The 144179-nt window shown below is 40.2% G+C and overlaps 1 protein-coding gene across 1 annotated transcript; it reads left to right on the top strand.

Moving 5' to 3' along the window:
- The first annotated feature begins 39291 nt into the window (after positions 1–39291).
- On the top strand, positions 39292–136203 carry LOC134223057 (uncharacterized). Its single transcript, XM_062702194.1, has 2 exons — positions 39292–42561; positions 136024–136203. The coding sequence occupies exons 1-2, from the start codon at positions 39292–39294 to the stop codon at positions 136201–136203; spliced, it is 3450 nt and encodes a 1149-aa protein (XP_062558178.1).
- The last annotated feature ends 7976 nt before the right edge of the window (positions 136204–144179 follow it).

Below are 144179 nucleotides of genomic sequence, written 5' to 3'. Positions count from 1 at the left end.
AAGGTATATTCAACCGCTACATTATCGATACGTTGCTTATTCCAACTATTATTTAAGTGTTTACGGGTTGAAATGTTTTAAATTTGCGATGTTTGTCCCTAAATTATTCGAAATACATGGGAAAGTGCAATGGTTGATACGTCAACTATGAAATCATGGGCAGTATAGTTATTGATCGACCAATGCCTGTGTTAAATTCCCATGAGCGACGGTCGGGTCAATTTTCTATCGGTCTTTGATTTTTTTTTCCAACCGAGCCGCCAACTGTCAAATGGTTGTTCGAACAACTTCACACACGGTCAAACAAAGCAGCAACAGAAACGTTTCCTTGGGCAGACCGCATCGTGCTTTCGTGCTGTGCGGTTCTTTCTCTCTTTGCGGAAGGAAGTTTTTAATACTACCCGAAGCTATTTTAATTTCAACAGTGCTTCTCAGGGCTATTTGTACCCACTGATCCCGTTACGATCTTTGCAAGGACCCCTGCCTTCGTTTTACGTTGGACCCGTTTGCGGAAGTAAAATTCCGACAAGCGGTGGTAATCCTGCAGGGACATCGTTCTGAGTAAAAACCTCTTAGAAAATCACGTCTCCACGCTCAGCAATGAGCATTAATAAAAACAAGAGGAAGGGGGAGTCTCTGAATTCTCCACTTCCTTCAAAGAAACAAGGTTTCAAGACCGTCCTGCCCAAGCGCGGAAAAAATAGAAGGAAGCGTTGACATTATTTCTGCTCCTATCGAACTGAGCAATCAGTTCGATTTGATTAATGACGAATTTGAGGAAATCGAATCTACCGTGCAAACTCAAAATTCGGACGCTTAAGCACTTTCTGATATACAATCATCCTGTTTACTCACATATCAAATCACAACGTTCAAATCACCATTGCAATCACTAAGTATAGTATTCATCTTTGAACTATGTATTTAATATGAGCAATATATTGCGAATAACGTTTGCAATTTATGAAAATGTCCGGCTTGTGTTCAATTCAAACCTCGGACACCGGCGGGGTTGGATTCATATTTCGGACACGAAGATTCAAACTTTGGACACGTGATTACTCAGTACCGGGAAGAATAATTGAAAACAATTCTCACTGACAGCTCAGACTGTCTTTTGATCATTTCATCGCAGTCTTATTATAATGTTACTATACTAAAATAAGCTAAAACTATTAGTCCTTCCGATCCAGCTTGACGAAACATTTCGATGAAATATTTCAGAAAATTTCTCATACGAATTGAAGCGTCCGAAGTTTGAGTGTGTCCGAAATTTGATTATCCACGGTACCTCTAGCCCAGGTGATTCGATTCATGCGAAAAAGCAAAAGATTCCGCCAATTGTGGTATCTGTTGCCGAGTTTTCTGGCTTTCGGAATGAAATCTTGAGTAACCTTCAGGGGATCAAGGTTTCATTTCAGATTGCTAGGAAGGGTGACTGCTGCGTTTTGCCGGGTTCCTTTGACGATCGCAAACGTCTTCTTCAGTATTTAACTGAGAAGCGCCATAAATTCTTCACATACGACGACAAAACTGAGCGATTGTTCAAAGTCGTCTTAGAGGTCTCCCCAGTGATGACAAATCACTGGATGAGATTAAAATTGAAATTTCTCAATTACTTGGATTTTCACCAGTCCAAGTAATTAAGATGAAAAAGAAATCCCACTCTGGTACTTCCCAGAGGGGCATTTCCCAAGAATTTTATTTAGTTCATTTTAACAAAAGTGAACTAAATAATATAAAAAGTTTGGAAAAGGCCTGTATTATGTCCCATGTCCGTGTTACATGGGAACATTTCCGCAGGCCTGGGGGAAATTTCCAAAACCCCACCCAGTGCCGTAAGTGCCAAAAGTGGGGTCATGGAACCAAAAATTGTCACATGGATGCTAAATGCATGATAATTTATATAAAACGCATATCGATAGGAATTTTGATGTTGATATTCCTCTCGATACCAAAAGTGATATTGATAAGGCTCTCGTATCTTTGACAAATTTAATTGTCGAAGCCAGAGGCATTGCAATTCCTAAATGTGAAATTAAATTCAACTCCATTATTAATCCTCCGTTTTAATGGATCTAAATAATTGTGTGAAAGTTCTAAATTGGAATGCCCGCTCTCTAAAGGGTAAGGAAGATGAATTATTCAACTTCCTAACAGTTCATAATGTGCATATTGCCATTATAACAAAAACTTATTTAAAACAAGGACTCTCGATTAACCCTTATGCGGCCGACGGGGTACCCGTGTTCCTTTTTCAAATTCAAGTGGTGATATTTCAATGAATTTTTATAGCTGAAAGCTGAAACTCGGTGACATCTAAGAACTCCATAAAATGTAGCATCTGTGAGAAAATCACGTTGATACAGTGAGGAGGGACGTGGGGAGGGCATCTGATTTTTTTTACCACGTGGATGGCCGACAGGGTACCCGTGTTCCACTAAATTGATATTTTCATAACTTTAACAATTTTCAACCGATTTAGATAATTTTGACAGTTTTGGAAACAGAAACTCATATACTTTTTTCCCATAGTCAAGGTTTACAGCTTTTGTCCATGGTTATACAAGAAATCTTTGAAGTAAGACTTAAGAGTCTACACACGTAACCGAAGGACTATCAACCAGTTTCGAATATATTACATGCTCATTGCGCTTCTTAGAATAGTCGGTGTTCACAGTATACATTCTGGGTCTCCAAAAACCCCTGGAGTAAGGCCTAAGTCACCCAAAAAATCCCTAAAATAAGATCTTATGGTCTGGTAATGTAACCAAAGGTCTATCGTGTAAATTTTAAAACGGTACATGCTCTTTATGGTGCTTAGCATATAATGCTTTCACAGTATATGTTCCGGGTCATCCAATGACCTTTTCTTAAAACATGTTTGCATTCCAAGTAGTTCTTGTTGCTGTCATTGATTCCAGGTAGTCTACGAACTCCATACAGTCAAGGTCTTCGGATCAATCTCCGTAATGGAGGCAGTTAACGAAGAATAAACAAGTTGTGTAACCCTTTCTTGGTATATGTTTGTATTCCAAGTAGTTCTTGTTGTTGTCGTGGACTCCAGGTAGTCTACGAACTCCATAGAGTCAAGATCTGTGAATCAACCTCAGTAACGGAGGCAGTTATTGAAGAATAAACAAATTGTGTGACCCCTTCTTGGTATTTGTTTGTATTCCAAGTAATTCTTGTTGTTGTCATTGGTTACAGGTAGTCTACAAACTACAAAAATTCAAGGTCTGTGGTTCAACCTCCGTAATGGAGGCAGTTAATGAAGAATAAACAAGCTGTGTGACCCCTTCTTGGTATATGTGTATATTCCAAGTAGTTCTTGTTGTTGTCGAGGACTCCAGGTAGTCTACGAACTCCATAGAGTCAAGGTCTGGGGATCGACCTCGGTAACGAAGGCAGCGTTTGAAGAATAAAAAAGTTTTGTGACCCCTTCTTGATATATGTTTGTATTCCAAGTAGTTCTTGTTGTTGTCGTTGGCTCCAGGTAGTCTACGAACTCCATAGATTCAAGGTCGGTGGATCAACCTCCGTAATGGAGGCAGTTATTGAAGAAAAACAAGTTGTGTGACTCCTTCTTGGTCTTTGTTTGCATTTCAAGTAGTTCTTGTTGTTGTCGTGAGTGCCAGGTAGTCTACGAACTCCATACAGTCAATATCTTCGGATCTATCTCCATAATGGAGGCAGTTATCGAAGAATGAACAAGTTGCGTGACCCCTTCTTGGTATATGTGTGTATTCCAAGTAGTTCTTGTTGTTGTCGAGGACTCCAGGTAGTCTACGAACTCCATAGAGTCAAGGTATGGGGTTCGACATTGGTAACGGAGGCAGTTATTGAAGAATAAACAAGTTGTGTCACGCCTTCATGGTATTTGTTTGTATTCTAAGTAGTTCTTGTTGTCATTGGTTCTAGGTAGTCTAAGAACTCCATAGAGTCAAGGTCTGTGGATCAATCTTCGTAATGGAGGCAGTTATTGAAGAATAAACATGTTTTGTGACCTCTTCTTGGTATATGTTTGTATTCCAAGTAGTTCTTGTTGTCGTGGGCTCCAGGTAGTCTACGAACTCCATAGATTCAAGGTCTGTGGATCAACCTCCGTAATGGAGGCAGTTATTGAAGAATAAACAAGTTGCGTGACCCCTTCTTGGTATATGTTTGTATTTCATGTATTTCTTGTTGTTGTTGTGAGTTCCAGGTAGTCTACGAACTCCATACAGTCAAGATCTTCGGATCAATCTCCGTAATGGAGGCAGTTATCGAAGAATAAACAAGTAGCGTGACCCTTTCTTGGTATATGTTTGTATTCCATGTAGCTCTTGTTGTTGTCATGGGCTTCAGGTAGTCTACGAACTCCATAGAGTCAAGGTCGGTGGATCAACCTCCGTAACGGATGCAGTTATTGAAGAACAACTGGGAGGGATGGAAGGTAGCGGTTTTCCTCCAATACCTTTCCCGAACTTAATCTATTACATGTTGTTCATATGCATAATCGAGTTTCAGACATAGTAATTAATTTCCACTCTGAGTGGCTCAATACCCGGAACATAGGCAATTAACTTTGAATGTACTGAACTCGAAAGGCGATCTCTCTTCGCTTATGTGGTCGAGTTGGGATCTGACGACCAACTGGCCCAATCTCATACAACCCTACTTCATCGAGCGCCGTTGGTGATGAAGCAAGTGTGTAGGAGCCAGATAACACTAAATACTCATCCTACTTGGTTGGCATTGTACAAAACATATATGAGAGAGTTAGTTCTGAGAATGTATTGCGAGAGTTCGGCTACATGCCCGGTGCTGTGAATTTGGTTTCATCAGTACCCGCTAAGCTGCGGAGGACGACGGAGGTCCTTCGTAGCTTAGTAGGGAAAACACCTGTCTAGCGTACTGGTTTCGTTGGATCAAACCCCACCGAAGTTCTCTAGATCAATCTCCGTAATGGAGGCAGTTGTCAAAGAATAAACAAGTTTTGTGACCCCATCTTGGTATATGTTTGTATTCCAAGTAGTTCTTGTTGTTGTCTTGAGCTTCAGGTAGTCTATGAAATAGAGTCAAGGTCGATGGATCAACCTTCTTAATAGAGGCAGTTATTTGAAAATAAGCAAGTTGTGAGACTCCTTCTTGGTATATGTGTGTATTTTAAGTAGTTATTTTCATTGTCGTGGGCTCCGTAATGAAGGCAAGGCAAGGCAAGGCAGAATACGTGAATGGAATCCGTATTTTTTTGTCGAAGAGATGGTCAAACTTATCAACAGGTACTCATAAATGATTCATAATAAGCTACAGGCAGTGAAAGTTATTTCATGAAAATCTTTATTGTTTGCGGCAAATTGGGTCGAAAACGTGATAAAATCGGGTTAGGCAAAATCAGGGGTAGACAAAATCTGGGAGTGACAAAATCGGGTCAACCTCATCTGAGTGAATATACGCATTCCTAGTACAGTAGCCGTTCGATAACTGCAAAATGTTTACTTTTCAGTTATCGAATGCCGTTCGATAACTGCAACGCCTTCTAGACGTCAAACGGTTGTCAATCGAACGTCAAATACAAGAAAAGTGCATCTAAATGTGCAGCGCAATGCAGCTGTCATTGAGTCTGACATCGGTTTGAAGTTTAGCGGTCTGATAACTGTAAAACTGTTGCAACTATCGAATTGCAGTTAAATGACTTGCAGTTATCGAACGTCTGCTGTAGTTTTTGTTTTTGCCATGGTACTAGGTAGTCTATGAACTCCATATAGGAATGATCTGTAGATCAACCCACGAACGGAAGGCTATTGATATATGTTTGCATTTCAAGTAGTTCAAGTTGTTGTCATTAGCTCTGCGCAGTTATTGAAGAATAAACAAGATGTGAAACCTCATCTTGATATATTAGCATTCCAAGTAGTTATTGTTGTCTTGTTGTTGTTGGTTCCAGGTAGTATACAAACTTCATTGATATCACTAATATGAAGTCTATGCTTTGGAAATGCAAAATGTAAATAAATTGGAACGATACAACTTCACGCCGAGAACGTGAGGGAAAAAACGGGCTAATATCGCAAAGATCATGTACCATATTAAAATTAGATTAAGGCCACTCCTCACGGAATCCAAATTTCGCGTTTTCGGGGGCACACCAATCGATACGGAGGCGGCGCACAACTGTATTTTTTGTTGATTTAGCTTTGCTGCATCGCAGCATGCGTGAAATAATATAAATGACAGTTGTGCGTTGCTTCCGTTTCGAGTGGAGTGCCCTTGAAAACGCGAGCACTTTGAAACTTGGATTCCGTAAGGAGTGACCTTAAAGACCCTCTAGATATTCGTGTAAGCCTTAGAAGTCTTACTCCATAAATTTCTAGGATGACCATTAGCATATGCCATGAACGCATTTTATTCATGGGCCCCAAAGGCATGTACCAAATTTAAAACAGGCTGATATATCTCTGGTGTAGATCCTAATGCCTTACTTCAGGGTTTTCTTGGATGATCATGAACATTTAAAATGGGTGCATTCTATTCTACGTACTATAAATGGCATGTATAACTATTCAACTAGGCCGAAGGAACTCTGGTTACGCGTGAAGTTCTTGATGTTCTCTTGGAGACCAATGCACATATGCAATGAAAGAGGTATATTCTATGTACCCAAAAGGGCATATGCCAATTTTGAAAACAATCCGAAAGATTACGTGTGAAGATCCTGAGGCCTATTTTAGCATTTTCTTGGAAGACCATAAACATATGCAATGGACGTATTCTATTCTATGTACCACAAAGGGCATGTACCACTTTTGAAACAAGCCAAAAGATCTCTGGGTACCCATGCAGATTTAAAGTCCTATTCCAGGGTTTTCTTGGATGACCATGAACCTATGCAATGGACGCAATCTATTCTATGTACCACAAAGGGCATGTAACACTTTTGAAAAAATCTGAAACATCTTTAGTTACGCGTGTAGATCTTAAGGCCTTTTCCAGGGTTTTCTTGGATGACCATGAACATATGCAATAAAGGCGTTCTATTCTATGTACCACAAAGGGCATGTACCAGTTTTGAAACAATCTAAAAGATCTCTGGATACGCGTGTAGACCTGAAGGCCTTTTCCAGGGTTTTCTTGGATGACCATGAACATATGCAATGAAGGCGCCAGAGGACTTATCCGAGAGATTTCTTCGATTGCGCAGAACATATGTAGTGATCACATTTGATTTCAAGATGCGCAAAGAGCATGTACCACTTTTGAGACAAGTCCATAGACCCATGGTTACGAGTGTAGACCTTAAGGCCTTACTCCAGAGATTTCTTGGATGACTCGGAACATATACTGTGAACGCATTCTATGCTAAGTACCACAAAGAGCATGTACCGTATTTGAATTTGCATTTGCAAAGGGAAATAAAATTTTATTAACAAATGGCGAAAATGCCCAAAAACTTGCTCAGCAGTTCGAGAGTGCCCATAATTTTAGTCTAGGTCTCACTAGTCCAATTGAGGATCAGGTTACACGGAGCTTCGAAGACATTCTCAATCAAGAGAATGTTTTGACTCTTCGTTGGGAACTAATTTGGATGAAGTGAGATCTATTACTAGAAAATTTAAAAATTTGAAAGCCCCGGGTGATGATGGTATTTTCTACATACTTATCAAAAACTTCCTGAGAGCTCTTTATCCTTTTTGGTTAATTTAGTTAACAAATGTTTTCAACTGGCATTCTTCCCAGATAAATGGAAAACGCCAAAGTTGTTCCAATTTTGAAGCCGGACAAAAATCCAGCTGAGGCTTCTAGTTATCGCCCTATCAGTTTGCTTTCTTCAATAAGCAAACTGTTTGAAAAGATTATTTTAACCTTAGTAAGATGTTGGGGTCAATATGACCCAAAACGAAACTTCAAAGTAGAATAACTTTTTACCTGATAACCCGATCGTTCTGAAATTTCTTGACTTTTAATATTTTGTGGAAATGAAGCATCTGACATGAAAAAAGTATTTTAAGGTGCAACAGGAACGGCCCCACAAAAAAAGTTACGAATAAGATGTTAGGGTCATATTGACCCAGAAATGTAAATGCTTAGAAAACAGTCAAATTATAACCGAATTACAAAGTTTATATACCGTTCGAAAGATAAACTTATCAATTTTGTGGCTATGTGGTGATATGCTGGTTCTGGAGACAATGGCCACCGGGAAACGACTTCCACGGGGACCTTGTCGGTCATATAAGGGGAGCATAAAAGTCGCTCCATATATGCCATTCGATCGCTAATTCTTCATATATTCTCTTAAAACGGTAATGTTTGGTCCATGAGAGGGCTTCCGACGAAAGTGGCCACTCTTGGTTCCTTCCAGGTGCCCCCGGGGAACCCGCAGGAGGGGACATTTCCGTTTTAGCACCAAAATATGCCGTGCGGCGGCTCTTTTGTCATGATTTTCCACCAAACAGATGGTTATGCGCTTGAAATCGATAAGTGACCACATTGGCCACTCCTGGTACATACAAGGTGCCCCCGGGGAACCCGCAGGAGGGGACATTTCCGTTTGAGCACCAAAATATGCCGTGCGGCGGCTCTTTTGTCATGATTTTCCACCAAACAGATGGTTAGGCGCTTGAAATCGATAAGTGACCACATTGGCCACTCCTGGTACATACAAGGTGCCCCCGGGGAACCCGCAGGAGGGGACATTTCCGTTTTAGCACCAAAATATGCCGTGCGGCGGCTCTTTTGTCATGATTTTCCACCAAACAGATGGTTAGGCGCTTGAAATCGATAAGTGACCACATTGGCCACTCCTGGTACATGCAAGGTGCCCCCGGAGAATCCGCAGGAGGGGACATTTCCGTTTTAGCACCAAAATATGCCGTGCGGCGGCTCTGTCGTCATGATTTTCCACAAAATAGATGATAATGCGCTTGAAATCGATAAAAGACCACATTGGCCACTCCTGGTACATACAAGGTGCCCCCGGGGAACCCGCAGGAGGGGACATTTCCGTTTTAGCACCAAAATATGCCGTGCGGTGGCTCTTTTGTCATGATTTTTCACCAAACAGATGGTTATGCGCTTGAAATCGCTAAATGACCACATTGGCCACTCCTGGTACATGCAAGGTGCCCCCGGAGAACCCGTAAGAGAGGACATTTCCGTTTTACCACGAAAATATGCTGTGCAGCGTCTCTTTCGTCATGATTTTCCACAAAATAGATGATTATGCGCTTGAAATCGATAAGTGACCACATTGGAAACGCCTGGAACCTATGAGGGGCCCCCAGGGAACCCGTAGAAGGGGACATTTCCATTTTTACACCAATATAAGCCGTGCGGCGGCTCTTTTGGTGTTTTCCCATCAAACAGATGGACGTGCGCTCGAAATCGATAAGTGACCACATTGGCTACATTTGAAACCTATGAGGCTTCCTCGGAGAACACGTAGAAGATGACATTTCCATTTTTACACCAACATATGTCATGCGGCGGCTCTTTCGTCGTGATTTTCGTCCAAATATTTATTTATTTATTATCAGACTAAGGCCGGAGTGGCCTGTGCTGCACATAAAAGTCTTCTCCATTCAGCTCGGTCCATGGCTGCACTTCGCCAACCACACAGTTTGCGGAGGGTCCGCAAATCGTCCTCCACCTGATCGATCCACCTTGCCCGCTGTGTACCTCGCCTTCTTGTTCCCGTCGGATGGTTGTCGAGAACCATTTTCACCGGATTACTGTCCGACATTCTGGCTACGTGCCCGGCCCACCGCAGTCTTCCGATTTTCGCGGTGTGAACGATGGATGGTTCTCCCAACAGCTGATGCAACTCGTGGTTCATTCGCCTCCTCCACGTACCGTCCGCCATCTGCACCCCACCATAGATGGTACGCAACACTTTCCTTTCAAAAACTCCCAGTGTGCATTGGTCCTCCACGAGCATCGTTCAGGTCTCGTGCCCGTAGAGAACTACCGGTCTTATAAGCGTTTTGTAGATAGTCAGTTTGGTACGGCGGCGAACTCTATTCGATCGGAGCGTCTTACGGAGTCCAAAGTACGTACGATTTCCAGCCACTATGCGTCTCCGAATTTCTCTGCTGGTATCGTTATCGGCGGTCACCAGTGAGCCCAACACGAATTCTTCAACCACCTCGATTTCGTCACCACCGATAGAAACTCGTGGTGGGTGGCTTACATTGACCTCTCTTGAGCCTCTTCCTATCATGTACTTCGTCTTCGACGTATTGATGACTAGTCCAATCCGTTTAGCTTCGCTTTTCAGTCTGATGTAGGCTTCCTCCATCCTCTCAAAGTTACGTGCCAGGATATCAATGTCGTCGGCGAAACCAAATAACTGGACGGACTTCGTGAAAATCGTACCACTCGTGTCAATCCCTGCCCTTCGTATTACTCCTCCAAAGCGATGTTGAATAGCAGACACGAAAGACCATCACCTTGCCGTAACCCTCTACGCGTTTCGAAGGGACTCGAGAATGCCCCTGAAACTCGAACTACGCACATCACCCGATCCATCGTCGCCTTGATCAACCGTATCAGTTTATCCGGAAATCCGTTTTCGTGCATTAGCTGCCATAGCTGGTCCCGAACGATTGTATCATATGCGGCTTTGAAGTCGATAAATAGATGATGTGCGGGCACGTTGTATTCGCGGCATTTCTGCAATACCTGACGTATGGCGAACACCTGGTCTGTGGTAGAGCGTTCACCCATAAATCCCGCCTGGTTCGTCCAAATAGGTGCCCTCGAAATCGATTATTGATATATTGTCCACCCTTAGAATCTATGAGGTGCCCCGGGAGCCCGTAGAAGAGTACATTTCCATTTTAACACCAAAATATGCCGTGCGGTGGCTCTTTGTCATTTTTTACCAATGGTCATGTGCTTTGAGTTGATTAGTGATATTATCTACTCTTGGAATCTTTGAGATGCCCTGCGAACCCGTAGGAGAGGACATTTTCATGGTTATATCAAATGTGCTGTGCCGCTTGCGGCAGCTGAATCTTCCACAAGTCTTCAAAAAGTTGGTTATGCGCTTGAAATTGTTCTTCATTTGAAATTGAGTACTGAGTCAAATTAAAAAAATAGTTTCTGGGCTACTGTGATGATTCCTTCGAACAGCTCTATAAGGATTTTCTATTCCGCATCTCGATATTACCATTAGTCGATGGTCCCTTCAATATCGACTCATAGAAGTTTGAGGTTTTCACCGATCGCCGTGGACAATGATATGAAAACGCAACATTTTGATATAAAAAAAATCTCTCCTTCTGCGAGACTCCTGCGGGTACCTTGTAGGTTGTAGATATTAAGTTCAGAATGAATGACATATTTGATAGAAAAAAACAAGATTAAACTACCTAGTGGTGATGGTGCCTTTATCGTTCGTTCAAAAGGGTTGAGAAATATATAAGAAAAGTCTAATATAGCAGTAATAGGTAGATAGCTCTTATTTTTCATATTTGTTTATTTGCATTCTAAAATTTTGAGCATAAGTGCCAGAAAAGTGATTTTCCCATGCAGCTGCTGAAATTAGTATTTTGGCCATAACTTCGGAGCCCATAGTCCGATCTGGCCAATTTTCAATAGGAAACAATAGGGTAAGATTTTCGTCGAATGCTATTTACTGCGAGTAATTCGGTTGAGGAAAGGTTCCTAAAAGGTGAGTGAGATTTTGTGTGCACAGACACTTTCAATGGATTCTTCACGGCACTCCACAATTACCGAAACTGGGTCTGGGGTTCCCCCGGGTTGATATTAGATAGATTTCAAGAGCATAACCAACTATTTGATGGAAAATTATAGTGAAAGAGCCGCTGCATGCCATGTCTTTAAGGGCCGATGTCCACGTAAAGTTTTTTCACGCTGCTTGCACGTAAACGTGTGCACGACTACATCTGATGCCGGGTACCTTGCGTGGACGCGGCGTGCATGCAGCTAGAAAACACGCTACGTGGGAATCGGCCCTAAGTAAGAGTATGCACGGAAATGTCCTCTCCTATGAGCTCCACGACGGTACTTCATAGGTTCCAAAATGGAAAATGCGGTCACTTATTCATTTCGGTATAAAAACGGAAATGTCACCATCTACGGGTTCCCCGTGGGCATCTCACTGGTTCCAAGAGTGGCTAATGTGGTCACTTATCGATTTCAAGCGCATAATAATCTATTCTGTGGAAAATTATGACGAAAGAGTCGCCGCACGGCATATTTTGGTGCTAATACGGAAATGTCCCTTTCCACGGGTTCCCCGGGGGCACCTCATAGGTTCCAAGAGTGGCTAACGTGGTCACTTATCGATTTAAAGCGCATAATAATCTATTCTGTGGAAAATTATGACGAAAGAGTCGCCGCACGGCATATTTTGGTGCTCATACGGAAATGTCCCTTTCCACGGGTTCCCCGGGGGCACCTCATAGGTTCCAAGAGTGGCCAATGTGGTCAATTATCGATTCCGAGCTGAATATCCATCTCATTGGTGGGAAAACACACTAAAAGAGTCGCCGCACGGCATATTTTGGTGCTAAAACGGAAATGTTCCCTACGGCAGGTTCCCTGGGGGCCCCTGTAAGGTTCCAAGAGTGGCCAATTTGGTCACTTATCGATTTCACTGGCATTATCATCTATTTTGTGGAAAATCATGACGAAAGAGCTGCCGCACGACATATGTTGGTGTTAAAACGGAAATGTCCTCTTTTACGGATGCCCCGAGGGCACCTCATAGGCTCCAAGAGTAGGCAATGTGGTCACTTATCGTTTTTGAGCTGAATAACCATCTCTTTGATGAGAAAACACACCGCAAGAGTCGCCGCACGGCATATTTCGGTATTAAAACGGAAATGTCCCATTCTACGGGTTCCCTGGGGGCCCCTCATAGGTTCCAGGCGTTGCTAATGTGGTCACTTATCGATTTCAAGCGCATAATCATCTATTTTGTGGAAAATCATGACGAAAGAGCCGCCGCACGACATATTTCGGTGTCAAACGGAAATGTCCCTTTCTACGGGTTCCCCAAGGGCACCTCATAGGTTCAAGAGTGGCCATTGTGGTCACTTATTTATTTCGAGCAAATAACAATCTCTTTGGTGGGAAAATACACCGAAAGAGTTGCCGCTCGGCATATTTCGGTGTTAAAACGGAAATATCCCATACTACGGGTTCCCTGGGGGCCCCTGGTAGACTCCAAGAGCGGCCAATGTGGTCATTTATCTATTTCAAGCGCATAATTATCTATTTTGTGGAAAATCATGACGAAAGAGCTGCCGCACGGCATATTTTGGTGTTAAAACGAAAATGTCCCCTTTCACGGGTTCCCCGAGGGCACCTCATAGGCTCCAAGAGTGGCCAATGTGGTCACTTAGCGATTTCGAGCACATTATCATCTATTTTGTGGAAAATCATGACGAATGAGCCACCGCACGGCATATTTTAGAGTTTAAACGGAAATATTCCTTTCTACGGGTTACTCAAGGGCACCTCATAGGTTCCAAGAGTGGCCAATGTGGTCAATTATCGATTTCGAGCACATAATCATCTATTATGTGGAAAATCATGACGAAAGAGCTGTCGCACGACATATTTTGGTGTTAAAACGGAAATGTCCCCTTTTACGGGTTCCCCGGGGGCACCTCATAGGATCCAAGAGTGGCCAATGTGGTCACTTATCGATTTCGAGCGCATTATCATCTATTTTGTGGAAACTCATGACGACAGAGCCGCCGCACGGCATATTTTGGTGCTCAAACGGAAATGTCCCTTCCTGCGGGTTCCCCGGGGGCACCTTGCATGTACCAGGAGTGGCCAATGTGATCATTTATCGATTTCAAGCGCATAACCAGCTGTTTGGTGGATGATCATGACGATAGAGCTGCCTCCTGCGGGTTCCCCGGGGGCACCTTGCATGTACCAGGAGTGGCCACTTTCATCGGAAGCCCTATCATGGACCACACATTACCGTTTTAAGAGAATCTATTAAGAATTAGCGATCGAAAGGCATATATGGAGCGATTTTTATGCTCCCCTTATATGACCGTGGAAGTCGTTTCCCGGTGGCCATTGTCTCCAGAACCAGCATATCACCACATAGCCACAAAATTGATGAGTTTATCTTCCGAACGGTATATAAACTTTGTAATTCGGTTATAATTTGACTGTTTTATAAGCATTTACATTTCTGGGTCAATATGACCCCAACATCTTATTCGTAAGTTTTTTCTAATATCCGAAGAAGGTTAATGACAATTCTATTTTTGCTGATGAGCAATTTGGTTTTCGCCATGGGCATTCAACCACTCATCAGTTAGGGTAAATCACTACTTGGGCCTATGGACCCGGTTCCCGGCTCACTGCACAGAAAACTAATGATTTATACTGTTTGGAAGTCGTAGGCTTATGGTTGATAATTTTTAAAAAGTCTCCCATTTATTTTTCACAATACTCAATATTTTTCAATCACTGGTTTTACACCTAATTGATCCAATTGTACAAAATAAAATGTAGATTTCAAAATTTCGCTCTCCGATGCCACACCACTGAGCCGAAGTGATTATTTCCACTTTTACAAAACGGTATCATCGAATAAACATCTACCTGAAAATCGTCACATTGCCCGATACAAGCATCGCTTGAAGCTGTTAATCACCACACCATAATTCTAAACACACGCACTTCAATTATTCCTATTTGTTCGTTTCACTAGAACTTATTTAAACATATTAAAATACATTTTAAAATGTATTCTCAAACCGAACGAAAATTCACCTCGGCCCAAGAACTTCTAGCCGTACCGTGCTGCCAAAAGGCCAGGATTATGAAAATGATCCTTCATCGTTAATAGGAAAATTGTCTAATACGTTGATGCTATCATGTTATTTATAATTCCCTCCATTTCAAAAAGTGAAAAAAATATTGTTTTTAAGTATTTGGAAGAAATTTGGATGAGTAAATATATCTTCTCAACCGACTAAAAATGATTATGAATAATACCATCTGGCATCTTGTTGTCGTGGAACGTGCATATTTTTGCTTACGTCGCATTTTCTATCGTTCCGAAAGAGAATAAGAGATTAAAATGTTAAGAAATTGAGTTGAAATTTTGCTTAGTCCGGGAACTGTTTTTTTTTTGTATGCCGGAAAGGGAATCGCTATGACTGAAATGAGTGCTGCACCTCGTTAATTTAAATCAAATAAAAGCTTTTTGAACGATATTTAGCACGAATAGCTATTTTTTAAGCAGAAGTGAACCCCAATGCAGTATTATACAGCCCACAAAATTCAGGAAAAGTTGCTTCCTGTCATAAATATCAATTAAATAATGCAGTCGTACGCATGTTAGGCCGGGAATGGGGTAAGAAACCCTATTAAGAGTAACGAATTTAATTCGGCTCAACAAATCTGAAGGATATTCGACTGGAGTTGCTCTTCGTGATATAGAGAAAGCATTTGACAGTGTTTGGCATGAAGGTTTGATTGTAAAATTGATTAATTTTAATTTTCCTCTGTACATTATTAAACTGATCCAAAATTATCTTTCAGATCGCTCACTGCAGGTAAACTATCAGAATTCTAAATCTGATAGATGACCTGTAAGAGCTGGTGTTCCCCAAGGCAGCATAGTGGGGCCCATATTGCATAACATTTTTACTTCTGACTTACCTGATTTACCACCAGGGTGTCAAAAATCTTTGTTTGCAGATAACACGGGAATTTCAGCCAAAGAGCGAAGCCTTCGTGTCATTTGTAGTAGATTGCAAAAAAGTTTGGATATTTTCTCCACTTACTTGCAAAAATGGAAAATTTCCCCGAATGCTTCTAAAACTCAGCTTATAATTTTCCCACATTAGCCGAGAGCTTCTTATTTGAAACCTTCTAGCAGACATATTGTCACTATGAATGCGATTCCAATTAATTGGTCTAGCAAAGCGAAATATTTAGGACTTCTGCTAGATCAAAAAAAAATTTTTTTAAATCACATTGAAGGGATTCAAGCCAAATGTAACAAATATATTAAGTGTCTATATCCACTTATAAACAAAAAATCAAAACTTTGTCTTGAGAACAAATTGTTGATTTACAAACAAATTTTTAGACCAGCCATGTTGTATGCTGTGCCAATTTGGACTAGTTGCTGCAATACCATTAAGAAGGCACTTCAGAGGATTCAAAATAAAATTCTGAAAATGATTCTGAAGTTGCCTCCGTGGTATAGTACCAATGAACTTCATAGAATTTCTAATATTGAGACATTGCAACAAATAACCAACAAAATAATTTCCAATTTTAGACAAAAATCGTTGCAATCTTCTATTGCAACGATTAACTCCTTGTACCCTTAGTATAAAATAGGTTAAGATTAGTTTAAGTAGAAAACATTGTAATTCCTACATGGTTCAATTCAACCAAAATCTAACTGACAGAGGCAATTGAAATGTTTTAATAATAACTAAAAATATGACATAGCAAATAAGGATGATAGTGTTAAGAAAACACGGAACACCTAGTCTAAGAGATGAATGCATGTATTAGATAAAAATAAAATTAGGACCCCTCCCCTTCTTCAATCTGACCCTGACTGTACCTATGTATTTAAAACATTTTTTAGTAGAAGCCAACTGATAGGTATGTAATTACAGTAAATTTGAAATTTCAGGAATTCAATGTAGAAAGTAAGTACGCTCTTATATAAGAATGCTAAGTACCATATAAATGCAATGATGAAAGTATTTTTAAAACAGTATTCGTATCGGTCTTGTATTATTTATAACAGCAACGATTTAAAATTCTTAAAGACTAAAAGAGGTTTTGAAATAAATATAAATTTACCTTATAAACAACTAACGAGCAACGAAATCTAACCAATGAAATGGGATGCACCTAAAACCTTCCAATGTGAGCCAATGTCATCTTTGTATTCTTCCTTCCTGTGTGCCACGCAACAAATCAAAGAAGGATTTCCATTTCGAACCACAAAATGCTTATACCTAACTGAAATCGGGCACCAGCTGTGAATTTAAATCGTTCTCTAATCAGCCGGGTGCCATGGCTACGTATGCCATTCCAAGCCGAACAAGGTATATACGAGGAAACTGTGTCATTCCGCGTTGCTCGATGTTAGAAATCCGCCACCACGTTAACAGACGTCAGCGAAGACGACGCACAACGGGTCGAATTCAGAACGTGAAGGATCTCTGTTACATTTCAATTGAACAAAAAGGAAATATGTAATAATCGGATAGAGTATCCAGGTTGATTTGGATATTCGAAACCCCTAAAGCAGCTTCTTCGGTTGATTGTCGATCTATAATAAAGGCCGTTGCGAAATCCATCACTTGCTTTTAGAAAAGAAGATTGTTCTGTTTTTTTTTTCAAATGTATTTTGCATAATTTGGTCCACTACAATTATTAGACAACCTTTTAGTTTAGTGATATCTGAGATTTGATCGTATTTTCAACGATTCGTCCCATTGTGAGGCACGAAGATTCTTAGGCAGATAGAGGCATCTTGAAAATGTCAGCTTTTGGCGTACATAAACCTCAAATACAGTTCGGTTACAAAATACGTTGATATCGGAAGTATTACTAACAATTCACAACTAAATACCTATTAGTCGATTCATGTTTTAAGCTTTAAAAATCTTACAATTCTGTATTAGTCGAATACAGTATCTGCTTGAAAAACTTATATTTTTTTATTAGAAACATGCAGAATATGTATCTGCCAAGATTGTATACAAAATTGTAAGATTTGTTTTTTTGGTTTTACTACTGTTGAAAATGTATTATAAAGGATGTCCGAAGTCACCCAGATTCTTTCGAACGGCAGTGTACATTTCATATAAATCTACAATCCGGATGGAAGCGCCACGGCTGCGAATGTCGACTCGTTGAGCGGAATTAGAATTCTAAATCCGATAAGCTAATTTACAGTGAATACGGTAAAGGCAAATCGCACACGTTTGCCATCTATTTGTAGTTGTTGTTGTTGTTGTTTGTGGGTGGGTGGTTTCTCGCCAGTCAGTTGATATCAAACCTGCACTTGCTACGGTGCAGCATATGGGATCGAACTTGAGCTATCTCATCTCTGGGAAAGTCTACTCGCAGGAAGGAAAGCACGTGCTTTCAATATCAATCTAGACGGTCTACATAGCCTTCCGTATGCTTAATAATGGAAGCGTTTTCATCACTGCTTCTACTGCCAGATCCTATGAAATATGAAACTTTGTTAGAGTTCGAAAATCAACATACGTTCCAACACCGATTACTTAATGCTAATATTAAGGGGAATGCGGTATTTGGAACTTACAAAGGTATCAACATTGCGTAGACGACGAATCATTTTAATTTTGTTTTTGTTTGTCAGATTTGGAATAAAATTTTCATAATGGAATGCAACCAATTAGAGGAGAACAGCCCAATATGCACCTTTAAGCATTTCCGATTTTTTACCAATAGAAACCTTCGTGGCGGTTCGCAGCGTTTGGGTTTGATTTCTGCCCCAGTAAGGAGGAATTTTTTCGTAGTTGAAAAATTCTTCACTGGTCAACCTGTGTTCTTGTCTTTTTATGTTCCTAATACCGAACCATTTCAACGGAATCTATGACAAAAGATCGACAAGACAAACGTCGAAAGGGACCGAAGGACAAAAGGTCGAATAGGAAAAAGGTGAAAGAAGATTTAAGTAGGAAGAAGGGAGAAGGAAAAAGGCAAAGGAAGAAAGAATAACACAGAAGGGAGGAGGAAGACGGAAGAAGGGAGAAGAAAAAAGAAAGAAGGAAAACGGAAGAAGGCATGTGCAATGAATAATAAGGATTGGAAGAAGGTAGAAGGAATAAGGAATTTCCAGTGGCCTTGCGAGAAAAGGCGTATGATTGCCAAACCAGATATGGCGAGTTCGATTCTCGGTCCAGTTTAGGATGTTTTCGTGTTGGAAACATTCTCGACTCGCTGGGCATATTGTATCTCCATTGTAATTGCCACACAAGATACATACTCATACTCATGCAATGGCGGGCATATATAAGTTTTCAATTAATAATTGAGGAAATGCTTCTAGCATATAGCATAGCACAGTTACGGTGTACTTCGTAGATTGGACAGTAGTGAAACTAATGTTTTTCTTTTGAAATCCTTATTCAGATTGCTATCAGAAAGCAAGGTGGGTGTGCTCCTTGATTTCAATCTAGGATAAAAATCACAAAAGCATGAGGATTACTACTCCTGGCCACGCTCATCTTCACCGTAACTTGGGAGGGTTGATGTAGTACTTACTTAATGAGAGGCCCCCGACTCAGCGATTCCCTCATGAGTATCACGGAGTTGGATATTGGGGATAGTATTCGTTGGGTCAGGATTTGCTTATAGCTGACAATGTGGCCGTGGTAGATCTTAACACCGTAACACACCACGCAATGGTGTCTACCCAGCGTTACGGGGTATTAAGTGAGGAAATGCTTATAGAACATTAAGTTGCAAAGCAGGCCAAGTTTCAGTTGTAGTGTAGAGTCATTGAAGAAGAAAAAGGAGAATGGAAAAGGAAACAGTAAGAAGACGAGCACGGTGGTCTAGTGGCTACCGCTTCTGCCTTATAAGCAGGAGGTCGTGGGATCAATTCCAGGCTCGTCCCTTTCCTACTTTGTATTTCTATCGTAGTTCTTTCAGTGTTTCACGTTCTATCAGAACGAATCCTACTGTTATAAATCCCAAAAACCATATTTTACACCTATGAAAGATCGTAGAGTTCTCTGCATCTTTCTTAAGAAGATGTCCAACTAATCGTCCTTCCCCTTCCTCAGCATTCGCAAGGACGTAGAAAGGACAGATCTGCTGTAGTGTGCATTGCTTCCGTCTAAGAGATATAGATTAGAAACTAGGACAAACACCCAGAGAAAATTCGGATGAATTTCAAGTTGAGAATCATAGAATTTCGGGTTGAAATAAAAAATTTGAATGGAAAAGAGCCGTCTGCAGAAAGCCATTTGGCCGAAGGCCACAAGGCTGAATGTTGTTTGGCAGAATATGTTATTTGACTATACTAACCGTTTGGCCAAAAATGTTATTTAGTAGAAAGGGACTTACGGCCGAAAATGTCGTTCAGCCAAAAGTTCCTTTGGCTGATAATTTTGCCGAAAAGTCATGTATCTGAAAAGCCATTTAGCCATTTGCAGGAATGTATGTTTGGTAGAAAGGCCATTTTCAAGCCAAATGGCTCTTCCTGTCAAAAACCCATTTCTACCAAACTGCATTTTCAACCAAATGATCTATTCGGCCAAACGGCATTCTCAGCCAAGTGACCTCTTAGAGGAAACAATTCTTTCGTCCAAGCTACCTGTTTGGCTGAATGTCATCTACTGTTGTACGTCGCTTCCCGCCATGTGACATTTTCGGCGAAATCATTTTCGACATAAGAACCGTTTAGGACAAACGATCAACTCAGCCAAATGAAATTTGGCTAAATGACCTTAAACTTAACGTGTTATTCACCCAAGTAGCATTCGAATAAATGGCTTTTCGCCGAATGACTTTTGGCGTAACGACTGGTAGGGCCCATATGGCTTAAAATGTCGTTTAGCCGAAATGGACATACAGCTGAAAATGTCGTTTGTTCGAACTCAACATTTGGTCAAGAAAGTCATTTGGCCAAATGGGTCACTTGACCTTAAATGCCGTTTACCGAAATGATACTTTGGCCGAGAAGGCCGAAATCATAGATATAATTGCCGATATGGTCGTTTGCAAAAAACCCAGTTTACCGAAAATGTCATTTGGCCAAACGGGTCGACATTTTCTATCATATTATCCGTTCAGCAAATTAAATTTTTGACCGTAGGACCCGTTCGGACAAATGACATTTTTAGCCAAATGGCCCTTTCTGTTAACTGACCATTTAAGCCGAATGACATTTTTGTCCAAACGACCTGTTAGGGCAAACGCTTTGGTCAGATGAATTTTGAGCCAAACCGTTTTCGATATAATAATCGCTTTGTTCTTATCGGTCAAATGAAATTCGGATTTTCGACTTAACATGTTATCTGGCCAACATGGCTTTCCGACGAATGATTTTAAGCCAAACGACCCTTCCCCTTTCAATAATTTCCCATGGAATTGCCGAACAGTTTATTATGCACAATACAAAGAAATTCCCTTTAAAATCTGAAGATTAAAATCCAACGAAATTATCGTTTCGATTTCGATAGAGCGGAGACAATGGACCACCATCGAAACCGCCGTCCTAGAAATGTGTAATACTATCAACACTGACATAACCGACTTAACGGTAAGCAAACGAAGCGACTGTGACAGTTTAAGTACAATATATGCAGGAATTTTACACACACTGTAAACAAGAAATAGAAAAGATAAAGATAACCATATGACACAAAACCAGACAAGCACCAACAATAATGATAATAACACTCAATAGATAGAGAACACTTAAAATGCACACATTATCTAGACACTAACGACATTTTTGCCTTTCTCGTACAACTAAGTTGTACCGAAAGGCTATCATTTCACTCCAAATTCGAACTTTTGATAGAAGTCCCGGAGACCCATAGTGTTATATACCATTCGACTCAGCTCGATGAGCTGAACAAATGTCTGTCTGTCCGTGTGTGCGTGTGTGTGTGTGTATGTGTGTGCACAAAATGCCATAAAAAACATTAGCCAAATTTTCACATAGAAACTCTTAACCGATTTTCTTGCAACAAGTTGCATCCGACAGAGACTAAAACGCTGTTGATCACTATTGAATTTCATAATAATGGCGAATTGCAAAAAACAGAAAATATTAAAATAGTGATGAGACATAGCCACATAGAACCATAATGTGTTATGAAAAATGCCTTGCATCTATGAATATTTTGAAAGTTTATCCGTGGCTTCCTCCCATTAAGAGTTTCATCGTACTATAAAGATGCTCGTGTTGCACGAGTTAACTTTTACCGGGGAGGTTCTTTTAAAAGAATGATCCGAGTCGGTCGATGGTAAAAACAGAACAGACTTTATTCAAGGTTCAAAACTCAAAATGTAATTTCAGCGATGACGGTCCCGCGGCGGTTGAGCCCACTCAGCATAGATCGATCGGTGCCCTCGACAATGTTGTGATTGTTTTTATCGGCGTTCGTTGTCCCGGCGTTCGTGACCCACTTGAGAAGTGCTGATGCTGCTTGTAGAGTTTAATGTCGTTCGTCGCTATGTGTTAACTTGTCCCCCTTCAGTGTGAGGCTCCGTACGAACAATTTCACTCAGCGGCAAAATTTGAAATGTCCTTGTTTCCTCCGGCGTCGTCTTCTGTTGGTTCATTTGAATTTCCACCTCTGGTTTTCTGTTACGAAAGATATACAAAAGAGAACAGCACATATGATGACGGAGAGAATGATAATCCCCAAAGATTGTCCAATGTGGCCATTGAATACTTGTAGTGTTCAAACGGATTTGCTCCATCTCCTTCCTAGCTTCTAGATGCAGGTTGTGCAGGTGATGTAGGCTCAAATTAACAACAATACGTTGTTTTCGATGGGAATGCCATACATCGGTACATGGATCAGTTTACCTGTTATATTCTGGTTGTAGTTCGAAAATGTTTGATTGTTGATCGTTACCTCACAGTTGTTGAACGAAATCAGATAAGTTCCAGACAGGTTCCTTTCAGACAAACCACAGTTGGTGTGTAGGGTAAAATTTCCTAACACATTGGTGATAAGATGTTGGTTGTCGATTGCTACGATTTCTTCCGTCGGGTTGGCTAGATAATCGCATTTGGCTGGTTTCCCATCTAACAAGTTGGACACACAGGCTGTAGAATCTAGTGTAGCGTCCTTAGCGTCAAAGATCTTTGGCTGTAGGCTGTTTACGACGTAGTATTGAGTTCCATGGTGTAGATAATTGTGGTTGGAAATATGGATTTGTTGACGATTAAACCAAGTTGGTAGAACGAAGATTTTTCTAAAAACTCTCGGGTCTAGTTTGGGCAATTTAAGTAAAAGGGCGATGTCGAGTTCGTTGGTGACTATTGATGTGGTGACGTAGGTAAGTGCTTCGGCGGTGTTCCAAACAGTCAAGTTTTCTTTGCTTAAATCTTTAACAAGTAATTCGACTTCTGTCTGACTCAATACCTTTTCATTAAGTATCCCTACTTTGGCTAAAGCAATTGTTTGAATAATGTGATAAATTACATTCAGGAATTTAAGATTCAAAAATATGTTTACAGAATATAGTTCAGATGATTTTGAGTTAAGCAAGTCAATGGATTCTTTTGTTTTATACACTATTTCCTTCATTTGCAATGAAATTTCCCTATTTATTCTAATCTGTTCATTATTGTTGCTAACAAGGCCATTAATCGAACTATTGATAATTTTAAGATCTATAGCATCAGGGCTTCCTGCGATATACTTCCATACTGTTCCTAACTGATTCCATCTTTTTCTTCTTCTGATTGGTAACAAATTTTTTAAGTTGGTATCTAACTCGTTAAATTCATCTAATATGAGACTAGTAAACTGATTTTCTTCTATTTGTTTGAATTTTAATTTTAAATCTTGTATGTGAATTTTGAATGACTCCAAATTAAAGTGGTGGATGTAGTAATGAGAACTTATTTGAATACGTCCAGGGCCTTTATCATATAGGAAAAGAGGTAATTTGTCCGTTTTATGTATGGCGATCGTCTGTTGAGTACCGCCTCCAAAGAGTTGTAACAGTAAAAATATTAATGCCAGTACCATGATGAAATTCCTGGACTTTTTGGGTTGTAACTTAGGGCGGCCTCGCTCGGTGGGGAAAACCAGGCAGCTACTTCAGGGTGATTCCTTTTTGCCGCTGCAGTGCTGCTACTCAGGGTCCTAGTAGCGATCGAGCTTCTCAGCTTCGGTGTCCTGGCTCTCGCTTTCGTTGTCGTGATGGGGCTCGTTGAACCGGATTGTAACAGGTGAACTGGCTCCTTGAACCACTTTCGGATTTTGTGATATCCACTTAGGATTTTTTCCACTTGTTAACAATTAACGATTTTCACCACTTGTAACTTATACAATTCCCACTTTTGGCAAGGTCCCTATTCGGACGCCAGTTAACTTTTACCGGGGAGGTTCTTTTAAAGAATGATCCGAGTCGGTCGATGGTAAAAACAGAACAGACTTTATTCAAGGTTCAAAACTCAAAATGTAATTTCAGCGATGACGGTCCCGCGGCGGTTGAGCCCACTCAGCATAGATCGATCGGTGCCCTCGACAATGTTGTGATTGTTTTTATCGGCGTTCGTTGTCCCGGCGTTCGTGACCCACTTGAGAAGTGCTGATGCTGCTTGTAGAGTTTAATGTCGTTCGTCGCTATGTGTTAACTCACGCATTTAGGCGTAAGTATGCTCTTCGTTCAGTTTCATAGTACTATGAATTTGTCCGAAAGTCAAAATTCGAACATAGGAAATTCGAGAAACTTTTGGCAGCGCCATCTGTCGTCTACTAGTGTAAATTTTCTATCATAACATTAGACGGTTTAACTGTTTTGCCTTTCTTGTACATCATCGAGGTGTAAGCGTAAAGCTACATTTATTACCTTTATGCGCGAGAAAGGCGCCATCACCGCTAGGTGGATTAATCTGGGTTTTAAATAGATGATAACAAAATATCCGTTGAAAACGAATATCACTGACTATCAGGAAAAAATGAATGAGTACCCAGGTTTTCATGAATTTAATTCCCAATATTTTGTTCAATGTTAGTAATTGTCATTAATATGTTGCATTGTATAGTGTGAATGTTTAACTGTTAATTGTTTTAGGAAATTGACAATATTTGTTGATGTTTTTATGACAATCCGAGAGCACAACAAGACACTGGACAAAAACCGAAATTTTCTGTAGGTGTTTGGGCAATTTGTATGTCTTCTCTAGAATCGTTGAAAAAGATGGAATAAAACCGTAGAGTGGGTAGAAGAAACATGTCGTTTTAATTCCCAATAAACACAAGATGGTACATGATGTTACATAATATGTTCAAGTGGAGGCGATATAGGTACTTTCCCATACAAATTGTACGTATATCAGCTACACTTCAGCATCTTATGTTGCATTATATACAATTTTGTGTTGACTGGGTTGCCAATAGAGACTGAAAACGAAAAATATTAGTGAAATCCAAAGAAATGCCTTTCAAACAAAAAAAAAACAAATCAAATACCGAAAAAATTTGTGAGAAAATTTAAAAATTTTATGTAGAAATTCTGAAGAATTTTAGTGGTGCTTCATAATAAAAATTATAATAAAAAAATCGCGTGGAAAATCCGAATAATTTCCTAAGGGAATTCCGACCCATTTTTCGTGTAATTTGAAAGATTTATTTAAATTCACATTTTTAACTATCTCTTGTAGAAACTCTGTGAAAAGGAGAATTTCTCGCGATAATTCCAGTAATGATTTGCCGTAAAAACTCCTCAGAGTTTTCTTTGGAAATTTTAAATAATTTTCTGAGTAAATTTTGAACAACATTCAACAGAATTTCCGAAGGTTTATTCATGGATATTCCGAAAAAAGTGGCGAAAAATCTCTCATCACACCGATCAAAATTATGACATACGCCGCCGCCGACGATTTTCGGAAAGGCGCACACCTCAAGAAACAGCAAGGAAGCAGGGTGAAGGAAGAATGAAGAAAAAAGAAGAAGAATGAAGAAAAATGTAAGAAAGAAGAAGGAAAGGATGCAAGAAGACGGTATAAGGGAGAAATAAAAGAAAAGGAAGAAGATACGAAACAAAGAAGGAAGAAGAAAGAAAGAAAGAAATAGGAAGAAAGAAGGGGCCCTCCTTAGCCGTGCGGTAAGACGCGCGACTACAAAGCAAGACCATGCTGAGGGTGGCTGGGTTCGATTCCCGGTGCCGGTCTAGGCAATTTTCGGATTGGAAATTGTCTCGACTTCCCTGGGCATAAAAGTATCATCGTGCTAGCCTCATGATATACGAATGCAAAAATGGTAACCTGGCTTAGAAACCTCGCAGTTAATAACTGTGGAAGTGCTTAATGAACACTAAGCTGCGAGGCGGCTCTGTCCCAGTGTGGGGATGTAATGCCAATAAGAAGAAGAAGAAGAAGGAAGAAAGAAGACGGAAGAAGGAAGAAGGTCCTTTCGTTTCTTTCGACCTTCTGTCTGTTTCGACGTTTTATCCTTTTCGACCTTTCGTCATATTCGTCATTTTGTCTTTTCGACCATTGGTCAATCGACCATTTATGCCTTCGGCCTTCTGTGCGTAATCCATTTCAACGCGTAGGTGCATAATTTATAAAACTTTGTAGGCACTCTTCACAATGATCTCGTATGCGAAACAAGTTTTCATGACTTTCTAGCGCATTTGTTTTAAAAATGGGTCTGGGGCAAAACGCTTGAATGTTGCTGTTACATGTTTCATGGGAAATAAATGGTTAACGTATGGATGCTTGTTTATCTTAGCAGATTGAAAGAAAATCTTACGGGCGAGGCAATCGTGAAAGTAAAAGGATTGCGTTTTTCGTTGCAGCTCGATAATGAACAGTGGCGTCGGGAGTGGGTAGGACAAGTAGGACATGTCCTACGCACGAAATTTCCTGGGTGGGACAATCAAGGTATTGTCCTACCCATGATTTTGGTGACATATCATTCTCGACATCATCGATAGTTATTTTAGTTACAATACTATCTGGTACGTCTGATATGTAGATCTAGAAAAATATCATCTAATATTAGACAGTTTAACGTATTATTGGTACAAATGGATTAGAAATCCACGGGAAAATGTTTTGTAGAAACCCTAATATTAAAATCTAAGTAATCAAAGACGTTCGCCCGCATGAAATCTGGTCCGCAAGGAATTCTGAACTCCCCAAAAGATTCTTTAATGTTCATACGATATTCTGGTAGTGGACCGCTACGACAAAAGTTCGCAAAATTTAAACATCTGTAGACAGAAACAATATTTACTAACAATAATTTTAGATATATACTTCTCTAGTCTCACGCAGTGAAGTTGAATAATTAGTGCTTGATGGATCATGTACTTAAGAACGCGTCGTTTCTGTCAAAATAAGCGGCGTTTTCAACAAGCCACTGGAGTGTTTCGAGTACCCTAAGTCGGTTTTATGCGGTGGGTACGTTATGTGCAGACCAAAACGTTTAAATACCAAAAACCGCATAAAAATCCGAGTAAATCCCAAGTGCCGCGTAAAAAGACTTCACGAAAATAGATTTTTCGCAATTTCCGTTTGTTCTTTTTGATCTTTAAAAAAAAGCGTCAAAATAGTCGCGGTTTTTGTCTCTATGTTTGTCTCTATGAAATATTTAGTCGCTTTGCATTACCATCAAGAAAGGATTTTTCTTGTAGCAAAGATTGTTGAATTAATTTACTTCCTTTTTCTACATTGACTATCGTTTTGATTGAGAAAATTTAAATTAACCTAGTAACATTTTGGTTTTATGCAAATTTACCAATTATGTGAGGATTCAGTCCGGAAGATCCAGAACTCCATTGTTTAATATTCCTAATTAATTATATGTAAAATATGCATCGATTTCTCAATACCAGAAATGTTTCCCAAATCGGCATTTTCTCTATTTGTCCTACCCATGACTTGGAACGTGGATGCGCCTCTGATAATGAATTACTAATAGAAAACGTGACAAAACGGGACGTGTTAAAATCAGGTCGAAAACGTGGTGAAATGAAGGTAGACAAAATCAGGGAGCTATAAAATCAGGTCAACTCTCAACGCATTGTATTGGTAATTTTCGTTCAGAAATATAGAACAGGAAGAGGCCCCATGCAAAACTCCTTTTGGGTATCCTCTCATATTTACCGTCTTTGAGATGGCTGTAACAAAATATGTCTAACTACTAAAATTATGTCGGTTAGGCGAAAAATGTCTTAAAAAATTGATAGGAAAGTAGGAAATTTGATGAAACACCTAACATTTTGACGAAGCAAAATGCTTAGTGGGGAAACGCCGCTTGAAGTTTTGTGCAAGTGCCCATCTGATAACATTACAACCGCGATTTACATCCAGAGTTTCTGACAATGTCTTTTTCTCGATACTGACCAGCCTTTTATTTGATAATTCATTATACAGCTACTAACCACTAATTATAATTTAACAATTACCGCTTAAAAGGTGTGTGCCTAAGCGCAAACTTTGATGGGAATGCTTTTAATTTCTCTGGGGATATAAAGAACGGAAAAGTTTGGAATTTTTTGAACATTTATTTATAAACTGCTTCAAAACAATTATCTTGAATAAAAATTATTTTGAATATTATTTTATCAATAAAGATTAAATATTTCACTCCTATACTGCCAGTGGACGTATAATTATCCCATGTACATAGGGAATCGCAGCAAACATGGGACAATTATGCATCCACTGGCAGTATAGGAATAATTCTAGCACATTCGCTTGAAATTCTATAATTTTGGTAAAATAAAAAAACACCAAAACTAACAAAATTTAAAAAGAAATTATTCATTCTGCAAAACATCTCCTAACATTACATTTCTCCTATTAAAGATCTAGAGGTCAAAGTCTGAAATTTTCTTTTTTTATTTTCCAATACAATTCTTATATTATTCTACTAGAAATCTAATTCCCATTTTTTCGCATATACTTCAAAAAGCAAGCCGTATCGGATACCCTGACGGATACATATATACTTGTTCGTCTAAGTTTGGTGTTCGATCGATTCTTAGCTTAGGATTGGTTGGTATTAGGTTATAATTAATTAAGTTTGCCGAAGTCAATTTGCGATTATCGCAATTGTTCGTGCATAGTCAACGATATTTGTGAAAATAATTTGTAAGCTTTTTTATGGTGGGAAACTTTATTGTGAGATTCTGTAGGCTAAGAATATGTTTTACAATTGATTACTGTCACTGGGTTCAATGGGTCATATGGGGTTAAGAATGGGTCATTGTTTCAATAATTAAATTTATCTGAGGGCAAAAAACTAAGCCGAATGATTTTGTTATCCGACCTCCAGACTGTATGGGAGGTCCATCTAAAAGATACAGGTGTATATCGTGTTACTTTGAGAACACCTCCTATTATATATTCTATGATTGGAAACAAACATTTTTAAAATGTCCAGCAACAACTGTGGAGAAGCGTGGTCGTTTATAAACTTTTTGCATTCAAATTCAAGTTTGTTAATCACATCGCTTCCAACAAGAGATTTATTTGCTACACCTGATTCATATTAATTAGCATTTTCGCAAAAAAGATATGACCCCAGCACCAGGTAAAAGTTCGTCCCTCCTCTGGAAAGCAATGATGCTGCTTGAATGCGTGATTCCAGCTGTAAAAGCTGGGGAACACCGAAAGGATTACTTTATTAGTTTGTTGTGGTCTACGATTCCCATTGCATGCTGCTCACCAGTTACTAGTTGTTATGGGTGACAACATCTCTGCTCTGATTCTGATAGGTATGTGAATGTATGTCTAAACGTCTGTGTGTGTGTGTATGCGTGTAGAACGATCAGAAACGTGCTTCAACTTTCTAATTGCAGCACCGCACCGGGCCGAGGTTCCCGAGATACCGAGGAATGACCATTCTCCGCCCTGGGAGCAGCATGCCAGGAAAGGCAACGGCCAAGTGACACGCAGTTTTATCTGGTAAAAGCACAGCGATGTGATTATAGAATTCTAATTTACCTGGTCGATGCCCTGTGTGTGTGCGGTTGCGGGGAATGTTGTAAAGCATAGTTCTTTACAGATACGGACTGAAGTTCTGCCACTCAGATTGGAACTTGTGCTGTGCCAGGGGATATTGGAAGCTTTGTGAGGCTTGGGTTTAGATTAAAAAAGTTTTTTTTGCCAATGAAAGAACATTGTTTCATCGTTGCTTGCGGTGGATAAAAAGTTGGACAATCTATTCGTTACTAAAAGCTGCATGAACTCTTTTTTGTGTGAGTGAATAATCAGACACTGGTTGATGGTCAGCAGCTTTGCTGGTAATGCATCTCAAAGAGTCGAAGCAAATTATAAAAAGAGTGCGGTAACGAGACTGATTAGCAACTGACGAAGTTTTTTCCTTTCATGTCAAAATTCTTTCAAAGCTTGTCCACCGTAAATTCAGGTGAAACATTTTGCTTGTGCAGTGGAGTTAGCTTGGTTAGATCGTCGGAATTTAGATTTAGGATGATCGAATCCAAGCTGTATATCTAGTAGGCGACTTCGAAAATCATCCTAAAATGAGATAGAAAAATTGATATTAGGTATGAATCGCCTTAAAATCAGGTAGCAGGATATTTAATGATGCAACGATACTTACTTGATACTTGATGGGCTACAGCTCTTCGATGAACCTACGCCGAATGGAGTATCCTTCTCAACTGGACTAGATCCTGGGCCAATCGCTTCCAGTCGCCCTGAACATTGAGCGCCCTCAGGTCCTCTTCAACTTAGTATACAGTGATAGTGAAAGTGAAAAGAAGGCATAATTTTGATTGAGAACTTATTCAATCATTTGTTTTCAAGTGATTCAAAAATAACTACAATTCAGCAAAGTTTTAAAATTTCTTGCGGATCGAAAAATGTAGAAATTTGGTTTATTGTCATTTATTATTTATGTTTTCGTCCTGCATGGATTTTTTCGCTTTTCTTAGTTCCGAAGTGCTGGTTAATAACACTGACTGGCAAGGGCTGGGATTCTACCCTTTCAAGCATTCCTACAAAATGTCGTGACCATCACGAGATGATCCGGATGGAAAACAAAAAACACCTCGTTTTTAAACGATGTTCAAGCGCATCAAGACATGTTGAAGCTATACGCGTGAGCACCCAAGTATAGGTCGTTTGATTTGGATGACGTCGTTTTTTAAATTGATAAATCATTAGTTATCATTACACGTAGACTAAAAGTGCACTGTTTCAAACAAAAGACAGTTACGGATAAGATCTACATCGGCTAGAGGTGGGTGCGTCGGTCTCAAAATCGTCCCAAAATTCTGCTATGCGATGGCCGCGTTATCGGCGTCGCGTCGATAGCAATTTTAGCCAGCAGCGGTGGAGGCGTCAAATAGCAGGGCGACTTTTTAGATTTTTATTCAAAACTAGCAGACCCGACGAACTTCGTTTCGACTAAACTTTATTTATTCTCTGATTAGTTCTCGAGCTATGCAGAAATTTAGATTTCATTAGTATGGGAGCCGTCCTCTTTCCAAAGGAGGGAGGGGTCTCAAATTATCTTAAGAAACTTCCTCGGCCCCAAATACAAATTTTCACGCCGATCGGTTCAGTAGTTTCCGAGTCTATAAGGGTCAGACGGACATAAACTAATTTTTATGTATGTAAGATGTATGCATCAGTGATTTAAAAATACACAAACTTAACATAAAGTTCTCGCCTATGCCGACCCTTTTACAGAACCTCTTGATATATTGGAAATTAAAAATCTACAAAAGTTAACATAGGCTCTCAGAACCATTGGATGTGAAGCGATAAATATTAGACACCTAGCATGAGGTTGACTCAAATCCACAGCCGACTGGCTATTGCGTTATGGAGTTATTGACAAAACAAGTTTTTATGAGAAGAAAATGATTTTTTTTCTGGATATTGCTGCAATGTGTAAAATGGTTGCAAAAGGCAATTTGTATTGACGAAAATAATGGAATATACTTTCCAGAAAGAGCTATTTTGGCTTCATGCATTTTCATTACATTTTATAATATAGCAAAAGGACATTAATCAGGACAGGACAGTTGCCTAAATGTCACTTTCATGGCAATCGTCACACCAAGCATGTGAGTTCCACATTTGAGCATCACAATTGAGTACTTAACGCATGACATGGATTTTGTGATTGTTAGGCTTTGCATGACTTCAACGGTTACACTTTGCAGCATTGTAAAGTTCCAAAACAGTAGAGAAAAGTTATATCGCGATTTTCACTATTTGGATAGTGTATGGGAACGGTGGTATGGTTTTAGAACCCTATTACGCGGGCATGTGCTACCAACAAATGGGGACGACAAACTCCCCAACAGATGGCGCTTGTTGGTAGCTCTGTGACAGTACAAGGAACGGAAACCGGCATGAAGAATGCCTGCCGAGAATGGGGAGCAAAGAGCTGGATGAGTGTGTAGGAGGGCCCCCCTGACACCGAGCAACCGCTGACAACAAACGAACGTTTGTAACAACGAACGTAACCCGCTACCATGCTACCATCTCGGTAACAATAACCATTATGCCATGGCGGTTTTGTAAACTGCGGTCCAGCGGATATATAAACTACCTGAAACCAGGTTCAGGAGATTATTCGGTAACAGAAAGTTTCAAACCACAGTTCGCGTTTTTAAAAGTAAATTAATTACCACTTTGCAGTGACAGAAAATCAGCATCTTGCCGAGGCGATAAGCCGGTGTTCGCTAAACTACCAGTCGGAGTGCTAGTTGTGGAAGATTCCGTGCGCGATTCTACCATCCTGGTATCTGCAGTGAACCTAGTGTTATATCTTCTTCCCATTACCATTCCTAGAATTGTTAAAATTAGAATAAAATTGCTTTATTATTAGTTCATTCCATTATTTATTATTTATTATTTTCTTAGACCATATTATCCCTATTCCACCATCTTTGAATTGAATTGGATTAGTGTTTGATCGGTGCATAAACGTGGGAAGTTCGTTCCTTCTTTCAATAACTTCCGGATTGACCCTGAGCTTAGATAATACTAACTTTCAACGTCACGCCAACTGTGTAACCGCTTTTCCGTCAATTTCTCGGCCATTGCGATTGCCATTGATCTTGCCCGTCGCCCAGCAAACCTGCGGGATATTTTTGCCGCTCCAGCTGCCTGTCAAGCTATCACCACCATCGCGATTGGCGCTGATCCAGCTCTTCGCCTAGCGAGCCTCGCTATACTCGTCGTTCGATCCACCTGCCAAACTATCGTCGCCATCGTGATTTTCGCTAATCGTACCTATCGCTCGCAAGCCTGCTGCCCCAGTTACCTGCCCTGCCGTCAAGCCTGCCAAGCTATCACCACCATCGCGATTGTCGCTGATCCAGTGCGTCGCACAGTCAGCCTGCTAGCCTCTAGTTGCCATTCATGCCGTGATATCAGTGGTTCAAGCTTTGCCTTCGCCGCCATCGCGATCGCCAGCGTTCTATACCCAGTCTATCAAGCTTCTGCTACCATCACGATACTAGCCGATCCGTCATTCATCGCCAAACTTGCCAGTCTAGTCAGCGACTACTCTGTGGCTCCCAGCCTTTAGTGCTTCCAGATATCGCGGTGTAATATCCGAGTGAGTAATAAAAGTTCGCAAACTGACCCCCCAATTCCGTTGCCAACCAGATTCAAACGTCTCTCCGCTTCCTCAAAACGACCCTGGGACTCGAGGACCAAAAATAGGCCTTCCGCACTCATTCCGTTGGATGCTGTTGGTTAGATCAGTGGCCTGGGGTTTAAATCGAATTCCCCCCTCTGTATTCCGGACTGAAATCCTCGAGGGCTAAAAGATTCAATAACTACTGGTACGGCAGTAGAGAATAACAGTGTGTACCAAAAAGCTGAAGAAATTATTAAGAAGAATCATGTTGTTAATGTCTACCAATTTAATTGGGCTTAGGTACTTCGGGCAAACTGTTGGGAACATCTTTGACCGAGAGTCTAAAACGGGGAAGATGTCAAAATGCATCCAAAATGACTTAAAAAGTTTCTTGTTAATCGTTCGTGATTTCTCTAAAATACTTCAACTTGATCAAAAGGAAATAGTTACGCGATTTCGTTGAAAAAAAAATCACCGCCGTGCGCTTAAAAAGCTTACAACATTTACTATATCCAAGCGTTTTTGGAGCATAAAACCCGAATACTGTCTCAATTGCTAGCTGTGAATCGGGCTGCGCCATTGCAGTTGCCGGTGATGAAACTTTCTCCACCACTTGTGTGGGAGGGAGATATGGGAAAAAACACGGATTTTTTCTAAGAAAGCTGGAAAAATTATGTGAAGGCCTTAAAAGGGACTCATGGCTCACCATTGACAATAAATATGGCAGTGATTGGGGATCCAGCAGAAAGAAATTCTTCAATTCCGAGCTTACTAGTGCTCAACTTGCTGATCGAGATCTTAGACTACAAATTTGTTAGGCCATAACCTACATAAATCATGGCAAAGCGATCGGCATGAATCTGCATTCAAGCAACAGAATCTGCATTCAAGAAAGTCCCGGAAGCAATTTTTTGCCGAAGTCAAATTAGCTATTTTACAAGTTGTATGGTGATTTAATTAAACCAGTTTGTGAGAGTGAGCAGGAGTGCGAGATCGGAAAAATTGGACCCGTTGGATTCTGCAATTGTTCAGTATTGCATTGGCTTACGAAATATTTCAGATGAACCTTCAGGAGACTATCGGAGACCTGGAGAGTGCTGAATGCATCTCGGATGTTATTCTGATTTCGGCAACGGAGATTCGTTGGAAGCAGCGTTGACAAAACACAATATTGTGCCTCGAAACGTTGTTCAGCCGATTGGAGGAGATAAGCTCAATCAAGGGAATATCAACCTATGTTAGACTTCCGTTGTCAAATTCTACAGACACATCTTGACCGATATAGGTCTCCAACTGGACGCCAGCAAGATTTGGACCATTCGTTACTACCCTATACCATCGGCAAGAATTTTCATTGTTTTATCAGGATGGTATAGGCGCCATAGGCATCATTTGCTTTGGATTAGAAACTGTGGTGGCGGATTCATAGCATATGCGAGTATTTTAACAGTCACCGAACATGCATCTGTTCTGATCAACAAATTGTTGGTAATCCAAAAGCGATTGTCTATCGGATCACAATCCACTGCTTAAGGACAATCCTCACGGAATCCAAAACTAAATGTATGGAAGAAATGGCCTCACTCATAAAGTCACTCGTATAATCTGTTGTAGGACATTTATAAACGAATATTACCACTACAATTCATAATTATAATTATGATAATAATAACTATAGTTATCCCGTCTAAGACGAATTAAGTACTGTCCATTTAATTCCACTAGTTAATTTTCGTTATCTTTGCAGATACGTATTTCGACCACAACTGTGTGGTCGAAATACGTATCTGCAAAGATAACGAAAATTAACTAGTGGAATTAAATGGACAGTACTTAATTCGTCTTAGACGGTTTAATACATTCCACTAAAAGAGCTTAATATATTTTTCTAAAGTTATCCATTATTGAGCTCCATTGGAAAAAGTGAGGAAAATCCCTTCGTATTCACTCAAATTTAACGATTTGTGATTGTAACACCTCACCCGTAAGATTGCAGTTCAATACATTAAAAAAATCAAACAACCATGCGTTCACCATTATTTTATATGCAATTGAGTCATTTTACCACCACTCGGGAGTTTTGCCCCAGGTCTAATCAAACATTTTTAAAATGCGTTAGAAAGTCATGAAAAACTTTTTGTTTCGGATAGGAGATCATTGTGAAATGTAGCTGGTTTTGTGAATTTTGGGTCTATTGTTAATATTGGTGAAAACATCGAAAAAGCTTAAGGGGTGCATTTTGGACCGTTCTCCCCTACTCGCGTTTTCAAAGGCACCTGATTCAAATCGGAAGCCACCTGTAACGACCCCTCGGTCGACGCAGCTCACTACATGGAGAAATGAGTAGTGGTCAGCTGTGGCCGAGGCTGTGGCCACACATAGAAGGAGACAATAGGCAATAACAAAATGTAATGGATCATGCGAGATAATAGGAAGAGAAATTTGATGTGGTTTCATGCTAGTGCTCTTCAACAAGCTAAACTATAGTGTAAAATTATATAGGCTAATCATATTATTTGAACTAGTGCTTAAATCCAACCTGTTTTCAGTGGTGGTATGAATTAGACCTAAAACTATTGAATTCTTCCTGCATTATATCTATTTTGTTTTCTTAGATACTTAACCATAAAGGTTTCACTCATTCATGCGCGGTAGTCAAGACTGTAAAATTCTTTTGACCTTGAATGGTAAGATCGATACGAATCTAGAATTTTACCACCAACTGAAATAAATGTAATTAAGCAGGTGAAAGAACAAACAATTCTAAGCAGTTAAACATAGGCGTTCGAAGGCTTAAGTTTGAATTCGCACAATATCGAAAACGGTAAATTAATTAATGAATTTATTTGAACATATCCTAAAGAAACATCTACTTGATCGCAGAAGTCTTAAACTTGCTCTACTCTACTTAAAGCGGTACAGAAAAGATCTGGAATTAACTAGAACACTAAACGTAAGTCATAAGTTCTTTCAAAAGATGTATTCCCATTCAATTTACTGGATTATACTATGTTACAGGATTTTTTAATACATCGCTGTAGTTAAAAACGGAATTATTCTTTTCTATCGTACCGTTGACAACAAATTAAAAAAATCGTTTAATTACGATTCTCCGCCGACGAACTACAGTGAGAATGTCGACGCACTCCAATGCATCCGGAGCCGAACCATCTGGCCAAGGAATTTCCTGCTCCACGCCAACGGGACAATGCAAAGTCTGTAATTACACGACTCAAGCGCGACTGTGGCAGTGTAGTACGTGCCATAACTGCTACCATCCGGTTTGTATTGGTATACAATCAGATCAAGAAAACCCTGCGTTCATCTGTCTGCAATGCAAACCACCAGCGGGCACTCATAAGCACACCTATACTGTTGCTCCATCTACAGTTCCTGTAAGTACGGTTCCCCTCGAATATGTGAATATGTCATGGTCACAAATATCGCCAGTTACAAGTATAGCTTCATCAGGCCCATTGTGTATGCCACCCAAAACTACCATCTATCCCCGAATAATGCCCCGATTACCAATCGCTCCATCATTTTCATACGTCACCAACCAGGCACCTCTGAACTCGTTCCCATTAATGTCTAATCTGGCTCATGCGTTGCCGCCCTGTCAAAGTCCGTCGTTTCCTTCGCTAGCAAGTCATCCGGCTCTAATACAGCAAGATGCAGTGCCGGTTATTGCTCCGTTAGCTACCGAGTACAGATCAGCCCCGCTTACACTGCCTGTAAGCAGTCACCATGACCCATCCGGAAGCCAACATCCGACTTCTACTGAACAACCTATTCAAGTACCTCTGACGATGCCTGTAGGCGATCCACGGAACAAGGAGTATCCAGGTCAAGTAGATGCCAGAAGTCAGAGTTCGAAGGCTACAAGCTCCAGGTTATCTACAAGGATGAAACAGAAGCAGTTGGAACTAGAAATGCTAGACGAGGAAAGGAAGCTGCAAGAGATCGAAGAAGCTAGGAAACGGGCCTACATCCGCAAGCGTTACGAATTACTGCAAGAAATCGCGAGCGAAACGTCGTCGACATCTGACATTCTTGAGGATGAAGAAAGGACTAACGAGAAGGTCAACTCATGGTTACAGTGTGAAGTGCCAAGTAGCAATGTAACTCGAACTTTGCCTTCGGCTTCACGATTTAAACATCATCATCCTGTAAGACCTGCTCCTGCTGCTCCATTCCAAACAGAAGACGTCACGATGCAGAACTCATATACCATCAGGCCATCATCTCGCAGACAACAAGAAGACAGCTCAGCTCCACCTAGAAGCATACGATTCGCAAACATCAGCGAGCCGCACTTTATTCCCATGCAAGGATCCACTCCAAGACACCCAACAACACGAATCGTACATGAGCACAACGGAAAACACAATCAAGTAGCTGCACGGCAAGCAGTATCGCGCGAATTACCCCTCTTTGGAGGCTCACCAGAGGAATGGCCCTTGTTCTACTCCTCGTTCATCCAAACAACGGACATGTGTGGCTATACACAGGAAGAAAATCTTATTCGCCTCCAAAAGTGCCTTAAAGGAAAAGCTTATGAAGCCGTGAAGTGTAGGTTGATGCATCCTGCTAACGTTCCTGGAATTATCGCCACACTTAAAATGCTCTACGGCAATCCAGAAGTGATCATCCATAACATCATAGCAAAGATTAATGCTGCTCCTGCTCCCAAATCTGAAAACTCGATAGTGTGATTGAGTTTGCGCTAACAGTTCAGAACTTATGCGCAACGATCGAGGCTTGTGACCTTCTGGAGTACTCTTATAACGTTGTACTACTAAGAGAGCTCGTTGACAAACTTCCATCCAGCCTGAAATTAGATTGGGCGAAGCATCGACGTACTCTTCCGTCAGTTCATCTGTCTACATTTGCAAATTGGCTATACGATCTCGCTGAGACCATCTGCCCAATAGCGTCTTTAAATGTTTCTCGTACCGGCAAGAATGGACCAGCCTTTCTTAATGCGCACTGTGAGAAAGCTGACACCTGCTCTACCACCGAGCCCACATCATCTGCAAAATTATGTTCTGCGTGCCAAGGAATTTGCACTAGTCTCGATAAGTGTCAAAGGTTCCTGAATGCTGAGTATAATACAAGGTGGATGACGATAAAGGAAGCAGGAATTTGTAGAAAGTGCTTAAGAAAGCATAAAACGACTTGCAAATTACAACAGTTATGTGGAATAAACGGATGTACCTTCAAGCACCACCCATTACTTCACAACAGACAACGTGACAGCAGTGCCGATATTGACTCCGGAAATCCGTATCGCAAACCAGAAAATGAAGAAACACACTCAAAATACCCCTGCGAACGCGAATGCAATGCTCATCATAGCTCCATTAAGAAGACGCTCTTCCGCGTCGTCCCAGTGACGCTATACAGTCGCGATAAAGTTGTCAAGACGCACGCTTTCTTGGACGATGGCTCATCATGGACTTTGATGGACGCTGGGCTCGCAGTAGAATTAAACCTACATGGGAAGCCCTCACCAATATGCCTACGATGGACCGGAAACAAACAGCGATATGAGAAAAACTCGAGAATGATTGACGTCGATATTTCAGGAACCTTTGTAAATGCTAAGAGATACCCTCTACGAGAAGTGCATACGATTCCAAACCTCGGCCTTTTTCATCAATCGCTTCGTATGGACGATCTTGTCAATCAGTATAGTCATCTAAAAGGGATACCAGTAGAGTCATATGAAGATATCCAACCCCGTCTTCTAATCGGAGTAAATAACGCAAATCTTGGACATCCGCTTAAAGGTATAGAAGGAGGTATGCACGAACCACTCGCCACAAAGACACGCCTCGGTTGGATCATTCATGGCGGCTCAGATAGCGGTGAGTTCACCGGGTATCATAGCTGGAGTGTGTGTGAATGCAGCGATAGCGAAGATAATAATGAGAAACTCCACCGGGCAATGCAAGAATATTTCTCCTTAGATAGTTTAGGAATTTCAAAGCCTAACAATCTTATAGTATCAATGGAGGATCAGCGAGCACAGGCGATCTTGCAAACTATGTGTAGAACTGAGAACGGCCGATTTGTCACTCGTCTCTTGTGGAAATTCGACGAGTTCCGCCTTCCAAACAGCAAGCCCGTAGCACTTCTGCGTATGCGATGTCTGGAATCCAAGCTTAAGAAGGAACCTGCGCTAGCCGAGGCAATGCAACAGAAGATTGATGATTATTTGCAAAAAGGCTATATTCGGAAGTTGAGTCCAGCAGAACTGAGACAACCAAAACAGCGAATTTGGTACCTGCCAATATTCCCAGTTTTCAATCCGAATAAGCCCGGTAAGTTAAGAATTGTTTGGGACGCAGCCGCTACAAGCCACGGAATTTCGCTCAACACAATGCTCCTCAAAGGGCCAGATCAATCAACCTCTCTGAACTCTGTACTCTACAAGTTTAGGGAAAACAAAGTGGCCATCTGTGGAGACATTAAAGAGATGTTCCACCAAACACTCATTGACGAAAAGGACCAACACTGTCAGCGGTTCTTATGGAAGGAACAATCGGCGGATCAGGAGCCTACTACCTTCGTTATGCAGGTTATGACCTTTGGGGCATCATGTTCGCCTAGTTGTGCTCAGTATGCAAAAAACCTGAATGCAAAGGAGTACGAAGGTCGGTTTCCCGAAGCTGCTGAGGCGATAACAAATAAGCATTATGTGGACGATATGTTGGCTAGCGTGGACACCGAAGAAGAAGCAATTAAACTGGCGCAGGATGTCCGACACGTTCATGCTCAAGCAGGTTACGAAATGCGAAATTGGATCTCAAATTCGTCAACTGTTATCGATGCGCTGAATGCAGGGGGAGAGTTCGAAAAGAATCTTAATCTATCATCGGAATTAGCAACAGAAAAGGTTTTAGGTATGTGGTGGTGCACGACCTCCGACACATTCACCTACAAACTATCTCCAAAGCACGATACTGACTTGCTCGCCGGAAAACGAAAGCCAACTAAACGTGAAATGTTACGTACTTTGATGGCGATCTTTGATCCGCTCGGACTCATTTCCAACGCACTTATTTTTCTAAAAATACTTCTTCAAGAAGTCTGGCGATACAACGTAAACTGGGATGACGAAATTCCGGATGAACTAAACACTAGATGGGAATTGTGGTTACGAATTCTGCCAATGGTGCAGAATGTCAGAATACCACGATGTTACCGCATTTCGATCAACATGGGAGTTGATACCAAAGTTCAACTCCATACTTTCGTCGATGCTAGCGAGTTTGGATATGCTGCTGTCGTCTACCTACGTTTCGTTAAACTTAATCAAGTAGAATGTACGATTGTGTCAGCTAAGGCAAGAGTTGCGCCAATACGATTCATTTCGATACCTCGCTTAGAGCTCCAGGCGGCAGTTATTGGATCCAGATTAGCGGAAACTATTGTGAAATCCCTATCATTTGAGATTGATGAGCGCGTATATTGGACGGATTCGCGAGATGTTTTATGCTGGATCCGATCAGATCATAGACGTTACTCGCAATTCGTAGCGTTTCGTGTAAGCGAGGTCCTCGAAACTACCACGATTTCCTCCTGGCGCTGGGTGAGCTCTAAAGAAAACGTTGCTGACGAAGCTACAAAATGGCAACGTCAACCAGATCTTACAAACAGTAGCAGATGGTTAAATGGACCAGAATTTCTATACCAAGATCCCACAACCTGGCCAAATGAACCTGCACATAGTTCGCACACCAAAGAAGAACTACGCGCACATCTCAATTATCATGGAAAAGTACAAACATCAGTTATTGATTTCAGTTACTATGACTCGTGGACAAGACTACTTCGCGTAACGGCCAGATTGCTTAGGTATACTAGTAATCTTCGTCGAACCGTGGCCAAACTGCATCGGGAAAGTGGTCCACTAACACAGCAAGAACTTCAGTGTGCCTCATTTTATCTCTATAAGCAAGCACAGCAGAATACATATTCCGAAGAAATGCAAATACTTTTGAACTCTGATGTGATTCCAAGATCCAGCCCCATATACTGTTGTTCACCATTTCTGGACGATTGCGGAGTCATGCGAATGCGAGGTAGAATAGGAAACTGTGAATTCGCTTCAACTGATGCAAAGAATCCTATCATTCTTCCCAAGGATCATTCTATTACTAGGCTGATCGTGTTTAACTATCACGTACGATACTACCATGGCAATCACGAAACAGTCATTAATGAGTTGCGACAGGTGTACCGAATTCCAAAGCTAAGAGTTCTGTATAAGAGTGTTAAAACCAGGTGTCAAGTTTGCAAAAATCAAAGGGCCGCACCTAATCCACCGATGATGGCAGAACTACCGAAAGCAAGACTGGCAGCATTCGCAAGGCCATTTTCTTTCGTAGGAGTGGACTATTTCGGGCCATTGTACGTAGTAGTTGGGAGACGACTGGAGAAAAGGTGGGGAGTGTTGATTACATGTCTAACTGTGCGAGCTATTCATATTGAAATTGCGCATTCTCTGAACGCTGATTCGTGCATTATGGCTTTACGTAACTTTATGGCTAGGCGAGGTGTACCATTACGGATTTATAGCGATCGAGGCACTAACTTCGTGGCAAGTAGTAAGGAACTTGATGAAGCATTAAAAGAAATGAATCAGGACTACGTGATGCGAGAAATTATAAGTTGTCATACCGAATGGGAGTTTCTTCCTCCAGCGTCTCCACACATGGGCGGCTGTTGGGAGCGGCTTGTTCGCTCAGTCAAGGTCAACCTGCAAAAGATAAATCCGCAGCGCAATTTTACGGATGAATCTTTACGGAATACACTGATAGAGATAGAAAACACAGTCAACTCGCGGCCACTGACTTTCGTATCCGTAGATGATCCAGATGCCCCAGTCCTGACACCAAATCATCTTCTACTGGGGTCTTCCAGTGGGTTGAAACCAACAGCGCCCCTAGACGATAGCGGACGCAGTCTAAGACGGACATGGCGAGCTTCCCAAGCAGAGGCGAACCTCTTCTGGCGACGATGGGTGCGTTACTACATGCCAGAGCTAACAAAACGTTCAAAGTGGTTCGATAAGGTCAAACCGATTACCGTGGATGATGTGGTAGTGGTAGTTGATCCCGGATTACCCAGAAACTGTTGGCCACTAGGACGCATTATTTCCGTTAAAAAGGGTAGGGACAAGCAAGTCAGGACAGCAACGGTTCAAACCAAGAACGGCATCTACGAGCGCCCCGCCACAAGGCTAGCTGTTTTGGACGTTCGACGCGATGAATCAGTAAGCCAGGCAGAACCTGACGTACCTGGGGGGGCTGTAACGACCCCTCGGTCGACGCGGCTCACTACATGGAGAAATGAGTAGTGGTCAGCTGTGGCCGAGGCTGTGGCCGCACATAGAAGGAGACAATAGGCAATAACAAAATGTAATGGATCATGCGAGATAATAGGGAAGACAAATTTGATGTGGTTTCATGCTAGTGCTCTTCAACAAGCTAAACTATAGTGTAAAATTATATAGGCTAATCATATTATTTGAACTAGTGCTTAAATCCAACCTGTTTTCAGTGGTGGTATGAATTAGACCTAAAACTATTGAATTCTTCCTGCATTATATCTATTTTGTTTTCTTAGATACTTAACCATAAAGGTTTCACTCATTCATGCGCTGTAGTCAAGACTGTAAAATTCTTTTGACCTTGAATGGTAAGATCGATACGAATCTAGAATTTTACCACCAACTGAAATAAATGTAATTAAGCAGGTGAAAGAACAAACAATTCTAAGCAGTTAAACATAGGCGTTCGAAGGCTTAAGTTTGAATTCGCACAATATCGAAAACGGTAAATTAATTAATGAATTTATTTGAACATATCCTAAAGAAACATCTACTTGATCGCAGAAGTCTTAAACTTGCTCTACTCTACTTAAAGCGGTACAGAAAAGATCTGGAATTAACTAGAACACTAAACGTAAGTCATAAGTTCTTTCAAAAGATGTATTCCCATTCAATTTACTGGATTATACTATGTTACAGGATTTTTTTAATACATCGCTGTAGTTAAAAAAACGGAATTATTCTTTTCTATCGTACCGTTGACAACACCACCCACAACTGTCATTTTTATTATTCTACGCATGCTACGACGCAGCAAAGTTGAAGAAATAAAAATGACAGTTGTGTGTTGCTTCCGTTTTGAATCAGGTGCCTTTGAAAATGCGAGTACATTTATTTTGGATTCCGTGACCAGTGAGAATTGTCCTTAACATCTATTTTGTTTAAGAAAATTATTTTGAGCTTTTTAGTGGAATGTCTTCACTTGGTATAAGACGAGTTTGTACAATCCCATTGAATTCCACCACTTAATTGTTTCTTGACAGATACGTATTTCGACCTCAACAGTAAGGCCGTCTTCAATGTCTTGTAAGTCGAGTCAAGTACGAGACACTTGTTGTTCGTAATTTCCGAAATTCTCCGAAACTTCATGGGAAAACTCTTCGAAACCCCTTCGAGAAACTCTTCGAAATTTCTTAGAGTAAATCTTCAGAAGTTCTTTAGTACAATCAGTGGGAATTTCTCGACAAATTCTTTGTTAATTCTTCGTCAAATGCTCCGGAAATTCCCTTGATATACTCGGAAATTTCCACAGGATTTCGTCTGCAAATTCTATGGGATCTCCTCGGGATATTGTTCAAAATATCCTGGACGATCTCTTTGAAATTTCGTCGGCAGATACTTTAGATTTTCCTTGGACTTTGTTCTGCAATTATATGGTAGGGTATCTCCTCGACAAATTTTCCTAAATCATCTTGGCAAATATTTCCCTCTGAAAATTCTTCGTAAGTTCCTCGGCAAACTATTCAGAATTTTCTCAGCAAGTTCTTCGGAATATTCTCGACAAACTCGTTAAAATTTGTTCGGCAAATTCTTTTTAATTTCTTTCGCTAATTTCAAATTCTTTGGAATTTCTTCGAAATATCTTCAGCAAATTCTTCGAGCTTTCCTTGACAAATTCATCAAAATTTTCTCAGCAATTTCTTTGGACTTTGTTCGGAACATTCTTTCGTCAAATTCTTTGTAATTTCCTCTGTATATTTTTCGGCAAATTCTTTGGAAGTTCTTCGACAAACGCTTCGGAACTTCCTTGGCAAATTCATCTGGAAAGTTTCTGGAAGTTTGGGAAGTTTGGAAAGTCATCTGGAAAGAAATTCATCTCAGCGAATTCATCAAAATATCCTCAGTAAGTTTTCTTTGGAAAATTCTTCAGGATTATCTCGGCATTTTTTTTTCGAAATTTTCTCTCAAGTTTTCTTAGGAAAATTCTTCAGGATTATCTCGGCATTTTTTTTTTCGAAATTTTCTCTCGATTCTTCGCAGATTTCGTTGGAAAATTCTTTGGAAATTCCTCGGCAAATTCAACAAAATATCGTCGGACATTTATTCGGACTTTATTAGAAAATGTATTTAAGGATACTTTCGGGAAATTCTTCAAAAACTCCTCAGGGTATTCTTCAAAAGTTTTCTTGAGAAATTCTTAACAATTCCTTTGGGAAATTTTTCGGTAGCTACTAAAGACGATAAACAAGATAAAGATAAAGACGATAATCAAGAATCAAAATTGGCCTTTAGAAATGTCCCAAACTATGAAACTTCAAACTTCAGCATTTTCCAAGACAAGTACGATTATGACATCCGGATATAATTCTGGGGACATTGACCACATTGGTCAGACATTGTGGTCATTGTGGACATTGTGGTCAGTTTCAAGGCCCTTGAGGAAGCCTTCGGAAGCATCAAAATCGGCCATTTTCAAAATGTCACAAACTTTGGAAATATGGGTATCAAACTTCTGCATTTTGCAAGACAAGTGGAACTATGACATCTGGATATGTTTCTGGGGATACTGGCCATCCTGTGATCAGTTCCGAGTTCAGGAAACATCACAATTGATTATTTTCAAAATTGGTATCACACTGAGGTCAGATTGATACCCATTTCGGACTCTCTTAGTGTGGCCAATATCCCCAGAAACATATTTGGATGTCACAATCCCACTTGTCTTGCAAAACGCTATAGTTTCAAGAAGTTAGTGACATTTCGAAAATGGCCGATTATGATGCGTCCTCAAGGGCCTCGGAACTGACCTAGTGACCCACCGGAATAACTCCGGATAGGATAACCACATCACAAGTCCCAATATGTATTCTGGATTTTGGGATCCATATCAGCAGAGCAGTGATAAAACCAGGCGAATATGACATAAAATGACGAAATGGCAGCAATTTGAATTGTTTTCCTTTACTCGGGCCGATACATATCTTCACTTTTCATAAGACCCAACAAGTACACCAAGTTCAACGATTAAAACTATATAATAATTAAATGAGTTACGTGGTTTACCAATCGGTCCCATTTTCTATACAATTGATTGAACTGTTGAATGTTGGAGTTTTCCCATTTAATTGCGCCCCACTCTAGTAGACACATCAGATCTCAGCATCAATGTTAGATGGGTGCTTTGTCATCAACAACGCCATATTTAATCGATTTTTGAAGCCTACGATCATCGATCTTTTAAACAATCGTTCTCTGCTACGGTAGCTGACTGAATAGTAAAGTAGGCAATTAACTTTTATTTTTTAAAGTAGTTTTATTGATTTTCTAGCATTTGATAGCGGAAGAACCCACCAACGCAATATTGTAGAACACACAATTCATCCACAATAGCGTCATGCAACATAACGCACAAATTTCCCTGGTGGCTGCTGATGCCGGCTAATTAATAGAATAATTGCACGGCTGAAAGTGATTTTAATTTATCACAACCTGTGGGTCCATTTGTCGTTTTGGTTGTTCCGAGTCGTCTGAATAACGGTACGGCATCCCGCAAGTGCGTGCCTGTTACACCGATTATCATCACAATCGGTGAGCTCGATCCCGATACCAGATTCGGTGACTAAACCATCATCTACAACCGGATTCACGTTGCTGGACATCATCACGCTGCTGTTCTGGTTTACGGACACATAATTTGGTGGTGTAGAACCACCATTTACCGTTCACCAGCAGCAACATCAGCAGCATTAAAACTGGTTCACGGCTGATTTGAAATTCTCTGGGGGCCGCATATGGCATATGCACTGTAATTACTGTCAGTGTCATCAGTTTAAATTTCTCACCACATAACATCACATCCATAGTAGGGTGACCTAAAACAAAGTTTAGGATGTTAGGAAGATGACCATCGTTGGTTATCTTCGAAACACAAGCAAATAAAATCTTTCAATATTAAGCTAAATCACACGAAATTGAGTTTTTAAGAATAAGTAACGAAGCTGGTCATCAACCCATTGTAGCAGAGTTGCATTACAGATTATTTCACGTCGTTAGCCAGTCCAGTCAGCTTATTACTACTAGTTCAGAATCACCAACTGTTCAATGATTGTGATCCAACGAAAAAGGATGATTGGCACACCCTGCTGGAGAGTCACAATAGCTTGGTAGCCCGTGAGCGCGACCATCGCGTGCCAATTTACAATTATGTTTCGATTAAACGCGCGCGATTTTAAATTTGATATCTAGTCACACTCAATCGAATCACTCGCGGACTAATGATTCATTTCCCTCTCCTCTCGTCGAACCGATTCCCGAAGGGGTGGGTAATTTATTTTATTTATAGTGAATTTAAATTAGATTCATTAGCTTTGGTTACGCACATGGGTTTCCCCAAGGCTGCAGCGAGCAGCGTTTTTTTGGGTTCGACGCGGCTAACTATGGCTGGCTGCCGTGGAGTGGTCTGGCATTGATTTTGTTCTTGTAGGTTTTGTTGTCCCGTTTGTAATGGCTTAATAAGCGGTTGGTTGAACATGGTGGGAATTTTGCGAAAATCACCCGGTGGTTAACCATGAAGTTTATTCTATGCTAATAAATTTAGGACCGGTCATAGTCGATTAGGAAGTGATTTCACTGTTGGTAATGAGTTATGTGGTAGATATGTTTTAATTCAGAAAATCGAGGTTAAGTATACAGGAAAGTTTTCTAAATTGAGTTTAAAGGCCGGTAGTTATTGATGGAAATTCATGAGTGTTTTTCGTCCTGCTTCATTTCTCTTCTTTTTTAACAAGCAATAGCTATCTTTTTGAGAATGGGTAATTGCTTCGTATTTTTTTTTGCTGGGAATGATTTTCCTATGATATTTTTTTTTATCAATATTTTATGGTATGTACAACATTTTTTGAAACACTACAAAGACTTTTAGGAAAGATTCAGATATCTTTATTTATTTCTTTTCGTTTATACCATTCTCTGAATGATTTTGGTTAAGATTGTCTTATGGTGAAATGATTTTCGTTATTTCAATATGTATATACACCATACATACATATACCTACAAATCGAAGGGCAAATCAATACACAAATATGGAAAATAAATTCAACAGATTCCGAGCGTCAGTTGGTGATTTCTGCTGCATTGTGGAAAACACACATAAAAAAAGAAACGCACGTCCACACGCGGCTGTTCGAATCATATTTTTATTTCTCGTTGACATTTCATTCATTCATTTTTGTGGAGGAATCTCAGCTTACCATTGGAGTAAAAAAAACGGAAACGGGAAAAATTGGTGTGTGCTTCCGTTCCGTTTTCCGAGAATGCGCCAATTTTAGTAATTAAAAAAGTGATATTCGACTGGGAATGCGGCATGTTCCATGCGCTATTTTCGTGAGAAAACGATAGTTTTTTTCCAATACTTTGATGCAGTATGGTTGTTGACGTAATATGTCGAAACGGGAAGGATAGAATATGGCAAATTACAAATGGAATTTGCATAAAAAAATGTTTCGAGAGTTTGGTTCATTTTAAATTAGTTTTATGAAATATGATTATCACACTGTAATATTCCTATGGATATCCGAAATGATATTGACAGTGCTCTCGAATCTTTGACAAGTTTAATTGTCGAAGCCAGAGACATTGCAACTAATAAATGTGAAATTAAATTCAACTTTATTATTATTGACGACGATCTTCAGCTACTGATCCGTCTTAAAAATGTGAGGCAAAGGCAATACCAAAGAACTCGCTATCCCGCTTTGAAAGTTGTTTGGCGTGATTTGCAAAATAAATTAGAAAACGTTTCGCTATTCTGAAAAATAGCAAATTTGAGAATAATGTCTCAAAGTTGAATCCCAGTTCGAAACCTTATTGGAAAGTGATTTCAATTCTTTAGAAACCTCAAAAGCTAATTCTAGCGCTTAGGGAGGGAAATAAGATTTTATTACCAAATGGCGAAAAGGCTCGAAAACTAGCTCAACAGTTTGCAACAGTTGCGGATCAGGTCACGCGGAGGTTTGACATTCTCTATTAAGGGAATGTTTTGTCCCTTCTGTGGTAGTAGCGGATTGTGTTAATGGGCGCCTACTATTCGAACGCCGATTGCTTCGATTTAGAAAATCAAACCTCATTCAAATAATTCATGCTTCCACACCTTCGTTAGGAGCTAATCTGTATGAAGGGTGATCTATTATTAAAAAAAATAAAAATATGAAAGGTGTTGGACCAAACACAGGGCGATAAGTTGCTAGGCTATAGGGCACTGCACGGACTACTTTGTCTCTTTCTCGCTGCAAAGAAATTAGAAAACAACAAGGCCTGTAAACGTCAAAATTTATGAAGAATGAAAGAGAAAGAGATCTTTCCGTGCAGTGCCCTATTGAACGACCCAGCAGTCATAGGAACTAAGTAGGTTGCCAGGTAAAGGAGTAATGGTAATTATATTTTAGCTCAGAGGACTAGCGTCATTTGAAAAGTAAGCGTGATGAAGAGAACACAGAACAGTTCAGTGAGGTGAAATAAGACGTTTTGACCAAATTGCTAGTGTGGTCACGCTAGTAAGACTAGCTCACCGGCAGGTGAGCCTTACCCGAGCAGGAGCGACGACCTCGATCACAGGAATTGGCAAGTTCATAAGAGGTAAAATACCAAAAAAATAATACCAAAAATTAATATGCAAAATACTTTAGGCATAACATGTTTAGGTATTTCAATACCAAACGCATCACAAATTATTATTCGTTGGAGGGAGGAGGATCCGTATGCTTTGGAAAAATAAATGGATAGAAGTCGTTTTCTGATACATTCTTTTCTGTAATTTTCACCATTGGTTGTGAAATATGGAGAACTCTTTATACCACAAGAGCAAACGGCTTGCCATACTGAAACCTTTTCCCCCAACTTTTCCGGTTCGGACATATCGCACATCATCAGACACATTTGTCCTCTGTTCAGCGTTGAAAAATTGTGGTCCTGGAATTGTATTGGTATCCAATTTGACGTATGTCTCGTGGACCATCAAAATGCATTGTAAAAAATCTGCGAGTTGATAAACTGATCTGACCAATCGTTCGTAATTTCTAAGGTTTTTCCAAATTTTCCAGGTGTGTTGCAAAGGTAAACAATGCCTTTACACACAGAGCGAAAATTCCCAATTTTTCGTTAGGTTTTAATCTTAAGGGACAAGCCAGAGTAAACGTGACGTGCGATGCGACGCGACAGTGCAATTTTAAAGCCTGTCGATAATGATTGTTATTCTTTTACGTGAGTCGCGTCGCATCGCTCGTCGCGTTTTCTCTAGCTTCCTCCTAAACCATTCATAAAAAGGTGTCCAAAATTCCTGCAGGAGCTATTCCAGAAATTTTATTGGAATAATTGTACGATAATTTGTTAAAGTATGAAATAGGAAATACTAAAGGAATTTTTGGAAGAGTTTCCAAAGGATATTTCAAAGAAATGTCCAGATTTCCGGATGGTCATAAAAGAATTTCTGATTGAATTTCAGAACTGATTTCAAAACAAATCTTAAAGGAATATCCGAAGGTCTCAAGAAATTTCTAATTAAATTTCCGGAGGAATGTCCAAAGGAATTAAAAAAAAATCGAGAGAATTCCTGGATGAAGTTCTGAAGAAATTTCGTAAGAACTCCAATAAAAATAATAGGAATACTGAAAGAATTTATTTAAGAAATTCCTGAAATAATTGCTAAAAAAACAATCCCTGAAGGAAATTCCTTCAGATAATTTCAAGAATTTCGGAAATTCATTCAGGAGTTCCTTCGGAAATTCTTTTAGGAATTCGTTCATTCGCCGATGGTATGAAATTCCCGATAGAATACCTCGAAGAATTTTTGAAAGTATTACTTAAGGAATTCCTGAAGTTTCGAAAGAATTCCTTAAAGAATTTTGGAAGATATTTCTAGATTTATTTGGGAAGGATTTTTGAAGAAAGGAGAGAGAAGAAATTCACGATGAAATTCCTAAAGGAATTTTCGAAGCTATATCTGAAACAATGTCTGGGTGACTATTAGAATTAATTCTTGGGGTAGGATTTTCCGAATTAACTTGAAATATCACTTGATTCCAGAAGAAATTTTCGAAGCAACTCCTAAAGTAAATTTCAAAGAAATTCTCGAAAATATCCGAAGAAGTATGATGATGGATCGGCTGTAAATTACAGCCTGTAATCCCGATATTTTTTTGTTTTTTTTGGCAAGTCTCAATTCCAGATTCAGAACCGGGTATTTTTTTACTGCTGTTCGAATTTTTGAAGGTCTTCTCGAGACATTCATGGCAGAATTCCCAAAAGAATTTCTTCAGATGTTCCAGAAGGAATTCCGGTAGAAATTTTAAAATTTATATGAAAATTCTATTAGGAATTTGTTAAGAAATACTTCCGAGTATTCTTTAAATAATTCCTTAGGAAACTCCTTTATTAATTCCTTCAGAAATTCTAAAAAAAAAAAATTTTTTTTTTCTAAAAGTTCTCCAGTATGTCCTTCAAAAATTCTTTCGGGAACTTCTCCGGGAATTATTTCTAAAATTGCCCCTGTAGTTCATTTGGATATTCCTCCAGGGATCCTTTCGTAAAACCTCTCAAAAGGCCTTTTTAAATTTCTCCAAAAATTCCAATGTAAGATTCCTTCCAAAGTTCGTATATCCGGAAAATTATGGAAGAATGAAATAAGAAATCCTAAAAGATTTTTTGAAGGAGTTTCTAACGGAAATTTCAAAAGATATCCTGTATAAACTTCGTAGAAAATTTCTACAGGGTGTTCAATAAGTTCGAATACACTTTCAAAAAATGTTTGAAAATTGCAATTAAATTATTTCTTTTCCCGGTTACATTTCATTGAAAGTATTGTTTATAAGGAACGTTTGTAAAATTTCTTCTGGAATGACCTTTATTTTGTACTTATTCACGAGCTTCAAACGTTTCTGAAATCCATCGCAAGCGGCACGCACGGTCTGCATGGGCATTTCGTTCCAGATTTTGAGAATTACGTCTTGAACTGGTCCAAGTTACTGACCTTGTATTCGTACAGCTTTAACATAATAAAGGACCAAACAAGAAAGTTAAGAGGGTTGAAATTCGGGAAGCTGGGAGGTCGCAAAGATTTGTCTAAAAAGTCGATGAAATTGTCCCCATATTAGGCTTAAATCGCATTTTATGTGTATAAAAGGTTGTCGTCCTATTGGAACACGTAAGGCTCATCTCCGTCTTAGCACCGGAGCACTGGGGGTATCAATCTTCCCCAAAATCTCAGTTTTGTAGTACACCGCAATGATTTTGACCTTTAAAAATGCTGTTTACAATGCCCCAATCCATTTTCACCGCGCGTAATAAACAAACAACAAGTGACAGAATGTCAACACCACACACATCCGTTAGCGTATATATACCGCTAACGCTGACACCAATACTTATACAGAATATGTACATTGGGCTTACAAACACAATGATCAAACATTTGTATTCGAACTTGTTCAACACCCTGTAAACAATTCACGAAGAAATTCCCAAAACAATTTTCGAATGAAATTTACGAAGGATTGTTAAAAGAAATTCAAAATGATTTTCTGAAGAGAAGGTCCAAAGGAATTTCTGTAAGAATTGACAAATAAATTCAAAGGAATAACTGGAGGAATACCTAAAAGAATTCTCTAAGAAAGAAGAAGAAGAAAAAGAAGAAGAAATCTTGGAGGAAGTTCTGACGAAATTCCGGAGGGAAATTTCGAAGGAATTTCAAGAATTTCTTCCTAGAGTTTCCAAAGGGATTTCTTGAGAAAGTACTGGCAGAGTTCTTAAAGTTTTTCCGAAAAAAATCCTAAAGGAATTTCTAAAGGTAATCCCAAAACAATCTTCTAAGCTGTTGTAGGCAATGAAAAACATCCTAAAGAAGATTTTCAGAAGAAATCCCAAGACATTCCGAAAGAATTCTTGGAAGAAAGTCACGTAGAAATTAATAAATGTCGGAAATACCTACATAATTTAATTTGGGAACTCTATCAGGAAGGGTTAGTGACAAAAGGTCGAAAGGACAAAAGGTCGAAAGACATAAAGTCGAAAGACAAAAGGTCGAAAGGACAAATGGTCGAAAAGGACAAAAGGTCGGAAGGGACAAAAGGTCGAAAGGACAAAACGTCGAACGTGTCAAAAGGTCGAATGAGTCAAAAGGTCGAAAAGAATAAAAGGCCGAAAGAGACAAAAGGTCGAAAAGAAAAGGTCGAAAGGGGCAAAAGGTTGAAATAGACAAGAAACTGAGACAGAGAGAATCAATCTTGTACAATACAAGTTTAATTTATTTCTTAAATCAATATATTTTTTATCTCTAACAGAACTATCTAGATATTCTTAATATTGTTTCATATGCATAGTAATTATTCCTTCTTTGAAAATTTCTCATTCTTCAACTTTTATTGATGAGATAAGTGTATTACTTCCGCTTGAAGTTGAAATGCGTCACAAATTCCTTTGGAATACACTCACCTTGTTATCAACTTGTTCTTGATCGATCTTTGGTCCCTTTCGACCTTTTGTACTTTTCGACCTTTTGTACTTTTCGACCTTTTGTCCTTTTCGACCTTTTGTCTCTTTCGACCTTTTGTCTCTTTCAACTTTTTGTCCCTTTCGACCTTTTGTCCTTTCGACCCTCTGTCCCTTTCGACGTTTTGTCTTTTCGACTGTTTGTCCTTTCGACCTTTTGTCATTTCGACCTTTTGTCATAGGAATATTGGAATATAATAGGAATATAATTTTGTCATCAGGAATACCTACGGAAAGTGTTTTAGGAATATTTTCAGAAATTAGTTTAGGATAAATCCTTCGAATTGGTGATTCACGTGCCCCATCGTCCCTCAGCTTAATTCCGCCAGTGTCTGTAACATTGGTCCTTCGAAGCTTAATTGCCGGTTTATATGGACAAAAACCTGCGTAGAAGCGAAAGAGTTAACGCCGGTTAATCTGATTCTGTAAATAGAAAAATGTATCGTACACCACCCATCAATAACAACCAACCACAACTTCGACCAGAAACTCAACATGCTGATCCTGTCCTTGGAAATGAAGGTAAGCAAGTAGAGGGAAGCGTAATTTCTGAAAGAAGTGGGCGAACATGTAGGAAAAGTAAACACTCATCCTTTGAAAGTATGTCAATCAAACAAATCAGAGTCTTAGAATTAAGTCCGAAAGTAGAAAATGAGGAGCTTAGGGCATCCTTAGTAACAGATGGAATTCAGGCAGAAACACAATTACAAGACTTAAAGATCAGTAAAAAAAATAGAATTAAAGAACCATCAGAAGCAAATTAAATATTTCAAGAAGAAGCGAAAACGAGTGATGCTTATGGAGGAGTTACGATCCCATTCAAGTGTTTCAGTTCAGGGATCTAGTAAGAAGAGCTCATTAAATCGATTAAACGAGTGGGTGAAAAGTGTTGTGAACTACAACACTGTCCCCCTGGTTTAAATTTTGGTATGCGAATGCGTACGTCTTTAATCCCTAATTGGAACAAACAACCTACAGTAAATCCCAACACAAGAAACGATCTTCCATGAAATGCGGTTGTCTCACCAGACATAACGGATGTAATCTCCCATGCATTAATGATCCCGCCGGACGACTCGTTAACGCGCTCCAGTTAAGCATGGAGTGCTAGTAATGGACCCCGTAAGGATGGAAATTTACTTCAATCGCTTCGCTAGAGTCAGACTCATGACATATTGCCATTCTGTAGTACCAGATGATAAGTAACAGTTGTCAGCAATACGTTTCGTAAATAAAACAGTTATCAGCAATACGTTTCGTATAATTCTAAAACGTTCATTTTTACTACTAAAATAAGTATTTAAAAATAATGTAGCCAGATTGCCTATTATGGCCACCCCCGGGACCATAGTACGCAACATAGTTGTTTACTTACGTATTATGGTCCATTTGATTTACATGTTCCATTTCCACATGTTATTGTTGCCTATTATGAAACCCCCCCCCCCCCCTTGTGTGCTAGTAATGGACCCTCTAACGTATTTGCTTTTACAAATTAGTTAATATAACTTAATTTTAGTAGGCCCAAACCAAAACAATTGCATGGAACAACTACCTTGATATGTGAAGCAACTTTATCCAATGGAAATATGCAGGAAATCGTTGATTCCAGCGTTACCTTTTGGTTTTTAGCCAGGGGGTCCATTATACGCACGGGGTCCATTACTAGCACTCACTCCCTATATTCATCCGTCACACATGTCACATATGACCGTATGCAGCATTAAGCTTAACATCTCCTGCCCCGGCTGCACACATTTTCGCGTCTTCTATTAACTGGGCAGTGTAACGAGGTACTAGATTGTAGGGACAAGGAGTCTAGCTTAGAGTGTCCACAACTGTATATGTAGTTCGTATTCGAGTTCGAATCTCTCTACTGGAGCAGTTAATGGCCGAATTACCGACGTTACGCACATTGATGGTCGTCTTTTACTGTAACGAAAAATAAATACGGTGGGCCCATCCTTCTCCAAAACCAATTTATCGTTATGCTGGACCAAGTAGGTAAAAAGTACACGTCGCCATTTTCGTGTGTTCTGTACCAAGGCGGTATACTTGGAGTTAGTTCCCGATCTAGGAACACCCACGTTTATCCAATCTCTACCCCGTTCTGTAACCCGTAGAGGGTTATGCACTGACCCACACAGTGACAATAGAAGAACTTCGTTGAAGCTGCCAACGAGCTGAAGCAACTAATACGATGCACCGAAAAATGCGATGCCCGACGAATTCGTTGAAACTGTAATCCGTCAACGGAATCAAATTTCGGCGGTTTCCTAAAACATTTCGTCCTTGGGAGAATCATCCTTTCTTACCCCGATATGGAGACCCTTATGTGTCTTGTTCTTGCTGAAAGTCTCGATAATAAAGACATAAAAAACCCTTATGTGTCAAATAAAATCTTGCTTGAATTCACAACCGCTTGTTGTTTTGAGCTATGACCCATCGGATCATTGACCCTGGGTTTTTTCTCACAGGATCATCCTTGAAATTCGTTCCTGATGTGGACTATAACGAAATCGTCTTCAACCGGCTCATCAAACAACATCACGTGCAACAATTTGATCAGCATCTGGAAAATCTTTCTACTCTGTAACCACGATCCAAATGGCTCTCTCCTCCGATCAGCTGCAATGTAGATCAAAAGTGTTTACATTTTATTTATTTCAATCATTGAAATTTTATTTTTTTTCAAAAATTTCTTTAGTGTACTCTTTAGCTAACAGAAGCCATCCATGAATATCACACAGGACGGCAATGGAAATGCCATTAGCTAGGATTGCAAGCCTAAACATAGTAAGTTGACTCCGAACTGATTCTGAATAACAAACTAAATCCACCAACATTAATAACATTGACGTGTCTGGTTTAACTCTTCATAAAAAAATCTTTATTTTCACAATTTCATCAGTCCCTCTAAATGCACTCTTACTGTTATTAATTGAGAGCTTTCGATGGCAACCAAATGCATAAATTTGTGGACAACCACAAGGACGCTCTATGCCCAAAGAAGTCGGAAAAATCTTAAAACAAAAGATCCTTCCGAGCGGACAGGGAATCGAACCTGCCACATCTGTCTTCACCTCATACGTTAGATGGTCTCTTATGTCTCATATTTCTTAAATATGTACACCAAAACAGTATATGTTCCTCGAATGTTTTTTACTGGAAAGCTTTTTTCGGGGGAATACCTACAACGATCCTGTCCTTCTCACAGGAGACTATTTCATATTTGTTGTTTTGATATACAATACTGCCGAGCTACCGGTTGCCAATAATAAAATAAATTGAATCATCTTCAATCCACACATCACCACCGGACACCCACGGGTAGCAGTAAGCATAAAATGAAATTGACAGCAAACAAAACAACTCTGAGAATACTCCTCCTACGGACTTGTGCCATCAATGCAGGTCAGTTGTACTAAATGCACCATTCACAACTTCAAATACAATGCCTTTTCTATCTTTTTATTGAAATTTTTCAGATTCTTAAATAACACATGTTACTAATTATTAGTTGCATGATTTACATTAAAAAACATTACTTCTTTGATAAAATCAGTATGTTGTGGTTGATTTCAATGCAGTATTATTTTTATTTTTCAGCTACAACAATGATATCGAGCTTCCAAGACGCTTATCCAACATGTCTTATTGGGTGCACTCTGCACCGTTTACCCCAGAGGCTCTGATGTTGTAAGTCGTAACATTGCACAAGCATACATAGAACAATAGAAGCCATACCTCCCGGAGAGATGTTGGGCTACCTACTGGCGCGTTATCGTTCAGCTCGATTGTGAAAGCAAGATGCATTTACACATGGTATGACCTCTTGACATGATCCGGTAGCCGGTTCCATGTCCCCAGGCCGCTGCTGAGGCATTTGCACACGCAGCATGCGTCTTTTGATCTTGCATCCTTGCATGTCTCAATCATAGATTGAGTCCTAAGCGTATGAGTATGGAACGCTTCTGTTTCCTAAATGACAGATTTCCTGATTCTCTCGGACCCGGTTTCCCAATCGAGATACCAATCAGGAAAAGCAGAAATACAAATCGAATGGCTTGGCCCTGCAAAATAAATACAAATTGTGGAAGGCAATGGTCGAAGCTTCCATCGGTTTATTGAATCAACGTTTTAGACCTGGACGAATGGATCTGTCAACCAATTGGAAGAGTTCTTCCTTTGTTATGGGAAGATCAGTATTTTTCTTAGGAAAAGTGTAATGGTTATGCATTCGCTTTGGACATCCACTATCTGCAGTGATAGTTTAATGGGGTTTTCTTTATTTTTCCAATAATTGACTTTTACGTCATGAACTATGATTGAATCGTCTATCGGATCCGAATAAATCATTGCTCCGATTCACGATACAAAGAACCCTAGAGAAAATCGGTTTTCTGAATTCTACTCTGTATTTAGAATCTTAATCTTAAAGGATTCTGAGCTTTTCATCTGAAAATGTCGCAAATTTGCAGCGTATTGTTCAGTCAGCACTTTCCCAGATACTAACTGTTAGACAAATTATCATTTTTGCATTCAATAGAATCGCATCCAGACACCTTCAGAATGGTCTTGCTTTGTAGCCGCGTATTTTTCACAAGGCAGTCAGTATTCAAAGCATCAATTAGGGAGAAGCACCGTTTAGGTAGTGCCCCCTATTCCCATAAGTAACGTTTATTACTTTGGCGCTTTACAACTTGTTTTTTTTGGTACGTGATTAGTATCTGTTATGAACTTGAGGACGGGAATATGAGTGGCAGTCCAAATAGTCCTTTTCCCGAGTTGTTAATTCTCCCCAACAGTATTTAATCTGAGCCCTATCATGAATGCTACGCAAAACTTTTTTCAAACACAGTTAATGCACGTTTTATACTAGGCCGAATTACTAATAAAATATAATCTGGAAAAAATTAGAGAGCTCTCTATAATATTTGCTTTGTTTGAATCCGATGATCTTTGCATTTCTAGTTGTAGAAATCTCCAGCCTCCCTTCCATCATCAATGTCCCGATGCTACAATCAGCGTAGAACTAACAAGCACCGTAGCCGAAGCACACATATGATGAAAAATTAAAACGGTTCATATATCGTCTGTAAACAGCTCATAAAAGTGAGTAATTTTCCAGTCCTCATGAGATGAGCAAAGCATAACCTCACACACATCCACTGACACGCAAATCAGCTTTGTACACCGTAGTGCCAGAAGCATCATACCGTAGCGATAGAGTCATTAATGCCGCCATTATTAAAATAATTATAAAATTGATTTATTGTGTCATTACTTTTAATGCGATATTAATGCGATAAAATCTCGCTCTTCCGGCACCATTCGGGAAGGCCGCAGATGGAAATGCGAGTGTAAAAGCATCCATACTCCAACCACCAGGTATGCTTTGCCATGCAGTTGCTCCTGCTTTGGAATAGTAAATCTAAATACAGATGAATTTCTGGAAAGGCGTCATTCGTAAATGAAGCCGATCATTTTTTTTTAGAAAATACTTTTCACTCAATACAATGTTGAAATCGTTAATTGTTTCATGTGTAGTTATAAGAAATGAAATACCCAACGTGTTACGTAATGCATGATTAGAACCTAATCGCATATTGCTAAGTCAATACTACTGAAAACAGTTAAATTGACCTCCTGATCTAAACCTGATGGTGATACTCCTGAGGCAATGGGTGTAGCTTATCTGGGTGGTTGAAACTATAGTCAGCATAGGACGATGGATGAGTTATGGGTGCCTCAAACGCTTGTCGGTTTGTAATTTGAGCTTTGAATAATGCATTAGTGCCGATGTTAGTGTTGACTCTGTCCGTTTATAAGTGAACCGTTTTGCATACATTTATGTGCAAGGCACTGAGCCTCGTTTTTATTAATTAGGGACACTCGCTCAGACGGATGGTAATGAAATATTCAGTCAATTCGGCTGTCATAAGCGGCGAAATGTTTGCACATTCAAAAATGGATTTGCATTTACAGTATGCTGTATATTGAAATACCCAACCTATGCTTTCCATTTAAAATAAATGGTGGAATTAAATGGAGAATACTTAACTCGTCTTAGACGATTGAATACATTCCACTAAAAAGAGCTTAAAATATGTTTTCCATTTAAAATAATTATTTTTGAAGTCCTCTATGTAATCTTTAAATAAGTACGAATTGAATTTCGGAAGAGTAAATGTTTTGCAGACGAAAAACAGTTAAATATCATAGATACTCAAACGCCACGGTCTTATTCTCAGAGTTTTATTAATTAAATTATTTGCCACCGCCAACAAGAGAAGTCAGACGCTTATCCAAACGTCATTTACCCACCCTATTCGAGAAACTTTATCTTTCGCTTCGAACACTTGCGGTCACACTTGCTGACAGCCTCAAATTGTATCATTGCAGGGAAGTTGGTTGTCTTACCACTTCTATTGCGGAGGTAGATCACACGCTAATTGACAATATTAATTATTTATTCAACTGACGTTTGTCGGATTTGCACTAGTCACCGTAAACTATCGTCTTTTGGTAGAAGGTAGGATTCGTTTTGTTTCTCTTTTACAGTGGTTCACAATCTGAAGAATAACGAGCTGAAACCGGTATTTAATTTTGCGTAGATACTTTATCGCCCTTCTTTCATTGTGACCATTTCGCAGATAGTTCATACACGGCATACATTCCCACAATTGGGGGTCTCGTACACGTATTCATTTATTCATAGGGTCCTGTGCATCCAGAGTCGGGAGCAGGGTGATCATATGGTCTCCCCACGTAACCAGTCTGTTTCAAAAGTGGTGCAATCAATCCTCCGTGAGTCGATGCTCTATGCGTTGATATGGTCTCATGTAAGCAAATTATGTATGCCATTTCAAAAATATGTTCTTCCCTACTGTGAAGGTCCGTTCAAACAGCTTCCCAGGGTTTTTCTATTCTACTTCTCGATAGTTTCATGAGGCGACGGTCTCTTCGATGTCAACTCATGGAGGTTCGACTCTATATGTCCTTTGTGGCACATAGGATAGAAAGCGACCTTTCTATATATGTAATATTGGCCCCGATTTTGTCTATCCCTCGATTTTTAACACGTTCTCAGTTCGATTTCATCACGTCCCAATTTTATCACATTTTTATTACCAAGCCATGAACATAAACCTAAATGGATGGAGTTTGTATACCACCTAGAACCCAGGACAACAAGAACTACTTGGGATGCAAACATGCCTTCGGCTATGGAAGTTGATCTGCACGCACCCATTGACTCTATGGAGTTCGTAGACTGCCTGGAACCCATGATGACTACAAAAACTACTAGGTATGCAATCATATGCCATGGTCTGGTCACGCAACTAGTCACGCAGCTTTTTCTTCAATAAACTGCCTGTATTACGGAGGTTAAGCTGCAGTTTTTGACTCTATGGAACGCAAATATTTACCAAGATTTTTATTTATTATCAGACTAAGGCCGGAGTGGCCTGTGCTGCACATAAAAGTCTTCTCCATTCAGCTCGGTCCATGGCTGCACTTCGCCAACCACGCAGTCTGCGGAGGGTCCGCAAATCGTCCTCCACCTGATCGATCCACCTTGCCCGCTGTGCACCTCGCCTTCTTGTTCCCGTCGGATCATTGTCGAGAACTATTTTCACCGGATTACTGTCCGACATTCTGGCTGCGTGCCCGGCCCACCGCAGTCTTCCAATTTTTGCGGTGTGAACGATGGATGGTTCTCCCAACAACTGATGCAATTCGTGGTTCATTCTCCTCCTCCACGTACCGTCCGCCATCTGCATCCCACCATAGATAGCACGCAGCACTTTCCATTTGAAAACTCCCAGTGCACGTTGGTCTTTCACGAGCATCGTTCAGGTTTCGTGAAGTCTCTTGAAGTTGCGGGGATGTAATTCATCGTAGATTATCCTGTCGCAACCTGCGAAGCCTAGCGACTTGCAGTTCCATGTTCCAAGCATCCAATCGTGATCCTTTATTCGTCGCCTAGGTCGTTGCCGATTGTATCGAGTCGTATTATCTTCTATGTCGTTCGTAATAGTTGTTTTTAAAGGCGGCTTATTGGGCCTGCGCAAACCTCCTGTCTCGTCGGAGGGCCGTCGTGTCAGGGCTGTTTAGCGTCCCACCTAACACCAGGACTTGGGCTTGTGCGCTTTGAGCGGCACACGGTTGCTTTGGCGGATTTAACAGGGCCCACTGTCAAACCCCACCACATCCTAGGCAGACACAACGCGCAGATGACCTGGGGAGGGGTCGTCAAGCCCTTGGAAATAGTCCCTCCTGCCCGCAGGGACTATGTCCTAGGTTTACCAAGATGTTTACCAAGATAGGTTTCACAAGTTCTTCAATAGCTTCGTAGACTACCTGGGACCCATGACAACCACAAGAAATATTTGGAATGCAAACATATAACAATATGAAGTCACAAAACTTGTTTATTCTACAATTACTGCCTGCGTCCTGCGTTACGGTCTGCAGATCTTACCTCTGTGAATTTGGTGGACTACCTGAAACCCATGACAGTAATAAGATTTACTTGTAATGTACCAAGATGGGGTCAAACAACTTGTTTTTTCTTTAATAATTGCTTGTGTTAGAGAAATTGATCCACATCTCCGGTGCATGTCGACCGATCTAAGATTAAGAACTAAGACAACAAACTAGAAGAATTTTTACGTCCTATGGTTCCGTTTTATCAAAATTGAATTATTTTACACAAAATTTGAATTTCGACAAAATTATGTCTATCTTAACGTTTTTGACAAGGCAATCAACGGAAGGGGCCCTCCTTAGCCGTGCGGTAAGACGCGCGGTTACAAAGCAAGATCATGCTGAGGATGGCTTGATTCGATTCCCGGTGCCGGTCTAGGAAGTTTTCGGATTGGAAATTGTCTCGACTTCCCTGGGCATAAAAGTATCATCGTGTTAGCTTCATGATATACGAATGCAAAAATTGTAACTTGGCATAGAAATTTTGTGTTAGTGGGAGCTCTATTCGACAATATATAGCGTTTGTCAATAACAGTATATGCTGAAAAAATAATAAAATATTTTCATCAATTTACTTACGAACCGTCCAAAGGAGGACCTGGATTTTACAAATGTTTCGCTGGATTTTACAAAATTTCGGCAAATCACGCGATCGTTCTACCGTCCGAAACAAGAGCCAACTCGCACTGAACTGATTAACTTTATTACCGGCCGCGCAATGCAAAACACAAAATTTCGGCCTTGTTCGGCCAAATGTCCTATTCGGTCAAATGTCCTATTCGGCCGAATGACCTATTCGGCCAAACACCTTTTAGCCTAGTGACTTTCTGCTGAATGACATTCAGTCGAGCGGTATTCGGTCAAACGGCCCTCCTATGTTGAATGGCCAACCGGACAGAAAAGGCAAATAATCAGAATTGAGGATGATGGACAAGCAGTGGAGCCGCCAACGCTAGACGAAGTGAGAAAAGCTGTTCGAGAGCTGAAGAACGGCAAGGCCGCTGGGAAGGACGGAATTCCGGCTGAGCTTCTAAAAGTTGGGAGTGATCTGAGCTGAGCGAAAAAATCTACCAAGTGATTGAAATGATTTGGGAGGGAGAAGAAATATGTTCGAAAAATACATATGAGGCCATCATCATATGTCCTATCTACAAGAAACGGCATAGACTCGATTGTGTTAATTATCGAGGTAAATATAACACTCGTCAACACCGTCTACAAGGAAATCTTCCAAATTCTGTATAGCAGGCTGCATCCGTTAGCGGAGACCTTAATCTCTGCCAACCAAGTAGGATGAGTATTTAGTATTGTCTGGCTCCACACTTGCTCCATCAGCAACTGCGCTCGATGAAGTAGGGTTGCGTGAGTAGTGGCGGTTGTATACTATTTCGCCGAAAAACATTTTGCGGAATTTTTTTTCGCGGTACGACATTTCGCGGAATGTATCAACTCTCCGAAACACATTTTGCGGAATGAACTTTTTTTCCGAAAGACATTTCGCGGAATGTACCTTTTCACCGAAAATCATTCCGCGGAATACCATTTGGCGGAATTCAGTTAGAATAATTATTATTGAAATGAAATCCGGGCTTATGTTTATGGATTTAATGCAAAACCGAACATGACCCCAACGAGAATTTTTGCATTCGTAAACCCGTACTCGACCTGAACCCAACATAATTTAATAATTTAAGCCCGCACAAAAGTTTTCCCCGGAAAATTCATACTAGATATTATCTTGTTCTCTTTAAATTGAAAAAAAATGTAAGCCCAAACAACGAACTAGCCTCACAATTAACAAAACTGAATAAAGTAATTTTTAGTATTTTATTTTTTAAACTCGTAATTGACCCGAACCCGATATTGTACTAAATTTAAAAACCGAACCCGACGCGAACCCATCGGGTTCGGGTTCGATTCGGGTTGCGAGTTTCAAAACCTGAAACCCCACCATATCTACTGCCCGGTATGAGGCGAAAGAAGTTGCTATTGTCTTCTTTCAAAGAACGCGTCTGCCTGGTATAAGGCGAAGGGAGGAGTAACACCTTCTTTAAATGGATGCATCTGCCCGGTATAAGGTGAAAGGAGTTGATAATGCCTTCTTTAAAAGAACGCGTCTGCCCGGTATAAGGCGAAAGGAGGGGTAACGCCTTCTTCAAATTGATGCATTTGCTCGCTATAAGGCGAAAGGAGTCGATAACGCCTTCTTTAAATGGATGCATCTGCCCGGTATAAGGCGAAGGTAGAGGAAACGCCTTCCTTAAATGGATGCATCTGCTCGCTAAAAGGCGAAAGGAGTTGATAACGCCTTCTTTAAATGGATGCATCTGCTTGGTATTAGGCGAAGGGAGTTGATAACGCCTTAAAAAAAAACGCGTCTGTCCGGCGGAGGGAAGGGTAATGCCTTCTTTAAATTGATGCATCTGCTCGGTATAAGGCGAAACGAGTTGATAATGCCTTCTTAAAAAGAATGTGTCTGCCCGGTATAAGGCGAAGTCAGAGGTAACGCCTTCTTTAAATGGATGCATCTCCCCTGTATAAGGCGAAATGAGTTGAAAATGCCTTCTTTGAAAAAACGCGTCTGCTCGGTATAGGGCGAAGGTAGAGGTAACGCCTTTTTTTCAATGAACGCGTCAGCACGGTATAAGGCGAAAGGAGGGGTAACGACTTCTTTAAATAACTACTTCTAAATATTCTAGGAGGCCTTCCTTAGCCGTGCGGGAAGATGCGTGGCTGCCAAGCAAGAGTATGCTGAAGGAGGCTGGGTTCAACTTCTGGCCCGGTCTAAGAAATTTATCGAAAAGATTTGTTTCGGCTTTTTAGGTATAAAAGTTTAAATGTGTTAATCTCGTGTTTAACGAATGCAAAACAAAAATGGTAATCTGGTTTAGAAACCTCGCAGGTAATAATTGTAGGAATGTTGAATGAACAAAGGCTATTATTATTATTATTCCGCGAAATGGTACATTCCGCCAAAAGTCATTCGGTGAAAAGGTACAAACCGCCAAATGTCGTACCGCGAAAAGTTACAAACCGCCAAATGTTATTCCGCGAAATGTTCAACCGCGAAAATGAATTCCGCGAAATAGTTTCGATGAAATGTTATACAATCGTAGTGGCGATCTCTTTTCGCTTATGTGGTCGGGTTGGAATCTGATGATCCTTCGTGTTTGGAAAGCACCTGTCTAGCGTACTGATTTCGTGGGATCAACCCCACCGAAGGGAGTGGTTACCCTCCAATATCTTTTTTTTTTTTTAATAAATCTATCACATGCTGTGCATATGCTTAAATTGCGAAGGTATTTGTCATATAATGCAGGAGACTGAAGAGATGGCGTATTCAAGCTTATTCATGGCTTATTCAAGCAATATATATCGTACAATGTTACGGGAAGCACGAACAATTATTAAATCGTCATCACTTTCATCATTGAATGCTTAATTTTTTTTCTATAACAAATTGATTTTGAAAAAGTATCACCGGCGCGTGCTCACTCGCAATCTACATGTTGTTATTTACATTTACATCAAACAACTGAAAACCGAAATACACCGCTCCAAAATTACGAGGTGACAATGCTAGCAAGAGACAAAAGATAGGAAAAATAACACGGTGTATAGTGCCTCCCCGAGTCACCTTAATTTATGATAACAAAACTTCAGGCGTATTGATGTGCTACTTTTTGACACAAAATTGGTGTACAAACACAAAATGCTCGATAAATCTTAACTAATAGCAAGTTTTCGTCAGGAAAAAAATCCGTTAATTAGCACTAACTTCGTATGAGCCTATCACCCAACATGAGCTGCTGAATTTGGGGATACCACCCAGATATCGGGTACCAAAAACGATGTTGGGTAGAGTGCATTGTACCGCGGATGACAGGTGTTTCACCTTCCTAATATAATGCTCCGTCTAGTGTCTCATTTAGTATACTATCCCCTATACATTGAAAATTGTTAAAAATTACCAATCTATTATTCTTCTATACTGCCAAACAATGTGGACTATGCTACCCATAAGCAGCACGCGCAACATCTTTCAAATAGGTGTTTGTTCCTAATAAATTGCATTGAAGACACTGACAATACATCGAGTCACATTAAAGCCACGTCCCAGTTTCAGAAAATCACAATGTTTCATTTCCGTTTAAATGGCGTCGCAATATTCTACCCATCTGACTTCTTGGGTGGTTTAAAATTCGATGTGTTTCATATCAGAAACAAAACAGATCAGTTGCAGAATTAATAACACTTCGGTTCATTGCTGTTACGACGATGTTTCTGATATGTTGCAAAACACTTTGAGCTCAGCTGAGCAGTATTTTATTTTTGACAGTCCCCTGCATGTTCCGTATAAGGTACAATGAAGTTACAAATGACTTTGTTGTTTATGTAGTGCACTTGTAGCAGAATCTCCAAATAGAATTGTTGGTGTGATGGTTATAGTAGAAGGTGGCAAATCTCAAGATCCATGGTTCGATTCCCGGTTGGTTTTTGTGTTTTTATTTTCATTATAGCCGCAAGATGTTGCAAATAGGCTCCACCTCTTGCGCTTTTTGTGTCACAAAGGAGTTCCAAATACGACGCGTTGTGCATAAGTCAGACCTTTAGTAAGTCACACCACAGTTGTTGTTACTCACTGAGGAACAAGAGGTGTTGCTTGGGTAAATAATCACCTGTAGTCGGTACTAAACTGACTGTCAAAGTTGTTAGTGTCTGATTTTGTCTGATTCCCGTATAGGTTGAAGATATTTAACCTTCCGTGGTCCCGAGGTGTAAATGGATGGGATGCGATTTGAGGCTGTCGACGAATTCATATATCTTGGAACACTCGTTACATGTGATGATGACGTTAGCCGCGAGGTGAAAAGACGTGTTGGGTCTGACTTGGGTAAGACTTTCTACGGTTTGCGTAGCCAGTCCCGCAGCATACAGACACGGATAATACTAGCTCTATACACATCGTTGATTCATCCAGTGGCTCTGTACGGCCATGAAGCACGGGCGTTAAAACATGCAGAATATCGAATCCTCGGAGTGTTTGCGCTCGATACTTGGCGGCGTGGTGGAAAACGGTGAATGGCGCAAACGCATGAATCACGAGTTGCCCCAAGTGTACAAAAATGCAGACATCGTCAGGCTGATAATGGAGATGGAGATGTAGTACGCACACCGGAAGAGAGACCAGCAAATGTCATGTTTAGCAGAGAACCTGGAAGAGGACGTCGTCTGCAAGATAGACCCCGCACTCGCTGGCTGTGTGTTCGTGCGGCTGGCGTGCAGGGAGACTGGCGACTGGTGGCCCAAGAACGAGTGACCTGGAGTAAGACATTACATTCGGTTTTGCTCAGGACAACACGGATTGTGCGACCATCATAGGTATAGACAGGTAACCTTTTTGTCTATCCCCTGTATGAGCGTTTAAAAGGGTTACGCCCCCTAAATAGGGAGCATGCAAGGAGGGAGCGTAAAAACTTTAAGGTAGTGGTTATATCCTATGTCCTGCTGGGTTTCAATATCCTACATATAGTGTGGGCGACCCAACTACTTTTTTTTTTTACTATTTTCCATATTCCGGTATAGAAAATTTTCTGGTTGGATATTTTCTCGACTTCCCTGGGCATACATTTATTGTGCTACAATTAAGCTCTGAAGATGCCTTTTAATAGAATTGGTCATTTTCTGGATTGTTTTCGAGAAGAGATATTCTGTCGCTTTTCCAAAAGAACTGTCTCCAATTGGTTTAGGATCTATTTGCGATCAAGAACTTTGCGTTCAAGAATACGGCAGATTTTCAATGAGGGTTGTGGTCTGGAGATTGAAGAGGATGCGGGAACGTAGATTTAATATTGTACACGCTTTGACGAGATTGGAGGATTATTTTAGACCGTTTGCTTTGGGCAAATTAAATATTAAATTAAATTAATTTAATTAAATTTAATAGCGCTTGCTTTCAAGTTATCCTTCAAAATGTCGAGAAAAGTAAAAAAATATTTATTTATTACCAGACTAAGGTGGCCTGTGCAGTACACAAAAGTCTTCTCCATTCAGCTCTGTCCACGTTTGCACGTAGAGTGGTCGGTATTGGCCATTTTTTGACAAATACCGGTATTCGGTATTTGGTGGTTTCAATACCGGTAATACCGGTAAAAAAACCGGTATTTCATAAATAAAAAAAAACTTTTGGTTTGAGCTTTTGAGCTGTTAAAACCATTGCTTGTTGAGCTGGGCAAAGTGAAATTTAAGTTGACATAACATACTGAGCAATTCAGCACCCAATCCACATCGGGTTTTGTTGACAATGTTCCCAGCTGCTGAGAATGCCCTCTCTGGTTCAATCAAAGTTGGACGAATGGTTTTAAAAGCGTCGTCGTGTGGTCATTGCCTATGCATTCTGCTCTACAAGATCTCGTCCACTTGCTAAATCAAAGATGGATGTTTCGAAAAAAATGCCAAAATCATTATTATAATATTATTTTTTCAACGGCCGAAGTGGCTTGTGTGGTATAAAAGAGTCTTCTCCATTCGGCTCGGTCCATGGCTACACGTCGCCAACCACGCAGTCTACGGAGGGTTCGCAAGTCATCTTCCGATCGATCCACCTTGCCCGCTGCGCACCTCGCCTTCTTGTGCTCGTCGGAACGTTGTCGAGAATCATTTTCACCGGGTTACTGTCCGACATTCTGGCTACGTGCCCGGCCCACCGCAGTCTTCCTATTTTCGCGGTGTGAACAATGGATGGTTCTCCCAGCAGCTGATGCAACTCGTGGTTCATTCGCCTCCTCCACGTACCGTCCTCCATCTGAACCCCACCATAGATGGTACGCAGCACTTTCCTTTCGAAATCTCCAAGTGCGCGTTGGTCCTCCACGAGCATCGTCCAGGTCTCGTGTCCGTAGAGAACTACTGATCTAATGAGCGTTTTGTAGCGTCTTGTTGAGTCCAAAGTATGTACGATTTCCAGCCACTATGCGTCTCCGAATTTCTCTGCTGGTATCATTTTCGGCAGTCAGTGGGTGGCTTACGTTGCTCTCTTGAGCATCTTCCAATCATGTACTTCGTCTTCGACGTGTTGATGACTAGTCCAATCCGTTTCGCTTTTCAGTCTGATGTAGGCTTCCTCCATCCTCTCAAAGCTACGTGCCATAATATCAATGTCGTCGGTAAAACCAAATAACTGGACGGACTTCTTGAAAATCGTACCACTCGTGTCAATCCCTGCCCTTCGTATTACTCCCTCCAAAGCGATGTTTAATAGCAGACACGAAAGACCATTACGTTGCCGTAACCCTCTGTGCGTTTCGAAGGGACTCCAGAATGTCAGTGAAAATCGAGCTACGCTTATCACCAGAACTCGGTTCGTGGAACTGCAAATCTCTCAACTTCATCGGGAGCGCACGCATACTCGCCGATGTGCTCAAGGACCGTGGATTCGGCATCGTAGCGCTGCAGGAGGTTTGTTGGAAGGGATCAATGGTGCGAACGTTTAGAGGTAATCATACCATCTACCAGAGCTGCGGCAACACACACGAGCTGGGAACAGCTTTCATAGTGATGGGCGATATGCAAAGGCGCGTGATCGGGTGGTGGCCGATCAATGAAAGAATGTGCAGGTTGAGGATCAAAGGCCGGTTCTTCAACTTCAGCATAATCAACGTCCATAGCCCACACTCCGGAAGCACTGATGATGATAAGGACGCATTCTACGCGCAGCTGGAACGTGAGTACGACAGCTGCCCAAGCCACGACGTCAAAATCATCATAGGAGATTTGAACGCTCAGGTTGGCCAAGAGGAGGAGTTTAGACCGACTATTGGAAAGTTCAGCGCTCACCGGCTGACGAACGAAAACGGCCTACGACTAATTGATTTCGCCGCCTCCAAGAATATGGGCATTCGTAGCACCTACTTCCAACACAGCCTCCCGTATCGGTACACCTGGAGATCACCACTGCAGACAGAATCACAAATCGACCACGTTCTGATTGATGGACGGCACTTCTCCGACATTATCGACGTCAGGACATATCGTGGCGCTAACATCGACTCTGACCACTATCTGGTGATGGTTAAACTGCGCCCAAAACTATCCGTCATCAACAATGTTCGGTACCGACGACCGCCGCGGTACGACCTAGAGCGACTGAAGCAACCTGATGTCGCCACTGCATACACGCAGCATCTCGAGGCAGCGTTGCCGGAAGAGGGTGAGCTCGATGGGGCCCCTCTTGAGGACTGCTGGAGTACAGTTAAAGCAGCCATTAACGACGCAGCGGATAACAACGTCGGGTATATGGGTCGAAGTCGACGGAACGATTGGTTCGACGAAGAGTGCAGACAGATTCTGGAGGAGAAGGACGCAGCGCGGGCGGTCGCGCTGCAGCAAGGTACCCGGCAGAACGTGGAACGTTATAGACGGAAGCGGAGACAGCAGACCCGCCTTTTTCAGGAGAAGAAACGCCGCCTGGAAGAAGCGGAGTGCGAGGAGATGGAACAGCTGTGCCGTTCTCAAGAAACACGCAAGTTCTACCAGAAGCTCAACGCATCCCGCAAAGGCTTCGTGCCGCGAGCCGAAATGTGCCGGGATAAGGATGGGAGCATCTTGACGGACGAACGTGTGGTGATCGAAAGGTGGAAGCAGCACTACGAGGAACATCTGAATGGCGCTGAGAGTACAGGCAGTGAAAGTCAAGGCAGCGGAGGAGATGACTACGTCAGTTCAGCGGACGATGGAAGCCAACCAGCCCCACCTTGAGGGAAGTTAAAGATGCCATTCAACAGCTAAAGACCAATAAAGCAGCTGGTAAGGATGGTATCGGAGCTGAGCTCATCAAGATGGGCCCGGAAAAGCTGGCCACTTGCCTGCACAAACTGATAGTCAGAATCTGGGAAACCGAACAGCTACCGGAGGAGTGGAAGGAAGGGGTTATATGCCCCATCTACAAGAAAGGCGACAAACTGGAGTGTGAGAACTTTCGTGCGATCACCATCCTTAATGCCGCCTACAAAGTGATATCCCAGATCATCTTCCGCCGTCTGTCACCATTAGTGAACGAGTTCGTGGGAAGTTATCAAGCCGGCTTCGTTGACGGCCGCTCGACAACGGACCAGATCTTTACTGTACGGCAAATCCTTCAAAAATGCCGTGAATACCAGGTCCCAACGCACCATCTGTTCGTTGATTTCAAGGCGGCATACGACAGTATAGACCGCGTAGAGCTATGGAAAATTATGGACGAGAACAGCTTCCTGGGAAGCTTACCAGACTGATCAAAGCAACGGTGGATGGTGTGCAAAACTGTGTGAAGATTTCGGGCGAACACTCCAGTTCGTTCGAATCGCGCCGGGGACTAAGACAAGGTGATGGACTTTCGTGCCTGTTGTTCAACATTGCGCTAGAAGGTGTCATGCGGAGAGCCGGGTGTAACAGCCGGGTACGATTTTCAACAGATCCAGTCAATTTATTTGCTTCGCGGATGACATGGACATTGTCGGCCGAACATTTGCAAAGGTGGCAGAACTGTACACCCGCCTGAAACGTGAAGCAACAAAAGTTGGACTGGTGGTGAATGCGTCAAAGACAAAGTACATGCTTGTGGGCGGAACCGAGCGCGACAGGGCCCGCCTGGGAAGCAGTGTTACGATAGACGGGGATACCTTCGAGGTGGTCGAGGAATTCGTCTACCTCGGATCCTTGCTAACGGCTGACAACAACGTTAGTCGTGAAATACGAAGGCGCATCATCTGTGGAAGTCGGGCCTACTACGGGCTCCAGAAGAAACTGCGGTCGAAAAAGATTCGCCACCGCACCAAATGTGTCATGTACAAGACGTTAATAAGACCGGTAGTCCTCTACGGACATGAAACATGGACAATGCTCGAGGAGGACTTGCAAGCACTCGGAGTATTCGAGAGACGGGTGCTTAGGACCATCTTTGGCGGTGTGCAAGAAGACGGTGTGTGGCGGCGAAGAATGAACCATGAGCTCGCCCAACTCTACGGCGAACCTAGTATCCAGAAGGTAGCTAAAGCCGGAAGGGTACGATGGGCAGGACATGTTGCAAGAATGCCGGACAGCAACCCTGCAAAGATGGTGTTCGCTACCGATCCGGCAGGTACGAGACGGCGTGGAGCGCAGCGAGCGAGATGGGCAGACCAGGTGCAGAACGACTTGGGGAGCGTGGGGCGTATCCGAGGATGGAGAGATGCGGCCTCGAACCGTGCATTGTGGCGTCAAATTGTTGATTCAGTGTTATCTGTTTAGATGTTAACAAAATAAATGAATGAATTATCACCAGATTCATCACCGTATCAGTTTATCCGGAAATCCGTTTTCGTGTATTACATAGCTGCCATAGCTGGTGCCGTATCATATACGGCTTTGAAGTCGATAAATAGATGATGTGTGGGCGTTAGAGTGATTCAAATTTTGACTTTTTTGTCTCCCGATTCTTAAACGATTGCAATTCACTTGTCATAAGACGAGTTTGTACAATCCCATTTAATTCCACCACTAAATTGTACCTTGACAGATACGTATTTCTACCTCAACAGTAAGGTCGTCCTCAGTGTATCGTACTTGACTCGACTTCGAGTCAAGTCAAGTCAAGTACGAGACACTGAGGACGACCTTACTATTGAGGTCGAAATACGTATCTTTCAAGGTACAATTAAGTGGTGGAATTAAATGGGATTGTACAAACTCGTCTTATGACAAGCGAAGACATTCCACTAAAAAGCTCAAAATAATTTTCTTAACGATTGCAATTGCCATTTTAATAATCCTCTTAAATTTTTAACAAATTTGGACGTAATTATGTGTGCACAATACGTTATTTAAAGTTTGCATGAAAATTACTGTGAAAATCGACCCTTATGTGAAATACCGTTCCGTGAGGTGGCCCATGAACTATTCATATATAATCAACACATTGACTACACAGAATACTTCCAAAGCTGGAAGGTAGTTGTTGTTACGAAGCGATTTGTCTTTTGAAAGCCAAGTTGTGAAGAAAACAAAAATGCTCATTATTGATATTGATGTTATTCTTTTACGTGTTAAATCGAATTTCCCACGATTCAGTATTTTCCTAATAACCTTTCTTACGAGCATCAAATCGTTTCACAACAAAGACGACTTGCTTCCTTGTTGAATTTTCTATGCTTCCGATGAATTCGTATGTTTTTAGTGCTTGATGGGAAGCCTTGGGGAACGGTTTTGTATATAAGTTACTGTTTTCATAGTAATTTTCATACAAACTTCAAACTGCGCGTGCTCACTCTAATTACATACAAATTAGCTAAAAAATTAGGACGATTTTGAAAATGGCAAATGCAATCGTTTAAGCACCGGGGGACACAAAAGTCAAAATTTGAAGTCGATGAATAGATGATGTGTGGGCACGTTGTATTCGCGGCATTTCTGCAATACCTGACGTACGGCGATCACCTATAAATTTTGCCTGGTACTGCCCCACAAACTCTCTTGCAATTGGTGTTAGTCGGCGGCATAAAATTTTCGAGAGTATCTTGTAGGCGGGGTTCAGCAATGTGATTGTGCGGTAGTTGCTACAATCCAGCTTATCGCCTTTTTTGTAGATGGGACACACGACACCTTCCATTGTGCGTGCGTGCTCCTGTGTTCATTACCCTACCACCACCGTTGTCTGCCACATCGCCATTCAGGTGTTCTTCATAGTGCTGCCGCCACCTTTGGATCACCTCATACTCGTTTGTAAGAAGGTTCCCGGTTCTGTCCTTACACATATAGGGCTGGAGCACGAGGTCCTTACGTGAACGGTTTAACTTCTCATAGAACTATCGTGCGTTATTAGCGCGGTACAGTTGCTCCGTCTCTTCACGGTCTCGATCTTCCTGGCGCTTTTTCCTTCGAAAAATCGAGTTTCGTCTGTTCCGCGAGCTCCCGTTTGTATCGTGCCTCGTTCGGCCTCGTTCGGTGTTGCAGCAATCTCGCCCATGCTGCATTCTTCTCTTTAACTAACTGTTCGCAGTCGCCGTCATAGGGTTAAAGCAGCTATTTTCGTCTTTTCGTCATAGTCTTGAAAACCACTAAAAGAGAAACTTTTTTGACAAACTCATCCGTGTCAAATCGTAAGCCCAGGAGATACGTTCTGCTATAGTGGAATTCTAACAAAAGGACGTTCCTTTCGATAGTTTTGGCCCCTATGACGATGAACGGAAATACCTGCCGTGTCCCTATCAGTCGTTTTTCTGATTCGGGGGCACCGTGCCTAGTGCAGCGGTTGCGGTGCTACCAATGACGGATCGAATATCTCTCCAGCCATCTTCAAGAGACGCTGCGCCTAGCTGCTCTTCCGTTGGGAGTGCCACTTCCACCTCCTGCGCGTAGTCATGGGCTAGTCTACCGTCTTTTAGCCGCCCAATGTTTGGCCGCGGTGGATGACTCCGGCGCGTGTTGTACACCGTCGAGAGTTCTTAGCGCAGACATACTGCAACGAGGTAGTGGTCAGATTCAATATTCGCACTGCGGTAAGTGTGGACGTTCGTGATGTCGGGGAAGAATTTACCATCGATTAGAACGTGGTCGATTTGGTTTTCCGTTTCTTGATTAGGTGATTTCCGTGTGCTTCGGACCACCATTCCGCGGGAGGCTGCAAAGTTCATGCATCGTTGGCCGTTGTCGTTCGATACGGTATGCAGACTATCCGGTCCGATGACCGGTCTATACATTTCCTCCCTCCCTATCTGAGCGTTCATGTCACCGATGACGATTTTGACATCCCGCAGTGGGCATCCATCGTATGTCTGCTCCAGCTGAGCATAGAACGCTTCTTTATCGCCGTCGGGTCTCCCTTCGACGTGTTATTCATACAACTTATTTTAAGAAGACTAATACGGGTTATTTTTTTAACATAGGTGATCAAAAAATTGAATACGTTGAGAACCCTATCGTCTTTCGTATTTTCTATTTATTCCTTTTTGTCTTGAATGTCACTATAATTCCTTCCAAACATTTCCCAAATTAACACTCGCGGACCGAACCAAACTGACGTGTTAAGTTTGTCAGGAATTGACTCGTTCTTCGTAACCTTAATCAATGACAGACGACAGGTGTGCTCGGAACATTGATTGTTTTTTTTTATACTTGATGCACGATATCAGCTATGGTTGAGACGGTAGGTACATAATATACGAACAAGGCGACATTGAAGAGGATTTGATATTGATCAAAGATAAAGAATGGAAAACGGATATCAAAATCGAAAAATCATGGGTTTAGTGGATGCTGTTTGTCGAAATAGGATCTTTGGAAATTCTAAATTGTGAAAACTCTGATTGAAATTTTATATACTTGTGATAATTTCGGCCAAATTAAATTTATATTTCGCCAAAGTCTAAACATATGTATTGTTTGAAGTAGTTCTGAAAATTTCTCGTTGTTCGGTAAATTACAAACCTATGTCCATGTGTTCAGATGTAATTATAGCGCATTTCTTGCAGTTTCTGAGTTTCTCTCGGACGTTGAGTTTTTCCTGTAATTATTGATCTGTACCAAAGTATTTATTATCCATTTATTACCCTTGCACTATTTTGACGATCCGTTCAAAGCCTAGAAGTTTGTTAACATGCGTGCTGTTCTAAACATCGCTTGTGGCACATAGCCAGAACGAGCCTGTATTTGTTAATGAACGGGTAATGCATTCTTTAAATTAGAAATATTTCCGATTTTGCCGAGCTCGCGAAAAAAAAAGATAAATATACACTGAAGGAAAATATTGATCCACAAGTAAAATAAACAGATAGAAACTTTCTACGTTCGTTTTAAGTATCGTGTTCCTAGGAGTCAACAGCCCCCACAGACGTAAACAATAAGCCGTACCTCAATACATGAAAGCACTCACATCACGCACTCACGCACGCACGCACGTACACGAATCGGGTGGGTGGTTTGGCGGAAGCTTATTTAGATCGAATCACATTTTTCATATATCACGCACTGGTATTATCCATCAAAAAGTCAGCTTTTATTAGAACGATTTGGGTGCGGTGTGTGCGGAAGACGGCAGCTCGAACCATGTAAGGCAAATAAGACCAAAGGGTTAAAGCTTGTCTTTGAGAACGATTCCAGGTATCGAACGCAAGAGCAATATTGAAATTGAGATTAGTGATTTTGGGCGTTTTGAAGATAAAGATTACAATAAAGACATGTGGAAGGCATGCTAAATAAACTCGAATCTTCTGTATGTCACTGTTTAAATATGCCATTCAATTTTATTGACGTGATATGGATTCTACTCGCTAAAAAAATGAAAAGAATCAGGACTATTTCCAATATGTCAGTAGAAGCAATCATATGAAAAAAGATCAAATAGTAAACAGAAGACATCAAAGTGAGGAGAAGATCTATATGACGACTATGGTTCCCTCCGTCAATTTTTCGTTGCCTCTCAAGATCGATCCACTTCCGGTTGTGCAGCCAACAAAATCATTTCTAACGAATGCGCTACAATATGACCGCTTTTGTAGGTCAATCGTATTACGACGATTTGCTCGATTTCTACGTTTGATGCACTTTGTGGGATGCAATCGGGAAAGAAACTCCATTCAATCTCGTTTTGCGCCGGTTGGGCGTCCGCCCCTCTGTCCAGATTTCATTCCATGTTCGCAGGTAATATCTGGATGATAGCTCACTGGGTCATAAGAGGATATATTGGTTCGACTTGACGAAGAATGGCATGTTCCCAGCTACACCTAGAGACAAGCAGTTTATGCGATGGTTTCTGGCGCCGGCCGCTGGTGGTGGCGAATCAGCTCGAACTGTTGACAATCAATATTTGACCGTGGTAAGCAATTTCGTGCTTGGCTTCCGGCTGATGTGCTTCGGCGTGATTGCATGATAAGTGGATTTCCTCGCCACACTGGTTCTGCACTTTGTTTCATTTGCACTGATTGTGTCAACCTGTCGTCGATGGCGTTGGCGGGCGATTCGAGCGACTTGGTTGATTGTAATTGGATAAATTGGATTCAGATACAGCGAAAGTCAGAGTGAAAGTCAATTTCGCTTCCTTAAATATTGATTAGCAAATCTTAGCAACAATATCGTGATTGAACTTTCTTGTGAGTGTTACAAAGTGGGAAAGGAGATACATGTAAATAAATATATGTAAGTATATGGGTGCCAATTGAAATTGTTATTATTAATAAAGCGACTTGGAATTATTAATAAACTATGGTAAGTATTTAACACGTCAAGTCATTAAAAAGATATTTGATACGGAAGGTTTAGTGGATTGATCAACCCCAAGCAATGCTAGCAATGTTAAAAATTAACTGACAAGAAAAATAGTAATAGTTATAGTTAAAATAGTAATCATTTCGAAAATTTGAATTGAGGCTGTAATAAATATTATTGAAAATAATGGCCTAGTTTTCATCGAAAGGAAATTCTACCAAAGCCTCTTAAGAACTGCGTTTTTTTTTAATTTGCGTGATAATTTTTTTTTAGCAATTTCTGAATTTATTGGATAGTTTTTGTATTCGCACGAGAAAAATTTCAACCCTTTCATGGGAAATTCTTCCAAAAATCTACATTGTATATAGATCTTTCATCGATTCTATAGAAACTCGTTAAATTTCCAAGAAGAAATTCCTTCGAATTTCCAAGGATTTCCTTCGATTGATCCTTCGAATTTCCACGGGAAATTCCTTCGAATTTCCACGGGAAATTCCTTCGAATTTCCACGGGAAATTCCTTCAAATTTTCACGGGAAATTCCTTCGAATCTCCACGGAAATTCCTTCGAATTTCCACGGAAATTCCTTCGAATTTCCACGGAAATTCCTTCGAATTTCCACGGAAATTCCTTCGAATTTCCACGGAAATTCCTTCGAATTTCCACAGGACATTCCTTCGAATTTCCACGGAAATTCCTTCGAATTTCCACGGAAATTCCTTCGAATTTCCACGGAAATTCCTTCGAATTTCCACGGAAATTCCTTCGAATTTCCACGGAAATTCCTTCAAATTTCCACGGAAATTCCTTCAAATTTCCACGGAAACTCCTTCGAATTCGAATTTCCACTTCGAATTTTTTTCCTTCAATTTCCACGGAAATTCCTTCGAATTTCCACGGAAATTCCTTCGAATTTCCTCGATATTCCTTCGAATTTCCTCGAAATTCCTTCGAATTTCCTCGAAATTCCTTCGAATTCTCGAAATTCCTCGGGAAATTCCTTCGAATTTCCTCGGGAAATTCCTTCGAATTTCCTCGGGAAATTCCCTCGAATTTCTCGAAATTCCTTCGAATTTCCTCAGGAAATTCCTTCGAATTTCCTCGAAATTCCTTCGAATTTCCTCGGAAATTCCTTCGAATTCCTCGAAATTCCTTCGAATTCCTCGGAAATTCTTCGAATTTCCTCGGGAAATTCCCTCGAATTTCCTCGGGAAATTCCCTCGAATTTCCTCGGGAAATTCCCTCGAATTTCCTCGGGAAATTCCCTCGAATTCCCTCGGGAAATTCCCTCGAATTTCCTCGGGAAATTCCCTCGAATTTCCTCGGAACTCCTTCGAATTCCTCGGAAATTCCTTCGAATTTCCTCAGGAAATTCCTTCGAATTTCCTCGAAATTCCTTCGAATTTCCTCGAAATTCCTTCGAATTTCCTCGGGAAATTCCTTCGAATTTCTCGAAATTCCTTCGAATTTCTCGAAATTCCTTCGAATTTCCTCGAAATTCCTTCGAATTTCCTCGAAATTCCTTCGAATTCCTCGAAATTCCTTCGAATTCCTCAGGAAATTCTTCGAATTTCCTCGAAATTCCTTCGAATTTCCTCGAAATTCCTTCGAATTCCTCAGGAAATTCCTTCGAATTTCTACGCGAAATTCCTTCGAATTTCCACGGGAAATTCCTTCGAATTTCCACGGGAAATTCCTTCGAATTTCCACGGGAAATTCCTTCGAATTTCCACGGGAAATTCCTTCGAATTTCCACGGGAAATTCCTTCGAATTTCCACGGGAAATTCCTTCGAATTTCCTTCGAATTTCCACGGGAAATTCCTTCGAATTTCCACGGGAAATTCCTTCGAATTTCCACGGGAAATTCCTTCGAATTTCCACGGGAAATTCCTTCGAATTTCCACGGGAAATTCCTTCGAATTTCCACGGGAAATTCCTTCGAATTCCACGGGAAATTCTTTCGAATTTCCAAGGGAAATTCCTTCGAATTTCCAAGGGAAGTTTCTTCGAATTTTCTTGGGAAATTTTTTCGAATTTCCACGAAAAATTCTTTTGAAATTCCATGGAAAATCCTTCGAATTCCACGGAAATTCCTACGAATTTCCACGGAATTTCTTCGAATTTCCACGGAAATTCCTTCGAATTCCACGGAAATTCCTTCAAATTTCCACGGAAATTCTCTCGAATTTCCACGGGAAATTTCCTCAAATTTCCACGGGAAATTCTCTCAAATTTCCACGGAAAATTCTCTCAAATTTCCACGGGAAATTCCTTCGAATTTCAACGGAAATTCCTTCGATTTTCCACGGAAATTCCTTCAATTTCCACGGAAATTACTTCAATTTCACGGAAATTCCTTCGAATTTCCACGGAAATTCCTTAAATTTCCACGGAAATTCCTTCGAATTTTCACGGGAAATTCCTTCGAATTTCCACGGAAAATCTTTCGAATTTCCACGGAAATTCCTTCGAATTTACACGGAAAATTCCTTAGAATTTCCACGGGATTGAAGGAATTTCGAGGAAATTTGAAGGAATTTCGAGGAAATTGAAGGAATTTCACGAGGAAATTCGAAGGAATTTTCCGAGAATTTCGAAGGAATTTTCCGAAGAATTCGAAGGAATTTCCGTGGAAATTGGAAGCAATTTCGAGGAAATTCGAAGGAATTTCCCGAGGAAATTCGGGGGAACTTCCCGAGAAAATTCGGGGGAATTTCCCGAGAAAATTCGGGGGAATTTCCTGAGGAAATTCTGGGAAATTTCCCGAGGAAATTCGAAGGAATTTCGAGAAAATTCGAAGGAATTTCCTGAAATTGAAGGAATTTCGAAAATTCGAAGGAATTTCCTGAGGAATTCGAAGGAATTTCCGAGGAAATTCGAAGGAATTGCTAAAATTTGCTAAAAATAATTGTGTTTTCGCAACTAGTACTCCATTGTCATAAATACGTTCAATCAGGTGAACATTATACCATTTCGATAACCTACTGTATAGAGTACTTTATGGTGCAGAACACCAAACCGGTTGGTTTTCCAAGATGTCAAAACCATTACTTGAATTAATTTTGGGACTGTGGGGTAAAAGTACGCAAGAACGGGTGGGTAAGAGTACGCATGTAAATTTTCAAGTTCTGATGTCAAACCCGTATCTCTAGCCGAAATAAGACTATTTCCAAAGCGTATAGATCCGCAACTAAGAAAAAGGGACAGAAATCGAAGACAATCACAAGTTTTAAGGATGAGTTGAAGTAATTTGGTGTTAGAAAGGACTTAACGCACAAAGCATTGAAGCGAAATAATGAAATTGTATTAGGACGCGTTGTACACCTAATCATAGTACGAAAACACTATTTTATCTGAATGATAACTTCATTAATCAAAAGAAACATGCATAAATCACGCAACGCTTAGCTGGGAGGGTTGCGAGATGTATGACGATCCATATAATTTTTTGGGGATTCACATTAAAAGTGTAAGAAATGGGGGGAGGGGTGATGAAATAGCCAAATTTTACGTTATTGGTAGACTTTTTTTTAAGAAAGTTCCTTTGTTTACGTCACGCGAAACCTGATATATTTTTACCTCTTTTTTTATAGTTTTTTGTATATGAAAACCATGGTTTTTCGTATGAAAGTGCACATTTCTAGGACCCCCTCCCCCTTTAACAGTTACGTAATCCTTAAACATTCCCTAATATATGTTCATTAAACATCAATTAAATGTTATTCACTTATATTTGTGTTAATATATACTTAAAGCACATGACTGCAAAAATGCGTACTCTTACCCCACCGGTGGGGTAAGAGTGCGTTTTTCACTTGTGTTGCAATAAGGGTTCTACTAAAACGAATCTCAATAATTTCAATAATTTTTCCCCTGGGTAACATATAGGAAGAGTATATGAATCATCGACATTGATTTGATATGCAGAAGCTTGCTTCATAAGGACCACATGATCAATCGAAAACTAAGTGCGTACTCTTGCCCCATTCTACTGTACAGGTCTGAGAGTTATCACTCATCTGTAAATGGATGGCCGAAGGAAAATTACAGAAAATAAAAAATCATAATAACTGGTCTTGAATTAGATAACAAAAAGTTCCCATGTGAAACACTCGTGTTCTCATGTCAAGTCCATGATATGAACACTGCCATTAATTCTGAAATTTCTTTCCATTTTCCAGTATCATAACGGAAGATCTGCCGTCGCATAGATTGAATGTGATTTTTCAAAAGGAAAGCCAAAATGATGTGCGATATTTTTTCTGACATGTTGTAAGTGTGGTGAAAGGTACGAACAATAAGTGCATCTGATTCGGACAAATAGAACTGAAGCTAAATTATATGTGTTGAAAAGGGGTAAACGGATTCCCTGTGGAATTTAGTTACAAACAATGGAATTTTCTGTGACATGCATTTTGCTTGCACGTGACCGTCCTTCCTAGTGGACTCTGAAATTTCTCTAGTTCGAGGCACACACTTATTTATCTCGCATCCTCTCAATGGTTAATTTAATTGCCTCGTGAAGCCACTGTGATTAATTGCTGTGAAGGTACGCGATTTCTCGTTCCCGTCACGAAGCTACAGGTTCTCGAAATGGTAGGGAGCAGCAATTTTTCATAAACTATCTTTGCTACTAACCGGAATAAGAATATGTCCTATGCAGAAGGCGTTCTTCCACCCAGTTTGGGCCAATAGCAAAACGCGGGGAAAAAACTGTAGCAAAGAATAACGAATTCTCACGCCGTGCTCACAAAAATAATAAGCGCGAAAATATATGGACGTCCCATTTTTCCGCAGTATATTTTCCTACCAGATATTAAATATAATGTATCATTTTAATAGTTCTCCTGTGTGATTTACGCTCGCACAGTTCGTCTTGGCTTTTTCCCTCCATTACATGATTGCACGAAGCTTTCCTAAGTGTAATGCAAGAAAGCAAATGTCACCTCATGAGAGAAAGCTAGGAAAGATCACACTTGGTGCGGTGGCTTCCAACCGCTTGTGACCAAAGGCGATGACAGAGTGGCAGAAACGGCAACGCAACGTCTCGGAATCGTGTCGACATTCACAAGTGATAAAATCGCTAAAAGCTATATCATATGACAAAGTTGTAACTGAGTTTTGAGTGAGAGAAAAAAAACACACACACAGACATTCAAAAGCACCCCACGTGAAACTTTTTGAGCATATCGAGTGGAAATGTTACGAGTTGGTTTAGATTTCGTGTGCAAGCTGATGCCGTAGTCGCACTTGTTCCAAGATTATGATCTCAAACGATGGTTTAAATCTAGACTAACATTTGAAAAGGGTTTAACAGTCAAAATTTATTTCTTCTGATTCTTCGTCTACATATAGCTATATATGTGGAAGAAGAATCAGAAGGAATAAATTTTGGCTGTTACGCCCTTTTCAAATGTTGGTCTAGAAATTATGACTTATACTGCTGGTAGAAGTGTTAACTATAACGTTGGTAATGTGTGCTTTTATTGATAGACAGAGTGGCAGAACCATTACGGAGATATAATTTTATTTTAAATTTCTATGAATTATTTTCATTCGTAAAATATACATAAAGCATTACACAGAATATTCAAATCAATTCTATAGTTTCATAGGCCAATGCACGGATTGTGACTGATACATTTTAATTAGACATTTTTTTTCTCCCCGAAAACGTCATGCAAATTGTCTCAAATTTCGAACAGCTATGCAATGATTTGCATGAACTCGAAATAAAGATCCATTGGAAACATCAGTTTCCATTTACAATCTAAAGGAAACCATGTTTCAGGATCAATTTACATGCATTTTAAAAAATATGTATTTTAGTTTCCTAAATATATTATGTGGTAAATGCTTTTCTCAAACCTAAAGCTGAAATATTATATCCTCCATCGTACAGCTCCCTGATTATGATGGACTGAGCGATTCACCTACATGAATACAATTTTTAATTAAAAGTTAATTGTTAAGTGTTATGCGCTGTGAAAATGAAAAAAAAAGCTAAAATATAATATGAGCTCTCTTCTTGTGGTTTCGCTTCCCGAAGTGAGCGACCACATCTATTATCGCTCCATATGCATTATACGAAAGTCTAAAATGTTCCCATTGCTTCTAGTTTCCGCTTTTTCTCATATCCCACTTGCTCCTTGTTATTGAATGGTAGTTAGGTGAGTACAGCATCCGTTTCAATTACGTAGCTACGGCGGACCACACTGGAGGGCTTAGCTTTTGCTAAATCTTGATTTTGTAGCGTATTATTAAAAGCAATAACTGGTTCGTCTGGTTACTTTGAATAAACTCAACTAAGCCTAGAAAACCAACTATTCGTAACGGCAACCGAGCGTCAATATGCACCTCAGGTCAACACTGCACGTTCTGTTCGTTTCTCGTTACCTGTGCCGCAATTTCAGAGCTGCTCTATTCCGGTTAAAGCTCATTTTTCACTAGCCGCTGGCCTTATTTTACGAACGAACCGTCTGTCTGTCTTTACGTGGACCCGGTCCAGCGCGGAAAAGAAGACTACACGCAGCACAGCCAGCAAAGGATAATACCGTGGTTGCCGGTCCGGGTGATGATGCTGGTAAACTGCGGTTCAGCTCGCTCGGCCCCACCAGCAACCAACCGTACGCTACTGTCGTAAAACTGCATGGGAAAAGTTGGAGCCATTAAACGCAGCTTCCCACTAACCTAGCATTGGTGGAATTTTTTGTTCATTTAGCTTGGCTGTCCCGATCGTCCAATCATGATGCTCTAATTCAACTTTATTCTTTGTTAATTGGAAGGTATCATGGTTCGGCGGAACTAATTCCTATAGCTGGCCGTCAGGAGGAAGGATTTTTATAAGCAAACCTAAAACGTTTCAGCATTATCGGTGTGCAGTCGATGCGATTACATTGAATGTTTCTACTTGTTCATATGTGAATAAACTTTAATCCACTATCTTCCATAAAGTACATGTATTAAAAAATTTAGCATATCGTGCCCGTAGAGTAACTTTAGTTCATGGCTGTCATTTTTTTTATAAAGCATGATTGATGATTTTTTTCGCAGTAACACTTCCAAATTATATAACGCTTTAGGGGGCGGGATGGGGGCTGCCAGAGTGTTAAAGCCCATACAAATCTTAGAAACCGTCTGTACAAATAAAAAGTATAAAAAAAAGCATCATTTGAAGCCTGAATTTGTCTCTGCTATATTTCGCACCAGGAGCAGCAATGTTGCCTAATGAGTATTAGCTCCAGAAAACTACGATATAGAATAAATTTGACTACTAATTATTGAACCAATTAATCAAGATGTTAGATGGTTAGCTATGTAGGTTTTCTTTTAACCTGCGCTTAATGAGGAAGCGTCATAGTCATTATAATGAAACTAATTTTCATGCTAACTTGAAACGGCTTGTGCTAAATCAGTTTTTAACCAAATCAGCTCAAATTTTCGGAAGACACTCAGAACATGATACAGAATCAAATGAGCGTTGTGAAGCAAAATAGATTTTTTGAACCATCATAATACCCATACTCATCAACTCAACATAGAGATAAGCATAGTTTACTTCTCTCTTCTTCTATCTTCTTCTTCTTCTTCTTCCATCTTCTTCTTCTATCTTCTTCTCCTTTTTCTCTATATATAAAAATGGGTTTCCTTTGAGGCAATATAACTCACGAACGGGTTGACCGATTTGTACTGTTTTCTCACTCATCGATTCGTCTTACGATCCGATTATTATTTATTTATTCAGACTAAGGCCGAAGTGGCCTGTGCGGTATATAAGAGTCTTCTCCATTCGGCTCGTTCCATGGCTACACGACGCCAACCACGCAGTCTACGGAGGATCCGCAAGTCATCTTCCACCTGATCGATCCACCTTGCCCACTGCGCCCCTCGCCTTCTTGTGCCCGTCGGATCGTTGTCGAGAACCATTTCCACCAGGTTACTGTCCGACATTCTGGCTACGTGCCCGGCCCACCGCAGTCATCCGATTTTCGCGGTGTGAACGATGGATGGTTCTCCCAACAGCTGATGCAACTCGTGGTTCATTCGCCTCCTCCACGTACCGTCCGTCATCTGCACCCCACCATAGATGGTACGCAGCACTTTCGAAAACTCCAAGTGCGCGTTGGACCTCCACGAGCATCGTCCAGGTCTCGTGTCCGTAGAGGATTACCAGTTTAATGAGCGTTTTGTAGATAGTCAGTTTGGTACGGTACGGCGGCGAACTCTATTCGATCTTTTGCGGAGTCCAAAGTACGTACGATTTCCAGCCACTATGTGTCTCCGAATTTCGCTGCTGGTATCATTTTCGGCAGTCACCAGTGAGCCCAAGTGCACAAATTCTTCTACCACCTCGATTTCGTCACCACCGATGCAAACTCGCGGTGGGTGGCTCACCCAGTCAACATTTTGGTACCTATATCTTTTGATATAGGTTATTATATAAGAACCAACTTAATCGTATATAATGCACAGATTGGCTATATACGTACCAAAGTGGAGGCGATATAGGTACATACGAGTTTTATTATACGAACTTTTCCCGACATCATGAGAACTGTATTACGATTATACATAAAAATATAAAAAATAAAAAAAAATTTAAAAGCACCAAGTCTCGAACACGCGATTTTTGAATTTGCAGGCGGATACTCTACCACTGCACCATACTGCACATCTTGTACTGATTCGGATTTTTGTCCAACATAAACTACACAATTTATATCTTTCAACTGCTTGAAACTTCAACAAGTTGTTTGGACTGAAGTGGTTTCGATTGTGTTACGATTCAAATAGACATTCATTCGCACTCTTATAGGATATTGCAAGGAGTATAAGTCATTACGAGATTTTATTCGCACAATTACGATTGATTTTCACTACGGTAAAAATTATCGTATACGATGCATTCAATACAACATCCTTTGACAATAATCTGACAAAGTTTGATATACAATGCGATTCAGATTTTTGATGGACGCAAATGCGACTTTATTTGCTGTTTGATGTAAGATATGTGGTTTACTGGGCACATTGTCTTCTCTTGAACCTCTTCCTATCATGTACTTCGTCTTAGACGTGTTGATGACTAGTCCGATCCGCTTAGCATCAGACCCTCTTCAGTCTGATGTAGGCTTCCTCCATCTTCTCAAAATTACGTGCCAAAATATCTATGTCGTCGGCGAAGCCAAATAGCTGGACGGACTTATTGAAAATTGTACCACTCGTGTTAATCCCTGCTCTTCGTATTACCCTTCCAAAGCGATGTTGAACAGCAGACACGAGAGACCATCATCTTGCCGTAACCCTCTGCGCGTTTCGAAGGGACTCAAAATGTCCCTGAAACTCGAACTACGCACATCACCCGATCCATCGTCCCTTTGATCAACCGTATCAATTTATCCGGAAAACCGTGTTCGTTCATTAGCTGCCATAGCTGGTCCCGATCGATTGTATCATATGCGGAGTTGAAGTCGATGAATAGATGATGTGTGGGCACGTTGTATTCGCGGCATTTCTGCAGTGGCGAATGGCGAACACCTGGTCCGTGGTGTTCACCCATAAAACCCGCCTGGTACTGCCCCACGAACTCCCTTGCAGTTGGTGCTAGTCGAAGGCATAAAATTTGGGAGAGTACCTTGTAGGCGGCGTTCAGCAATGTGATTGCGCGGTAGTTGCTACAACCCAGCTTATCGCCCTTTTGTAGATGGGGCACACGACACCTACCATTCACTCCTGCGGCAAAACTTCTTCCTCCCAAATCTTGGTAATGACGCAGTGCAGCGCTCTAGCCATTGCCGCACCACCGTGTTTAAATAGCTCTCCTGGTAGTTGGTCAACCCCAGGGGCTTTGTTGTTCTTCAGCCGGCCAATCTCCTCCTGGATTTCCTGGAGATCCGGAGCCGGTAAAATTATGTCCTGCGCGCGTTCTCCCAGGTCCATCACCATACCGCCATCTTCGTCTGCCACATCGCCATTCAGGTGTTCTTCGTAGAGCTGCCGCCACCTTTGGATCACCTCACGCTCATTCGTAAGAAGGTTCCCGTTTATGTCCTTACACATATCAGGCTGTGGCACGTGGCCCTTACGTGAACGGTTCAACTTCTCATAGAACTTTCGTGTGTTATTAGCGCGGTACAGTTGCTCCGTCTCTTCACGGTCTCGATCTTCCTGCTGGCGGTTTTTTTCTCCAGAAAATCGAGTTTTGTCTGTTCCGCGCCTGTTTATATCGTGCCTCGTTCGCCCTCGTGCGGTGTTGCAGCAGTCTCGCCCATGCTGCATTCTTCTCTTCCACTAACTGCTCATATTCGCCGTCATACGAGTCGTTTCTCTGATCCGGGGGCACCGTGCCAAGTGCAGCGGTTGCGGTGCTACCGGTGGCGGATCGAGTATCTTTCCAGCCATCTTCAAGAGACGCTGCGCCTAGCTGCTCTTTCGTTGGAAGTGCCACTTCCAGCTGCTGCGCGTATTCTTGGGCTAGTCTACCGTCTTGTAGCCGCCCAATGTTAAGCCGCGGCGTCCGACGTCGACGCGTGTTGTACTCCGTCGAGAGTTTTGAGCGCAGGCATACTGCAACGAGGTAGTGGTCGGATTCAATATTCGCACTGCGGTAAGTGCGGACGTTCGTAATGTCGGAGAAGAATTTACCGTCGATTAGAACGTGGTCGATTTGGTTTCCCTTTTCTTGGTTAGGTGATTTCCATGTGGCCTTGTGGATATTTTTGCGGGGAAAGAAGTTGCTTCGGACTACCATTCCGCGGGAGGCTGCGAAGTTTATGCATCGTTGGCCGTTGTCATTCGATACGGTGTGCAGACTATCCGGTCAGATGACCTGTCCAGATGATGATGTCCTGCCTTCCTACCTGTGCATTCATGTCACCGATGACGATTTTGACGTCCCGCAGTGGGCATCCATCATATGTCTGCTCCAGTTGTGCGTAGAACGCTTCTTTCTCGGCGTCGGGTCTCCCTTCGTGTGGGTAGTGCACGTTGATGATGCTATAGTTGAAGAAACGGCCTTTAATCCTCAGCTTGCACATCCTTGCGTTGATTGGCTGCCACCCAATCACACGATGGCGCATCTTACCCAGCACTATGAAGCCGGTTCCCAGCTCGTTGGTGGTGCCACAGTTTTGGTAGAAGGTAGCCGCTCGATGCCCGCTTTTCCACATTTTCTGTCCTGTCCAGCAAATCTCCTGCAGCGCCACAACGTCGAAGTTGCGGGGATGTAATTCATCGTAGATCATCCTGTCGCAACCTGCGAAACCTAGCGACTTGCATGTTTCAATCGTGATCCTTTATTCGTCGCCTAGGTCTTTGGCGATTATATCGAGTCGTATTATCTCTTATATTGTTCGTAATTATTGGTTTTCCAGGCGGCTTATTGGGCTTGCGCAAACCTCCTGTCTCGTCGGAGGGGCGTCGTGTCAGGGATGTTTAGCGTCCCACCTAACACCAGGACTTGGGCTTGTGCGTTTAGAGCGGCACACGGTCGCTTTGGTGGGGCCTACTTGCGGATACATACAGCTTTTTATATGAATTTAACAGGGCCAACTGTCAAACCCCACCACATCCTAGGCAAGCCCAACAACTCGCAGATGGCCTATTAAACAAACAGTTTATTATACCTTTTTTATCGCATGGGTAAATTCAAACTAAATTTGTAAACACGTATTCTCTACCCAAAGGTAACTATTATAGAGAGTCTGGGAGAGACTTTTGGAATGCGGGGGGTTATTGGGGTTGGGTATTGTTTAGCAAACGACTTAATTTAAAATCCCACTTATTTACAATGCTCCGAAAACAAATTGCCCATATCTCTGAATGAATTAACATAACACCATTTGGTCTAAGGTCATTCGACATGAAGGTCATTTCGGATAATTATGAACAGCATCCGACAAATCTTTTATAGAAAGTATGCATTTGCTGGGTATAAAGCAATGATAATTGTTACCCTTCATCGGAATCATGGTTTGCCCAGTGAAAAGCAATGAATAATGTGTTTCCTTCTGGATGGTGGATGTGATTGTTTCTTTAAAAGTAGGCATTTGCCCGGAATAATGTAATGGTGGGTGTGATCCCTTCTTTTAAAATTTGCGTTTGCCCGGAGTAAGGCATCGTTGCATATTTTTCCTTCTTTAGAAATAAACGTTTGCTCGGAATAAGGCGAGGAATAAGGCTATTCAAACCTACGATCCCCTCAAAATCAGTCAATGTTTCCAAAAGTCTTCTTTCAATCAAATGATGAAGCATCAATAAGTAAACACAATCACCCTGTTGACCAGTGGCGTAGCCAGAAAATTGGTCGGGGGGGGGGGGGGGGGGTTTCTGAACATTATTTTTTATAGAAAAAAAAAATTCCTCCTAAAAATGTTGTCTCTGGGAGGGGGTTATGTCCGCCACTGCTGTTGACCAATTGGTTTTACCATTTTCCGATTGTGAAAAAAACCGCGAACCAAACTGGCAATTCCGAGCAAGGCAGGGTACATAAAGCTAGTGCATTTAATAAAACTAATCAAAACTAAATATGTTCAACTACACTTTGTTCTGGTTAATGAAATAAGGCTATTGAGAAATTCAAATTGCGCGTATATCGCCTGATTGACAAAATTAAAGAGAAATTGAATTTATTTTACTTTTTAACTAGAAAAGAATTTTAACAGATTAATTAGTTACATACAATACAATAATATGCGATGGTATACAACAAACGCCTTAATATATGCAATATCGGGATCAAGTGTGTCCAAACTGTGGGGGATCAAGTGTGTCCATGTTGAGTATTTATCTTGTTTTGTTTTTTGTATTCAATGGAAAATAAGCAATACTTAATTGAATGAATTTATTCAATTCTAAAATAATAAAACTTTGTCCAGTAAAAATTTAGCAGGATTTGGTTGGATATGTTCAAAGTTATTAAACTTTTCCCCTTTGAAGAAAAAAAGGATTGAGAATGCTTAAATTATAAAACCTCTCGAAAACCCATATACATAAAGTAACTAATATCAAATGTTACTCAGAAGAATCTATCTAACGGATCCGTTTGCACCTATCAGTGGTATAAAAATGTGATTAGTTTTCGAGAAAACAGGGGGAACATGTGTCCCCGGGGATCATCCTAAGTAACATTTCAAGTTTTATTCCGCTCTAAGAATGGTTTTCAAGAACAATTTATAAGATCTAACAATAAAACCGATTAATACACGGCAACCTTATGATGACCACTATAAGTGTAAGATATTCACCTGTCATAAGACGAGTTTGAACAATCCCATTGAATTCCACCACTTAATTGTATCTTGACAGATACGTATTTCGACCTCAACAGTAAGGCCGTCTTCAGTGTCTTGTACTTGACTCGACGTAAGATATTGCCAAGTGGCCCTCTCCAGATAACCACTATAAACCTATTATAAGAGCATTAAGAAACCCTTTTTAAACCACCCGCATAAAAGGGAATTTGGCTGCGGCAGCTGTCAAAATGTTGCTTTGAAAAAAGAGAAACAAAACTTTGCAGAAAATAATAACAAAATGGATTGCTGATGAAAATTATGATGATCACAACAAAATAATATTTTTTTCAGGTTGATTTTTCGATTTAGTACCATTGAAAAGGAGTGCGCGTCCGATTTTATGGGCAAAGCTGGCGAAAAAAAGGTTGAACACCACGCGCCGGCAATATAACGTGTTTCAGAGAAATAAAACGAAAATATTTATTACCACAACGTCTAGGATGTCCACTAAATCGATTAGTACTTTTGCCCAAATTATTATTAAATAGAATTATTCATAAGAAAAAGTATGATACACGTTGAAAATGTCGTTAAATCATGAAATTCAGTGATATATTTCACTGACTGCGAAATGCTTATCCATTTTCAATATGGACATCATGGAATTTGATCAGAAAAATTTTGCTTTTATTAAACACCATCATAAATTCTTCGCAATGCAAATATTCTTATGGGGGTAATTCATTTGACCTCATTATGACCAAAAATTGAAGCTTTATTCGATCGTAGAAAATTTGATTTATTACGCTCTTCAACACAACCATAGATCTATTCATACACCCAAAAAACAAATCTGACAATTATTGTATAAAATCTGGGCATATACAATTCTGTAAGCTTTTTATACAAATATTGTATTAAAATAATACAAATCTGTATTATTTATTTCAATACAATAATTGTATTAAAATCTTCCGAAATTGTATATGCCCAATTATTATACAGTTTCTGTAAGGTTCTGATGCAGAACTGTATTAAAATCTGCCATCCGCTGGTTGGGTGATGGTCAATTGGCATTTGACGTTTGAAGCTTTTTTCAACATATTTATGAAAGCTTTATTGATAGCAATAAGAGCGCCAATAAAACTGAGCAATTAGCTTGGTGATTGCTGTCATAAATCCCAATAAGAATTAGATAAATCCAAGAAGCATGGAAATTTTTATTTGTGATGTGTGTCCAGACGTTCCGATTTTACTTTGACCGAACCAAATTTCCGGGGGGGTATGGGGTAGACCTGTGCGCCGGTCATATAATCGGCGGCGGCGTGAACCGGCGTGGATGAAAAAAACAGTGGCTAAAAAATCAATTTAAACGCGGATTTTTCAATTCACACAGTTTTGATTCACACGGTACGAATCGCTCGTATAAAAATCGACTTCAGTAGATTAAAAATGTAATATTCGATCGATCATCAAACAGCACATTCCATAGTAAATTACCAGCGACACTTATAAATTACCTCAAAATGTTATTTAAATTCTATTTTATCATTCTTTGACTTTGATGAATCAAAATTTAACAACGAATTCTGCTTCACTATTCGTAATCCTTGAGCAATATTGAGAATTAGACTTCGGTGTCATAGGACTAATTTGTTAATATTTTTTCCATAAGCTTTCCTAATTCAGGATTTTGATAAAGTCCAGTCGATTTACTTCTCAATATATCTAAATTTCAGAAATTTTTTAACTACTATTCTTTGAGTTACATACATATACAATTGGGCAATGTCTTTTTTTTTTTTTTCTTCCTAAACAATGGAGGGGGAATCTGCTCAACAGACATCCTGGGTTGACCAGGAAGTGCGGGGTTAAGAGGCAGGACTACATCCCCGACCCGCTAAACCGTTTGCATTGCCACCAAGCCCATAGTCCCTTCGGTACAACCAGAAAGTAATGCTTCAAAGGGGGCCAGTGCACAACGCACCCTCGAGGTTAGCTGCGTGTCCTCGAAGCACCGAACATCGTAACTCGCTTTTTTAGTAGAATACCATGGTATCGTGCCAGCGCGTTGCCGGCTTTCCAGGTGGCCTTACCACGCCCTATGTACTCGGAAGGTGGGAAGGGTTGACTTCGCGCCTGCTTCCCTCTGCACGACTGGTATCAAGAATGATGATACCGCGTGCACCCCAAATTGACCTTTCTGCTATAGGGCCTATTCGCCAGCACACAGAGGGACACACAGAGGCAATGTCTGGGCGGCTGCATATCTAGTATATTTAGAGAATTTGCAGTTCGTTCACCTGCTGTGACTCTTGGATCCTGGAAGGACATTCACGATGGAATCCACTAATGACAACCACAATGGACAGTTTACTCGCCACCTTGCGTTCTTGTATGCACAAATGTCAATAGATGATTAACATAACTAAAATGAGCTCTCGCTGAGTAAGACTGGGGCACGAAGACCTACCAAATTGAATAGTTTCCTTAAAAGTTTAAATATGACTAAAAAAATGCTCTTGGTGGGTTCCTGAAGAGATTTCCGGAGGAAACTACGATTTTTTTTGACGTTTCATTAGAAATTCCCTTGTAAAACCCTATAAGAAATTCTGCGGAAACTCATATAGGCATTTTTTTAAAAACCATTAAGGCTCTCGTTGGGAAATTCCTTTAGTAAAACCACAGGTAAAACCATAGAATAGTCTTTCAGGATTTCATTTGGAAATTTATTAAGGAATGAAATAGTTTCCGAAAAAAATCCTAAAACAATTTCCGAAGAAATTGCTGAAAAAATCTTCGAAGGGGTTCAAAAAGGACTCTCAGAGGGAATAGCGAAAAGAGTTTATAAAGACATCTCTGGCAAAATTTTTGAAGTAATTTTCAAAATAACTGTGTAAAAATACTTCGTCCGAACTTGGCCAACTTCACTATTGATCCCACGACGGACTTCCCACAAATCACACCAAGGAAATACAAAAACGAACTAGCTTGTTTCCTTGCTAAAAGTAGACTCGTTTATTCGTCATAAGCAACAAAGGTTTGGGCACGCAGGCCTTGCCAGGCCTTGCTTATGATATGTGTAGGTATTTTATAATTAAGTAACATTTTAAGTTTTACAACGCTCTTGAAGACCATAATTTACTCTTCAAGAGTGTTATAAAACCTGCATAAAAACAAAATGCTACTAGGTTTGAGACAAAATTACTGAGGGAAATGAATTTCTTCCTTAGAAATTCCCAAGGAATTACTTGAGGTAGTTCTGAAAGAATTCCTATGGGAATTTCAGGAAAAGATGCAAAAGAACTTGCTAAGGAACCCATAGAGGAATTTCCTAAAAAAATTACGTTTTTTTTTTCTAAAACAATCCGGAGGAATTCCTGAAATAATCCTTCATATTGATTTCCGAAGAAATTCCTAAGCAAACTTTCAAAGACTAAACATATTTCCGAAGGAATCTGCAAATGAATTTCTGAAGGAATTTTTTAGAGAAATTCTAAAATATTTTCCGTCGATATTTCAATAGCGATTTGCGAATGATTTTCGGAAGGTACATCCGAAAGAATTTTTAAGGGAGTTACGAAAGAATTCCTAAAGAATTTTATGAAGAAATTCCTAAAGCAATTTCCTACGACATTTTCAACGGAATTTCCAAAATAACGAACCTCAACAAATTTCCTATGGTTTTCTTAAACAAAAGAATACGTGTAGGAAATTCTAACGTAATTCCTGAGGTAAATTTTAAGGAATATCCGAAAAAATTTCCGAAGTACTTTCTGGAATTTGTTTCCGGAGGAGTTTTTGTAGATCTTTTTGAGGCAATTTCCTAGTGAATTCCTGGACGAATCTTCAAAGGAATCTCTGGAGGAAATTGCGAATAAATTACTGGGAAAAATTCCAAAGGAATTCTTGAAAAAATCTAGGAATTACATCAGAAATACCAGTAGGCATTTTCTCTGAAATTCTATTGGGAATTTTTTCGTAATTTCTTCCAAGAATTCCTTCAAAAATACCTTTATGGATTTATCTGGAAATTCCTTTAGGAATTCTTTAGGGAAGTATTTTACCTTCAAAAACGCCCAGAATTCCTTCGGATATTCCTCCAGGGACTTCTTTAAAAGAATATTCGAAAAACCTCCGAAATTTCCGTCGGAGATTTCTCCAGATTTTTTTTTCAGTAGATCTCCCAGGAAAACCTTTGAAATTTATTGAATATGAAGTTGTTTGCGAGGTTACTTATTGAAATAAAAAAAAATCTAAAAATAAACAACAAACACTAAAAGACTTTCGGAAAGATGAAGGCTTTTTCGAAAAAAATCATGCAGTAAGTTCCGAAAGAATTCCCGGAGAATGTTTTAAAGGAATTGCTGGAAGAAGTTCTGAAGAAATCCCTTAGGCAAATTTTGAATGGATTCCTTATGGATATCTAGAAGAATGTTTTCTAGCGATTCATGAAATAAGGCCGTTACAAATATTTAATTTACATTTTGTCCTACTGGTCTCCGAAAGGTCAAGAGGGGATAGTAAAAAATAAATATTAAAATGAAAAAAATCAAAATACTTCTCGGATTTGTTAAAGAATGTTTCGAAAATCCTCAAAATTGTCTGAATTTTATTTTGTTGCCCCCTCAAAATATTATTTTTTGCCAAAAAAAATCCGAGGAGGAGGGAGACAAAATTGAATTTAAAAATTTGTATCGGCCTAATTGCCGGAACAATTTCAAAACGAAAAATTTCCGAAAAAATCCTCAAAAAATGTCTGAAAAAAATCTCAAAAAAAAAAACGAATGGAATTTTTTAAGGAATTCCTTAAGAAATTTCCGCAGGAATTGCTAAAGAAACTTCCAAAGGAATTCCTCAAGGAGTCTCCGGAAAATGTAGGAATTCGTGGAACAAAATCCGAAAGCATTCCTTAAGCAATTTCCGAAAGAAATGCGTAAAGGATTTTCTGAAGAAATCCGTAATGAAAATTCTTTAAGAATTTTTGGAGAAATTTTGTAAGGAATACCCAAATTCCTAATTTCTAAATAATCTTATAAGGTTTTTTAAAAGAAACTTTTCGGAGGAATTATCAAATAAATTTCTTGATTTATTTCCGAACTAATTTCTGGAGTATTTTTCGAAGGAATTCATAAATGAATGTCTAAACGATATTTTCAGAAATTTCAGGAATTTTACAATAAGGCTTTTACAAAATCAAAACAGTATTAAATAATTTCAAGACAATAAAATTAAATTAAATTTTCGTAATGTTTGAAAATATCTGACGTTTTAACTAAATAAATAATTTGACTAAATACTATGCAGCGAGACGACAACGCCCCAGTTCTGGGTTACAATAGCTGTGAATAAAAAAATAAGAGCCGCTTTTAAGTGATGCTCGTAATATTTGCACAGCAATATTAGCTTTGCTGATGCTCATAAGTGGTTTTGTGATGTTCAGAATTTGATTTCAAGATATACATTACTTACTCGGGGGTCAGAACAAAAAATCGGTAAAGCATTTACAGTTAGGATTTAAATATTTTGCTAAATCAGTTTGCCTTATAAGCTAACTATCATAATAGCACAAATCGAAAAACAAAGAAAACTGATCACCGCATCGTGCTTTCGTGCTGTGCGGTTCTTTCTCTCTTTGCGGAAGGAAGTTTTTAATACTACCGGAAGCTATTTTAATTTCAACGGTGCTTCTTAGCGCTATTTGTACCCACTGATCCCGTTACGATCTTTGCAAGGACCCGTGCCTTCGTTTTACGTTGGACCCGTTTGCGGAAGTAAAATTCCGACAAGCGGTGGTAATCCTGCAGGGACACCGTTCTGGGAAAAACCTCTTAGAAGGTCACGTCTCCACGCTCAGCAATGAGTATTAACAAAAACAAGAGGAAGAGTCTCTGAATTCTCCACTTCCTTCAAAGAAACAAGGTTTCAAGACCGTCCTGCCCAAGCGCGGAAAAAATAGAAGGAAGCTGGAGAATTCAGATATTCCTTCTAACTCTAATATCGGAAATAATTCTTCTCCAATCGAACTGAGCAATCAGTTCGATTTGATTAAATTGAGCAAATCGAATCTACCTCTAGCCCAGGTGATTCGATTCATGCGAAAAAGCAAAGGATTCCGCCAATTGTGGTATCTGTTGCCGAGTTTTCTGGCTTCCGGAATGAGATTTTGAGTAACCTTCAGGGGATCAAGGTTTCATTTCAGATTGCTAGGAAGGGTGACTGCCGCGTTTTGCCGGGATCCTTTGACGATCGCAAACGTCTTCTTCACTATTTAACTGAGAAGCGCCATAAATTCTTCACATACGACGACAAAACTGAGCGATTGTTCAAAGTCGTCTTGAAAGGTCTCCCCAGTGATGACAAATCACTGGATGAGATTAAAATTGAAATTTCTCAATTACTTGGATTTTCACCAGTCCAAGTAATTAAGATGAAAAAGAAATCCCATTCTGGTACTTCCCAGAGGTGCATTTCTCTTTAACAAAAGTGAACTAAATAATATAAAAAGTTTGGAAAAGGCCTGTATTATGTCTCATGTCCGTGTTACATGGGAACATTTCCGCAGGCCTGGGGGAAATTTCCAAAACCCTACCCAGTGCCGTAAGTGCCAAAAGTGGGGTCATGGAACCAAACATTGTCACATGGATGCTAAATGCATGATTTGTGGTGGAACCTCTCACGCCAAGGACGCATGTCCTGTGAGAGAAGATTCCAATAAATTTAAGTGCGCAAACTGTGGGGCAATCATAAATCCAATTTCTGGGAATGCCCTTCACGCAAAAGTTTTGAATTCCCGTGCAAAATTGATGACGGAAATTCCAATCGCATTCCAGATTCGACGGGTAGAAATTTTTCAAACGCTCAAATTTCGAAACCGGTTACCGGTCGAGCAATTCATACCCACCACAATTCACAAACAAATTTTGCCGCTCGTCAACGGGTAGCAAGCACTTCAGTAAATTTCAATTTTTCCAATGTACCTACGTATGCAAACATCGCTGCTGGTAGACCAAATTTCTCTTCTCAAAATGAGGTTTATACCCATGTCCCAACGGAAAATAATTCAGGTAGGTAGGATTCAGGTAGCATGACTGCTTCCGATTTTGATTTTTTAACTGAACAATTGCATCACATGATTGATGCAATGTTCAAAGCAAATACCATACTTGAAGCTGTTCAGGTTGGTATAAAGTACACACAAAAATTGTTATCGGACTCCGTTTCAATGGATCCAAATAATTGTGTGAAAGTTCTAAATTGGAATGCCCGCTCTAAAGGGTAAGGAAGATGAATTATTCAACTTCCTTTCAGTTCATAATGTGCATATTGCCATTATAACTGAAACGTATTTAAAACCAGGACTCTCCATTAAAAGAGATCCAAATTATTTTATCTACAGAAATGATCGTCTTGACAGCGCCTGTGGTGGGGTCGCCATTGTCATTAATAGACGTATCAAACATAAATTATTTTCTTCGTTTGAAACCAAAGTTTTTGAAACCTTGGGAGTTTCTGTTGAAACAAATTTTGGACAACTTTCCTTCATTGCAGCCTACTTGCCTTTTCAATGCAATGGGCAGCAAAAGAATTTGTTGAAAGCTGATCTTCAAATTCTGACTCGCAACAAATCAAAATTCTTCGTAATTGGTGACTTCAATGCCAAACACCGTTCATGGAATAATGCTCAAAGCAATTCCAACGGCAAAATTTTATTTGAAGATTGTTTTGCGGGATATTATACTATTCAATATCCCAATGGACCAACTTGTTTTTCTTCCAGTCGAAATCCTTCTACAATTGATTTAGTTTTAACGGATTCAAGTCAGCTGTGTGGCCAATTGGTAACTCATGCTGACTTTGACTCTGATCACCTTCCTGTGACATTTGAAATCTCACAAGAAGCCATTTATAATCCAATCAGCTCTACTTTTAATTATCATAGAGCTGATTGGGATTTCTCTAAAACGTATATCGATAGGAATTTTGATGTTGATATTCCTCTCGGTACCAAAGTAATATTGATAATGCTCTCGTATCTTTGACAAATTTAATTGTCGAAGCCAGAGGCATTGCAATTCCGAAATGTGAAGTTAAATTCAACTCCATTATTATTGACGACGATCTTCAGCTACTGATCCGTCTTAAAAATGTGAGAAGAAGGCAATACCAAAGAACTCGCGATCCCGCGTTGAAAGATATTTGGCGAGATTTGCAAAATGAAATTAAAAAACGTTTCGCTATTCTGAGAAATACCAACTTTGAGAATAATGTCTCGAAGTTGGATCCCAGTTCGAAACCCTTTTGGAAATTAACTAAAATTCTTAAAAAATCCCAAAAGCCAATTCCAGCGCTTAAAGAGGGAAATAAAATTTTATTAACAAATGGCGAAAAGGCTCAAAAACTTGCTCAGCAGTTCGAGAGTGCCCATAATTTTAGTCTAGGTCTCACTAGTCCAATTGAGGATCAGGTTACACGGAGCTTCGAAGACATTCTCAATCAAGAGAATGTTTTTGACCCTTCGTTGGGAACTAATTTGAATGAAGTGAGATCTATTACTAGAAAATTTAAAAATATGAAAGCCCCGGGTGATGATGGTATTTTCTACATACTTATCAAAAAACTTCCTGAGAGCTCTTTATCCTTTTGGTTAATTTATTTAACAAATGTTTTCAATTGGCATACTTTCCAGATAAATGGAAAAACGCCAAAGTTGTTCCAATTTTGAAGCCGGAAAAATCCAGCTGAGGCTCCTAGTTATCGCCCAATCAGTTTGCTTTCTTCAATAAGCAAACTGTTTGAAAAGATTATTTTAAATAGAATGATGGTTCATATTAATGACAATTCTATTTTTGCTGATGAGCAATTTGGTTTTCGCCATGGGCATTCAACCACTCATCAGTTATTAAGAGTTACGAACTTAATTCGGCTCAACAAATCTGAAGGATATTCGACTGGAGTTGCTCTTCTTGATATAGAGAAAGCATTTGACAGTGTTTGGCATGAAGGTTTGATTGTAAAATTGATGAATTTTAATTTTCCTCTGTACATCATTAAACTGATCCAAAATTATTTATCAGATCGTTTCACTGCAGGTAAACTATCAGAATACTAAATCTGATAGATTACCTGTAAGGGCTGGTGTCCCCAAGGCAGCATACTGGGGCCCATATTGTATAACGTTTTTACTTCTGACTTACCTGATTTACCACCAGGGTGTCAAAATTCTTTGTTTGCAGATGACTCGGGCCTTTCCGCGAAAGGGCGAAGCCTTCGTGTCATTTGTAGTAGATTGCAAAAAATTTTGAATATTTTCTCCGCTTACTTGCAGAAATGGAAAATCTCCCTGAATGCTTCCACAACTAAGCATTTAATTTGCCTACATAAGCCGAGAGCTTCTTGTTTGAAACCTTCTAGCAGATATATTGTAACTATGAATGGGGTTTCAATTAATTGGTCTAGCGAAGCTAAATATTTAGGAAATCTGCTAGACCATAAATTAACTTTTGAAAATCACATTGAAGGCCTTTAAGCCAAATGTAACAAATATATCAAGTGCCTATATCCACTTATAAACAGAAAATCAAAACTTTGTCTTAAGAACAAACTTTTGATTTACAAACAAATTTTTAGACCTGCCATGTTGTATGCTGTGCCAATATGGACTAGTTGCTGCAATACCAGAAAGAAGGCACTCCAGAGGATTCAAAATAAAATTTTGAAAATGATTCTGAAGTTGCCTCCGTGGTATAGTACCAATGAACTTCATAGAATTTCTAATATTGAGACATTGCAACAAATGTACAACAAAATAATTTCCAATTTTAGACAAAAATCGTTGCAATCTTCTATTGCAACGATTAACTCCTTGTACCCTTAGTATAAAATAGGTTAAGTTTAGTTTAAGTTGAAAACATTGTAATTCCTACATGGTTCAATTCAACCGGAGGAAAATATTCTAACTGCCAGAGGCAATTGAAATGTATTAATAATAACTAAAAGCGTAACATAGCAAATAAGGATGATAGTGTTAAGAAAACACGGAACACCTAGTCTAAGAGATGAATGCATGTATTAGATAATTAGCAAATAAAATTAGTTAAAAAAAGAAAAGAAAAAGAAAACTGATTGAATAAGTTGATTTAAATAAATAAAAAATATTGTCAAAATTACTAATGTGCAACTCAACTTAAAATTTCTAAACTGCAATAATTTAAGAATGAGAACGCTTTGGGCATGTATCCAGGCCCCACAAAAGCTTATGAACCACAACAAACCCATTTTGCGAGTTACCTGCAAGTTTAGGTGCCCGACTGAATGAGGCCTTGGCTTAACGCATTCCAAAGACCAATTTAACAATTTATGTATTATTAGCTATACTAGATAAAGCCTCATTCAAACTCTCAAACTAATCAACCAACCAATTTAAGATTTGACATTGAATTATGACGAGAGCCATCTTAACAACATTTATGAACTGTCATAAAACTAGTTTAGTACTATTCCAATTAACTCCAACACGCTGTATTTCTTCACAGATACGTATTTCGACCTCAATTATTAGGCCGTTATTAGTGTCTCGTGTTAAGTTAATTGATTTTTTTATTGCGATTAGTCATCGGCGTGGCAAAATTATGATCGGCGGCGCGAGTAAAACCACCGGCGGCGGCGGCGCACAGGTCTAGTATGGGGCTCCTTCCGTCCATACCGAGGTGTCGCACACTAAATATTTTATATTCCAACACTTACAGATTACATCGACTGAACATGTATACACCTGAGATACTACTTAGTCAACACGATATCCTGTCCTTGGATCAACGGCACAGAAGCTATGCCTTGCATGAACCAATCCGTTTTATTTGCCCTGTCGACGCTTCAACGAGTATCATCATGTGTTTGATTTCCATGTATGTATCAGCTGACGTACTTAAACGCCGAAAACTTGACATATTTCAAATTGTTAATCGTGATTAATAGGTTTTAAGTATTTAGGTTTAAAGTTCTAACCATTGAGACTTCTTCTTCTTCTTGGCATTAAATCCCCACACTGGGACAGAGCCGCCTCGCAGCTTAGTAAGCACTTCCACAGTTTTTAACTGCGAGGTTTCTTAGCCAGGTTACCATTTTTGCAATCGTATATCATGAGGCTAGCACGATGATACTTTTATGCCCAGGGAAGTCGAGACAATTTCCAATCTGAAAACAGCCTAGACCGGCACCGGGAATCGAACCCAGCCACCCTCAGCATGGTCTTGCTTTGTAGCCGCGCGTCTTACCGCGGCTACATTGAGACTACGTCAGCTGAATTATTATACACAGATTAATAAATAAACCTTTAGTTACTTCCCAACCGTCACACTATGTTCCCTGTTTTTTCGATCCTTTGATCAATAAACTATTCCTGAGCATATGAATTACATTTATAGAAAGGAAACCGCAAAGCAGAACAATGCTCTGCATTTGGGTTTTATTTCTCTCTTTGGAAATCGCGTACACGTGCAGCGGGTATCTTCGTCGTTATCATTTTCATCTAGTTTAATGAGCTAATTGTAAATATTCCACATTCTTCTGTCGTCCATCCTCAACGTCCTTCTGGTATTTTGTATAGGGGATACACGACAAATATGCGCCTCCTAAGCAAATGTCCTAATTTGAGGAAAACCAACTGTATTGTAAGAAACCATTTTTTTTATACCAGGAAGAACACGCATTTTTGAAAATACTCAGGCTCCGTGATAAACATTTTCCCAGGCCGATGCTAATTTGTTATGATTCGTATCAAAAATAATGAAAAATCATTGGGAAAGGAGAAAGTCAAATAACACTGATAAAAGTCAATACTTTTTTTTTACTAAATGCAGTATCTCGTTTTGCCGTGCGTTTTATACCGATTTACTCTTCAGTACAATCTGAAACCATCTCAAACCCTTCCCCATTCTTCTTATAATTCTAATGCCATCCCCTACACATGTTACACAATATGGTTTGTGGCCATAACTCACAGATTTTCCACTCATTCAGCCTCGGTAGCGGTTGGAAGTCAGGTATAGCGAAGAAACCTTCCCATATTGTAGCGCAAGCTGCTAAAATCTGATGGCACTCTTTATTTCATGCAAAGCACCGACCATCACCGTCGTTCACTGCGAGAAACGATGCCGTTTTGGACCGGGTATGAATGGAATCGCTCCTGAAGGTAAAGTGTACCCGTCTACCCACATATTGTAGTAGCCGAGTGATGGAGGAAAATAATACGTCCATCGCCACACTGGCAGCGGATTTGAATTGTAACATCCACCTTCATGTGCATACATCAACTTTGCACAGTGGGATTTAATAAAAATGAGTATTTCTTCTCTTTTTGCTTTACATTTTATTGTAGACTTTGTAAATTATTTTCATCAATATAAATGGCATTTGAATTCTTTTGAAGCCCTATACTTTGTTAGAACGATAATATTCATAAAATATTCGACATTTTCGTCCGACTGTGCGTCTTCGTTCCCGTATCGTGGTGGCTATCTCCCCTGTGGCAGTTGAAGCTATCCTGACGATCCTGTCCTGTCCGGGATTGTAAAGAGAGTATGAGTGCGCTATTATTGTGCGAATGAGTGGAATAAAAACTGACACACGGATCAGTGCTAAATTTATGCACATCTGAAAACTACCCCATCGGATGGGGGTGATTTTTTCATGACAGATAGCTTCGCAGTTGCTGCTTTATTTTTTTTTTCATTGTACTGACAGATGAATGGAATATTCGAAATTTAACTTGATATCGTGAAACTGTGAATGCCAACGGGGATATTTCATGTGGAAACAATCACGATACCTCGTAATGACACGAAGTTGGTGTTTGCTTTCCTTTTGTTAGGATGTTTTTTTTTCATAATTTCAATGGAAAATTTCTCTATTTGATTTGTTGGGATTTGTGTTTCCTATAAAACGATGCTGTTGGAATTCATCATAGTGAAGCAGCCTGTCGCACAAGCAAGTGGGTGTGTGAAACTTAGATATATCTTATTCATATCATAGTGCGTTCAAAGTCTTCTCGACTTTTGGTCATACTTCAAACTATAACCATGCCATTTTTAAAGATCTGCTTTTGCCATTCGACCCCTATTCTTGATCTAAGCTGTTCAGTACATACGTTTTATTGGGTCGAGTTGTTCAGGATATTCAGCCTCAGTTCATATCTTCGATTTTTGCTCTCTTATTACATCCTTTTGTCGTTATTGTCTATTAGGGTAGAAGCACTATATTTCGCCATTCTAAACGAATTTTTTTTTTTTTTCAAATTGTTGCAAAATGCAAAAAATTCTAATTATTGTGGAGGTGTTGGGATTATTATGTAAAACTGGTCCTTACCTAGCAAATCTGGTTTAACAATGACGATAAATTATTGCTAATTTATATAAATATGTCGTTTAATTAGGGGCCCTCCTTAGCCGTGCGGTAAGACGCGTGGCTACAAAGCAAGACCATGCTGAGGGTGACTGGGTTCGATTCCCGGTCCCGCTCTAGGCAATTTTCGGATTGGAAATTGTCTCGACTTCCCTGGGCCTAAAAGTATCATCGTGTTAGCCTCATGATATACGAATGCAAAAATGGTAACCTGGCTTAGAAACCTCGCAGTTAATAAAAGTGGAAGTGCTTAATGAACACTAAGCTGCGTGGCGGCTCTGTCCTAGTGTGGGGATGTAATGCCATTAAGAATAAGAAGATGTCGTTTAATTAGCAAAGTATTCTGATTCAAATTTCGTCACACATTTTCAATTTTCACCACCTCCCTGATCTAGTTTTCGCCATCCCTTTCTTTTCCTTTTGAAATGGTGGTTTGAACGGATATTGAATCCACTAACGCCTGGAGCTTAGGCAACACGTATTGCGCGCTCACATTGTTTTAAATAGACGAATCCAAATAAAAATAAGAAGAAGACATCCGATGCTGTTGATGGTGGCGAAATTTAACTCAGGTTCAAATTTGAGAATTATTAATGGAATTTCGCCAATGGCGATAATTGAAATCACCAAATTTGATGTGCTGAATTTCAACACATTTTATTTAACTAAATAATATCAAAAACATGAACTCTTTTATATACATCCGTTAGTAATTGCATTTTTCAATAGTTCTATGATTGTATATGTATATTAGTCATAATTTTGAAAATTTGATCAGTTTTACCGGCATTTGTTTATTTTAGCCTGTTCTTCAAACGGACAAAAATTGCCATGGTATTGGGATAACTACCCAAGTAACCATTATCACTATATTACGCCAAACAGCCATATAGGTCCATTATACAGCTATTTTAAAACTTATAAGCATTAAATTAGCACTATATGGCCGATTTGGCGGAATATAGTGCTTATTGGTTACTTGGGTATTCTTAGATGCATTTTTCATCAGTAATCGTAGATTTATAATAACAACATTTTTAGTTAACGTATGCATATTTATTAGAGCTGTAAGATTGTTTAATATAGTTAGGTAAAATTTTGAACTAGAGCGTTAGAAAAACTACTTGTTTTACCATGGTGGCGAAATAAAGCACAGTGGCGAAATATAGTACATCTACCCTACCATTGTTCTTCGCATATCTCTATTAAAATAACTTGGAAATTTTAATTTTAAAATAAAGCTCAAAATCCTTTCATGACTGCTTTCGGTCACCCGAGATAATAGAAAAAGGCGCGATCACGACCTTTTGCAGAGTAACCTGCCATGAATAGGGCACTGCATGGGAAAATCTCTCTCTCTTTCAGTCTTCATGAGTTTTGACATTTACTGGCCTTGTTGTTATCAAGTTTCTTTGCAGCGAGAAAGAGACAAAGCAGCCCCTGCAGTGCCCTATAGGGCACTGCACGGAAACATCTCTTTCTCTTTCGTTCCTCATAAATTTTGACGTTTACTGGCCTTGTTGTTTTCTAATTTCTTTGCAGTGAGAAAGAGACAAAGCAGTCCGTGCAGTGCCCTATAGGGCAAATTTGTTCAAAGCCCCAGTGATGTATACGCCATTTTCCAAAAATGATGTTAACGAGTACTACTCATCAACAAAAAAAATGGAAAACATGCATGTTGTAAAATGGCTGTTACGTCACTTTTCCAGATTACGGCAGACCAGGAGTAGGCTAGTGCGTTGTGAGCGGCACACGGTCGCTTTGAAAGGGCCTGAAAACCCTCACAGGACGCACTCTAGCTGATGTCAGAAGGAGAACATTGACCAGGCTACAAGCTAAGTACACAACCTTTAACGGTCAGTCAATTGTCATCGGAAGAACCGTGGAAGCGTGTACATTGGAGCCAGAGCTATGTTAGGCGCTCCTTCCCGAATGTCATCTCACCATTGCGTAGCCCCATTGTGCATTGTATGTGGCTCTTAAGTGCTTCAACTATGCGTCCGATTTGGGAATTTCGGGCTCATGTAGCAGCCGCTAAGGGGCCGTGCGCATATAACGTAAGCACTTATGGGGGTAGGGCGGGTCTGTCGTTTTCTTACGCACCATATAAATAAAAAATCATTTGTATGAAAGAGATATTACATGGGATGGTCAAAAATCCAGAAAAATAGCATATGTAATAAGTGTACGACTAAGTTGCGAAGGCCGACGGAGGTTCTTCGTAGCTTAGTTGGTTAAAAGCAATTGTCTAGCGTGCTGAGGGTCATGGATTTGAGTTCCAAGTGGTAACCTCCAATTGTGTCAACACTTTTCTCAAATCGGAGTTATCCACATAATGTACATATCCACATCGGAGTTTTTCAGAACGTTTTTGAATTGGTTAATGACGTTACATTTCTAGCCCAACGGCGCTCTGAAATGCAAAGTAAGGCCAACGATCTTTCCTAACGCTCCTATTTGGCAAATTTTCATCAAAGTTAACAAAACTAAATCATTGAATAACAACACAGCGATAGCCGGAAAAACCAAACCAAAAGGCGTCAGGCCAAGGTCGACATGGGCGTACGGATCTAGCAGACAGGGGCTGCCTTTGCCAGTTTACAAAATATATGGAAAACAGGCCTGGACTGCACACGCAAAAAAAAAAGGTTTTATTAATTTGTCAGATAGATTCACTGGACGACAAAATCAGAAATAAAGTTTGTATTCGCGATGCTCATGGGTTGCATTTATAGTTCTCGATCTCTAAAATCAACTAATTACTGGCGTTTGTAGCTTGATTGGGAAAAAATCCCAGATTATTTGGTCACAAAGTAGGAAAGGGATCATCGCTTCAACGACGTTGAAGTCACTTGCATGATTGCATGATTTGCATGTTCAGATAAGTTAAAATACTAAGTTATTACGATAATTTAAGTTATTACGATATCTGAATGTATCCATGAGTGTCTTTCAGGAAAAAATGGGCGTCCCGGGGTAAACCATAGGTAGGAATTTTGAAAACTGTTCAGCAACATATAAGCATAAAAGCATATGGAGACGCATGGTACATTTGTGCGGTGATTCATCTTCTGACAATTTTTTTTACAATGCAAATTTCATCACATCCGTTTTATTTAATAAATGAACAAGTGTGCAAGCATTTGTATGCAACTTGTTTGTTGGGAAGTACATGTTCTTTGTAGAATACTGCGATCAAGAAATTATTAGAATCATGATTCCAAACAGCAGGCTCCCGGGCGTCTTCTAAGCGATTTTCACAATTCTTTCACGGTTGTCTTATCCACCTTATCTAGTTTCCTGTAGTTTGCTAGTTTTTTTTAAAATATTTTTGGGGATCCTCTTTTTTGCTAAATCAGCTGAAGTGCAGATGCTGTTATTCCGATTTACTAAATTCATTTTGAGAAAAATTTACCGAATCAGAAAAACTTCATAATGGAAATTAATCCAGTATGTCCCTGAAGGCCTTTGACCCTTGAGGCCTTGCGAATTATGTGCAATCCAAATTAGTTTTATGCAGATGTTTTAGGTTCTTCAAATCATTTGGTCTACAAGGTCAACTACGCATGATATCCAATTGCGATCAACCTAGAATGTTCATACAAATCCCTAGAGCCCTTGCGATTTATGTACAGTTCAAATTAGTTTGATGCAGATGTTCTAGGTTGTTTGGGCACGAACTGGGCTGGGCAGCGATTCCTTCCGGAATCGGTTGAATGAACGCCGGGGCCCGACCGGTAGCTCGACGGAAAATTATGGTTTAATTAACTCAAGCCTTCATAAAGGCTTTTGTGGCTTCCTCCGGTGGATTGAAAGGCGAGTTCGTTTGCACTTAAGCTGCTATATTTTCTTCTTGGTGTGGACTGTATAATGTATGAAAACTGAATGAATGAAATTTTTGATTGACACTTCTTAAATAGTTGGCAGATGACTGGGTTGCGTGTGCTGGTTTTGAGAATGATGGCTAACTGGGCGTGGCTTATCACTCGTAGTCGTTGGCTAGACTGTCGGCTTCTTGGGTTCAAATTGTTTTGGAGTTCAGATCATTTCGTCTAGCAGGCCAACTACGCCTGGTATCCAATCGGAATCAACCCAGCATGTCCAAACAAGTCCCTAGAGACCTTGCGTATTATGTGCAGTCCAAAATAATTTGAGGCCAATGTTCTAGATTCTCCAAATTGTTCTGGAGTTCTGATCATTTATTCTAGCAGGTCAACTACGCCTGGTATCCAATCGCGATCAACCTAGAATGTTCATACAAGTCCCGAGAGCCCTTGCGTATTATGTGCAGGCCAAAATTGTTTGATGCAGATGTTCTAGGTTCCCCAAATTTTTCTAGAGTTCAAATCATTTGGACTAGCAGGTCAACTACGCCTGGTATTCAATTGAAATAAACTAAGCATGTTCGCACAAGTTCCTAGAGCCCTTGCGTATTGTGTGCAGTCTAAAATAGTTTGATGCAGATGTTCTAGATTCTCCAAATTGTTCTGGTGTTCAGATCATTTGGTCTAGCAGGTCAATTACGCTTGGTTTTAAACCGAAATCAAACCCTGGTATCAAACCGAAATCAGCGCTACACACGAGCTGGAGAAAGAAAGTAATGCTGTAACCGTTCGTAGCTTCAGCTCGAGGTTTAATTATAACCGGCCACGCATACCAGGAATGACAATATTATGGAACTGAGATGAACCTCCGATCTGTTTTCACAGGGTTCTAGTACTAGTTCTTATCTTTCCGAAACTCATGCGATCGAAATTTTGAGAAAATTAGGTTTTAGGAATTTCAATATTTTTTAATTGAAATTGTTCAAGTATTCTAATCAACTTCGTAAAATACGTGTTGTGCGTGCCGCAGTTACTTTTTACATCTGCACCACATGTTAAGGGTAGAAACAGATATTTCTAGGAACTTTTTTTTCAAATAGGCGTAACTGAATTTGACCTTAATAGGTAACGGTTCCCGATAAATGCATATAACGATAAAACACAGAAACACTATTTTTTACCAGAGGTGGCACAGACTGAATACTTAACATCTAGCATTAGACAACGGACAGGACATTAACATAACACCCGCTTTACGAAAAGTTTTCTCCTTAGGGCGGGAATCGAACCCATACTCCACAGCACGCAAATGCCCATAGACGACTGTCGCCGTTATCCGCACGGCCTCGAAGGTCACAAGCAGTTTTCATAGCTTGAAGTATCAAATTATTTTCTAAGTTCTGACTTGATGAGTTTCAATTTAAAATCATGAGAAATCACAATGAAAAGCGGTTCAAAGTTTGCCCATTGTTTTTTGAAAAAGCCTGAAAAGTGAAACCAGTGTTTAGGAAAGTTTGTACGAAGTGCTTATCAGAAGTTTAAACTGGCAAGTCATATGAATGTTGAAAGCGTTCCAAATTACAGAAATTATCGAATATGGCTGAATGTTGTAAGGATCCACTCACACCGAAGCTCATCCAAGAAAAGCTATCATCGGAATATGGAAACATTTCGTTTTCCAATGAGCACGGTAAGGCAAAACGCGTTATAAGAGTGAATAGTGTTACAGAGAAGAATGCAAAATCTACACAATTTTCTCATGAAAAACCGATTTGAATGTAAGCATCAAAAAGATAATTTATTTGTTTAGTTTTCATACAACCTATATTTTTTATGTTTGATAATTTAACCCCAGACGATTAAATTGACTCACAGTATTAGAAAGGAATACCGACGAGTTATTTAACCTAGATTTGGGCCAGAACTTTAAAGCCTTGTTTACGAACTGGACTATGTTTTCGAAGTGAAGCCTTTATGCTTGGTTACCAAGCATGGGAAAGCTCACTATGTGGCAATGCAACCCTTTGTGAGAGTATTCCTGGGCCGATTGGGTACGTCAAGACCAGGAGTAATGCTGGACAGGCTAAACACAAAGTTGGTATTGACGAAGGACAAGGTTCACTGAAAGTTTCTTTCAATAAAAAGGGTGCAAATGATGCAGAGATGTTTTAAAGGTTCAAAACCACGTATCGGCAAGCATTCCTTGTTGCTCTGGTACCAAATGTTCAAGAGAATTATGAGAACATTTATGATATATGAGTTAATCATTTTATACACTGGTGGAAATAAGTATAAAGACAAGCTCGGTTTCCATACAAAATGGCCATATTGGGAAGTCAATATCTCGATTCTTAGCGATTCGATTGGGCTGATTTTTTGCCAACAAGCCTAAAATGACTTGAATTTTTATTCAATGATAGTTACATTTATGCATATATTCTGGTTATACGCGTTTCTGTTGGAAATAATTATAAAGACAGTTCCGTTGTATGGAGCTCCATATGGTGTGTCTTTATAATTATTTCCAGATTTTGAGGTCAAAATCAACAGAGATGTATAAAATTTACTCAAAGATCGAAAGTTCAAGTTAAAAACAGGTGCCTAGTAAAATTTCAGCCAAATCGAATCGCTACGAATCGAGATATCGATCCTCAATCATGATGAAAATGTATGAAAATCATGCTTGTCTTTATACTTATTTCCGGGGGTATACTTCATCAGCATGAAACTATTGTAGCAAGTATGTATAACTATTCCAATCAAATATTTTTGATTCCACAAATTATCACATGTTACTCGATAGTCATTGACATATCGTCAGTCCATCCCAGCCGTGTCCGTATTGTACGATACATTGTAATCGGACGATTTTGAAGAATGAAGGAATGCTGCCCATTATTAAAGGCAGATCTTCTGGAAAACTTGCAAGAAATGTTGGATTCATGCTTAGGCAAAAATCTGCTGGAAGGATATAAAACTTCATTGTTAGGTTGTGCGACAGCTCTGTATCGACAAATCTACCTATCACACCGAAATAACACATAAAGAAGTTTCATACTACGGACTATTGTGAAATTACTGGCTAAGGCTTGGCACGATCATATGCACAAACAATCGAACCATTCACAGTGATTTCGCAGCAATTCGGAAAAACTACATGGTGCCAAAAACGCATGCGAAATATGAGCAACTTTTGAATGCTGTGTTCGTCTAGAATAGTAGCCGTATTTAATGAATCTTTCAGCTTTCAAACATCATTGAGTTATGATAAAATAGTTTAACAACTACCATTGGAGAATATATTGAAAAGAAAAAAAAATCCGTTAACTATATTACGTTAATAGTTGACCACGCGCGCTGTTGTGTTTTGAATAACACTAACGGAAAACCATCGTTCGCGGTACACAGCACGAGCGAGTCTGCATGAGCGCTCCAGGAACGCGCGGGTGATAAACGGTATAAAAAAATTCAAACTTGATTTTCTCAAAATTTCACCGATAGAATATTTCAATCTCATGATCGCCTGAAAGAGGAGAATAAGTACTAGAGCCCAATGATATCAGATCAGAGGTTCATCTCAGTTCCATAATGTTGTCATTCCTGGTATGCGTGGCGGCTTAAGCGCCACTTCCGGAATCCGGAAGACCACCGGTCGAGTTGTTTTGGCCGACTAATTCTCGACTTCTTTCTTCAGGGGTCACTCGAACGGTCGCTGGCTGAAACTTAAATATTGCTTTGCACCAAGTGCTTCTCCAACTTGGCCACCTCCCAAGTTACGCTACTGAACTCTCAAACTCTTCCAACCCGTCAACAAATCCCGGCAGAAATTATGCAAAGCGAATGATCAAAGTAGATAAAATTCATGGGGTTTATTTGTTTCGGGTTACCACATACCTGCGCAGATTTTCTTCTTCGTCGACTGACTGGATTTCGCCGGCGCGATGGCGGCGAACCGGTTCGGAACGATGGCGTCGATCCTGTTTATGGCGATGGCGGCAAAGCTTCCTTGACGATGGCGGCGACAGAAGAATCGCCTAGCTGCAGGATGGTGCGCAGCTGATGAGTCCGTGCAAGTATGGCCGAACTAAAGTTGCGAAGTGGGTGGCGGCTGGACGGAAGGCCTCCGATTTTCTCGTGAGAGCTACGTCGACGGAACTCCGGGTCGACTACGAAATTCCAGCCCCTACCAAAAAAAGCGCCACGCGCTGGAAGTCCAACGTGAAACATTAATTAACATTAAACAGATAACGAGTAGCTCGACAAAAAATTACCTTTTTTGGTACACTACACTATTTAAAACAGAAATTTGCGAGAGTCGGCTACACCGACGACAGAGAAAAATCTAAAGAACGAACGAAAAAACTAATTACAATCACAATCACTCCAATCACTTTATTTACCTCGACAAACTGAACTTTACTCAAACTCTTTAATAAAAATTCCTAATACTCGCTAAATTTCTATATGCCTGCCGTTATGGAAGCGAAATGAACGAGTTTGAGTTTGTTCTTGAACAAGAAACCTTCTGCAACAATAAACCCATTATTTAGCAATAGCGCCAATTTAAATTTCAAATGGCGACATAGAGTTCGCGCCTTCGGAAACATCGAGCTAACTTTACTACATAGGACATTACAAAGTATCGTTGCCATATTGAATATAACTCCAGAACAATTAGAAGAACCTAGAACATCTGCATGAATCAAATTTGGTTTGCATATATACGCAAAGGATTCTATGGACTTATATGGACATACTGGGTTAATTTCGATTGTATATCAGACGTAGTTGATCGTGTTGGCCTATGTATTGATCTGTAGTTGATCTTGCTGAACAATTTGGAGAACTTAGATCATCTGCATTAAACTACACAGATAGAAAAAGTTGTTGAAATTTACACGAAAGTAATGCACATAAAGGGAATGCCAACAAAAAACAGACGTGAATGGCAGATAGGGTACCCGTGTACCCAGATATTGACCGTTTCATAACTTTTACCATTTTCAACCTATTTGAATAATGTTGGCCATTTTAGAGAAGGGAACTTATATGCTTTTTGTTCGCTGCCAAGATTTACATTTTTTGTCTTTTGTAATGCCTTAGAGTCTTAGAGTCTTAAAGTTTTGTAATGCCAAAAGTCTATCAACCAGTTTCAAATAAACAACTTGCTCTTTGCGGTCCTTACATGATATGTTTGTTTCATAAAAAAAAAATCGTGGTGGTTGTGTACAAGACACGACCGCTCGACAACTCGACACATAAAGGGAATGCCAAAAAGAGCGTAATTTTAAACGATATTTTCGCTTGAATGTATGCAATTTGTATTGCATTATGCCACTATTTATTCGATTAAGTGGTATAATGCTATACAAATTGCATACATTTAGGGTGAAATTGATGGAAAAGATTCATGTATGCTCAGAATAGTGTAATTTTCCGCGTCTGTATTGTTGCGGGAGGCATTATCAAGCGCGTAAAACCCGATGCTTACAGCAGGAAAAGACATTTCGTTTGTCTTTCGTTAGCTAAAAAGCTACATATATTGATTATTATATACAGTTTAATACAAATTAAAATTACTCACAATTTCGGTGTCGCACTTCCTTGCTCAAAATACCTCCACACTGTTCGTGCTATGAACTAGGGGTGCTCAAGTAATGATTTAAATTTAGTCAAACTAAATACATTGTGAAATGTAACAGTATTTTTTACGCGCTTATTTTTAATTATTTTTTTCTGTGTAATTTGAACAACATATTATAGGCTCTAAGGGCTTGAATTAATATACTCGGTTGATTCAAAATAAAACCAGGCGGATTTGACCTGCTAGACCAAATGATCTGAGCTTAAGGTCCTTCAGGGACATACTGATTTCCGTTATTAAGTTTCTCTGAATCGTTAAATTTTACTCATACTGAGTTTTGTAAATCGAAATCTGCTACATATTATATGACAGCATCTGCACTTCAGCTGATCTAGCAAAAAAATGAGGATCCCTAGAAACACAACAAACTAGCAAACTACAGGAAACTAGCAGAGGTGGATAAGACAACCGTGAAAGAATTGTGAAAATCGCTCAGAAGACGCCTGGAAACCTGTTGTTTGGAATCATGATTCTAATGATTTCTTGATCGCAGTATTCTACATGTTAATCAAGAACATGTACTTCCCAACATGCAGGTTTCCCATAATACAAGTTGCATAAAAATGTATGCACACTTGTTAATTTATTTAATAAAACGGATGTGAAATTTGCATAAAAAGTTTAGTCACGAGATGAACCATCAGACAAATGTACCATGCGTCTCCATATACTTTTGATATGCTGCAGTGAGTGGCGTAGCCAAGCCACGGGGGTGGTTTTGGACATAAAACCGCCTCCAGAGACAAAATATTTAGAAGAAAAATTTTTTCGAACCTTCTCGAAATTAAAAAATGTTCAGAATGTAACAATGTTTGACATAAATAAAAAATAGAACTACAAAATTTAAAACAGTTTAAGACGATTTGAATGTGCCTTCAGTCTTGGGCGGTCGCGCTGCAGCAAGGTACCCGGCAGAACGTGGAACGTTATAGACGGAAGCGGAGACAGCAGACCCGCCTTTTTCAGGAGAAGAAACGCCGCCTGGAAGAAGCGGAGTGCGAGGAGAAGGAACAGCTGTGCCGTTCTCAAGATACACGCAAGTTCTATCAGAAGCTCAACGCATCCCACAAAGGCTTCGTGCCGCGAGCCGAAATGTGCAGCGATAAGGATGGGAGCATCTTGACGGACGAACGTGTGGTGATCGAAAGGTGGAAGCAGCACTACGAGACGAAAAACATCTGAATGGCGCTGAGAGTACAGGCAGTGAAAGTCAAGGCAGCGGAGGAGATGACTACGTCAGTTCAGCGGAAGATGGAAGCCAACCAGCCCCCACCTTGAGGGAAGTTAAGAATGCCATTCAACAGCTAAATACCAATAAAGCAGCTGGTAAGGATGGTATCGGAGCTGAGCTCATCAAAATGGCCCCGGAAAAACTGGCCACTTGCCTGCATAAACTGATAGTCAGAATCTGGGAAACCGAACAGCTACCGGAGGAGTAGAAGGAAGGGGTTATATGCCGCATCTACAAGAAAGGCGACAAACTGGAGTGTGAGAACTTTCGAGCGATCACCATCCTTAATGCCGCCTACAAAGTGATATCCCAGATCATCTTCCGTCGTTTGTCACCATTAGTGAACGAGTTCGTGAGAAGTTATCAAGCCGGCTTCATTGACGGCCGCTCGACAACGGACCAGATCTTTACTGTACGGCAAATCCTTCAAAAATGCCGTGAATACCAGGTCCCAACGCACCATCTATTCGTTGATTTCAAGGCGGCATACGACAGTATAAACCGCTTAGAGCTATGGAAAATTATGGACGATCAAAGACTGATCAAAGCAACGATGGATGGTGCACAGAAAAAAATAATGAAAACTAATCAGCGCGTAAAAAAATACAGACGCGGAAACTTACACTGTTCTGAACATACCAGAATGTTTTCCATCAATTTCATTTTAAATGTATGCAATTTGTATAGCATTATGCCGCTTAATCGAATAAATAGTGGCATAATACAATACAAATTGCATACATCCAAGCAAAAATATAGTTTAAAATTACGCTCTTTTTGGCATTCCCTTTATGTGCATACTTTCGTGTAAACTTCAACAACTTTTTCTATCTGTGTGTGCAAAACTGTGTGAAGATTTCGGGCGAACACTCCAGTTCGTTCGAATCGCGCCGGGGACTAAGACAAGGTGATGGACTTTCGTGCCTGTTGTTCAACATTGCGCTAGAAGGTGCCATGCGGAGAGCCGGGTGTAACAGCCGGGGTACGATTTTCAACAGATCCAGTCAATTTATTTGCTTCGCGGATGACATGGACATTGTCGGCCGAACATTTGCAAAGGTGGCAGAACTGTACACTCGCTTGAAACGTGAATCAACAATTTGGACTGGTGGTGAATGCGTCAAAGACAAAGTACATGCTTGTGGGCGGAACCGAGCGCGACAGGGCCCGCCTGGGAAGCAGTGTTACGATAGACGGGGATACCTTCGAGGTGGTCGAGGAATTCGCCTACCTTCGATCCTTGCTAACGGCTGACAACAACGTCGTCGTGAAATACGAAGGCGCATCATCTGTGGAAGTCGGGCCTACTACGGGCTCCAGAAGAAACTGCGGTCGAAAAAGATTCGCCACCGCACCAAATGTGTCATGTACAAGACGCTTATAAGACCGGTTGTCCTCTACGGACATGAAACATGGACAATGCTCGAGGAGGACTTGCAAGCACTCGGAGTATTCGAGAGACGGGTGCTTAGGACCATCTTTGGCGGTGTGCAAGAAGACGGTGTGTGGCGGCGAAAAATGAACCATGAGCTCGCCCAACTCTACAGCGAACCCAGCATCCAGAAGGTAGCTAAAGCCGGAAGGGTACGATGGGCAGGACATGTTGCAAGAATGCCGGACAGCAACCCTGCAAAGATGGTGTTCGCTTCCGATCCGGCAGGTACGAGACGGCGTGGAGCGCAGCGAGCGAGATGGGCAGACCAGGTGCAAAACGACTTGGCGAGCGTGGGGCGTATCCGAGGATGGAGAGATGCGGCCTCGAACCGTGTATTGTGGCGTCAAATTGTTGATTCAGTGTTATCTGTTTAGATGTAAACTAAATAAATGTAAATGTTCAGTCTCATTCTGATGTAATCTAATCTTAATAAAAAAGGGGATCGAACTCAAATTTGCACGAAATGAAAAAAATGTTCTAGCATGCCCCCAGTAATCATCACTGAGAATTATCCAAAGCAAATGAACAGCCATAGAATGAAGCCACACTTAAATTCACTTCATTCTACCCATAATTAACCCTCCGGCTGTCGCGTTGTTGGAATAATTTCATGATATTTGCCACTGTCTGAAAAGTTTCGTTCCTCCAATCTCTCCACGTCCGTCGACTTTCCTCATGGGACAGCCGAGTTGGCGCTTCCATACCGTAAAACATAGAAAACCTATCGGGGAAAACTGTGAAATGAATGCAAATTCAATTCTCAACCCACTTTCCCGCCCGGACTAACTGTGGCTCAAATTCCACCAACAGACCTGCGCTGCCTCCCATGTCCATTCTCAGCCACACCACAGGCACACATACGTTACGTACTTATGGCCACAAATTCAGAGCAAGAGAAAAAATATTTTCCACATTTACCCGTTAGCTAAGCACAACTCCGAAATTGAACCATTTATGCCAACTACCCCGGCCAAGCAGCGCTACTCTTCTAGAGAGGCACTCTGTTGCTCGCGAAAGTACGTCCCTGCGGGTCGAGTGGTGGTGCCGCAAAAAAAACGAAATGAATCAAACATGAAAAACACTTAATTGCTGCTGTGCTTTTTCCACACGTGTGTTGTCTGTCTCGGACGAGGTGGCGCGATAGTATAGCCTGAAACAGAAGAATGTTCATCCCTCCCGCACAACGAGCTATGGGATGGGTAGCCGAATTCGACCATCAGTATCCAGTGGACGCCAAATTTTGCCTTTCGGAAATATGTTTTCGAGAACTAGTTTTAATTTACATGTTTGAATATTCACGTGGCCGAATGGTGCTTCCCAGAGAGGCTTTAATTTATGTCACTCGAGTTGAATAAAATCGACACTTTATCAGCACTGGTATGTTTGGGGCTTGTGAAATATTCTTATTTTAATTATTACTGAAAGGCGAACAGATTGCTGTCTATATAGTTTAATCAATATACAGCTTATATTATTTAATAATTAAACTATCCGATCATTGTAATACATTTTGCTATTTTTATTTGTTTTTTAAGTCGACGGTTTTATGGCTCAACTGTATTTTGCTATACTGCTGAAAAAATATTATACCTCACCTTATCATTTTTTTTATGCCCAAGCGGGATGTAAAAATAAACGAACGGTTCCTTTTCCGAATCGTGATTTCCAGAACCACTTATAGTTACATCTTTCCTGGCATCAGACTCATAATGTGGATCTGACAATCAAATTCGTCGTACAACGAAACGACAAATAACAAACTTCTGATTGGCTCAGCACAAACAAGTACTGGAAATGATTTTGACTGGTAACGTTTCCCAGTGAACTTTTTATGGTGCAAAATTGTGTATCCAACCTGAAGCTGTAGTGATATATGTTTACTCTCTCAGAATAATCAGAACTGTCAATATAATTCAATTGAATACAATGTTGTCGGGTACAATCGTTGAAATCATAAATTTAAAGTTACACGTTGATTGCATAACTCGTTAACAAGGATGTATCAATTTGGGCCACTAATGAGCACAAGGGATGCAACAGCTAGTCTCGAATATCTCCAATATATAGGTAACAACCCAAATAGAATTTGACCCCGAGGTGGCCGATGGAGAAAAAATAAAAGGCTCGAAATTGATTGAATAGCTAGAAATTGAAATTGCACATGTTTGGCTGACAGGCCGAATACTCATTTGGACTATCGAAAAAAAATGGAAAAGAAATTATTTATTTCACTTACAGGGCCAGGATAGAGCACACACCCGGTGCGGGTTATCTCCGATCTGTTTGACCATCACAGTATGGGTTGGCGCAGAGGAAACTCATCAATCTTTAGAAGTCGATTTTGTGCTATTTTCATCACTTGGGTGGTGCTTCTCTCCGACGGTAGCAAAGTGTAAATGATGGTAGCTCCTTGGAGAGCCGAGCGGCGTATAGCTGCATATATGTCTTAAGTTTATTTTTGTGTTCCCTACAAATACGATTTTTATCGAAGTCGAATTTATGCTAGTTAACATAGAACGAATTTGCGTCTGTGTGTGTGTGCAGTATTTGTTAAATTCAAATAACACAAATGTTTATATCGCGAGGAATGCTTTCAAGATACTTTAAATATGACTAGGGAGAATAACTTTGTAGTCGAAGGTAACGATGAGGTAGTCCGTAGAGGTATTGAAGAGCCTGGAAGACATTTCACAAATAGGTGGATCAATCTGGGTTTCTAATCTGGAATATGTTTAACCGGAAAGTGTAACAGTTTTATGCTATCGATTGTCGTCATTTACTATTGGATTTTTACTTCATGGATAACGATATCCATTGCATACCGGTGGGAATCTAACGCACACCTTCCAGTACGCTAGACGGGTGTTCTACAACTACGACATTCTTGCCTATTGTCGTCAGTGAAGCTTATGGTCATCACATCATCTAGAGTAGTTCTAATATCAATTTGAGAGGCTCAAAGGAATACTTAAGTAGTATTTATATTGGTTTACTTAACATAGGCAACCACCCAAACTTTATGATATTTTATGTGCTGCTTATTGGAGATTTTAACACAATTCGCACGGCGTGTGTATGAAGGACCATTATGACAAAAAATGAGCATCGCCAAAACTTTCACTACGTAAAAATATAAATTTTTAGTCAGCTTTCATTTCGTGACTGTTTGAAAAAATCTACCGGGGGGTCCCGAAAAACTTTTTTCCCTGAAACGGATCATTGTAGTTGGAAGACCAACGATTATTATTTATCGCGTCCCTTTAAAATGAGATTCATTCCGTGCCGATAGTTCGAACGAGCCAGACGTGTGTGCTGTGTCTCATCGCGGGTTTTGTTCGGTAGTGCGAGTCTATTGTGTGGTGCCTACCTACGGATCCAAGGCGATCACTGTCGGCGAGCGAAGTAGCTGCTTCTGGCGACGCCAGTGAAGCAGGCTATTGTTTCTGCTGCTACCTACAGCAGCAGCGCAGATAAGTGGAAGGCATTGTTTTATTATTCTCCCATCTCTCTGTTACAGAGTGGGATTAATTATAATAAATTAAATTCGTTTTTTTATATTTTTTTCTAGTTTGCTATTAGTTCTAAGTTAGCATAAGAATTAATTGTCCTTCCACCTTGCGAGGTGAGAATGGAGGCAGAGACTATGGGTGGCGATAGTCCTCCAAAAGATGTCCGCACACGATTGTACCATGCGGCTTCGCCTGGGCCTTGGGTTGTTTACTTTCGGCAGAAAGTGAAAAGTCTAGACTTTCTCGGCATTAAGCGAGATTTGACGCGTCGTTTTACGAAGCTTGATTTTAATCAGATCAACAGGAACAAGCTACGAATCACCGCACCTACATATCAGGTGGCGAACGAAATTGCTAAAGACAAGGCCTACAATGTAGAATATTTAGTTTATGTCCCTCGCGGGAGGTCGAAATCGAAGGTGTGATCAACGCAGCGAGCCTGACTTGCAAGGATGTACTTGCGGGAAAAGGCCGCTTAAAGAACGCAATGGAGTCTACCGTGGATATTCTGGATTGCAAGGAATTGCATTCAGCAACCATGGTAGATGGCAAAAAAGTATATTCTAAGTCAGGCTCGCTTCGGGTGACGTTTGCCGGTTCGATTCTCCCAAAATATGTCGATTTTAAGAATATGTTGTTTCCGGTGCGTCTTTTTGTACCAAGGGTATTTAATTGTACCAATTGCAAACAACTTGGTCACACTGCCGAGTTTTGTGACAACAAACCACGTTGTGGTAAATGTTTCGAAAGACATCGGGAGGAATCCTGCCAGCAACAAGCCACAAAATGTGCTTATTGCGGTTTGGCTCCTGCCCATGGTTTGCAAGATTGCCCGGTGTACAGAAAGCGCACCCAAAAGTGAAGCGCTCGTTGGTACAGCGCTTCAAGCAGACTTATGCGGAAATGGTTAAAGCGCAAGACACATCCGCCGATACCACTGCAAAGGCTGCTATTTCAGCTACCGTTCAAGTAAGTGATTATTATGATTCCATATGCATTGACGAATTGGACTCTGACGCAGCTGATATGGATGATTCTACGGAGGTACACGTGCCCGAAAAGAGGAAGCAACCGTCTTCCCCGGGATTGCGCCGTAAGAAATCAAAAGTCATCCATAAAAGCTTGCCCAAATCTGAAGGCAATGGCGGATTATTTAAAATCCTGAAGCAACCTGTCTTCACTGCTCCTTTGGATCCATCTTGCAGCAAGACATTCCCGCCATTGCCCAAAACCGATGTTTCCAAGAAACATCCGGCTAGGAGAATCAATGAAAAAAAAACTACAATTCGTTCTTCCCAAAAAAGTACTCCATCCAAGCGAGGATTGATCTCCTTTAAGGGCCGGTTTTTGAATTTATTCAATAATCCGAATTCATTGAGGCCTATCATTGACCTCTTTATACCAACAGTGGAAAGTTATCTGAAGCAATTGACTGTTTCATGGCCCCTTCTTGCAGGAATTGTATCTTTCGATGGATAATACGGCCATACAAGATACAATCACTGTGCTGCAGTGGAACTGTCATAGTCTAAAAAATAAATTGGACGTGTTCAAGTTTTTGATTCGCAATTCCGATTGCGACATATTTGCACTCTGTGAAACATGGCTTTCTTCCGAAGACGAAATCAACTTCCACGATTTTAATATTATTCGCCAAGATCGGAATGATCATTATGGTGGCGTTCTTTTGGGGATCAAAAATGCTACTCCTTCTACAGAATTCCCATTCCGACTGTTCCCGGCTTAGAAATCGTCGCATGCCAAGTAAATGTGAAGAATAAAGATCTTTGCATAGCTTCAGTGTACATTCCTCCAAATGCCTCTATAAATCGTCGACATTTTGGAGCGCAGTCTCCTCCTATCATCTCCAGTATTGATATTGGGTGATATGAACGCACATGGTATTGGATGGGGCGAAACGTATGACGATTATAGAGCGCCTATTTTCTATGATTTGTGTGACGATTTAAATTTGAATATTTTGAACACTGGTGAAGTAACTCGAATAGGACCAAATGGTCAACAAAGTCGTATTGATCTGTCTTTATGTTCAAATTCACTATCGTTAGATTGCACGTGGAAGGTTATCCAAGATCCCCACGGTAGTGACCATATGCCGATAGTTACTACAATTAAAAGTAGCTATCAACAATCTGAGCCAGTTAATGTTCCTTTCGACCTCACGAAGAACATTGACTGGCAAAAATTTGCATCGGCGGTAAATATTGGTATTGAATCAACTGATGTTCTTCCACCGCTAGATGAATATCGATTCCTTACCGAATTAATTAAAAAAAGCGCACTAGAAGCTCAGAAACGACGCGTTCCAAGTACATCTGTCATAAGAAGACCAGCCACTCCTGGATGGGATGATGAATGTACTAAGTTGTATTCTGAGAAATCTGATGCCTTCAAGGCCTTCCGTAAACACGGAAGGTCTGAGCTTTTCGAAGAGTATTTGAGGCTTGAAAGAAAGCTCAAAAATCTTCTCAAGGCTAAAAAACGTAGCTACTGGCCACGTTTTGTCGAGGGACTATCGCGAGAAACCTCAATGACAACACTTTGGAAAACGGCCCGCAACATGCGGAACCGCACTTCCACCAACGAGAGTGAAGAATACTCCAATCGATGGATATTCAACTTCGCAAAAAAGGTCTGCCCAGATTCCGTACCAGCAGAACCGCTATTTCGAGAATCAGTCAATGATCCCGGTTCTTTGGGTAGACCATTCTCAATGCTGGAACTTTCTATGTCTCTTCTTTCATCGAATAACTCTGCTCCGGGATGCGATAACATCAAATTCAATCTTCTGAAAAACCTCCCAGATATCGCAAAAAGACGATTACTTGACCTGTACAACTGTTTCATGGAGTACAACATTGTGCCACCTGAATGGCGACAGGTCAAAGTAATAGCTATTCAAAAGCCTGGGAAACCAGCGTCTAATCACAATTCATACCGACCGATCGCCATGCTATCGTGCATGAGAAAATTATTGGAGAAAATGATCCTTTCAAGAATTGATCATTGGGTCGAAGAAAATGCATTGCTTTCAAATACTCAGTTTGGATTTAGAAAAGGGAAAGGAACAAACGATTGTCTAGCGTTGCTTTCTTCAGATATACAACTGGCCTTTGCGCACAAGGAGCAATTGGCTTCAGTATTCTTGGATATTAAGGGCGCTTTTGATTCAGTTTCCATTGAAGTACTGTCAGACAATCTGCACAGTAATGGACTACCTGTATTTTTAAATAATTTCTTGTACAATTTGTTGTCAGAAAAACAAATGAACTTCACACTCGGCACTCTGACAACTTCCAGAAATAGCTACATGGGTCTTCCCCAAGGATCATGTATAAGTCCCTTACTTTATAATTTCTGTGTTAATGATATTGACAATTGTTTCGAGGGATAATGCACGCTCAGACAACTTGCAGATGATGCCGTGGTCTCTCTAAGAGGTCCATGTGCAGCTGTCTTGCAAGGACCATTGCAAAGTACCCTGGATAATCTGACTGTTTGGGCCAGACATCTAGGGATCGAGTTTTCACCGCAAAAACTCAGTTGGTTGTGTTTACTAAGAAGCGGTATCCTGCTCAACTGAAACTCAAGCTGTTGAATGATGACATCAACCAATCTTTATCTTCTAAATACCTTGGGGTCGTGTTTGATTCCAAATGTACCTGGAAACTCCACATTGAGTATTTGATACAAAAATGCCGGAAAAGGATCAATTTTCTACGTTCTATCTCCGGAACATGGTTGGGTGCTCACCCGGAAGACCTCATCAAACTCTATAGAACGACTATTCTCTCTGTTTTAGAGTATGGCTCTTTCTGCTTCCTCTCAGCAGCTGATTGCCACCTGATCAAATTGAAACGAATTCAGTATCGTTGTTTGCGTATTGCCCTTGGCTGCATGCATTCAACGCATAACATGAGCCTGGAGGTGCTTGCTGGAGTCACTCCTTTAAAGCACAGTTAGTGGGAGCTCTCACTTAGAATACTCATCAAATGTGGAACAAGTAACACACTTGTTCTAGATAACTTCGATAATATACTTGAACTAACTTGTCGTTCAAGATTCCTGAGAGTTTATCTAAACTACATATCGTCAGATCTTTGTCTTCCGTGTTATAATCCCCCTCGAGTTCACTTCACCAACGACAGTTCCTCAATTGTATACGATCTGTCCATGAAACATGCTATTCAGATCATCTTCGACAAATATCTATTCCCTCACTTTTTCTGAAAAATATGAACATGTCAATTGCAACAACAGATATTTCACTGATGGTTCTCGCATCAACGGATCCACTGGCTGCGGTGTTTTCAATGTAACTTCAACCACCTTCCAAAAACTTCAGGAACCGTGTTCGGTTAATGCTGCTGAGCTGGCAGCAATTAACTTCGCTTTAGGGATAATTTCCAATCAGCCCGTAGACCATTATTTCATCTTCTCGGATAGTCTTAGTTCTATCGAGGCACTCCGGTCGATGAAACCTGTTAAGCACGCATCTTACTTTCTTACAAACATAAGAGAGCAGATGCGTGTTTTGGTCGAAAGATCATTCAAGATTACCTTTGCTTGGGTCCCTTCTCACTGCTCAATCTACGGCAATGAGAAGGCAGACTCGCTGGCAAAAGTGGGCGCACAGGAAGGTGAGGTTTATGATAGACAATTCTCGAGCAACGAGTTTTTCCCATTAGTCCGTCAGAGTACTCTTCAAAGTTGGCAAAGAAATTGGACACACAACGAACTTGGACGGTGGCTATTTTCTATAGTTCCAAAAGTTTCTGGGCTTCAGTTTCAGAGGTGAGGACTTAAGTCGAGGCTTCATCCGCACGATGTCGAGGCTTATGTCCAATCACTATTCACTAAACGCACATCTGTACAGAATAAACCTTGTCGATAGCAACTTATGTAGGTGCGGAGCCGGTTATGATGACATCGATCACGTAGTTTGGTCCTGCTCGGAAAATGACGCCTCCAGAGAGCAATTATTGGATACCCTAGTGGCCTGAGGTAAACAACCCTTCAGGGAAGTTCGAGGTGTTTTGGGAGATCGTGATGTGGTCTATATGCAGGCCATTTATAGTTTTCTTTGTGCTTCTGATATCAAAATCTAATAGTTTGTTCTTCTTTCTTCAAAGTTTTTTTTGTGTTAAGTCTCTGCTTTCTGTTCCGTAGAGCACCATAGCTCTTGTCATCCGGAAGATGCTCCCAGTCGAAACATTCCTCGAGCACGACGACACGCCACATCGTCCCTGACGCCAAATACCCGGATGAGAAGCTGAAATTTCCTTATCCCAAATCCTAAGCCCCGTCCATCCTTAAACATTGTAAACCTAACCTCGAGTCACCACGAGTACGTTGGCTTATTTCCCTCTCTTACTAACTGAAAAAATAAATGATATTGATTGTATATATCACAAAGAACCATGGCTCCGTAAAGTGTTATACACGCCTGAGCCTACCAAATAAACGAACTTGGAAAAAAAAAATGAGATTCCTAGATTTTTTTATTCCAATATTCGTATAAAAACTCAGGGGTATCGAAATTACCAAGTTATAGTCTAAATAAATAGTTTGTTGGAGCTCAAGCGTCAAAGTGCATGACGAAGCCGAACTCGATATATATATATGACTTGGGTAAAAAAAACTTAAAAATATGTACTGTATTTTGTCCTAGAGATCATATCGCTGCGATGCATAGTTGATGAGAACGAGTGATTCATCCAAACAAGCAAATTAATTTTACTACAAATGTTGTGGCAAACATGCAACTTTCTATGATATTGCACTGCGTGAGCTTGGAGAAATACTCATTCGAAACGATTTTTTTCACTCGAAATTCATTACCAATTTAAAAATTAGTCCACCTTTCATTGTGGTGTCGCATTATTGCTATTTTGCTTTTGGCAATCACTTTCAATAACGTTCAATTATTTGGTCAAGCCGAATACCACCAACATAAAACGCAAACACAAAACCTGGACGATCAGAACCAGGGTAGTTTTAGAAGTTTTTGGAGAAGAGTTTGAATTTTTAGACACAAAAATCGTGCTGAAGGGATGAATCTAATAAAACCAAAATTGCCTAAGAGTTCAGAATAGTTAACCAGTAAACGAAAATCAAACTCCTGCCCTATGCATCAAATGCATCTTCTTCTAAAAAGACACTTATTTTCATGATCCTTCGTTCAACCACCAGACTTTGAAATAATCGATGAGCTTCTTTTTGCCTTTCTCGTACAACTAAGTTGTACCGAAAGGCTATCATTTCACTCCGAGAACGAACTTTTTATAGAAGCCTCTGAGACCCATAGTATTATATACCAATCGACTCAGCTCAACGAGCTGAGCACATGTCTGTCTGTCCGTGTGTATGTATGTGTGTATGTGTGTGTGTATGTGTGTGCACAAAAGCTATAAAAAACATTAGACAACTTTTCGTATAGAAATCCTTGACCGATTTCCTCGCAACAAGTTTCATTCGTCAGGGGACAAAGTCGTGTTGATCACTATTGAATTTTATGACGATCGGTCATTGTTATGAAGTTATGAAGAAAATGGTACATCGGACCATATAAACCCCATATAAGGTTGGTGTCTTAACTAAATGCGAGAAAGGCATCACCAACGCTAGGTGGATTAATCTGGGCTTTTATTCATCTATCTAGTGAAAAAAATCTAGCTCAACAATGATCAGAAGCGTAATTTAGAAAAGCTTTACTAATTATTAAGCCCCGTTAATATTTATCAAAACTCCATAGAACAAAATGTGTTCCTTACTTTCAAAACTAAAAATATCTTTATAAAACCATCCCACATAGAAATGCCGAGGAAATGTCCAACCTAAATATTTCGTAGACCGAACCGGGAATACAACTCAGCCACCTGCAGCATGGTCTTGGCATGCTTATCTCGGTAGTTTAAAATAGTTTGATATTATCTTGGAAATGTTATAAAAAATCATTAGGTTTTCAGAAATCGTTATGTCTTGAATGTCGGAATCCTGTCGTTTTTTGAGCTCAAACAATCAATTTGAAATTTCTCAATTATCTGACATAATTTCTACGAATTTCGCTAATTTTTATTTAAATCCAAAAAGTATAAAATTGAAACTAAACAAACACTGTTAAAAATATTAGTGGGTTCAACCCTTGCGAAGCAGTAATGTTTGCTAGTCAAATGTTGAACCTAATAATTTTGGCTCCGTCATGCTTTTCCGTATTTGAGCCTTTGAAATTAGATTCAAAATAAAAGAACATGAAAAATATTCATTCATTGCATTTGGTTAAAAAATAAATGACGACTCAACTCGTGAGGGACTCGTGACTGGCAGCTGGTATTAGATTAGAATGCAAGTTCCATTTGGAAAGGAAAAAAAAAGTTGTTCGGGACCCCTCGGTAGATTTTTTTAAAATACCCAGGAAATGAAAGATAAGAAGCTATATTTTCACGTAGTTGAAATTTTAGCGATGCTCATTTTTTTGTGATAATATTGTTCTATTGAACACGCCGTGAATCCCTCGCGGGATGAGAGGACATCTGAATATCTGGAGAGAAGTATGTTGGATAGCATCAAGGGCGTAGCCAAGGGGGGGCAGGGGGGGGGGGGCATCGCCCCCCCCCTAAATCGTGGAAAGATTGAACGGGCACTGAAATGAATTCCCTCAAACATGTGCACTTTACGATCCAATCATATACAGAAATAGGTGTTTGAAATTCAAAAAATTCCCAAATCTTATTAGGGCATCCAGGATCCATAATATATGAAAGTTCAAAACAACTCGAAACATTTCGGGCTCCTTGAAATCATTCTAGAAGCTCCCCTTGGAACTTCTAAATTCCTCCGGAAAGTTATCCACAAATTCCTCTGAAAATCGTTCGAAAATCCTTCTCATGTAATTGTAATTCCTCTTTATTTAGAAACCCCCCACTAATTTTTTTTCACGATGAAATTCCTTGAAGATATCTCTTCTTCTCTCCAAGATTTACTTCTAGATATTTCTTCGGCTATTTCCTCTTTCGGCTCTTATCAGGAAGAATCCGGCATTTCCTTCAGGCATGCATTCGAGAGTTCCGTCAAGAATACATACGGAATTTCTTCCCAAAATTCTACCAGAAGTTTCTTCAAAAATTTATGACGGAAATCCTCCGATTCAGCTCCATAATTTCACTTGTAAATCTATAAGAAATTCCTTCGGAAATTCTTCTAGGAACTTCTCCGGGCATTCCTCTCGGAACTCTTCCTTTAATTCCTCCGGGATTACTTCCAGGAAATTTTCTGGGAATACCTCCAAACATTCCATAGCGAAATCATCTAGCATTCCAATCTGGAAGTCTTTTCGTAATTACTTCAGAATATCTTTCAAGAAATCCTCTAGAAATATCTTCATGAATTTCTCCTGGAATTCGTCCAAGTATTTCCCCAGAAATTCTTACAGGTATTTTTGAGAGTTTCTTCAGGTACTTCTCCAGGAATTCCTTCAGGAACTTCTCCGGGAGATTTTCCATGGAAGTGTACTAGAATTCCTTCCAGACTTCACTCGGAATTTACTCGGATATCTGCCAAGAGTTCTTCCAGAAATTTCTTCGGAACAATCCGCAGAGATTTTCTTCAGCAATTCATCTGGGAATACTTTCAGAATTTCATCTGGGAATTTCTGCATTAATTCCTCCTGGTATTTTTCTGAGAATTCCTTCAGATATTTTTTCGGAAATTCCTTTAGGAACTTCTCTAAGAATTATTTCAGGACTTCCATGTGGGAATTCCTCCGGAAGTGCTTGTGGGAGTTCCTGCGGGAGTTCTTCCAGGAGTTTTCCCAAGAAATTCTCCGGTAATACCTCCAGGAACTTTACAGGGAATTCCTGGATGATATTTGGCAGGAATTTCACGGGAAATGGGATTTCGGAAGTTCCTTCAGAAATATTTTTTCTCTTCCTCTAGGGTATTCCACCGGATGTTCCTCTGAAGTTCCACCAGTAATTCCTTCGGGAATTCAATCAGGCTTTCTTCGAGGAATTCATTTAGCATTTCTTTTGGCATTTATATACAAATTCCTCCAGAAGTTCCTCGGAGAATTTCTCTGGGAGTTCTTACGGGAATTCCTCCGGGAGGTTGTTTAAAGAATTCTTCCAGGAGTTCCTCCTGGAATTCTTACGGAAGTTCCTTTGGGAGTTCATCCTAGAATTCTTACGTTCCTCTACTAGAGTTCCTTCCTGTAGTTCTTCAATAAATTCCTCCAAAATAATTTCTCCGGAAATTCCTATAGAAAATCCCAAGGGGGAAATTACTCTGGGAGTTCCTCCGGGAGTTCCTTTTCAGAGAAACACCCGGAGAAACTGCAGGTGAAACTCCCGGAGGGATTCTCGTAGAAACTACTGGTGGATCTCCCGGAGGAATTCCCGAAGGAACTGCTGGAGGAACTCCTGTAAGATCTCCCGTAGGAACTCCCGGAGGAATTTCAATAGGAACTCCTAGATGAAATCCTAGAGGACCTCTCGGAGGAACTCCCAGAGAAACTATTGGAAGTACTTCGGGAGGAATTTCCAGCTAAATTTTTGGAGAAAGCCTAAATTATTTCTTAAAAAAAACCTGAATAATTTCCTGGAAGAATTACTGATAGAACTCCCAGAGGAATTCCCGGATAAACTCCCGGATGAATTGCTGGTGGAAATCCCGGAGGAATTTTCGAAGGAACTTCAGGAAGAATTTCTGAAGAAACTCCCGGGAGTATTTTCAAAGGAACTCCGGGAAACTACCAGAAGCATTCTCGGAAACAAAAGAATTCATCTCATAGACAAATTTCGTCTAGCTGAAACCTTTGTTGGAGTTTGTAGCTGGACCATCATCATCATCAGAGGACCTTCCGGAGAATTCCCTGAGGAGCTCGAAGGGAAGCTCTTGGAGGAGCTTCTGGTGCAAAATCTATATAAATTCCTGAAGAAGCCTAAATAAACTTCAGTTCTGCCGAAATTCCCGGAAGAATTTTCAGAGGAACTGCCGATAGAACTACCGGAATAATTCTCGAAGGAAAACCTAGAGAAATTCTTGGTGGAAATGCCGGATGGACTCCTGGAAGAATTCCAGGAGAAATTTTCGGAGAAATCTTGAAGTTTCCACCGGAATTCTTTCAGGATTTCATTGCGAATTAATCTAGGAACTCCTCCGAAAATTCCATTGTTGATTTCATTTTCGGTATAATTTCTGTATAAATTTCCGGTGGAATTCCTGGAGAAATTCTTTGAAATTTTCACAAGAAATTATTCGAAACAATTCACGGAAAATTTTATGGAATTTACACAAGAAATTTGAAGATTTTTCGTGAAATTCTTAGGAATGTTTACTGGCAATTCTGCGGAATTTCCACGGAATATTCTTATTCTTAAAAATTATGGGAAACAGCACGAAATTATTTGAATTATTGCAGGGAATTCTGCAGAACTTATAAAGAAGTTCGTGAAGATTTTTTTGGAGTAAATAATGGTGGAATTTTCGGATCAATTCCCGGCAAAATTTATGGTGGAATTCCTGAAGAAGTTGCTGGAGGCATTCCTAAAGAATCCCTGATAGAATTTCGGATAGAATGCCAGGAGCAATTGTCGAAGGAATTCCTGGAGAATGCTTGCATATTGATTTTTCTGCCTATTTTATAATAAATATTATTTCAGAGAGGATTTGTTTAGAAATTCAGATGTATGGTTCTAGTTTTCTTAAACTTATGGAAGAATGCAGGATTTTCATAATAATTGTTATAGCCGATTTTATATTCTTTCTGAATACTAAGTTCATTAATATTTTTCTCACTTTATTTTAAAATATCTGATGAGCACTAAATCACGCATTTTTAAATCCATTATTGTTTTAAACATTATTGTTTCGATTTGGTTTCATGTGTTTATAAAACAACGATTTAGAAGACCAAAAAGTTGCCCCCCCCTTCTCGAAATCCTGCCTACGCCCATGGATAGCATTGTGTGTTACACTGGCGGCTCTGTCGCCGAAGGTAGAGCAAATGCAGGCGTCTATTCACATGAGCTGAAATTGGAACAGTCTTACTTACTGGGTAGACACTGCACTTCCTTTTAAGCGGAAATATTTGCCATTATGTGTGGAGTGCAATTCGCATTGCAGCAGCATGGTATTGGCAAAGCAATATACTTCTGTTTAGATAACCAAGCAGCTATCAATGTTGAAATTAGTAATCGCATGGCGAACTCAAACTTAATTCGGTTAATACTTTACAGCTTATATTGGTACCTGGCCATTCTCCCATGGCTGTAAACGAATTGTCAGACGGCATTGGAGCATCACATGACTTTGTTAGATCTGAGCCTACTATTCAAGTATCACAGTGTTGGCTACCACTCAGCACAAACGGCTCTAAGATCGTTTGGATCCATGTCGTCAAACAAAATTGTATATCCGAGAGTCATTTCCGATAGTATCAGGTATCAAGCTATTTTAGCTAATCTGTGTAAACAAAATTGCATTGTCTTAGTCAAGGTCTGAGCAGGTCACTTTGATTCAACTATGAAATTGTGAAATTGACTTCAGAAACCTGAACCTTAAGAGTATTATGTTGTTAAAATTTATGATTCCTGAATTATGTTCAACGGTACTGTTCAAGCGCAAACTACCCGGTTATCGAAGGTCTTTCTATGCTGAGTTATAAACACATGCGGGAGTACTGATCAGGGGCTTGGATCGCCACAAGCCCTTTGTATCCAGGAGATTAGCATTTATTCTTAAAGATTAGACCACCTTGGCTCTTCGATCCTTTAACTAGGGTCCGAATGATGCACTGCACAAAAGCAACAGAGATCCCACCTCGAGGGAAGTAATTAATTGACTCTAACTAATCTTCTAAAACACCGAAAACGATAATGTGACCAGATATAGTTTGTGCCAGCGCGGGACAATTTTTTTTTAAATCCTTATTTTTATTCAAAAATGTGCTTGAGTCAAAACATTAAAATTTGATAAACCTCTCTGGGACTTGCTTGCCCCTGGATCAATCACACTATCATACCTCTGTTGTGAATTAATCTGTTCAACTTTTTACAACGGTGCGAGTTCCTGATAATTAAACTTATTTGTATTGGTTACATCACAGATAACAGATGTTGAGGCTATCATCCCATACGTGTGTAAACATCCGCAACCGTAATTCAAATGTATTTTAAATTGGGATCGCGTTTGGCAATCGATTGGAGATGGCGCAAGAATCATTGTTATTGAAAACGCAGCCCAATTGCGGCTGTCAAATGCATTGGCTGCATTCGACGGTTGTAATTCAGCTGCATCCTTATGTACTGCCGCAATCAGTTGAGTAGATGGCAGTAGTGGGCCAACGTATATCAATTCAAAAGTTTACACAGGATTTTCAATAAAATTTGTTCTAGCTTCAATGTCTGTTATCTGTGGTTACATGATTCATTTAGCTAACATTCAAAGTGATCGTATTATTCGTTTTATGAAATTAGGCAGAGCACTCAAATTTGCTTAAAATGCCTACATCTTAATCAGATTTTTTTATTATTCCCCGCAAACTAACAGACGATTTATCATAAATTTTTCCATAAGCTTGAAACAAAAAAAGGTTCGAGCTACTTAAAATTCGTCGAACTTGCTCAGATTTAAAGTGAAGTTTTTACTGAAATAATAACAACATACGAACACGATGTGAGTTGAAATTGTTGAGTTGAGGGATCCTACATTCAGAGATCTTGAGCCAATCGAGCATTGAGAACTGTCAGAATCTGAGCCAAAGGAGCATTGTTATTTTTTTTTTAATTATTTCTAGTTGTTGACTGTAGTGTTGATTTTCGAGATTTTTCGGCTATGCAGCCTGATTTATTAGAACATATTTTTAAATTTTGTTCAGTTTTTCGTCATAGGGTTCGATGTCTTCTTCCAGGTGAAAAAAATTAATCGCTTTTTGTTAAGTATGATAGGCGTTCCGTTACAAAGAGCAAACAATTTTTTTTTCCCTGAAGAAGACATTGAATCCGATGCCGAAACGTTGAACAACATTTAAATTTTTTTCTAATAAATCAGACTGTATAGCCGAAAAATCTCGAAAATATATTATTTCTTTGAATTTTGAAATGATTTCAGTTCTTCACTTTGAAAGCATTGTTATTGTTGCAGATTGAGTAAAATATTCCTTGATAGCACGTTCAAACCTTCCATTTCACTTATTACAGCTCTTTTAGTAGGTATCAAATTAAACATCTTTCCTCGTTCTCGTGTCCTTGAGGATTTGACTAGGATCCCTAGAATGTACCAAAGCAGGGTTGTCAAAATTCCTCAAACTCGCTAGAGTTTAAGACGAAATAAAATTGGAAATCAACAAACACGTGTTTTAAGTGAGTGCTTGTGCTGCCGCTCGGCGTTGCACTACCACAGTTATAATTTTGTGGGAGACGGAAAGATACAAATGACGTTGATGACAATATGAGAAACCCTTGGAGAAACCTCTTTTCTGCGTCCAAATTATATTTCAAATATGTTTAGCTCTTCCTTACTCTGTTTGTTACTGATGATAATTTTATTTAGGATGTAAGAAATATAATTTGGACGCAGAAAAGAGATTTAAATCACATGCGAGTGTGGCCATGGCGTTGGGTGAAAGACCACTCATCAAGCCTCCAGAGTGATGCTATGTGACGAAAATCGAAAACCATTAATCAATATAATAAATTTTCAAAATCTTATAAATTCTTGAAGAACGTTTACTAAATTATGTACTGCTATTTTTTTGTTAAATATTTCTTTATTTCGCGGGACATTATCTTGAAATAAGTGAAACGCGGGACATTTCGCGGGACTCTTTTTAGCGCGGGACAAATGGCGAAAATGCGGGACTGTCCCGCGAAACGCAGGACGTCTGGTCACCTTAGAAAACGATAAAGTCTCTATCCAGCATCTTGGACTTGTGGCATTTCACACACGACGCTGCAAAGCGGGTAGAAATAAGGGAAAGACCGAGATCGACCGTATCATCTTCTTACTCAACACTCCACAGGCGGTGATAATTGTTCAATATGCGCTCTTCTCAGCGCTCTCGCATGAAAACAATACCCATTGAAGTATAGTTCAACAAATGGGGTAGTGGAATGGAAAATATTTTATACATAATATTGTTTGGTCATTATCAGGTCCGGCTTCAACATTCCGGCCACCTTGGAGCACGTAGGGGTTCCAATAAAACAGCGTTGGACGAATTCAGGTGCAGTTTTGGATGGTTGTGGTTGTTGTAGACATCGGTTCAGAGATCGCTCCACCGTAGATCCTCGCAGTTGACCGGGAACATAAAGAAGACAAGGTAGATAAAACGACTTGGCTTGAAAGGAATGGAGCTACAATTACTTGCGTTAAGCGCAAGTGCGCTTCGAGCAAGTTCTCCCATACTGCTTTAGATGCTTGGATCCGGTGACTGCAGTAGGGCGACCTTAGCTATGACACGAAAAATGTCCTTCCCTGGAGCAGTGCGTAGGGTCACGACTTGGACGAACCCGTCCTTGCACGGTTGCAGCTTCACAAAATGGGCCAAGCGGCCATCTAGTAGGAGGAACGTTGTCCTCCAACACGACGACGATGCGGCCTACATCAACAGTACTCCCGGCTGCAGCGTGCCCAGATATTCTGGAGATGCTTCAGAACCACATCGTAAGCTTCCAGATGGTTGTCTGGAATCCCACGAAAATCGACATCATGAAGTCAGTGTTTCTTACTAAAACGCAACGCCAATAAACGTGACGCATTCAAGTCCACAATAAAACTTTCGGGTTGTGCGTACATTTAACAACAATAATGATTAAAACAATAATGGATTTAAAAATGCATGATATAGGTATTGCTCATCAGATATTTAGTGAGGAGAACATTATTAACGAGCTTAGTATTGAGGAAGAATATAAAATAGGCTATAATAATTATTATAAAAATCGTGCATTCATCCATAAGTTTTACAAAACTAGAACCATACATCTAAATTTCGAAACAAACCCTTTCTGAAATTATATTTATTATAAAATCGGCAGTAAAAACAATATGCAAGTTTTCTCCAGGAATTCCTTTAACAATTCCATCAGGAATTCTTTCAGGGATTCTTTAGGAATGCCTCCAGCAAAGAAATTGATTTGAAAATTCCACCATTATTTACTCCAAGAAATCCTCCTCGAACTACAGTTCTGCAGGGAATTCTTTAGATAATTCTTTTGTGCTGTTCTTCATAAAAATTCTGAAAAATTGGACCGTGGAATTCCTAAGAATATTCCGTGGAAATTCCGCAGAATTGCCAGTAAACATTCCTGAGAATTTCGCGAAAAATCTTCAAATTTCTTGTGTAAATTCCATTCAATTTTCCGTGAAAGTTTCGAATAATTTCTTGTAAAAATTTCAAAGAATTTCTCCAGGAATTCCACCGAAAATTTAAACAGAAATTATACCAAAAATGAAATCAACAAGCAATGGAATTTTCGGAGGAATTCCTAGATAGATTCCCAAAGAAAGCCTGAAAGAATTCCAGTGGAAACTTCAAGATTTTCCCTGGGAGATCCTCAAGGAGTTTCTTTGAAAATTCCTCCGGAAGCTCGTCCAGGAATTCTTCCAAGAGCTCCATCGGCAGTTCCTACAAGAATTCCTCCAGGATTTCAGCAGTTTAAACAGGAATTCCTCTGAAAATTCTTCCTGGAATTTCTTCAGAATTTTCTCCGGGAACTCATTCAGGCTTTCTTTCTGGAATTCATTTAGAGTTTTTCAGGAATTTATATATAAATTCTTCCAGAAGCTCCTCCGAGAATTTCTCTGGGAGCTCCTCAAGGAATTCTCCGGGAGGTCCTCTGATGATGATGATGGTCCATCTACATACCCCTACAAAGCAAGACAAGATTTGTCTATAAGATTAGTTCTTCTAGTTTTTTTTTAAATTCTTCTGGTAGTTTCACTGGCAGCTCCTCCAGAGGTTCCTTCGAAAATTTTCCCGGGAGTTTCTTCAGAAATTCCTCCTGAAGTTCCGAGAATTCCTTCGAAAGATTTTTTTTAAAGAAATCATTTAGGCTTTCGTCAGAAATCAAGATGGAAAATCCTCCCGAAGTTCTTACAATAGTTTTGCAGAGAGTTCCTTCGGGAGGTCCTCTAGTTCCTCCTGAAATTCCTCCGGGAGTTCTTACGGGAGCTTCTCCGGCAGCTCATACGGGAGCTTCTGCTGGAGATCTACTGGCAGTTTCTATGAGCATTCCTCCGGGAGTTTCACCGGCAGTTCCTCCGGTTCCTCCTGGAACTTCTGGAGCAATTACTTGAAGAACTACAGGAAGAATTTCCGGAGGAACTCTCGTAAGAACTCCTGGATGAACGCCCAAGTGAACTTCCGTAGAAATTCTAGGAGGAACTCCTGGAAGAATTCTTAAAGGACCTCCCGGAGGAACTCCCAGAGAAATTCTCTGGAAATTCTTGAGGATTTTTTAGATAAATTCCCAAAGAAAGCCTAAATGAATTCCTGAAAGAAAGTCTGAATGAATTCCCGGAGGAACAACTGGTGGAACTCCAAAAAACCTTCTCTCGAATGCATTCCTGAAGGAAATGCCGGAGATTTTTCTGGAAGAATAGCCGAAGAAATGTCTAGAAGTAAAGAAATCTTCAAGGAATTTCTTCATGAATTTCCTGAAAAAAAGTTAGTGGGGGGTTTCTAGATAAGATAATGTGTTGTTTTGTGTTGTTTTGAACTTTCATATATTATGGATCCTGGATACCCTAATAAGCTTTTGGGAATTTCAGCCCCCTATTTCTGAATATGATTGGATCGGAAAGTGCACATGTTTAAGGGAGATCATTTCAGTACCCGTTCAATCTTTCCACCATTTAGGGGGAGCGACGGCCCCGCTGCCCTCAACTGGCCATGCCCTTGCCTAACAAACTAGATGTCGACGGCTATCGTGGCGAATCAAACGAAAATCACTACGTATGCCTTGGTTGGAGCACGATTGCGGACGGTTGCCTTCAGCAGAAACAGTCCACGGTAGTCGCGACTCCACAGACGGAGTAGGGCCGGTTTGGTGTGACTCGCGATGCTGGAAGATCTGCTGTGCTCTACTGGGCTAGTGTAGGCTTTCTACGAAAGCAAGTGTGGCAATGGTGGAAAACGGTTTTAAACAAATTTCTGCCACCGAGAATCCAGGAGTTGCGGTTCTGCATGTAGTTGCTTCAAGTGAAAGCAACTAGCCAGCAGAGTCGACAGCGGGTGTTTTGTAGAGAGTACAATAGGATGCTTAACTCAATCGTAGCGTTCCTCAGCTTGCCACCTATGCAAATAAAGCGGTCTTCGTCGATGAATGGCTTCAGCCACTTCATACAGATAGAAAAATCCACTGAAATGTACGCTAAAAATCATGCACATAAATGGAACGCTATTATTAGCGTAATTCCATGCGAGATATAGCCTAAATGAATACAGTATTTAACGTGAATCATCAATATTTCATGCAAGTTGTAAGCAAACTTGTTAGGAAGGGCACCATTTCTGCGTAAAAAAGCGTAAATTTCCGCACCTCAAGTTTTACGCGCTGTTTACTTTTCATTATTTCTTTCTGATGGTGGATGATTTGGCGACTTGTTCATTATTTGACAGGTGGGAGATATGTACACAGATGAAGCTCAGCACGTTGTAATTCTTCCGTGGAGACTGGAGAAACGGTATCCATGCGAATACTGAGTTGGTGGTAGCTATCCGGGTCCGTTCGGCGTAGTACTGCGGATTCTCGTAGGAATGGCAGGTATTGTAAGCAGAACTTAGTAACGCGGTGAAGCTTGGAGAAACTGGAGTAGAGCGCGAACAAATTATAGTGGAACTCATTCTGTATGGCACTCATCGTAACGTGGCACACATTGCGTTCTTCCGTAATAGTTTCCACGTTATCGTAGGTGGGAATGAGATTCGGCCAGTGAACTGGATCGAGTGACAACTAGATTGGACCGTTCCACCTACGCTTACATTGCACTATGGTCCAGGATACAGATTTACGCGTAAATATGCCTTTTACGTCAAAATTATATTTTTTTTAGAAAAAAAACTGTTTTTCTACGAAATTGTTCGAATTAGTTATCACCATCATTATGGTGGCCTATTAAATAAAAAAATTGAAATGTTTTTTTTTATTTCTCGTAACACTACACCCAAAAAACAAATCTGGCAATCATTGTATAAAATCTTGGCATATACAATTCTGTAAGCTTTTTATACAAAAATTGTATTAAAATATTCCGAAATTGTATATGCCAAATTATGATACAGTTTCTGTAAGGTTCTTATACAGAATTGTATTCAAATCTACCATCCGCTGGTTGGGTGTATGTAATGTTCTACAAAGTTATAGCGCAGCTTATTTCAATAAATTTTGCTAAAAAGCTTTTTCTGGCTGATTCAGAGCAATTTCATCTAATTGGATTGGGGTGTACCTCAAAAAACAGTATTTTTATATACTTTTTTTGTTTTAGATTTTTCGAAAAAGTCGCCTTAGAGTTACTTTTAGATTTAGAAAAAATGCAACTTTTGATTGGTAAATATGCTCAATATCTTTTTCGGATCAAGTGTTATATTCGTTTTTCCGATTGGGGCAGACAAAAAACATATTGAGAAAATAATTTTGAGCTTTTTAGTGGAATGTCGTCACTTGTCATAAGACGAGTTTGTACCATCCCATTTAATTCCACCACTTGATTGTACCTTGACAGAAACGTATTTCGCCTTCCACGCCTTCTACTCCTCATGTAGCTTGGTTTGGAGTGCTGTATCCCACTCACAGGCCTCTCCATTCTGATTCAGTGCCCATAAACGCCGCATGAAGAGTTTGGCCACCATAATTGTAGGATGCACTAGATCAAGTGGGTCAAAGATTTGCGCGATGTATGACATCACCTTTCGCTTTGTCAGATCCATGGCCGGTGGGGTAGCTGGACTTCGGCATCGGTTCTCGGCTCCCATGCGAGCCCCAGAATTGAAACGGCCTGCTCGTTCTGGAGTTTATGCAGCGGTTGAACGGCAAAATCTTCCGATGGAACCCCATATAGAGGTGCCTCACTTTAATTTCAGATTCTACGTTATCAGCGCCCGAAAGGAAATCATCGACGTAGAATTCGTAGATAGCTGGCTCTACTGCAGCTGGAAACTGGTGCTTATTGTCGCGTGCAATCTGCTGCAGAGTACTCGTTGCAAGATACGGAGCACACGCGGTGCCGTCTTAACCGAACTTAACTTTTAAATTAAATTTGGAAAATGAGATGGACTCCTAACACAAACCCCTAATGTGCATATTAGAACTGAAAACGAAAGGAAGTATCTGGATCACACACAACTGTAACTTCAAAGGTTTTTTCGGATACGAATGCATTTCTTTGATGTAATGCGCCAATAATACACAAACAAACAAACAAACAACATTAGCGTCTTCATCATCATCATCATCGTCATGTGATGCATTCCATGTTGTATAGAAAATGTTGGATAAAACAGGTCTCACTGGAGACAAGATAATAACAGTTTTTCAGAGCGATTAATAATAAGTCACTTTTGCGATAACCTTCCCATTTTACCACCTTCATTTGCTGTACACCAAAATAATACCACTACCCGCCGTTCTTCAGCATTTTCTCTCCCCTGCTTTTGGTTAGATTCACTCAATAGGAAAAGTTCTACCTTGGCCAACCATGCTGCTCCATCTCAAACCTTTTCGGAATCGAAAAGCACACGAAGGAACAACTTCTCCAGCTCTGCGGGACAACATGAAGAGTATCGCAGAAAAAAGATTCCAGTTTTACTTTTTCATTTGAAGTAGAGTTTCGACGACGACGACGACGTCGTAACGATTCATACAATGCAACTGAGAACTGAGTTGCACTCAATAGTTCCGGGAAAAGAAAAAGAGATTGGGATAAAAATGTAGCAACAATCACAAAATGCCAATCTCGACAAATACCGGCAAAAAGTCGGAGCGGAAAAGCAGCACCAGCAATCAGCATCCAGTTCCAGTGGCAACAAGAACAGAAATATCTTTAGGAACACCGATGAAAGGGTTCTTGTGCCCCTGTCACCATCTTCAAGAAACAGGATTGTATCTTTGAAGAAGGATAAAATTAGTTCAATTTTCGCACTCAAATTCCTTTATTTAGTGTTTTGATTTTTAGTGAAAAATTGTAATTTCTACTAAATCATTCCGACATCCTTTCTTAATTTTCTTTGTGGGCGAATAAATGCTTCATATTTCTGGTCAATGCTCTGGCTTGAAATAAAACATAGAACACAACCGACAACGTATGGTAAAGCATGACTAAATGGCTTGTTCTTCTCGCGTTGGGGATACGATTTTTTGCACGTGTGAAATAACTGATCCGTACCGATCATGGATAGATTCTTCAATTCGATCAGTCTTCTATCAATGATGGATACCTTTTATGAAACATAATTTGGTATCCGTATCCACTGATAAAAAGAAAGGGTTTTTTGTTTTCCGGTGGTAGTAAATTTTACTATTTAAGAAAAGGATTATCCATGTGGTTTTCAATAATTTATCCCTTCTAGTAAGCCTTTTTTATGAATCATAAGAAAACGCCCAGACGTCCTCTCTATACGCACTAGCGTAATTAGTACATGGCGCTAACTTTTTGTTTGTTCAAAGACTGCCTTTACCCAGAACACTAAAACTGCCTATGCCATAACGGTAGTTATTCAGCCTGGACTAAGACTGATTACCTCTTCTGTAGAAGTGGGTACTTTATTTCTGGAAACCTGCCCTCTAACGTCCGATGTGAGCAGAAGTGGAGTTTCCAACCATGAGTTACTATGCACAGTAAATAGGAGAAAACTTGGTAATACGACCAACTCGGCCAATGCTGATAAACATAATTTGATGTATCTAACTATTTTAGAACAGTGAAGCAGTCAAGGTGATTTAAATCTCGGTATATAGCGATTGCATCTCTTACGGTTTCTCATCCAACTTTGAACTATTTTAGTATTTTTTGTTAATTTTCATTAAATTAAATTCAAACAAAACATATCCTTCATCTTCATCTTGAATGACTTGGTATTCTTTCTCAGAGCATCTGGAAAGCATTGTGGGGCTGCTTCCCCCAAATTTTGGAAAGCTTCAGGAACAGAAGCCTAGGACGGATGAAGCAACACAAACATTGTAGGATGTAATTCACTGGATGGAAAATCGACGAATTGGTTTTGTTTTTCTTTGGTGTACTTTCTTTTTTTTGTATACTGCGGCAAAAGTCTCCCAATAGCAAGAACAGATGAAAACATTTTCATTTTCGGTGTGTTATTTTATTGCAAAAGTTTGAGCGATCGGTCGAGATAGGTAGTGCTTTGATCCGCCGGATTGCGCTCGTTGTTGAATCCGGCCCCGGCTCGCACTCTGCCATTCCAAATATTGGATTTACAGTCGGATTACACTTGTTTGGTTGGGTTGGTCGGCTCCTGGTCGTTCGGAGATTGGCTGCTGGTTGATGGTTTGCTGGAAGCAAAGTCATTTATATTTTTTAAACTGGGATGGGTCAGGTCGGAGGAAAATGCATGGATGAGTCGTTGAGTTTATTTAAGGATTTGCAATTCCATTACCACCTGTCCTATCAGTCATGGCGAATGGATAATGGAAGCTTTTTCGTTGTCGTCGGTCGGTGTTCTAGTGGTCAATTAAATGTAATCCTCCAGTTTGCATGAAGATTGTCATTTGCATTTGCTATTAAATTAGTTTTACAGAGGTGGGTTGAAAGGCTAACGTGTTGATGAGTTGTTGAAATGCTGGCTTAGAGGTACTTAGAGAGAACGAAATTAAAATTTTGTCAGGTAAGAACAGACAGAGCAGAGGGTAGTTTGCTAATACTTCATCTCAGAGCCTTTCATTCAAGCTTTCATAATGATCAATGAAATGAAGAACAAATAGAATTGTTTACTGTCTTTGCAACTTCCCTTCTACAAAAAGCACAAAGGGATACGGCTGATATTTTCGTCTGGTTATTAATAGGGTGTTCTACTTCTTCTTCTTCTTTTTGAATGGCTCTACATTCCAACTGGAACTTGGCCTGATTTGTGGCTTTGTTGTATAATCACCTTTAATTGGTTGGTGCTGGTAATGATTTTTTCACTCAAGTACCAAAGTAAGGCCTTGACATCTACATACGTAACCAAAAATCTATCAGCATGTTTAATATATGGTATATGCTCTTAGTGGTGTAGTATTAGCTTTATTACTAGCATTAGCATAAGTATTGAGCAATTCGGACAAATTCGTAGATGGTACAAGCCTGGTCTATTGTAACACTTTCACATTCATCCGTTATCACAGATATTGATTTGGGGCTAATCACTATCTCTTATATGGAAGCAATGTACTCTCCAATAGTCGAGATCTGTCTTTGCCACGTCCTTGCGAATGCTGAGGAAGGGGAAGGATGGTATGTTGAACACCTTCTTAAGAAAGATGCAGCGACGACCTCCTATGTGTGTCACTTGAGGTTTTTGGAATTGTTAATGTGGAAGATTATAACAGTAGGAATCGTTTTGGTAAAACGTGAAACACAGAAACAGCTAAGATAGAAACACAGTCGGAAACGAAGGAACCTGGAAATGAACCCATGACGTCCTGCTTATAAGGCAGAAGTGGTTGCCACGGGGCCGCCCTACGCGTCTTTTTGTGGTTCACAAAGTATTGTATGTACACAAAATCCATCTACATTCAGTTCGGTCAGTAGATGCACGTCGCCAGCCCTACAGTTTACGGAGGGTCGTCAAATTATCTTCCACTGATCGATTTATCTTACTCGCTGCGTACCTCGCCTTCTTGACCCCATAGTGATGGGCGATATTCAAAGGCGCGATCTGGTGGTGACCGATTCATGGGAGAATGTGCAGGTTGAGGATCAAAGACCGGTTCTTCAGCTTTAGCATAATCAACGTTCACGCCGGAAGCACTGATGATGAAAAGTATCCATTCTGCCCCTACCCTGAGGGAAGTTAAGGATGCCATCAGACAGCTAAATACCAATAAAGCAGCTGGTAAGGATGGTGTCGGAGCTGAGCTCATCAAAATGGGTTCCAGAATCCAGAGATCCAAAGGTCTTACTTCGGAAATTTTTGGATGACCAAGAACTTATGCTTTGAACACAATCCATTCTATGAGTCACGTAGAGTATGCACCATATTTGAAACATGCTGATAGATCTTTGGTTACGCGTGTAGATCCAAAGGCCTTACTTCGGAAATTTTTGGATGACCAAGAACTTATGCTTTGAACACAATCTATTCGATGAGTCACGTAGAGCATGCACCATATTTGAAACAGGCTGATAGATCTTTGGTTACGCGTGTAGATCCAAAGGCCTTACTTCGGAAATTTTTGGATGACCAAGAACTTATGCTTTGAACACAATCTATTCTATGAGTATCACAGAGCATGTACCATATTTGAAACAGGCTGATAGATCTTTGGTTACGCGTATAGATCCAAAGGCCTTACTTCGGAAATTTTTGGATTTAGCATAGCATTAGCATTGTTACGGTGTAATTCGTAGATTGGACACTAGTGATACTCATGTTTTACTTTTGAGATCCTTATCTAGATTGCTATCAGGAATCAAGAAGGGGAGTGGTCCTTGATTCCAGTCTTAAACAACAATAACAAAAGCATGAGGATTACTACTCCTGGCCACGCTTATCTTCACCGTAACTAGGGAGAGGAGGGAAGTGTTGTTGTAGTCCTTACTTAACGAGAGGCCACCGACTGAGCGAAACCCTCATAAGTACCTCGGTAATCGTTGGGTCAGGATTTGCCTGTAGCTGGCAATGTAACCGTGGTAGATCTTACCCTGTAACACACCACGTAAAGGTGTCCACCCAGCATTACGGGTCTTACTTCGGAAATTTTTGGATGACCAAGAACTTATGCTTTGAACACAATCTATTCTATGAGTCACGCAGAGCATGCACCATATTTGAAACAGGCTGATAGATCTTTGGTTATGCGTATAGATCCAAAGGCCTTACTTCGGAAATGTTTGTATGACCAAGAACTTATGCTTTGAATACAATCTATTCTATGAGTCACGTAGAGTATGCACCATATTTGAAATAGGCTGATGGATCTTTCGATACGCCTATAGACCCAAAGGCCTTACTTCGGAATTTTGTTGGATGACCAAGAACTTATGCTTTGAACACAATCTCTTCTATGAGTCACACAGAGCATGTACCACATTTGAAACAGGCGGATGGATCTTTGGTTACGCGTATAGATCCAAAGGCCTTACTTGTGTATTTTTTTTAATGACCATGAACTTATGCTTTGAACACAATCTATTCTATGAGTCACGTAGAGCATGCACCATATTTGAAATAGGCTGATAGATCTTTGGTTACGCGTATAGATCCAAAGGTCTTACTTCTGAAATTTTTAGATGACCAAGAACTTATGCTTTGAACACAATCTATACTATGAGTCACGTGAAGCATGGACTATATTTGAAACAGGCTGATAGATCTTTGGTTACGCGTGTAGATCCAAAGGCCTTACTTTGGAATTTTTTGGATGACCAAGAACTTAGGCTTTGAACACAATCTATTCTATGAGTCACACAGAGCATGTACCATATTTGAAACAGGCGGACGGATCTTTGGTTACGCGTATAGATCCAAAGGCCTTACTTCGGAAATTTTTGTATGACCAAGAACTTATGCTTTGAACACAATCTATTCTATGAGTCACGTAGAGCATGCACCATATTTGAAATACGCTGATAGATCTTTGGTTACGCGTATAGACCCAAAGGCCTTACTTCGGAATTTTTTTGGATGACCAAGAACTTAGGCTTTGAACACAATCTATTCTATGAGTCACACAGAGCATGTACCATATTTGAAACAAGAGGACAGATCTTTATAGATCTCAAGGCCTTATTTCATAGATCTCAAGGCCTTATTTCAGGAGATTCTTGGATGAGCTTGATCATAGATCGGAACACATTCCT

Source organism: Armigeres subalbatus, chromosome 3 (genome assembly GCF_024139115.2).
Source record: "Armigeres subalbatus isolate Guangzhou_Male chromosome 3, GZ_Asu_2, whole genome shotgun sequence".
Lineage (NCBI taxonomy): Eukaryota > Metazoa > Arthropoda > Insecta > Diptera > Culicidae > Armigeres > Armigeres subalbatus.
The sequence above is the reverse complement of the archived record's forward strand: the minus strand, read 5'-3'. Positions and strand labels throughout refer to the sequence as shown.

Excerpts from the sequence above, each read along its gene's own strand:
- LOC134223057 (XM_062702194.1), top strand. The coding sequence starts at position 39,292 with ATGGAGGATCAGCGAGCACAGGCGATCTTGCAAACTATGTGTAGAACT. Across the intron at positions 42,562-136,023 it reads ACGTTCGACGCGATGAATCA|GGGGAGCGACGGCCCCGCTG; the intron begins GTAAGCCAGGCA and ends TCCACCATTTAG.